This window comes from Rhinolophus hipposideros (assembly GCF_964194185.1).
Source record: "Rhinolophus hipposideros genome assembly, chromosome: 23".
Lineage (NCBI taxonomy): Eukaryota > Metazoa > Chordata > Mammalia > Chiroptera > Rhinolophidae > Rhinolophus > Rhinolophus hipposideros.
Genome location: NC_138069.1, coordinates 41,782,546 through 41,917,901, shown reverse-complemented (window position 1 = coordinate 41,917,901; position 135,356 = coordinate 41,782,546). Strand labels below are relative to the sequence as shown.

The window sequence follows — 135,356 nt, the reverse complement described above, 5'->3', positions numbered from 1 at the left end:
GAGTCCCAAAGTAGGTGTCCTTGTGAAAAAAAATGATTGCCAGCCAGGCTAAAAGGACACTGTCTTGATTGAGCAATTAAAACTTTGGTTAGTGGATATTCCATCTGGGGTCACTGATAGATTGTGAAATGAGATGAGCACACTTTTCAGTGTTTCAAAATGGGAGCTGTTTTCTGGTCAAGGCTTTCTCCCCCCACCTCCCTTTTTATTGTTTGAAACTAAGTCTGCTCCTTTGGGATCGAAATTTCCATGACCCATGAACTGTTTCATCTCCTTTGTTTTATAAGTTGCAAGTATATAAATTTTCAACCAATTGCAAAGAAAAAAGACGGAATTCCTATTTGGCATCAAATGCTAAATTAATAAATGTGAAATTTTTTCATGTGGTTATATTAGACTAAGGTGTATTTTTTCTAAAAGCAGCTTTAGGGAAAAGTTCACAATAACCTTTTTCTTCATAGTAATTTCCTAGTACCCATGCACTTTCTGAAATTTTTCCCTTTGGTGCTGAGTTGTGTCCAATTCCTATCTGTAGATGGCCTCTCCTGTGGAATGTTCTAGGGTGGAGAGGTGATGATAAATGTACTACATAAAGTTTCATGACTTTGCAAAATGAGACCCTCTATAAACATTTTTATTTTTGAGGTAATTAATACAGAAATAAGATATTTTGGATAAATTAACTTTCCATGGTTGAATTATAAAAGGAATCACTCATTTGAAATATTTTAGGTTGTATCATTTTAGCAGTGAAAACTAAGGGAAGCTTGTTTCAAAATTTTTTTAACTTTATATGCATTTCCTTCTTTTGCCTTTATGGATTCTGCTCTTAAAGATTGAACAGCATACTCATTTTATATTTAGAAACAAAATCTTGGGCTTGGTTCACATTTGGAAATCATAATTTCTTTTTTTTAGCATTGGAATGAGCGTTGAGGTCTTGAAGTGATTATGAAGTTGCAAGCCTCCAGAGAATAAAAAACTAAGAAACTTGCATTTAAGTAGGTCAATCTTATGTGACTACTGATTTTATAAATAAGAAGCAAGACGTATTTTGGAGCTTAGTGTAAATCCCCGTGTATTCTAAAATTCATATAGTCTATTTACTACAGTTAATCCTTAAACAACATGGGGGTAAGAGATGGCCACCCCTGTGCAGTTGAAAATCCACATATAACTTGACTCCCCCAAAACTTGACTATTGTTGTCGGTGTTATGGGGTATTTGTTATAGTCCCTCCTGCCCCGCAGATAGCAAAATCCACAGATACACAAGCCCCTTATATAAAATGACATGGAACAGCACATCAGTCAGCTCTCTGCATCCACGGATTCCCAAACTGGTATTGAAAATCCTGTTTCTCTCTGCGGTTGGTTGAATCTGTAGATGGGAAGCCCAGGGATACAGAGGGCCGACTGGATACTTTTTGAAAAGAATCCACGTGTGAGTGGACCCACACGGTTTAAATCCAGGTTGTTCAAGGTCAGCTGCCCCATAATTTCCCCAATAATAAGAGATGTGCTATAGAATTTATCACAATGATTAATCAGATCGATGGAAAAGTCATGTTCACTCTCATTCGCACTGAAAACTTTTCAATGAGTGGTATATTTACATCACTGGAATCTGACTAGAAAAGATTGTTTGGAAAGGAGCTTGCACTTTAGGAAAGGTGATCTTCACAGGATAAACTACTTTTGCCTGAAACAAATGATCTTGCTTTAGTGTGGCGTATCAAGACGTTTAACAAAAGCATCTGGCCTTTTGGCTCTCTGAGCAGCCCCAGGGCAGTTGGCAGGAACAAGCTCCTTACAAAAGGTGACAAGAAGGGAGCTAAGAAAAAAGTGGTGGACCCATTTTCTGAGAAAGATTGGTATGATGTGTAAGTCCAGCTCTGTTTAACATAAGAAATATTAGGAAAACACTAGGCACGAGAACTCAAGGAACCAAACTCGCAGCTGTTGGTCTCAAGTGTTTGTGAAGTGAGCCCAGCTGATCTGCTGAATGATGAAGTTACATGTAGAAAATTGAAGCTAATGACTGAAGATGTTCAGGGCAAAAACTGCCCAATTTCCATGGCATGGATCTGACCTGTGACAAAATGTGCTCCATGGACAACAAATGGCAGACCGTGAGTGAAGCTCATGTTGATGTCAAGACTACCGATGGCTGTGTGCTTCGTCTGTTCTGTGTTGGTTTTACTAAAAGCGCCACAATCAGATCCGAAAGACCAGCATCAGCAGGTCTGCCACGTCCGCAAGAAGATGACGGAGACCATGACCCGAGAGGTGCAGGCAAATGACTTGAAAGAAGTGGTCAATACACTGATTCCAGAGAGGACTGGCAAAGACGCAGAACAGGCTTGCCAGGCTGCTCCATGATGCCTTTGTTAGAAAAGTCAAAGTGCTGCAGAAGCCCGAGTTTGAACTGGGAAAGCTCCTGGAGCTTCATGGTGAAGGGAGCAGTTCTGGAAAAGCTTCTGGGGATGAGACGGGCTCAAGCTGAGTGAGGTATGAGCCCCAGTCCAAGGAGCTTTAAAATTCAGACTTTTCATGATGACAAGTAAAAAATTCTATTGAGGGGGAAATGTGTGGGTTGAGTTGGGAGGGCTGCATCTTTGGGCTGAATCTGCACAGCGTGCCTGGTGATCTGAGGAGCCCTGGAGAGCTGTGCTTTCTTCTAAAAAACAGGTAAGTTATTCAGGGGAGCAAGAGCAGGCATGGCTGCAGTTCTGCTTTGCTTCTATTTTGAGTAGCTCTCTACACTCAATTTTTAGCTTTTAGGTACATAAGTACATAAGGAATTTTTCTAGGGTAGCTGTGCCTCACCACTGTATTAACTGGAATTCTTCAATGAACTGCTTAATGATTTTAGCTTTTTTAGGGCAATGGATTTAACCTATTTTTCCATCCCCTGTTTGCCTACTAAGAGTTCTGTTTCCGTTATCAGAAAATGAATGAGTAATTGGAAGATTGGGAAATAGGCTCTATTTTCTAACTCTTCAAGCTTGTCTTCTATTATGCTTAAGTTTACAAGCACCCCACACTGCTGCTCACTTAAGACTTGGTGAAAGGAGCATGTCTCTAGGTTCCTTTGACTTAAGTTGCTGTGTTAGGATTCTCCAGACAGAACCGATCGCTGTATACGTATACACACAGATCTGAGGAGATGTGTTACAGAAATTGGCTCACATGTTACAGATGCTGAGAAATCCCATCGTCTGCTATCAGCAAACTGGACAACCAGGAAAGTTGGTGCAATTCAGCCCGAGAGCCAGGGATGCCAGTGTCCCAAGGGCGGGGATATGGACCTCCCAAGTCAAGCAAAGGGTGAGCAAATTCACCTATTCTTCACTTTTTTGTACCATCGGACTCGCAAAGGATTGGATGATGTCCACCAGCATTGGTGAGGGCAATCTTTATTCAAAGGACCGATTCAAATGCTTTCACACCCAGAAGTTGTGTTTTACCAGCTCTCAGGGCGTCCCTTAGGCCAGTCATGTTGACATAAAATTAACAATCCCCGTTGCATATACCTGCCTCTTTTCAGCTGAGTCCTCAGATGCCTTGGAAAGTCTAGTTCTTTGTAGGACATGCAGAGGGGTATCATACCTAGGATATAGCACTGTTTCTTGTCAATCCCCCTCCCCAACACTTGATAAGGACCCACACTTGTTCAGAAAATACTACTGTAGGACGGCAATCTGATAAAAGCTGGTTTATTTTCAACGCAGGTACTTTGTTCTGTATGTGTCAAATCCAAACATACACATCTGCATTCACTTAGAAATTGAGACTGCAGGAGTGAGGGAGACTCATTCATTTTCCAGCCTTGTGGTGCTTTCGGAAGAGTCGATTGAGTAGTCTGCTCCTTGCATGCCGGTGAGTGGCAGGCAGGGTTCATTGTCAAATTAACGTTCATGTTTCCTACTACACTGCGTAAAATCAAGGTTTGGCAACACGTGACTTTAACAACGTTTAAACCTTTGGAGTTTCTGTTAAAATCAGCATCTCCTTTTTTCCTGTATTAGGGACTCTCTAACAAGAATACTTTAACCAGATGCCTCCCTTTGGTTCGGTGTAAATTCTGTGGCCAGACGGTCCCTGACTGAGGATGGTTTGACTTACGATCTTTTAACTCTACGATGGTGAGAAAGCCATATGCATTCAATAGAAACCGTACTTCGAATTTTGGATTTTGAGCTTTTCCCATGTTAGCCACGTGTGCTATGACACTCTCGGGACCCTGGACAGTGGTGGCGAGGGCAGCTCCCGGCCAGCCCAGCGATCGAGAAGGTAAATAACTGGTACTCCACGGAGCAGTATTAAGTGCATTTTCAACTGACAACATTTTCAACTTAAGATGGGTTTATCAAAATGGCCAGGAGCATCTGTGTTTGGGTTGAGTGTATTCTCTGGTTTTCTCCATATTCCCTGCATTTGTCACACAGTCCCTAAAAAGATCAAAAGCAGTCTGATCTTTATTTAAAAAAGAAAATTTTATTTTTTAACATTTGCATCATTTAAAATGGTGAATGTTACACAAAAGATGACTTTCTGTCAGCTTCCTTTCAGGAACAATGAGTTTGTCTTTTGACCACACAACTGATATAATAGTAGTATTCAGCTTTCAGACCTAACCTTGATGATGTGTGAATTTTGCCCTTCACTATTCAGATGCATGACAGGTGTTGGGCTTTCATTTCAGTTTGTTGGGAGGAAGAAGGGGGATCTGGAAAAAGGGATGAAAATTCCAGTTCATTCTAGATAAGAATCATTTAGGCCAAGAGACCTGCCCAGGTAAGTGAGAGACTGTAGGGCTGAAATCCTGCGGAGACCTCTTGTTTCTCAGCGGAAATAAAGCACTGCTTTTTTTCATAGTTCAAATACTTTGATATGGCTATTAACAGGGCTGAAGAAACCTGGCTTTTCTTTTAAAATCGGCCCATCAGTACAGGGCCATTTTTGAAGGTAATGCTTAGTTTTGAAGCTATGGGGGCATATGCCTGTTGCCTTTTAAGTTGTTAGGAGAGGTGAAATGTAGTGTGAGAAGGTCAAGTAGTTTATGAAGTGGCCTCTATTAATTTTAAGTTAATCTGGGCAAATTTCAATGGGACATTCTCACCTACCTCTAAAGGTGAACAACTAAAGCAAAGCCCCAGTCGGTGGGATGCTGCCTTCCGGACGGTGTGTACTTTGTAACTTTAGTAATTCGGGAATAATTTTAATGTAACTGATTTGGGGGAGATGGGTGAGGTGTGAAGCAAGCCCTCAGTGGCCTGTGCATGTGAAGTTGGCTTTTGCCGCAAGAGGGCGCCTCGTTTTCACTTAGGGAGTGTCCTGCCTCAGGGAAGGCCTTGTTTTTTTCCAGTTACTTTGTTTATCCAAGTTCTTAATCTTAAAAATTAATGTAAAGATGCTGGAATTAGTGCAGTGTGGTTTGTTAAGTTCAATGAATGTGGTATATCAAATCTTACACGATTCTAACTCTAACTCAATACCCTCAGATGGTACGCTTTAAAATAAGGTGAATTAGAAAAAATAATTCGGTGGTTTTGTTTTTAATTTTTATTTTGGAGGTTGACTTTCAGTATGAAACCACATTTTCACACTGTATCAACAAGAACGGTGGTTTTGTTCTACGTGGGCTTATCAGAATGTTCACTTCTGCCCAGGGACGCACAGCCTCCCCAGCAGCTGAGCAGGGACAGGCGGGCCCCCCAGGAGGGTCTCGGGCTGTGCTCATTCAGCTTGAGTAGCAGTGGGCTCGTCCTGAGTCTGTCCCACGTGTGAGAGCCTCTTAGAAACCCGGAAAGGGAAATTTGCCACAAGAATGAATCGATTTTTCACTACAGAAATCATTCTAGATTTTTGGTGGCTCGTAGTGAAATGTATGTAAACCGTCAGAATCTTAAAATATTGGGAACTGCTGTTGTTCTGTAATGTTAATGAATTATTGTTCTTTCTGGAACATTTTTGCCAAAGATCTATCAGGAAATTTGTTTAAATGATAATACAATATATATAAATAGCTCACAAGCTATTTAACTTCTTGAAAATGTTCTGAGTACCTCTTAGGGCTTATTAAAATAAAGCAGTTTGTTAGAATAAACTCCAGGCTTCTTCTTTGTTAGATATTTCCATTTTGGTCTCTTAGAGAACGATTGCTAGGCTGTTGCTTCGTCTCCCACTGGATTCGGGCGTGTAAGGTCCAAAGCTCCTCATATACATTTTGCAAGATCACAACACCTGGCATGAGTTTCTTCTTAAAACTCTTATCTTTATGTTTTAAAGTGCCTATCTTCATGCACATGGTTCTCCCCATATTTACTGTTCTCTTCTGATGTTTTAGAATGAGGATGTTTTAGTAAAAGAGAAACTGACAATATCCTAACTCCTAAGAACGTTTCAACTGCCATCAGGCAATTGGCCATTTTGACAGCCAAGAGCTGCCATTCACTGAGCTCCTATCCCACCAGTGTGACAGGCAGTGATTCTGCCAGGTGCAACATTCTTCATCTTCAGAACACTCCTGGAAAACAGCCATTCCCATTGTGGTGCCGAGGACATGGAGGTGAGATCACCTTGCTAGTAACTGGTGGAGCCGCAATCCAAACAGTTTGTTCTTCCTGCCATGTTGTTTTTTTGCCCTTGTCGCCTCCTTTCAAGATAGTCATTCAACATCCAGCAAAAATTTATTGGGCACCTTCTGTGTACCAGGCATCCTAGAAAGTGCTGGAGACAGAGCAGTAAATAAAACCAAGCCCCCTGCCCTCACAGAGCCCAGCATTCAGATTGGTTCCTTGTTAAGTGATGAAGTGAAAGGATTGAGGTCCAAGGCACATGGATGGGGAAATGGAGAGGTCTTCCTGTTATAAACGTACCGATATTTGATACTTGACTTTCTGATTGCAAAAATGAGAACTGCTACATCCAAGAAGCAAAGTTTTGTCTAGAGAAGGTGACACTGTTAATGTTTTGGTACCGTTGAGGACATCAAGGATGAGAGTCATACCTTCCACTTCATACTTGAATCTTCACTCACCTCAGGTTGTATCGGCCATGTCAGCCTCAGACTTTTCCACCCGTGGTCCAAGATTTACAAAGAGAAAAAGATCTTCAATGAAGCTAAAGTTAGGGAAATTATCCCTGAACTAGTACAGTTGCTACCAACCTCACATAACTACTTACATTTTAATTGAAATAAGTACAATTGCTGCAGCTCCTCACTCAAACACTAGCCACCTCTCAATGCTCAGTAGCTCCTTGCAGCTCTTGGCTGCTGTGTGGGACAGCGCAGACAAAGGACATTTCCATCATCGCGGAAAGTTCTATTGGACACACCGTTATACTTGTGACACTGTTGCCTCTTCAGGATGTGAAGATCTTTATTACATTAGAGGATGTGATTTTTTTTTTTTTACTTTTAATCCCCCATCAGAATATAAGACAAAAACACCATTCTCTTGAGGTGGAGGAAGAAAAGATCATGAGTTTGCACATGATTTTCCATAAGCTTTTGCTCTACAGAAAGGAATTGTCTTCATCTCTCACTTTTTATCTCATTCACGAGTGTGTTAGTCAGGGTTCTCCAGAGAAACAGAACCAACAGGATATGCATAGAGACAGAGTGTGTTAGTCAGGGTTCTCCAGAGAAACAGAACCAACAGGATATGCATAGAGACATAAGACGAGGCTTGCTGTGGAAACTGGCTCCTGCAGTTATGGAGGCTGAGATGTGCCAGGATATGCTGTCCGCAAGCTGGAGGACCAGGAAAGCCGCTGGTGTAACACTCTGAGACCCGTAGCAGGCATTCTGATGTCCAAGATCAGGAGAAGATGGATGTCCCAGCTCAAGAAGAGAGAAAATTCGCCCTTCCTCCACCATTTTGTCCTAATCAGGCCCTCCGTGGATTGGATGATGCTCACCCACATTGGTTAGGGCCAGTCAGGCTACCGACTCAAATGCTCATCTCTTCCCAGACACCCTCACAGACACACCCAGAAATAGTGATTTACCAGCTATCAGGGCGTCCCTTAGCGCAGTCAAGTTGACATAAAATTAGCCAGCACAATGAGGCATTTCATAGTTCTCTGAACGACCGATGTGGAAGTTTAGCGCATGCCGGGTGCGTGGGAAGCCTTCTACGAGAGAAAATGGCATCCTCTATTTGTCTTCATTTTATATGACTTTGTATATTTAAAAATAATGTTTTAAAATGTAGAGCTCTTAGCCTCTCCTAGTTAAATTCTAGGCATTTTATTGTCCAATAGCAATTGGCTTGAAAGTCTCTTTCCATTCGCACTTTTTGAAAAATTTTATCTATTAGGCGGTCACCCATGCGTGTGATTTTAGGAGAGGCGAGTGTGCTACACACTCCAATGGAAACACATACTCAGGTTTAAAACTTGACCTTGGCTCTGGTAATGGGACAGCTCATTGGACTTGAAATGATTCATGAGAACATCCTGTACTGCCACTTTGGGACTCAAAACATGAGAGAGGACAGCCTGAGGAATCGAGGCAGGTCTTGGAAGCGGTTGTCCCCTCAGACCTGTGGGCTTACCAGAGAACCTTGAGCACCTTCCAGCTTGAGGCTGGACTTGGCCTTCCCCTTGTAGCTTCCAAAAATAGGAATTGGAACTTATTCCCTATGTGACATAATGCATCTCACAATCACCAGCAGGAAGTGAAAGCTTTCCTGCCAGGCTTGCAATGTCCCAGGAGGTAAGCTGGGAAGGACATTCCTTCACTGTCCTATTGCACAATAAGATGCCTGTGTAAGACCACTTTGTTCAGTCTGACAACACGGCACACTCCTCAAAACTATGCAGCAAGAGAGGTGAGACTGGCCAGATTTGGGTGTTCCTTCATAAACAAAGAACGGGCAAATGTGAGGAGCAAGGCCCTCCTCTCTGGCTCTCCTGGGCTCCATGGGCTCCTAAAAGCAGTGAGGTCATGTCATTAGGGAAACACTCAGATTTTTCAAACAATTAGGGCAGACAACGGATTTGGTTCACTGGCCCAACCTCTGATTGAAAATCGTACAACAGACGGTAGCAGGCAGACGGCAGCTCAAGCTGTGCGGCCGTACGTATACGTAGTAATTCTGGTTTTCCAGGATCTGCAGTAAGCGTTGCATATCTTCATTTCATTGTCACTGTACTAGGCTCCAAAGATTAACAGGTGTGTGAGATAGGAGCCAACCTCCAGCATCCACTGGGGGAGGCTGGGGAGGAAAGCAACACCAAACCAGTTGTTAGCATGAGGCTGCCTGTAAGTGGTGCGCCATCCCCTGGGGGCTGGGGAGACCTCCCGAGGTGTGGGAAGTGGCTCTCAGACACTTGATTATTGCACATCCGTCTCCAGGACAGAGGCTCTCAGGAGCCTCATCTGGTTCCTGAGGGTTTGCTCAGCATCTATGGCGCCGGCCAAGCCTGCGTCAGGAGCTGCCGTTTGCAAGGTACACGTATGAGATCCAGTTCCTGGACTGGAGGAGCGCCATGTCACCTGCCCACCCTGGCACAGACCTGAGGACGCCGTACCCTCTTGTCCTTCCAATTCAGAAGATCAAAACCCACCTCCAGCCTCAGATGAATCCAATCACTCAGTCTCTGCCTCACAACAGCAGACACACTAAAAGTCTGGTTCTGCCGTGTGCCCTGACCAGGGCCTCTCTCCTGTTTCTGCAGCTCAGGCAGACCTCACTGCAGTGTCCAAGACCACGCCCTCCGCTTTGTGGTGACGGTCAGGTCCTACCACAGCCCTTGGCAGACTTGTTGTTCCTCTGCTCTTTGCTCAAGAAATACCCTTACCACCATGGAGCTACTGTGATAACAAACAAAATGTGAAGACAGAGAACAAGAAATTAGAGTCAGATTTGGCTTTGCTGCTTGAAGTAATTGATTATAAGTTATAATGTAAGCAAAATCCCAGTTACTTAAGATGATAAATGGGGGAAAACCACATTAATGGGATTTGCTATTAAGTGGGTGTTTTGCTACCAAATTGGACAGCAAATGGTTAGGAACTCTTAGAGTGGAAATGAACATATCTTAGATGGTGGTGACGGGTACGGGTCAACACTCCTGCTAGGATGCTAGTGATCAGTGACGTGAGCAGCTTTTCATGTCCCTGTTGGCCATCTGTGTGTCTTCTTCAGAAAACTCTATTCAGTTCCTCTGCCCATTTTTAAATAAGGTTTGTTTGTTTGCTTTCTATTGAGTTGTGTGAGTTCTTTATACTTTTTGGAAATGAACCCCTTACCAGATTTGCAAATGTTTCCTCCCACTGGACACCGTGTTTCCCCAAAAATAAGACCTAGCCGGACAATCAGCTCTAATGTATCTTTTGGAGCAAAAATTAATATAAGACCCGGTCTTATTTTATTATAAGACCTTATTTTCTTATAATAAATATTATTATATTATACCCGCTTTTAAAATAAGACCGGGTATAATATAATATAATATGATATGGTTAATATAATATAACATAACATAACATAATATAATATTATATTATATTACTTATATTACTTTTTGCTCCAAAACATGCATTAGAGCTGATTGTCCGGCTAGGTCTTTTTTCGGGGAAACGGGGTAGGTGGCCTTTTCATTGTATCGATGGTTTCCTTTGCAGTGCAGAAGCCTTTCAGTTCGATGTAGTTCCACTTGATGATTTTTGCTTTTGTTTCCTGTGCTTTTGGTGTCCTGCATCAGCTTTTGACCCTTGTACCAGATCGAACTAAGCCAAGAGCTGGGCTGTCCTTTGGCCCAGAGGTTCATCGCTTCTGAAAGTATCATTCACTCTGGTTTCTTACTGGAGTCTAGCCCAAGTTTTGTTATTTGTTTAGAGGTTATTTTTAGCCAGCTGGAGCAGTTTTAAGGTAAATCTTTTGGGTACTTACGCAGCATTATTTTTTTTTAACTGATCACGACTATTTTCAACTGAGTTAGATTCCAAGGCAGAAACATTTCCTTTTTAAGGTGCCGTTTCTCTGGCAGTTTTAAAGACTAATCCAAAAGATTAGCAAAAATAGTGGCTTGTTAAATAGCTTGAATCTGGGAAAGGCAGGCGCTACTTCTGTTCAATGAACCTCTCTGGGGAGAGAGAAGGAAAGAGGAATAGCCAAGGATCGCTAATCCTTTCCTTTCCTTTCCTTTCCTTTCCTTTCCTTTCCTTTCCTTTCCTTTCCTTTCCTTTCCTTTCCTTTCCTTTCCTTTCCCTTCCCTTCCCTTCCCTTCCCTTCCCTTCCCTTCCCTCCCCTCCCCTCCCCTCCCCTCCCCTCCCCTCCCCTCCCCTCCCCTCCCCTCCCCTCCCCTTCCCTTCTTTTCCCTTCCCTTCCCTTCCCTTCCCTTCCCATCCCTTTCCTTTTCTTTTCTTACCAGAAAACTTACCTTTATCAGTGATAAACAGCATATACCTGACCCAAAAATGCACCAAAATTTATTTTTAAGAAATGGTTCACTAATTTCTTTTGGGTCCACCCTGTACATCCTCTGGTTTGATCTGTTTCTGTGTCTTTGGGAATCAGCCAGTCCCTAGGCTCCCCTCACAGTTTTAGGGGCAGGTCTCAGCTTTCCATAACCCTTGTGGCCACAGGCCCAGACTTAAGCTTTGATTTCACAGGTTGCAGATGAACATAGTATTTCCCTTTGGGAAGTTCTTGAAGTTGCTTTTTAACTTAATAAAACAAACACATCCTTGAAAAATATTATGTTAAATGAAATAAGCCAGACACAAAAGGACAAATACTGTCTAATTCAATTTATATGAGATATTTGGAGTCGTCAGATTCATAGGGACAGAAAGTAGAATGATGGGTGCCAGGGGCTGGGGGAGAGGGAAGGGGAGTTAGTGTTCAATGGGGACAGAGTTTCAGTTTGGGATGATGAGAAAGTTCTGGAGACGGACAGTGTTGAGGGTTGCACAACAGTGTGAATGTCCCTAATGCCACTGAACTGGACACTTAAAAATGGTTAAAATGGTACATTTTATGTATATTTTACCACAATATAAAAAGTGAACATGTATATACCCCACCCCTATCCCATTAGCCAGTATGAAGCACCAGGGGCTCTGCAGCAAAGGGACTGTGCAAAAGATATGGCAGCCGTCCAGACCAGGGTTTGACCACTTACTGCTGTGTGATCCTGGCAAGACACTAACCTCTGACCCTCAGCCACCTTCCTTGTAAGAGAGTGTTAATAATATCTGTGTCATTAGGGCCAATGGGGAGGGTCTAAAGGACTTTGTTCCCTGCCTGGCACATGGTAGCCACCCAGTAAACAGCGGATACAACTGGGAGTACAGTCAGTGCCTACCTGAGAGCTTAAATTCATTCAAATACTAGTTGATAATAGTTTCAAAAGAATAGCTAGCTCTAAAGATAGGACTTTTGAACTTTCTAGCTAGCAGTCTGGTGAAAATTAAGATGAAAAGCTGATTTTCATTCTCACAGTGGCTGATCCCCAATGCAGATGTGTCCTAAATACTCCATGTGTACATTGGGGCACCGAGAAGTCTTGTTTTACGGCTAAAATACAGATCTGGTTATAGTCATTGTCACTGGCATTGGTGGTTAAAGAGAAAATACTGTGAGTGGAACATTCATGATGAATAGTCAAGGATGAGAAGCACGAGTATGTGAAACAAGTATATTCTGTATAGAAAGATTACAAGGTGAAAATAAAAGGCTTATGGAGTCGGTCAACCAACGATATCTGAGTGCCCGCTGGTGTAAGCCTGTGGGTTCTCACGGGGGGGGCGGCGTGGCTGGTGGCCCAACCCCACCCCTTCCCAGCCCCGGTCAGCTATGGTGTTGAAGGTCATGGACAACACATAAATGGGCCTGAAGAAGATCTACTGAATTTAGCTGAACAGTAACTTTGAGACCTGATGGAAGACCCAAAAACTACTTTAAATAGCATTTGTCTTCTTGGTCAAGTGGTTAGTGTTCATGTTTTCTGGTTGCTAAAGGTTAAGTCCCTCAGATTTTCTGATTTGACCAGCTACCTTAGTGTGAAGAACTCAACTGTCCGTTGTGTCAGTCTGTCCGTATTTCCATTTCGCATTTCAAATAAAACCAGAAGGAGCTGTAAGAAATTTATTTAAAGTGAGCTTTAATGTCTGATAGAATTATTTAGGGGTAGAGGCAGGTGCGTAATATTAGTTTGGGAGGATTGAGGGGTAAACATACGCTTTTCTTAAACAAGTTTCTTTTTGCCCACAAAGCATCTTTTTAATTGACCGTGATACACAGATTCATTTGCTTACCAAGTTATATCCCCTTACATTGTAGTTTAACATTTTTTTATTGAGGTGAAATTTACATAACATAAATTAGCCATTTTAAAGTAAACAACTCAGTGGCATTTAGAAAATTCACAATGTGTGCAAACACCACCTCTATCTAGTTCCAAAACATTTTCATCATCCCAAAAGGAAATTTGTACCCATTATGCGGTTGCTCCCCACCCCGCTCTCCGCTGGCAGATGTCAATCTTCATCCTTTTCATTCTTTTACTTATTCTGGATATTTTGTTAAAATGAATGGAATCATATAATATGTGTACTTTCGTGATTGGCTTCTTTCACTTGGCATCATGTTTGTTTTTTTGTTTTTTTTAATTAATTTTATTGGGGTGACAATTGTTAGTAAATTTACATAGATTTCAGGTGTACAATTCTGTATTACATCGTCTATAAATCCCATTGTATGTTCACCACCCAGAGTCAGTTCTCCTTCCATCACCATATATTTGATCCCCTTTACCCTCATCACCCACCCCCCACCCCCTTACCCTCTGGTAACCACTAAATTATTGTCTGTGTCTATGAGTTTTTGTTTCTCATTTGTTTGTCTTGTTCTTTTTGACACTTGGCATCATGTTTTTGATGTTTATCCATACTGTAGCACGTATCAATGCTTCATTCTTTTTTATGGCTGAATAATATTCCATTGATGGGCATATTACAATTGGTTTATCCACTCATCTGTTGATGCACATTCTGGCTGTTTCCAGCCAGCCTGATTGGCCCAATAGGTCCTTGGGACCCTCCTATAAAGGCAGAGAGTCAGCATGCACCCCCATATCGCAACATTTTCTTCTTTATGTGCCAGCACGGTTGCCATATATGAAATTCAGTAAATGAAAATGATTTCACTGAAGTTCCTAGATTTGGAGTTTGTAAATCATTACCCTTTGGGGACTTTTATTCTCCTAGGATTCTTTCTTGCATTTGACATTTGGAAAACTTTGTGCTCTTTTTAACATCAGAAAATTACACAAGGTCATTGTCACTTCAATCAGCGCCCTAGTGTTTTATTCTAAAGCATGCAAAATATCTGTTTTCTTTGGAGCTTTCTCTAATTTCAGTTGTGTAAACTGTACCAGTGCCTCTCAAGCTGGACTGGTCATAAGAATCCCTGGAAATACTTCCTAGAAGTGCAGATGGTCAAGCCCTATCCCAGATAGCCCAATTCAGAAAGGCTGGGTGGGCCCCAGGAAATCTTTCTATGAACGTGATTTGTAGACTGTAATTTGTGAAACAGTGGTACGTACAGATGTGCTGAGTTTTCCAGTAAAAACCTATCAGATCAAATGATGGAAATTCTATAGACATAACAAATTGAAAGGTGTGTTTAAAATAATTCATTAAAGTTCCAAAGAATCCATCACCATAAAACATATGCTAAATGAAAATGGAAGAAATATCTTAACATTTTTGATGAAAGTAGGTTTTGTTAGTCCAGAGGACCTTTTTATCTGCCCCCATATTTTTTTTAACTTGAAAAAATGATTATAGACTCACAAGGAGTTACAAAAGTGTACAGGGCAGTTCCCTGGGTCCTTCATCCAGTTTTGCCCAATAGTAACATGTAGCATAACTGTATGTAGTACCATATCTACACATATAACACACACACCACACACATGTATATCATATAAAAGCCAAACACATATATCACATGTATCACACACCACACTTGTGTATATTATCTGTAACACACACATCACATATATGTATAACACATCACAGGCATGTGTATTGTATGCAATGCACACCACACACGTATATTATCTGTAACACACATCACACGTGTGTATAGTACATGTAACATATATATTATATATATTACAATGACCAGGAAATTGACATTCATAATCTACAGAGCTGATATAGATTCACTAGTTTTACTGTGTGTGTGTGTGTGTGTGTGTGTGTGTGTGTGTGTAGCTCTATGCAGTTTATCACATGCAGACTCCTGTAGACACCATCACAATGAAGACAGACCTGTTCCATCACCATAAGCCTCCCTCTGGTATTTCTTGGTACTTACCCTTCTTACCCTTCTCCACACTTACCCTTCTCCCAACCTCCCCCCCCCCACTAACCCTGGCAACCACTAGCCCTCATTTGTTTTCTGTCTCTATAATGGAATCATACAGTGTGTCGCTTTTAGAGATTGGCTTTCTTCATTTGGCATACTTTCTTGGAGGTTCATTTAAGTTGTTGCGTTGTACATATTAATAGTTTATTCCTTTTATCGATGCATAATATTCCATGGTACAGCTATCCCACAGTTTGTTTGTTTTTTGTTTAACCACTTGCTTGTTCAAGGACATTTTTGTTGATACCAGAGTGAGTTATTACAAATAAAACTGCTATGAACATTCATGTACAGGTTTTTGTATGAGCATAGATTTTCATTTCTCTGGATAAATGCCCAGGAGTGAAATTGCTAGGTCATACAGTATACTTAGTTTTGTAAGAAACTGCCAGACTTTTCCAGAGAGGCAATACTATTTCATGTTCCTGCCAGCCATCTATGTGTGATCCACTTCTCTGCATCCTCACTTTGGCATCATCACTATTTTTAATGTTAGCCATTCTGACAGATGTATAGTGCTATCTCATTATGGTTTTAATTTATATTTCCCTAATGACTAATGACGTTACACATTTTTCACGTGCTTATTTGCCATCCATACATCCTTTTTGGTGAAATATCTATGTATGTGTTTTGCCCATTTTTAAATTAGATTGTTTTGTTTGTTTTTATTATGTAGATTATTTACTGTTGAATTTTGAGAGATATTATGTATTTAGATATTCCATTAAAAAATCTTTATTGCCTTTTCTGATTACAGAGATCAGACATGTTAATTATTTTTAAATTCCAGCACTTCAGATATATATGATACAGAATGTTGAAGTTCTCTGCCATTCTAGCACAGATCTTACCATATTAACTGATCAAGTTTTCTTACTAGCCTGTAACCCTCCTGTCCCCCAGCTTTCTTCTGGGAGTCTCCAATCCTAGTGTGAATTAAGCTGTAGGGAAAAACAGCTCTGGGTGTCAAGCTACAGTCAATCCTGGGAACACAGCTTTGGGATCTTTTCTTTGCTACTTTGTGGAAAATGATCTGATATTTGGCACAAAAATTCTTGCTTCTCTTTGTGACTCATGTTCACAAAAGGCAAAGTCCCAACAGTGCCTTCCAGGCCTGTGCTGTCTGTGCCCTGTCTTTTCTGACCTCCTGTTCTGCTTCCTGTCTCAATGACTCCAGCCAACCGGCCTCATGACCTTCAGGAAGGTCAAGTGTATTGCAGGCTACGCTGGGAGCCTCTGTCCTGGGCTCTTTAGCTGCGCTCCCACACACACCCCAGATTGTTGCTCACTCCTTCACCCTCTTCAAGTCTCTGCTCCTTGTCACCTTCTTAAAAACAAGATGAGATACTTGAGTATAGTGTATTTGTTAAGGTAGGTTAATGGTATGATTTCCCAACTTGCACATACTTCCGCTAGAAAAATATGGGAAAATGTTTTGGCAATGTAAGACATAGCTCTTGAAAATCTAGAATCCGGATCTCTCTTTATTCTGGGTAAAAATTAAGGGTGTAAATTAAATGATCTTTGCACAAATACTCTTCCTCCTCCCTAATAATTTGTAACATGATTTCATCTCTAAAGAGCAGCTAAAAATCCTCTTGTCATTTGAGTATGAATGGACGTGTGACCAGGATTCTGACTGCCATCGGTAAAATGGTAATCTCATTGATGAGTTTCCTTCCTCCACAGGCATTGCTAATATTATTAGTAGTAGTATTAGTATTATTATTATTAAGGGGGCGCAGCTCACAGTGGCCCATGTGGAGATCAAACCAGCAAACTTGGTGTTATCAGCACCATGCTCTAACCACCTGAGCTAGCTGGCCACCCCTCAACAGGCCTTATTATTATATTATTGTTCTTTAAATTGTGGTGAAGTATAGCTAACATAAAATTTACCTTTTTTTTTCATTTTAACCATTTTTAAATGTACAGTTTGGTGGCACTAAGTACATTCACATTGTTGTTCAACCATCCCTACCGTCCGTCTCCAGAACTTTTTCATCTTCCCAAGCTGAAACTTTGTCCCCATTAAACACTCACTCCCCTTCCCCTGGCCCAGCCCCTGGCACCCACCGTTTTACTTTCTATCTCTGAATTTGACTACTCTAGGTTCCTCATAGAAGGGGAATCATACAGTGTTTGTCATTTTGTGACTGGCTTATTTCACTGAGCATAATGTCCTCCAGGTCCATCCACATTGTAGCCTGTGTCAGAATGTCCTTCCTTTTTGATACTGAATACTATTCCGTTGTGTGGATGGACCAATTTTATTTATTCATCCATGATGGCCACCTGGGTTGCTTCCATTTGGGGGTGCTTGTGAATAATGCATTATCATCTTATTTTTTTAATTGGGGAAGGGAAACAGGACTTTATTGGGGAACAGTGTGTACTTCCAGGCCTTTTTTCCAAGTCAAGTTGTCCTTTCAGTCTCAGCTGTGGAGGGTGCAGCTCAGCTCCAGGTCCAGTTGCCATTGCTAGTTGCAGGGGCCGCTGCCCACCATCCCTTGCGGGAGTCAAACGGGCATCCTTGTGGTTGAGAGGATGTGCTCCAACCAACTGAGCCATCTGGGAGCTCAGCAGCAGCTCAGCTCAAGGTGCCGTGTTCAATCTTAGCAGGGGACAGAGCCCACCATCCCTTGCGGGACTCGAGGAGTTGAACCGGCACCCTTGTGGTTGAGAGCCCACTGGCCCATGTGGGAATAGAAACGGCAGCCTTCAGAGTTAGGAGCACGGAGCTCTAACCGCCTGAGCCACCGGGCTGGCCCCTGCATTATCATCTTTTAACATAATACAAAACTGTGTCCCATGAGGGCAGGAATTGTTGCCTTTGGAGGTAATTAAAGTATTTCATATGCTTAAAACACAGCCTGGTGAACAGTAGGTACTCAACAAATCGCCGCTGAATGGATGGACTTGCTTCTCTTTGCCCGTTGCTGTTGTCTGAGGCAAAGCTATTGTGGGGCTGGGCCCAGAAGACCGTCCAGCTGTCATGTGTTAGAGGTTCTAGACTAAATCTGACCTGCACTAACCTAGTGCCTGCTCTCTGCTGGTGCTGGGCCAGGCCTCTTCACACTCAGTCATTTCAGTCCTTCATTCCTTGAGAATATTTATTCTGCTCCCACTATGTGCTACATAGGCCCTGGGCTGGACATGGGACACATGGTGAGCAAAACAGGGCCCAGTCTCTGCTTTTCTGCGTTCTACTTGGGATACACACAGACATCAGTCAGATAATAACACAGACTTCTTGTCAAAGACAGCCGGGTAAAGGCATTTCTTCTCCATTCTCTTCCCACTGGACAGAAGTGGCCCACTTGTTTTTTTTTTCACCGTTAAGTTTTGAAAGTTCTTTGTGTAGTCTTGATATGAGTCCTTTATGGGCTATATGGTTTGCAAATCATTTCTCCAGTCTGTGGTTCCTTTTTTCATCCTCTTATCAGATTCTTTTGCGGAGCAAATGTTTTTCATTTTAATGAGGTCCAATTTAAGAATTTTTCCTTTAGATATGGGATAAGGGTTTTTTGTTTGTTTGTTTGTTTTTGGATAGTAAAATACACGACATAAAATTTACCATTAGTGGCATTTAGTACATTCACGACGTTGTGTAACCATCCCTACTATCTTGTTCCAGAACATTTTCATCAGCCTGAAAGGAAAGCCCATACCATTCTCTCTTCCCCACAGCTCCTGCTGTCTCTCTATAGGTCTGCTGACTGGACATTCAGAGATAAATGGAATCATACACTATGTTGCCCTTTGTGTCTGGCTTCTTCCCTTAGCATGCAGTTGTTTGATAATAGATTTTGCAGTCAGATGCGTGGCCCTGCAGTGACAGCCTGCAGTCCTATTGGGACCTCTGTTAGCCTATCTTCCATCACCCCAGTGCTTTGTGGCCTCTGCTTCTCTTCCTAACCTATCGCCTATCACAGCCTGGTGCCCATTCTCCAGTTACTGCCCAGCAATCTGCAGCTCAGTGCTCAGCGGCTTCCTCTCCGTCCTCATCCACACCCTCTTCCCAGCCTACTGCTCCCATTCTGGCTCCCCGGGCACTTCTGGTCCAGACGTGTGGCTCTGTCCTGGGCATCTCCCCACTAGTGTCACTTCGTAGCCTCCCACCGTCACCAAATCCTGCTGTTTCTCCCGTTCCTCCCTTTATCATCCAGTGTGCTGTCCTCACTTCTTTTCCCATTGTCAACCCTCAGCCCTCACGTACAACTGGAGAATGGATCAGGAAATGGACCTCAGAGTCAGACCATCTGGGTTTGGGTCTTTTATTCATTGGCCTAATACACTTGGGCAAGTCACTCAATCTCCGAGAAATGAGAGGGTAACGCCTGTGTCATGATCATTGTGAGGATTAAATGAGGATGGCAGCCCAAGGACTGGTGCAGAGACGATGACTGAATGACTGATGCTTATGGCAGATTGTGTTTAATAAGAGGCCACAGCCTTATCTGCTGGCTCACATGCTCTTCTAGAACCCTGTCACCCCATCAGGAGGTGGTGTGTAAACCCACCCTCACCTCGAATCTGGGCATTCTTATGACTCACTTGTAACTAATAGAATGTGACATAAAGAACACTAAATGACCTCCGAGGCTGGGTCATATAAGGCTATGCGTCTCTTGCCTTGTTCACTGGAACACTTGTGCTTGGAGTCCCGAGTGGTCATGGTGTCACAAACCTCACATGGGGCCACCATACTCTGAGCGAGCCAGACCACACGAGGAGGCCACACGTTCTGGCTGACAGCCCCAGCGGAGGTCCATACATTGCCAGACCTGTGAGTAAAGATGCCTCCAAATGACTTTAGCCCCCAGCCATGAAGTGAACCCCACCCTCCCAGCCTCTCAGTCTGCCCAGCTGCAGTTTCAGACATCACGGACCACGGACGAGCCATCCTTGCTACGCTCAGGGTTAATTCCTCTCCCACAGAGCCCATCAACATCATAAATGGTTGATTTATGCCTCTAGGTTTTGAGCTGGTTTGTTACACAGTGGCAGTAACTAAACAGTAACGATGCTGTCACGCTCTGTCCCGTGTCTATCTATATCTGAACTGGCCATTTCTCCCTGTCCATTTTCACTTCTGCCATCTCAGCGTGGGCCCTTATCTTTTACCTGCATCAAATTCCAAACTTGTTTTTCTGCCTCCTGTCTTGACCGTCCAAACCTTCCTTCCCCCACACTGATCTTTCTAAAATGAAAACATGGTTCAACTATCTTCCCCGATCTTTATCCAAGTAATAGCACCTATAATTAAAGTCTGGAGAGATTAATCACAACATTAGAAATTCATAATTTAGGAAAATGTAACTCACTACATGGAGGTACTTTACCTTACTTTACCCCTGTCTGCTCCATCCTGCCTAGAAAAAAAAAAGATAAAGAATGTGATAATGCTCAGAGCATTTGATATTTTGGAAACAGAATGTAGGTTCTTTATTTAGGAAACATGTAAGTACTCTGAGTTCACTCATCTGTGAAAAATTTACATAAAAACCCTTTCAGGCCCTGAGAATTCCAAATGCAAAGTTAAAAAATGATACATTCTTGAAATAGTAATTTAATTGCATATAGAAAAATTAAATATAATTTAGTCCTACATGCTTTTCAATCACACAGCAGCTCTTAGGTGGGTTAACAACCCAGAATTAGTCCTGGGCTGGGGCTGCTGGGTGGGTGAAGCCCAAGTGAGCAGACCCAGGCATTCAGGGTCCTTCTGGATAAACGTCTGCCCATGGAACCCACCAACCCATCATTTCCCCCAAACTCACCTTTTAAGGGTGCGACAAACGGAACAGACAAAACTTGAACTTGAGATGGGATGCCTACTTTTTGGCAAATACATTTTAAAGGTTGTACTTCAGAAGTTGTTTTTAACTCATGAGTGTCCACCCTGTGCTACTACAAGTAGTAGCTGATTCAGAAATTCAAATTGGGAGGACTTCGTTCTTTGTTATATACACAGTATGTGGCCACGATCACTTTGGAAAATGTAGTGAGATTTCATACTAAACTAAGCAAATCAAAAGAGCCTTTTCGAAGTGGGAAAATGGAAATGAAAACTTTAAAGAAGTGCCTTTTGTCTTTTAACCGTGAAGTTTTGCCTTGAGTATGGCTCCCTGCCTCTCTCATTTTTTAGAGCTAAGCTCTCTTGGATAAAGCCTAAAATTCTTATGTTGAAAGGCACTTCCTTCTGTTATTTTATCACCTTCCTGGTTTTGTCTAATCTCACCCAGATTACAGTCGTATTTCTTGGTCTTTTTCATGTGCGTATTAAAGTTTCAAACACAGAGTCTTTGTTCTGCCGTCTTCACTTCTTGTGCACCCCTAGACGTATTTTGGGATTCTTAAAAAAAAAAGAATGTTTTTCTTTAAATAAGCTTATGCCTTTAAACCTACTTTGTCATGTTCATCTTCCAAAATTTTCATGCATTCTGATGAGGCATTCTATTTAGAGAGTATTTTGTTTTAATGAAGCACATCTTAAGAGACATGTGGTTTTTGCCAAGAATGTGCTTTCTCCCTTACAAATCAGTTATATTTATAACGTTCATAAACTAAGTCATTAGCAAAGGCAAAATTTTAGCTGCACTGTGTCTGTGTCTTCCAAGTTCATGGGGAATTAAAGGGAATAAAGGGCTAAGCCAAAACACGATGACAAATCAAGACACTATGAATGCACATGGGCTTTATTTTTCATAACCTTTTCTTCTGAAATGCTGGGTTTTAAAATTGTTTTATAGAACCATTTCTCATCTCTGAAAAGAATGTAGAGGGTCTGTTGCTCTATTTGTGAGCACGGTGTGTTTTACTCTTTAATGTGTGCCTGCTCTCACTGCTGAGAAAAGCTGCAGTTCATCCTCTGTCTGTTTCCTAAATATCTGGGGGATTTCTTGGTCTGCAGGTCTGAACCCCCTTCATTATTCTTTGTCTTGGGTTTTCTAGGAGACACGTTTTCAATCCTCCAGGACAGGCAAATGCAACATCTATAGTTATTAGGTTGGTGCAAGTCATTGCGGTTTGAAAGGTTAAAAAAAAAATTGCAAAAATCATACTTACTTTTGCACCAACCTAATACATGTGCCTGTTATTAAATTCCACCCCTTAATGAATTATTCTTTTTGAGGTGCATGGAGTACAATGTGAGTAAGATGTGCCTCAGAATTCACAGAAAGTCAGACTTGCCTGGTAGGACAGAAATGAAAAATTCCTCCACGGACTATAGATCATGTCCTTGTCACAGATACTTGGAGTTTAAACTGGGAAATGAGACAACTCTTAGTTGTCAGTGTCACCTGGGGATGAGGGTGAAGCCCAGACAGGTAATATGCAAATGGCGTTTTAGTTAATATCATAATTTCTTCCTCTATCAAATTTCCTGTAAGTAGCAAGACAGGACTATTTGCAAGCTGGGTCCTTTTTTCTTTCTATTTATTTTTTCTTCCATCCTGTGAATGATCTGAGGGCTGCGTATTTATTGCCCAAGTGAGAAGAAACTACGGAAATGTTAGAAGACACTCTTATAAGAGGAAAGCAACTAGAAGTTACGTAGAATGTGTCACATGTGCCGTCTTCAGAAAAACTAATGTTAAATTTGATTTCATGGCTGTGTCCCTTCTACTTTAAACCCCTGGCTCTGGGATTTCCCGGTGGAAGGCAGGCTTATGCTGTTTCACATTCAGAATCAACAGCCCATCTGTTCTGCGGCCAGTGGATGAAATTGGGGCATCTCCCCTTGGTTTCCGGGTGCAGCAGATTCAGGTAAGGGCTGGGTAGTGGGGGGCTTTTTGGGAAACCATCTTTCCTTTGTCTTTGTCTCCTTTCTCCTTCCATATTCTGGTTATTCATTATGAATTTTTTCTTTTAATTTCCAGTCCTCTGGCTGTGTTTTTGGACCAGGCCCAAGCACACTTTGCTTTTTTATATTTCCTTTCATTCTAATCACAGAATCCCTCCAGGCTGAAGCTCTTTCTGAGAAACCTGGCAATTAGAAGAGGAAGCCAGACTCTTACTAACACTTCATTTGGAGCCCCGTCATAAATAATTAACCTGACTGTTCTGCTCAGAAAACAAATGGGTGGGTGCGACTGGTGATGTTGTGTGGGGCTCTCTCTCCTGGGTTTTTACACCATTCGCGACATCCAGGAAGTGGATACAGGCCTCTCCATTAGTAGGAATGAGCTGTCCGTTTTTGAACACTTAGAGAGAAAACCACAGCCAAGCCGCTTTTCTCATGCACTTAAACTTGAGATTTGCTCATGAAGCTGTTGTCTGAGGCCCAGGACATGATTTTCTCCCACCAGCATCTCACAGGCCCCTTAAGGCTGCAACTGGCCTCCCACAGGGTTTATTTTGACCTCCTGCCAGGTGAGTCTCCTCCCTGGGGATGACAGTGGAGGGTGACAGGTAGATTCAGAAGGGGCTGTGGTCCCTTCAACTCAGATTCAGTCCTTGGCTAAAACAGTCAAGATGAAGAGGTGGCTGGGATGGCTCCCTCCCTCCCTCCCTCCTTCCCTCCCACCCTCCCTGTCTTCTTTCCTTTCTTCCTAATGAGGTGCAATTCACATAATATAAAATTAATGATGTTAGTCACAAAAAGGCAAGTACTGTATGACTCCACTTATATGAGGAGCCTAGAGTAATCAAATTTAGACAGAAAGTAGAAGGGTGGGTGCCAAGGGCTGAGGGAGGGGAAATAGGGAGTTAGTATTTAATGGGGACAAAGTTTCAGTTTGGGAAGATGGAAAGTTCTGGAGATGGATGGTGAGGATGGTTACATAACACTGTGAATGTACTTAATGCCTCTGAATTATACCCTAATCGTGTGTAAGATGGTAACATTTAAATTTTATGTATATTTTACTACAAAAATATTTATAAAATTCGGGCCGGCCCGGTGGCTCAGGGGGTTAGAGCTCCATAGAGCTCCATGCTCCTAACTCCGAAGGCTGCCGGTTCGATTCCCACATGGGCCAGTGGGCTCTCACAACAACAACAACAAAAAAAAAATTAAAAAAATATATATATAAAAAAAATAAACTGTCTATATTTAAAAAAAATATTTATAAAATTTAAAAAATTAACCATTTGAAAGTATACAGCTCAGTGGCATTTCATACATTTGCAATGATGTTTACCCACCACCTCTAACTAGTTCCAGAACATTTTCATCCCCCTCAGAGGAACTTCATACCCAGTCAGCAGTCACTCTGCATTCTACCCTGCCCCCAACCGCCGGGCATGTGCTATCCCTGGAAACCACTTCCTGTCTCTATGAATTTACTTATTCTAGATTCTTCACATAAATGAAGTCACATAATATGTGGTCTTTTATGTCTGGCTTCCTTCAGAGCATAATGTTTTGGGGGTTCATCCACATTGTAACACGTGTCAGTACTTCATTCCTTTTCATATCTGAGGAGTACTCTGTCAGATGCATCTGCCACCATTTCTTTATCCCCTCACCAAAGATTGTGCTGCCGTGAACATGCCTGTAGGAGGGCTCATTGGGGCACATTTGCTGGGAGTTGAGGGCTGCTTTTTGCTCTGTGTCCAGAAGGCTGAAAGCTGTCCTTCCGCACCTGTGGCCAGGTTGGTCCTGCTGTGACCTCATGTAACTTGTGGGAGGAGCACCTCTGGGACACCCTGCTGGGTGACATGTCTCAGAGCGTCGCCACATTCAGGGGCTACCCAGCAGTTAAGAAGCTTCCTTGTCATGCTCTCTGGGGAGGGTGCCTGGGAAATGGGAGGGCAGTTCTGTCTGTGTTAGGTTTTCTAGAAGTGCCACAGAAGGGGAAATCACAACCTCTAAGTGACAAGTGCACTGAGAATCCAATTCCCTGAGTCACCTTTAGGCAAGCCTTACTTCAAGTCTCTGGACGTCCTGTCTCACCTCAGCTTCCGTGTGAATAGGGTGTATGAGACATAGGGCCCCCCAAATGGGAGAGGATGGTGCAGCCAAAATTCTGCCCCAGTGCGGCCTGCCCACACTGGGGGGGGGGAGTCTTTCTTGGGAATCACTGCCTGCTGCCTGAACGTGGCTGATGGTAGCATGGGTCCAGCAAAGGAACAGGCATGGTGGGCTTTTCAGCTGTGACAACATTAAAAATAATCAGCCATGGAGTTTATTTGTTGTACAATTCCCAAACCTTTTTAATTTATGGAGGTGGAATTCACATCACATAAAATGAACCACCCTAAAGTGTACAGCTCAGTGGCATTTGGCACATTCGCAAATGTTGTGCCACCACCACCTCTCTCTGGTTCCAAAGCATCACCCCGAAAGGAGGCCCCACCCCGAATAGCAGTCACTTCCCAACCCAAATTTTCATTTGAAAATTCAGTCCTTAGAGTGCAGTTGGCCCCTGCATCAGTGCCCACGCCACGTGGTAGGGGTTCAGCAAAGACGGGCCAGAGAACAGGAAAAGCAGAGATGGGGACAGGTGAGGACATGTGGTTATATCCAGGCTCAGGCTGGGGACTCCCTGGGCATGTGCTATCCCAGGAGGAACTGGAATTTGACGTTTGGAGGAATTTACCTGCACTCAGGAGAAGCCCAGAGAACTTAAAAGCCTTGTAATAATTAAGGCTCTCTCGCCCTGACTCACCTGTTCCGCAGGGCGTCTCCCTGCGATGGTTTAGAAGGCCTCATTTCTTTTCTCCTTTGAACTTGGAAGCTGTGGAGGAGGGTTTGAAAGGCCATGACTAAAATCCCAGCCAGCTGACCCGCAGCCTTTTGCTGGGCAAGCAGGTGCCCCCCGGGGAGGAAAGAGAGCCCTGGGCAGCACGTTTATGTGTTGGTACAAGAACATGATTGTTGTTTGCTGGTTTTCCAACTCGTCTTTTATATACAGAAAAATGCTGCATGCTTGAGGGTGTGTCTCTATTTTTCTTGCGCAGAAGACAAGTCTTCAGTTCCCAGATAGAATCTGGAATTCATTCCGCTTGGGAGGAGCCACCCCGTCGGCCTGAGGGTGGGGGAGCTGCCCTTTCTCCAGGCATCCTGAACAAGACTCCAAGTACTCAGGACCAGCATTAGGTTTCTAGAGCTGCAGTAGCAATTACCACGAGCTGGATGTCTTCAAAACAACCGACATTTATCCTCTTCCAGTTCTGGAGGCCAGAAGTCTGAAATCAAGGTGTCAGCAGGGTTCTTGCCCCAGGTGGGGGTGGAAGTCCCAGTTTTCCACTTGGCCTCTGGACATCCTGGGTTGGGGAAGGGCACCTCATTGCTGCTGAGTGGAGATAAAAGTTCAGCCCCCCTCCGCCTCTGCTGATACCACTTTGGCTGGGAGGGGCTAGGGTGCTTCATTACTGCTCCCCACATGGCCTGCATTGATACCACTGGGGGAAGGTGGCCTTGTCACTGTTGGGGGTGGTAAGACCCTCACTTCACCTCCTCCATATAACCCCAATGGGGCGGGAGAAGTTCCTCATTACTGCCTGGGTGGATTGAAAGTCCGGCTTCCCTACTTGCCCATCTCTGATACCACTTGGACAGGGGGCATGGGTTTGGGACACCTCCTTTTAGCAGGAGGAAGATGAAGGTCTAGGCTCTCCACTTAGCCTTTTGCTGATATTGGTTGGGGCGAGCCTGGCAGGAGTGAAGCCTGGCGGTCTCAAAGTTTTCTGTCGTGCTAGGTTGTACCATTCCTGACCCTTTGGCTAGAGAGAGCAGGCTTTTGTTGGGGCTTTTCTGTTTTTGTTTGTATCAATCTGTGTTTCTGGGTTTCTGGCTTTTCCAGCATCAAATCTGGGATCTCTGAGGCAGGAGAAAACCCAGAGAATTCACCATCGTGTCAACTCTTGGGTACAGAGGTCTCTAGTCCATCTTTCCTCTTCTGCTTTCAGAGACTCCTTATGTTTGGCTCGTATATTATGTCCATGAATTTTAGTTGTACATAGTGGGAGGAACAGGGAAAAGTACCTCTACTCCACCTTTCTGGAATCGTCTTTAGTCTAAACTACATTATTTTTCACAGCAAAAGTGATCAGGCATTGTGATTGGAAGACATACAATCACGTTTTATTTCCAGTGAATTACGGTTCTCAATAGTGTGTTTTCATATTTGAAACCTTAGTGATAAACTGTAATAACATTTATTAAATGCTAAAAATGTATTGATCGAACAACAGATCTCTAAAAATCAAACTTATATGATTAATCTACTATTGAGGGATTATCTGAATGGAGTGTGTACACCAGACCCTTCCTCTCCTTCTTTTTCTCTAAGAAAAGGCCCCTTGCCAGCCGCAAGGGGATATGGGAAGGGTTCTGGGGCTATACTTGTCACTCTGGGTGCTGAGGTCTGGCATGTCCATTGTGAAAAGTTGCTGGCTGCTGGCTCCTGTTGAATGCCAAGGCCTGCATGGTGGGGGTGCTAAGAAACAGATTATTGAAGGAAAGAAGTATCAAAGGAGGAACAGCGTCCCCTGATTCACTGATGGAAATGCACATGTGTGACCGTGACTCTAAGAAGCCAGTTCTTTAGAAGCCTGATGAGGTATGAAGTCTGGGACAATTTGTAAGCAGATGGTACGAAGCATGGCAAGGTACATTCCAGAAGACAAACCTGGGAAAAAAGACAGCAGCTAGAAGGTGGCAGGGAAAGTGGGGAGCCCTTACTGAGATTCAGCTTTGCCTCATGGATTCCGTTTGGCTTGAGAATGAGGGATTGGAGAAACTGTGCATTTCTGTGCATAACAGTGATGAGCACTGACGGAGTGCTTACTGGGTGCCATGCACACAGTTGGCGTATGATAACGTCTAGTTCTAGTACTCAGAGCAACTGAATTGTTGTAGGTTCCATTTCAGGTACAGAAACGGGGGCACAGAGTGGTGAGGTAACTTTCCCAAGGTCACGCAGTCAAGACAAGGAAGGGCCTGGGCTGTCTGACTTGACAGCCTGCATTATTACCAGAGGTGACACGCGATGATGTAACCTAGTGACATTCCTGGGCGTTATGTGGCCTCTTTTCAAAGGCAACGAATGACCTGAACTCATGGCTGGCTTTCACCGTCCTACAAGGCAAATTGCAGCATCACATTTGCTCGGACACAGCGCTCTGCGATGGGTGTTGTGCGGTCGCTTGGTTGCTGGCTGGCAGCACACTTTCTATTTAGAGAATCATGATCACAGACAGATGTTCTGTGTCCTTATGTTTGTCATTTTCACCCTTTTTCTTTCTTTCACCCGAATTGCCTGTCCTATGGTACATTCTGCACCCCAAGATGGATTTTCCTGATGACTTTAAGCTGCACGCTGCAGACTCAGGCCAACCTCTGAAGGGGATGTTTTTAAATGAAAAAAAAACAGTTTTTTTTTTTTAGGTCAGGGACATGCTATAAAAATGAAGAACTTGATAAAAACAACACAGCTTTTTATTACAATAGAAGACGCCGTGTGTATAATAATGCTTAATGTTGATGCTGCCTTGAGTGGGTATGTTTTTCTCCCGAAGGCAAATAGCTCGAAACGGTGGCTAACTTATTTTTTCCAAGTTTACCACGAATAAAAAATTTGACCACCTTTGTTCTTGCAAAAATGCAAGTTACTAATCAATCTAAAAGGCAGTAAGCTGCCCCTTGGTAATGTGAGGCCAGAGAACTGCTGTCGATTGTGTGGCTTCCAGGCTGGAGAACAAGTCCAAGGCTCACTGCATGGACGTATTGGAAAGGGAGAGGCAACGCTGGGAAGGACGTGATGCCTGGGCTTTTGAAAATTTAATGAGAATGTGACTTGACACTCGGACCCCTGTTGTTTGCTTGGGCAGAGTGGAGAATGCTGATCTGTACAAGATCACCTCTATGCCAATGAGATGTTTTCTGTTCTAGATGAAATGAGATTTCAGAAAACATTGCTTTCCTTTTAGGACTGTGAGCTGGCTGCTGTGCGTGCCTTCCCTGGACTAGACCAGACCCCCGAGCAGATGTAACGGATTAGTGGAGGTTCCCATCTGTTAACAGTCACTACTATCTCTTCCTTTCTTGACCGCTCGCTGTCAGAGGCGATGGGAACTGCCCTGCGCAGGGTCTGGAAGCAGCCGGAGCTCAGGCAGCCTGGGCAGCCTCTTCCTGGCTGAGCTTGAAAAAAACAGTTTTGGCAGGTTTTGGCTGTTGTGTCCTCAGTGCTGGGAGAGGACAGTCTGTCTGATTTCACACTTTCACTTGGAGGATGGAGATGAGGGTAAAAAGAAGAAGTCCTCTGACCTTTCCAGTATGTGCACATTCTTGATTTTTTAAAACTATTTCTGCAATGGTCAAAGGGCTGATAAATGGGTTTTAACATGTTTTTAAGATGTCTCCTGCCCTATTCATCCAGCAGTAATAACAAATAAATACGGTTGCTTTCTCCCCTTTTATGACACCGCCAGGCCCTGCAGTGGATCCTGGAGACAGGAAAAATACAGACTACAGTCTGGGTCTGAAGGAGTTTCAGGAGGCAGAGCCACTACAGGGAAGCAGCAAACACTGTAAGAAAGGCTGTAAAGAGGGTTGGGCTCAAAACTTCCATTAAATAATTGTTTGTGTAATTATCTACTTAATGGCTGTATTCCTTCTAGGGCATATGTCCCATAAGGAGAGGGACTGACTCTATCTTTTTCATCATCATATTCCCAGCTCCTGGGATAGTGCTTGGTCTACATGTTTATTGTCTGACTGAATGATGGTAACAAGGTTTTGGATTTACCACTTGTTGTCTCAGGGCTATGTCTGCTGCATGAATCGTTTTCCCTACATCCAGTGATAAAGCTTTCAACATCTGAGTCGCCCACACATAAGCTGGACGTAAAGTGAGTGCCTATCTTAGTGGACAACTAGGATTCTTAATGTTCCTATATGTAGGGGCAACCTGCCTGTGGGCAGATTAGATGATTATGTTGGTGGGATTTAAGAGATACTGCAAAACCGCTCTTTTTTTAAAAAAAAAATCTAATTTTTCCATTAGATATGAATTCCTTTGAGTAGTGAAAGTTTTGAAATCTTCCAATTTCCCCAGTCAAGTGCAGAAATGACACCCTAAGTCCTTATTCTCCCAACAGTTTTGCAGGCTTTGTCGAAATGGAGGCCCAGGATAAGCTGTGAGGATAATATAATATTCTGCTTACAAATAACTGGGCAACTGGGCTGTGCTTTATTCTGATGGAAATTAGCTTAGATAGGGATCAGAGAAGCAATTTTCAGATTTGAACTTTGAGAGAAACTCCTATGGATCACACTCTACAAAAAGTAAAGAATTAGGAATTGACATCTAAAAGCATTTATAACTGATAATATCTTTGAGTTCAAAGCTCCACATACCACATTATCAAGTTCCAAGTATGTTGTCATTTTTCCTGGTAACTGATGTTATCTCCAAGATAACCAAGCTGACGGGAAGAGGATCAGGAAGCCAAGTCTTAAATCTACATCTCATGATGCCCAGACCCCTTTTCAGTTGCATATTTGTCACATAAGCTGCCAAACATTTTATTTGCACCCAGAAGTGTGCTCGGTGGTTTAAGAAGTACCTGAATTCTGGGTGTTTAATTCTTGAGATTACTAGGAGGTTGAATTGTTTGGAATCATCTCACAACCTTGAACAAAGAGGTGAAAACTGTCCATTTTGATAAATGACAGAACAGGTTCCTTCCCCTCAATGGGCCATTTGTAAATATAAAACAGTTGCTGGAAAATTATGTTAGAGATGAATTATCTCCTCCATTACAATGTTTCCTTTTCTTTAATGCAATTTAGTTCAAGCAAAATGAACAGAAAGGCTCGGGAGGGGCCACATTCAATGCTTTGGGAGGAGTTACTGGAAGCAAGATGGGGAGCGAGAAAGGTGATTCATAGAAGATCTGGAGCAGGAGCAAGTGGAGGCCTTCTGCCCAAGAGGCGTGCGCTGAGGACCCTGGCTGTGCCCACAGGAAATTGAATTCAGAGCTCCTTCTGCATCATAATCCAGGGCAGCTGGCGGCTTCCCAAGGGAGACTGGAGCGAAACTGCAAGGGCATCTGAGGCCACACTGGCCAATCTCTGCAGAGCCCGCTGAGGGTGGGGCCCCAAGTGTGCCGGATTGGGACCTCATGATGACGTCCATTTATAAGCCTTACACTTTGTTAATTTTAAAGTGCACTCATCGCTAGGAAAGGAGCGCCTCCATTATACATCAGAAAGCTGAAGGGTTGGAATTACTCTGTAATCTCTCAGGGCCGAAGAGGGAAGGCCTGACTTTGGAAGACGTGCGCGTCTCGATCTTTTTTTCTGAGTGCACGTGCGAGGAGGATCCCTCGCCGCCGAGTTTTGTGGGGTGGACATTCCCGTGTTCCGACCCCACGGCCGTCCCCAAGCTGCTCAGAGGCGGGGACCGCGCAGGTGTCCACGCTCGGCCGGGCCGGGGAGGGTCGGCGGTCTCAGCCTCGCCGGGTAGGGTCCGCCGGGTCAGGGCGGGGCCTGAGCGCGCAGCCCCGCCCACCGCGGTTCGGGGCGGGGCTTGAGCGTCACGTGACGGCGGCGCCGAGCGCGAGCGCCCCGCCCGGCCTGAGGAGGCCCGGGCGGCGACCCGGCCCGCGCGCTGCCGGAGCCGTCCGACCGCCCGCGCGCTCGGCACTCGCGGCGCCCTCCGCCCGTGGCCCCTCGCCCGCGGGTCTCGGGCTCGCCGGCAGCGGGAGCGGCCTCAAGATGGACGAAGACGGCGGCGGCGGCGGCGAGGGCGGCGGCGGTGAGTGTCGGAGGTGTGGCCGGCCGGGCTGGCGGCCTGGGGCGGAGGAGGGCGGTCCGGGGTCTGGGGTCGGGGTCCGCCGCAGGAGACCGGGTCCGGGCAGCGCCGGTGCCCGCTGACGACCGCGAGGCCCGCGGCGTGCAGGGCCCGGAGACCGAGGCGGGGGTCCGGGCGCCGTGGGGAGGGGCGGCGCTACCGCCGAGCCCGAGCGGGGGTCCGGGGCCAGGCCGGCGGCCCGTCGGCTGCGGCCGCTCGGGGCCTGGAGCCGGGGCTCGGGGTCCCTGTCCTGGGGCGGGGCCCTCGGGGGCCACCTCCCGCGCCGCCTGTCGCCGAGGGCGGCTGTGCCCTCGGGAGCCCGGCCGCAGGGGCGACCCTCGCAGCGTCTTCCCTCAGGAGCTGGGAAGTGAGGGAGCCCCCGGGAAACAGGGAGGGAAAGTTTTGAACCGGGGACCCTCGGGGTCCGAGGGGCGCGGGTGGGGGACGCGGGCGGAGGACCGTGGCCGCGTCCTGGCGTTAGGTCCGGAGTGGCCGTGGGGTCCTTAGGCGAGGAGGGGTCGGCTCGGGCGCCGCGTTTTGGGGACCGGGAAACGTGCCCGACGCCGCCGAGAAGAAGCGTCGCTCGGCGGCGAGACCCGAGTCCCGAGACCCGGCTGTCGGCCCGACGCCCCGGTCCCTCTCGCGCGGGGGGTCAGTTATTTAGTGGAATCCACGTTCCCGGTGTGTCACGCTGCGAATTGCGACTTCCAAACACAGTAACGTGTCTGTGCGTCTGGAGTGGGTCGAGTGCGGGGAGCAAAGGGTTAACACCCCTAGTTTCGCTGCGACGCCCGGAGAGGATGGAGGTTCTCTCTACTTTGACGACCTCCTTTCTGCCGACGGACCGAGTGGCCCCAAGCCCTCGTAGTAGGGAGCGTCCTGGAAAACTCTTAATTACAGGCTGCGGAGCAGCTGCCGCCCGCCGCCCGCTCCGAGGCAGGCTGCCTCGTGGCATTGGAGTGCTGCTCGGGGGTGTGTTTGGGCCCCCCGAAGCGACGCGGCTGGGATGGGGGGAAGCTGGCAGCAGGGGTGGCATTTGGCGACTTCAGTTCTCATAGTGAAAGGGAGGGGTCGCCCTGGGGCTCGGGTGGGTGTGGTGTTTGTGAAAGAAAGTGCCGTGGAAAGCAGGAGCCCGGTGGCAACCCCTCCTACGAGCCAGGCTGGCTGTCTGGAGACCCAGTCCTGGGCTCTGAAATGCCGTGCTTCCTGCCGCTCACAATTTGGGTACCAACAGGCAGAGCAGTTTTTCCTTTTTAGAAACTAAAGACAAAGAACTGTAATAGTTAAGCGTTTGCCGTGTACAGTCAATGTCGCCAGCTGGTTTGGCGATTTTTGTCCGGAAGGTGTTTCTGAGTTTAGGACTATGGAAAGCTTGAAGGTAAAACTATGTTTAAAGATTTAAAAAAGGAAGCCAGTGTGCCTCAGCGGTTTATAGGTCTCAGGGACTATAACAAAGGGTGGTAGGTATTAAGTATCCAAGTCTTTAGACTTTCTTTGGGCTCTTAATATCTCCTCTGGGAATACAGTCTTCAAATTCAAAAAAAAATATCTCATGCGTGAAGATGTGCATTACCCTGTAATAGTAGAAAATGGGAAACAGCAGTGCTTAGTAGGAGATCGGTGAGATACATGATGGGAAGCTTATTGGATAAATTGTTTTATGACCATTAAAAATAAGCAGTTTTATACATCATGGTCTAAACAATGTAAAAACTGGTGATACCGTGTTTGCCCGAAAATAAGACCTAACCGGAAAATAAGCCCTAGCATGACTTTTCAGGACGACATCCCCTGAACATAAGCAAGAATATAAGACCCGGTCTTATTTTCGGGGAAACATGGTACTGTGGATGTTTTATTTTCTTAGTTTTTATATTTTCCAAGTTTCTGGAATGAGGTGTATTACTTCCACATTTGAACCAAAAAAGTGTTAAAATTTTACTCTGCAGTAGAAAAACAGAATGATTGTTTTAATGTATGATTGAATTCACCTCACTGGAACAGTCAATGATGACGGATGTTGATTGATTGTCTACTACGATCCCAGGCAGCATGGTAGGTGGTGGAAAACAGTGTTAAACCTTTGCTGATATGGTTTATTAAGATCTTTCTTCCTTGCATTATGGAAGACACTTGAAAATATGTTTGGCAATCTTAGAATGAGTATATTTTTAAATAAGTGAAAATCTTAGAACTTTGAAATAAGAGTCATTATTTATTGATTATTGTATAAATTTGGTGTGCTTATATTTGGAGATTTTGAAGTTAACTTACCTCTTTACAGTTCTTTAGTTATTACTACTATTTATATTTCTAAACAATGCTTTGCTTTAAAATTCAAATTCAAAATTAAAATTCAAATTTAAAATTTAAAATTTGTTTTTAAAAATAAAGTTCAGCCCTTGGTAAGAGAATAATTTCAGTTGCCAGTCATTTGTCAGCCAATTGTAAAACATAAGTTTTTGAGGGTATATTTTCAGTACAGTACAAAACTGAACTGTATATGGGGAAGTCAGTTTCAGCTTGTTTACAAGAGAGGGTAGGTAATCTGCTCAAACAGTTACGGCAGGGGTGAAAGATAATTTCAAACCTTTTTTTGCTAATGTGCTGATTGGGTTAAAAGACGTTAAAAAGTTCCTGCTTGCTGTTTTTATAATTTTAATTTTTTTCCAGGGCATTATTATTTGTTCTTTCAATGCAAGATAAGGAGAGAGGATGGTGATATGAATGGTTGGAAGGCAGTTCTAAGGAGGAACAAGTGGGGGGTACAAGATTACAAGAACACATTGTTACTTATAATGTGTGCAGAGTGTAGTTAAGGTATTTTTAATTCCTTTGGGGCTTTGTTGCCATTCAGTTTTTCTAAAACAGTCCTTGAGAGACGTCTCTACTTGGCAGGTGACTGGCTACTTTGGCCCCGTGCCACTGTCTTAATGCTCAGTTTGGGAATCTGTCTGATGTCCCCGACTGGACCATCTGTGGCAGATGAGGTGAATAACTTTACTGGCTTTGCCTTCCCTACTCCATCACCATCTGCCCGCACCAGTCTGTGTAGAAAAGGGTTAAGTCTTTACTTCACATGAAAATTGCTCAGCCTCACTCAGTAAAATATAAATCATGACCCAATTGAGATCCCTGGTTTCAACCTGTTAGGTGAGTGATACCCCCTTCTTCTGAAACCACCTATTGGCGATGGGAGTGTAAATCAGTTACAGCTCTCCAGGCAGCATGAGCCTGTGTCTTGTTGGCTCAGATCCATTGTTGCTTGCCCTTCTTCTGCAGAGAGACTCACCCTGCAGGAACGTTTCCCAGACCCTTGGGTCAGCTCGCTTGGGGTAGATTTGGCCAATGGTTGGCCACTAGTTGGAAATTGGATGGCAGGAGGAAGAGAGAAACCAGATTCTCTCTCCTCTCATTGTGCCTCAGTGTCTCGGGCAGTTGCCTGGTCTTTTCGCTCCAGCTCCTGCCCGCTGACCAAGCCCCCTGAGCTTTGGAAATACCTTTTCCCTGTGGCCCTGCAATTTAGAGGTGGTAGCAGTGTCTTTTGCTCTGGGTTGTCTTGTCATTTCCTGTTTGACTTCTCAGCTCTTCCATTGTATGTATAACCAATTCCTTATATGACATTCCCTCTATTTCAACTTCTGGAGCCTTCTGTTTCTCTGGATGGACCCTGATAGATTTAAAAGCTGCTGGCGCTGGGCAGCAGCTTTTTAAATTACAAGTGTATTGTAATTACAAGTGTATTGAATCCTTTGACCCAATACCATTTCTAGGAATTTAACCTGCAGATATATTTGTGTCATTTGTGAAATACCAGAGATATGAGATTTTTCACTGCTTTGTTTATATTAGTGAGAGATGGACAATAACCCAAGTGTCCATCCACGGGAGACTCGTAGGATAAATCTTACTGTACCCAAATGGTGAGTGAAGTTGTAGAAAGGAACCAGGAAGCTTTCTGTGAATTGATACGGAAAGACCTCCAAAATATTGTACTAAGTTACAAAAGTAAAATGTAGGAAAATATGCATTGTATGGTACCATTTCTGCTTTTTAAAAAAGAAAGGAAGTACGTGCACGTGCAAGAAAGTTCTGGGGAAGGCTCACCAAGGAGACAATGGTTACCTGTGGGGGGAGGGTGATAAGGAACTGAGCCCATGGGGAAGGTAGGTGCAAAGGGAACTTTTCCTTAGTTATGTGCCTTTTTATTTTCTGAAATTAAGAAAAGTTGAAGTCTGTCTTCATATTTTCCAAGATGGGAATACAGTTTTATGGAACAGGAATATACTGGTAAGAAAACACCCCTTTTGACGGAATTTTTATATGTTAAATAACACAATTAATATCAAATGTAGAAAGTTATAAAATACATTGCCTGTTTTTTCAGTCTGTGCATAGAAATTAACAACTACCATTCTTTTGATTGTTTAAAAAAGTGACACGGAGGTGCTTTTAGAGTGTGCTTAAAGTGTCGTTTTTTCCAGAACATGTGTTTATTCAACAAGTATTGATAGCATCCCTGCCAAATGCCGGGTCCTGTGCTTGGCACCAGGATGAATTGTGAATAAAGCAGGTGAATTTCCTGTGTTTGTGGAGCTTATGTTTAGATGGGAGACAGACAAAAAAGGGAAACAGATATGTAAAATAATTGCAAATTATGCTAAGTATTAAAGGAAACCAAGGAGGGGGTGGAGGGGTAAGGGTGGGTGGAGCCTGGGGCGGGAGAGCTGTCAGTACTGCCTGGTGGCCAGGGAAGCCCGCGGAGGAAATGCTCTTTCAGCTGCCACCTGAAGTGGACAGGGCAGAGGGACGGGCCCTGAGCTGCGTGGAGCAGAGTGCGGCCAGAGGGCTGAAAGAAGCTTTGTGTGGCCCAGACGGAGAAGGAACAGGGGGAGGGCCCTGGGCCATACCAGGCAGTTTCAGTGAGTGAGGGGTGCACATTTTCTTCTGAGTGAGGAAGGACTTTAAACAGGGGAATGACATTTGATTTACGTTTCAATAATTTTAGCTAGTATTTATGTAATGCTCTCCGTGTTGGGTTCTGTCCTGTGCAATTTACATATCTTAACCTATTTACTCTTCAAAATAACTCTTAGGTATGTAATATTATTACCATTTACAGGTGAAAATGGAAAACAGGCACAGAGAAGCTAAGTGACTTGTGGCAAATTTCACAGCTAGTCGGTGGTAGAGCTGAGATTTGAACCCAGGCGTTCTGGCTTCAGAGGCCATATTCGTTAACCACTGTGCCCCATGCCTTTCTAAGAAGAGTGCTCTTGGCTGCTGAGTGGAGAATGGATTGCAGAAGAGGGAGAGAGGACATGGGGACACCAATGAGGAGGCTGCTGCAGGGGTTCAGCTGAGAGTTCTAGTGGCGTGGCGTTGGTGGATTGGTGGCAGTGGCAAAGTGAGGGAAAGATTATACCTATGACAAATCTATATAAGAACAGAAAAGTACAGAAAACAACGAAACACTCATGTCCCCATTAGTCAGAATTAATACAATAGTTGTTAATATTCTGTCACCTTTTTCAGGTCTTTAAGAAAATGTATCCAAAGCGTTGTAGGTAAGTCCCCATGTCAGCCTGTGGCAGCACCGTTCTCGCGGTGCTCAGGCCAGAATGTGGGTGCCATCGTTCACTTCTTCTGCCTTCGCCTTCTGCCGTTCTCCCTGCTGTCGTCCTTGTCACCTCAGCAGCCAGAGTGGTCCCTTTACAACATAGATCATGTCCCTCCTCTCTCAGGGTCTGGACTGTCCTCAGAATCCTTACTTCGTCCTGATCCTTCCCACTGACCTCACCGTGGTCCAGAGGCCCCCAGTGCAGGGCCCACATGCTCCAGCTCAGGGGCTGCAGCGTTTTCTATGAAAGGGCTGGATAGCAAGTATTTTCGACTTTGTTGTTCACATGCAGTCTGGCACAAATTCTTTTTTTATAACCTTTTAAAAACATAAATACCATTCTTACCTTGGGGCCTGTCCTTGGCCTCTGCTCTCGTCCCCTGCTATCTCGCTGACATTTCCGTCGTTCTCGTCACCAATTCCGCGAACTCACCAAGCACACCCTTGCCTTGGTGCCTTTGCACTTGCTGTTCCCACAGTTGCTTCCCCTTCGATGTCTGCGCCGTCGTGCTTACTTACCTCAGTCCGGCTTCTGTTCCAGTGTCTCCTTACCACGGAGGTCTTCCTTGCCAACCTGTCTAAAATAGCCTCCATTGTCACTCTTTCCCTTTTCCCAGCTTTATTTTTCTCTCAGTACTTATCACCCCTTATTACGTATTTGTTCATTGTTTTTTTCTTCTCTCGTAGAATGTAAGTTCTTTGAAAGCAGGAGTATTGTCTGCTTTTATCCGCTGCTATACTTCCAAGGTCTGGAACATAGAGCGTAGTAGGCTTTCAGTAAATATTTGTGAATACGTACTGAATGACATCGACGTCACCTTTGTCTAGCAATTTCTGCTCCAAATCCCTTCCTTCCTTTTGTATTTCCTAAAGGCAACCATTATGAATTTAATGTGGTCCTCCAGTATTTTTTATACTTTAACATATATGTGTGTGTCCATAAACAATGTACAGGTCTCTTTTGGGTTTTCTTTTAAAAATGATAAAAATGGTATCACACTGTATGTAATGTTCTGCTGCTCACATTTGAGATTATTGAGATCATAATAATATTATATTGTTATAAGTAGGCCCTGTTTATTTCTTGTAACTGCTGTAACATTTTATTTACCTTGTCCTGTTGGACTTTTGTGTTGATTATACATTGTTGTTACAAACAATCCTGAGATGTACTCCTTAGGCTTGTTTCCTTTTACAAATGTATGGGAGTTTTTCTGAGTATATCTCTAGGATGGCATTGTGGGTTACAGGTTTGCTTTTGGTTTCCCTAAATACTGCCAGATTGCTTTCTTACCAGGAGCAGTCTCAGCATTCTAGGCAAATTTGGGCATTTGTCTTCATGAGGAAGAAATGATGTATTGTGTTAATTTGCATTGCTTTACGAGTGATGGGGTGTGTTTTTGGAGAATCAAATGAGCCTGACATCTTGGTGGTTAGAGGTGAAGGGACTGTAGGAATCAAAGATGACTTCTAGGTTTCTGGCTTGTGTGACTATGAAGGAGGGGCTACGAGAACACCAGCAGGAGGGTCCATTTATTTATTTTTTTATCAAGTGTCTTTATGTTACCCTTACTTTTGAGGATATTTTCTCTGGGTGTACAATTTTAGGTTATCAAGTTAATTTCTTATGGTGCTTTGACATGTCATTTGACATGTCTTCTGTCCTTTATTGCTTCTGTTGAGAAATCAGCTCTATGTCTTGTTCTTTTGAAGGTATTGTCTTTGACTACTACTATTTAAGAGTGTTGTCTTTGCCTTTGGTTTTTGGCTGTGCTAATGTGATGTGTCCAGATATGATTTTCTTTGGTTCTACCTTGCTTGGGATTGGTGGTGTGTCTCTTTTTGGTAGTACCATGGCAAGACTTGAGCTTACATTAGATTTGGAGAATTCTTGGTCATTATCTCTTCATTTATCCCTTTTGTTGCATTTCCTATCTCTTCTCGAACTCTACCTTTTCATCATGTCCTATATGTCTCTCAGACTTTTCTGTGTTCTTCATTCTTTTCAGCTTTTCTTGCTTCTCTCTGTATTTTCTTCTGACCTATATTCCAGTATATTAATCCTTTCTTCAGCTGTGTCTAATCTGCTATTATATTAAATCCATCTATTGAGTTCTTAGTTATTGCCTTTTTCAGTTTTCATGATTCTTATTTTTTAGATTCCAACTTGCTGCTGAAAATTTTTATCTTGTTAACTAATTTATTAATCACAGATATTGTAACTTTAATATTTGGATATCTCATGAGTTTTACCATAGGTTTTTAATCATGTGGTCTTGACTTTAGATTGCTTGTTAAGCTTTAATTAAATTGTAGACAATATGTATGAAAAAATTGTAGTGATAATTTGAGACTCTGGCTATCTTCCTCAAGAGAGGCTTCTGGCAGGCAGTTTAAAGTAGGGAAGTGTCATTTTAAAATTGTGAGGATTGTTTTATTTCTGGTTTACCCTTCTCCTAGGATGTAGCCCACTGGTGGTCCCAGCTGAAAGCCTGGCATGTTACCAGAGCCGCTTCTACTTGGCAGCCCCTCAACCCCAAGTTTTGTCCTCCCAGTCTCCTAAGATAACTGGAGATTCTGCTGGCCTTCTCAGATTCTCAGCCACTTGTTTCCGTTAGCTTTTTGGCCTTTCAGCTTCTGCTGTGAATTGGCAAATGTCTCAAGGAGAAAAGGGGTTCAGAATTTGGGGCTTACCTCTCTGCACTTGTCTCACTGGGATCTTGGCCTCCTGAGTCCTTGTGGCATTGGTAGCTGAGAATGTCAAACAGTTGTTTTTTTATAATTTGTTCAGCTTTTGAAGTGGTTCTTGACAGAAGGGTTGGTGTGCAACAAACTAGTCAGCTTTTCCTGGAAGGGGAATCTCAGCAGTTCAGTTTTGAGGTTTAAAATTGGACTTATTTGTGAGAGATCCCGGTGGAGATGGTAGGAAGGTAATAGCTGTATTGGGTCTGCTACTTAGAAGACTGGTCTGGGTAGAAGATAAACATTAGGAAGACTTTAATTCATTTTAATTCATGGGAATGGATGAATGATTTCATGTAGGGAACAGAGCTGAGAGAAAGGAGAAAAGTCCCAGGATTGACGACAACCCAGTAAAGAAGATGAGAAACAGTAACCACTGAGTAGAGGAGACATTGAAGTTTGTGTGTATTGCAGATGTTAAGGGAGGAGGAGAGGTGGATTAAAATGAGGATCGAGAAGTGTCTACTGGGGTTGGAGACTTAAAAAACCAAAAAACAAAAACAACCTGGCAAGCTAGACTGGAGTGGGCTAAAGAGAAAATGGGGAGGGGGTGTTCCTTGCTGAAGGAAAAGCAGGGGCCATGGCCCTTGAATGGAAGGTTGCCGTGTTATGAGACTAGAGGCAAAGCCAGACTGGTGAGGACTTAGTAAGGGAAGGTAACTAAACATTTCTCAGGAAATTATTTTGATGGAGAACCAACAATAATTCTTATCAGGTGAGTGAGGGTTAGTAATGCTGTTTGCATGCTCACATAGTGTAAATAACTTTGGGAGAGAGAGATTAGTTTTCAAGTGATTGGCAGATCCTTTGGAAAGCAAGTTTATCAATTTGTAATATAGGAGGATAGAAACTTTCAAAGTGAAATGAAATGAAAAAATAGGTTTTATCAAAAGATCCTAAAAGCTACGTAAAATATAATAGTATTTTGAAGTTGGGGGGAAAAGAGTAAATCATTTAAATGAGAGTAGGAAATACATGACTCTCCATTCTGATTTTTGGAGTTAAATTTATAAACATTTTATAGTTTATAGTTAGTGTCAGTTCCCCAGTTGACGTGACAGACTAGATATAAGATTCTGTAGTGTCTTATTTGGTTGGAGACAGTTCAGCAGGCGCTTACTTTGCATTAATACTTTTCAGCATTATGTAAATATTGGAAAAGACTCACCTGAGTCAATTTAGTGGGCTAAGAAGAGTTTGTAATTTACTTTCACAGAGCAAATTTACTTTTAGCTGACGTAGTTTTCAATAAGTCACCAGAAGCACTGTTCAAATAGGAGAAAATGAATTCCTATCTGAAACTCTCAGCAGGATTCTTCTTTCTTTCTTTCTTTCTTTCTTTCTTTCTTTCTTTCTTTCTTTCTTTCTTTCTTTTTCTATTTTCACTTACTGTACTCTTCTTTTTGAAAAAGCTTATTCCTGTAATTCATAAATAAAAACATTAGTTTGCTATAAAACCGGGCATTTTAATGATGACTGAAAAGTACTTCCCAATATCTAGGTAATTAGTGATTTTTTTTGTTTTTCAGTTTTCATCCAGATGTTTGGCAACTTGTAGATACAGCCTTACTGCAATTTTCAAATCCACTTTCATGGGAACATATAATATTCTCCGTTTATTTTGGACGGCAGAGCTTCCTTTTTCTGTGGACAGATACACATGAAACACATGCTCTTCGAGCAGAGTTTGTGGTCCTCTGAGAATTCCCTGGAGGAGGAAATGGGTTGACCTATTTGGTTGCTATGAAGTAAAAACAATCTTGTTTTCATTTTTTAGTGAACATCTGGGTTGCATTTATTATTTTACATTCTGGAGGTTCTTTGAAACCACAATTTGATAATGTGAGGATTCATTAAAGCAGTAACTATTTAGTTCTTTCTATAGTCAATGTAAGTGCTAGGGTGACTGATAGATTTTTAAAAATATCAAAATTTTCTTTCCTTTCTATAAAATGTGACATTTATTTATTTTTGATTTATTTTTATTTTTTAAAAGATTTTATTGGGAAAGGGGAACAGGACTTTATTGGGGAACAGTGTGTGCTTCCAGGACTTTTGCAAGTCAAGTTATTGTCCTTTCAGTCTTAGTTGTGGAGGGCTCAGCTCAGCTCCAGGTCCAGTTGCCGTTGTTAGTTGCTGGGGGCGCAGCCCACCATGCCTTGCGGGAGTCGAACCAGCAACCTTGTGGTTGAGAGGACGCACTCCACCCAACTGAGCCATCCGGGAGGCAGCTCAGCTCAAGGTGCCGTGTTCAATCTTAGTTGCAGGGGGCGCTGCCCACCATCCCTTGTGGGACTCAAGGAATCGAACTGGCAACCTTGTGGTTGAGAGGATGCTCTCCAACCAACTGAGCCATCCGGAGCTCGGCGGCAGCTCATTGACTTTATTCTAGTTGCAGAAGGCACAGCTTCTGTGTTGCTAGCCCATGTGGGAATCGAACCAACAGCCCCGTTGCCCAGAGCTGGGGCTCTAATCAACTGAGCCACCCATCCACTCCTAAAATGTGACATTTAAATAATAGCTGTTGTTTTAAACCATAAAACAGGATCTAGGTGTTTTGGGGGAAGGATCAGTCAACCAGCATATTCTCTGCTGCCGGTTGCTGTGCAGTCCATGGCGATTGTCATTGGCAGTGTGGCAGGCAGTGTGGCAGACACTGTTGGTCCCCGACTACAAATCCATCCCCCTTTCTTCCTTGTAAAGAACCCTGATATGTTCAGATGTCTACTGATAGGGAAGGAGACCTTATCACCACAAGGGAGTGAATCCTCAGTGTTAAACCAGGCAAGGTCATCTCTTTTTCCTTATCACTGATCAGAGGAGGCGCATGTAACCTAGGTCTGGCCAGTGAGCTGTGAAGGGCAGCTGGCTGGGGCACTTCTTAGAAAGGTATCTTCCTTCTTAGAACAATAAACAAGGAAGAAACAGTTCGTTTTCTTATGTTGGACTTCTCAGACCTGGTTGGGCAGCAGCTCGCAATCCTGATGTCCCTTAAGTCCGTCTAGTTCCAAGCCCGTACACTGAGGGTGACCAGCTGGCCCCTGGATAATGTGGTTGAGTTGCTGGATATCACTCGCCCAGGAACCTCCCTGTCTCCCACTTCCTGTTGTGCTGGACAATAAATACCTCCTTGTTTACATGGCTGGGGAGACATTTGCTGTAACTGGGAGCCAAGGCATCTTGCCTGAGTGGCTGCAGCAGCAGGCAGGTTCTGTCCTCATTCTTTCTTCTCTCTTCCATGAGTATTCATTAAGCATGTATAGCTACTTATCACTTTAAGAACTGAGCTAGGTTATATTTTATTTTTGAAATTAACACTTTCCTCTACTTTTAATGAAACAAAATATATTTTCACATGCTTACAAATCTGTGAATAGTTACATTTGGCAATTTCTTAGGATTACATTTACCACGAATATTTTCAGAAATGCGGTAATTGAAAGTGGCAGACATTGGCCTTTTTCATGTTCTGTTAGAAGACAGGACTTCCTTTTAGTTTTTAGCAGAGAGGAAATAAAATGATCAAGGACATTCCCCCCCCCCCCCAAGTTTCAATAATTAGATTAAAATTTTTTTGAATTGAGACAGAAATGAATTCGTTTTTGTTTGTGTGAGAGTATGGGAAAGCTGGACGACGTTGGTGATTTTCAAATGTGTGGCCGGTTCACACAGTGAGGCTGAGTTTCCCGAGTGTGGGAGGACAGTGATGGTGGATTTGGACTCAGTACATGACCACACTCCTGAGAGCATGAAACATCCTGAGAATAAAATGATGTCTTTCATTGGCTTGTGTAAAAAGAATCTCATTAATATTGGATAAGTGTTCTAAAATGTTACATTTTCTGGGAATCACAGAATATCTGCTGTGGATTCCCCAGAGTAACGTGTTTCTAAAACTTAACTTTTTCATTGAAAGTAGTGGTTATTTTAAAGCTGTATAGTAGTCAAATGGTTACCATGATGAGTTTATTTTTACGAAAGAAAGTCCTATGCCTCCTTTCTTCCTGTGGTCAGACTGGTCTTTAAGTGCTCACAGTGTTGGTAGACCGTCTCCTGTTGGGTCCCCCCTGGGAGCAGAGCCCAGTGCGTGTGTGTCCCACGCTCGTTTGGCAGCCCTGGGGGTAGTGCTTCTGTCTCACAGATGCCCAGTAATTTGGCTGGACATGCAGAACATGACTAATGTTATTTTTTAAGTCTGGAAAGAACATAAACTGAGATATTTCCCCTGGGTTCTGCTGCTATTAGTGCTTAGACATTTGGTTGTAGGATTTAAGTCTCTGGTACCTTCCACACCGCCTCCACCCTCTTTCCCTCCGGCACAGAGGAGTCTGGGACCCTCCCTTTTTGCCTGTTTTCCCATCAAGTATTACAAGCCTGGCAGAGAGAAGACTATCCTACATGTAAAGATAATAAAGACTACTTCGGCAGTGTTCTGTCTCTCTCTGCATTAGACTTTTTAGTTCCCTTTTTCATTTTACCTGAAGATTTGAGAGAAAAGTCTGCATCCTAGGCCTTGAGGCTGCCTGCGATTAGTGGGGTACAGGCCTGCCCAGGAGTGCCGAGGTGGGGAGCGCCCCTCGCCCCTGCACTGAGCCGCTGGCCACTGGCTGCCTCCCTTTGCAGGGGACCTCCAGAACTGTTCTAGTCCCGACAGCAATCACGGAACATGTGAGATTGGTGACTGGGAATTTCAGGAACATATTTGAGAGGAGAGCCATTTCCTTAATTAAAGTTGTAAAATTACTGACAATCAGGGCCAGTCCAACTTTCATTGGTTAAAAAGATTAAAGGCCAAGCATGAGGTGGTGATGCTAATCTAGCCTCTTCCCCAGGTGCTGGAGAGGGAGCCTGTCTTTTAGTGTGGCCGTTAATTTTATGAGACTGTTTCTGCATGTTTTATTGAAGCTCTTTTCCCCCTAATTTCCCTAGACATGCCCCTCCCTCCCTCCTGAGACTGTTCCTTTCATCCATTCACTGCAATCTGAAAGTATGGATTCCTCGAAGCACAGGCATGATGGTGGGCTGCCTGCCTTGTCCGCAGCCAGTGCTTCTCATGGCTGACTTGGTTGGGATGAGTCATGCCAGAGATAACCACATGGCCATTCCTTCCCAAGTAATCTTAGTCCTGTGGGATTGGAGGGGCCCCCTCCCCCCTTGTGGTCTGTTTATGGGAATAAAGACTTCAGAATTTCAGCCATTGAAGGATATTTCAGATAATTCCCCCAGTTCAAGGCAGAAAGCAGTCCACTGTAATGCTAATGGTTTGTTCTGAGAATTTGTGTCTCTGTCTCTACGTAAATTGTTTAAACATCTGACCTGACAGTTATTTGCTATTGACATATTTTTCAGTAAATATATGCAGCTCTGGCACTTCCAGCCTTGAGTCATTGTGTACGTTACTGAATCTCCTTAAGTGTCAATCTTGTTGTACGTAAAACGGACATTAAAAACCCAAGTGAAATTGTTTGATGAAGAACTTATCAAAAATCCCAAACAACTAGTAGGCATTTAAAACTGTCTGTCATTAACATACTAAGGCCCTGTCCCACGTTTGTGTACTAAGCAGAGTGACTTGTTTTGGGTTTAGGAAGAACTGAAGATCAGCAATATGATTATTGAACCTTTTCTGCCCCAACTTTGTATTTTGAACATTTTCAAATCTGCAGAAAAATGGAAAGACTACTGCAATGAAAACCCATAGATGTTTCACCTAAATTCACCAACTGTTAGTCTTTTGCCACATTTGTTTTATCTGTCTCCAATATATACTACACCTTTTCCTTCGGCTGAACCATTTGAAAGTAAGTTACATACATCGTGACACTTTATCCCTCAGTACATCCTGTCCACCTCCTGAGGGTGTTCTCCTGCGTAAGTACAGCCGTTACCATACTTAGGAAGACTGACTAACCCATAAGACCGGTGCACATTCTGTCCAGATTCTGCTTTCCCCACTTCTCAAAGTGTCTCCCGTAACAACTTTTATTGCCTAGCCAGACACCAGTCAGGGTTTACACCTGTATTTAGTTATGTCCCCTTAGTCTTTTAAAACATTTTTGTGTGTGGCGACAGTGACTTTTTCGGAGTCCAGGCCGGTTACCTAATATCATTACGTACTATTTGCATCCTGTAGTCTAGATTACGTGTATAAACAGAAGAGAGAAGTACTTTGGTTTCTTGACTGTCATTTTTTATTTTTATAAATACGTTAAAATCATCTATTTGATTCAAGGTCAAAGTCACATTCATTTTTCTTGTTCTTGGGTAAATGTGAATTAGATTGGTAACCAAAAGGAGTTACTAAATGGCTCAGATGTCAGTGGAATATGTGCGTGGGTGAACTTGGAGCAGATACACACAGTGGTTTGTTAGTCCTCCCCCACATGGAGGTGATTAGTTATCTGGCTTAACATAGTAAGGATTTTATTTTCATACTTGGCCATGGCTTTATAAAGAAATGAACTTTGGAATTGGAACATTCAGTTAGACAAACTATATTTACATAATACAAAAGAGACGCTTTTGCTGCCAGATCCTTGGATGAAGAACAAACCTTAAATCTCTCAGGAACGCGTCTTTCTTCTTCCCTCACTCAGTGCTTTCCTATTGGCTTTAAACATTTTTCAACTTTAGCTGCAGCTGAGACGAATACAGAATCCAGCTGTAACTTTTTTGTTTTTGTTAGTATTTCCGGTGATGGTCATAGCAAACTCATTGTATGAAAATTCAATAAAGGAAAGGGCAGGGTGGGAAAAAAATGACACTGTATAAAAGTATTCAAGAAACAGCCACCGGATCTAGGAGCCTCCCTCTCAGATGATTGATTTAGATTCCCCCCTGAAGGACTCATTTTGTTTGTGACTAGTTTTGTGGGCGTTTTGGTTTTTCCCTTTTAATCATATTGTGTATGTAACCATGTAACCAGAGAATATACCTGAGGCTGATGTATGGCTTTCAGTGGGAAGCAGAAAATAGTGACAGAACCCAGAGGACCTAACCCTCCTAATACAGGACTCCTTCAAATATCCTTCACATTTGCATAGAGGTGGCAGAGACCTGTGAAGGGAGCTGAGCTCTCTTTTCTTAGATCTGTTCAGTAGTGCTCAGATTTATGCATTTACCAGCGAACAAATAAGTACAGAGTCAGCAGTTCAATCAAATTAAATTTCACATTTGCAGTCAGTCTGCTTCATGTCATTGCTATAAAAGTGTGGCATCTTTGATCAACTCTGTCTTATGAGGACCAAGTTCATATCATCACCCTCAAGCAGAAGATGGATTATGTGCTTCAAAATAGTTTTTGCAATAAATGCAATTATCATAAAACCAGTGATTTTTCACATACTTGTGTGTCTCGAACATTTTGTTTTTCTTTTTTTATGTTGAGGTCAGATGTCTCAGATTGCTTCTAATTGTAGCCAGACATCCTGTTTGGGGGCTATTTGAGACCAGCGCTGCCTGTGAGAAATCGTGCACTTCTGTAGTAATCTTCTGAGTTGTTCTTCTTAGGTTGGATTTTATGGACAGGTTCCCCTGAAATCCCATGCTCTAGTTTTAGATGATCTCTTCACCTTTCTATGGTTCAGGGTGTCAGTAATAAAGGAATTTATTATTCACAAAAATATTGTTCATTGTCCTAAAGCTATTTAAACTTTATAGGAAAAGTAAACCAGTGACACTTGAGTGGATATAATACATGAGTACCACTGACCAAATTTAAGAGAACTTTGTTCTCTTTTACGGATCATTGCTATATCTGTACCAGCGTGAATGATATTTTGAAGAATCCTTGCGGGTTTTATACTAGGACGGTTCAGTCTCCTGGGTTCTCATAAGTTACTATTTTCTGCCTCCCGTTGAAAGAAACATTTTTGTGACCCTTCGAGAGACTCCTTAAATGTCTCCTCTACCTCTCTCCTGCTCCATTTTCACTCACAGGTATTTTCTTTCTTTCTTTTTTTTTAGCTTAAGAACAGTCTGGTAGCTTCTTAGATTTATAGATGATTGGTTTGCTGCTCCATATGGTATCAGACCCTTGTACTCTTCAAAAATTGTTTCATCTGCTGTTATTACAGGAATGAGAGATTGTGAACCTTGAGTCTGATGTGGTAATGAAATACCTATTTTTAAAAAAATTAAACTATAATTCACATAGCATAATAGTCACCCCTTGAAAGTACACAATTCAGTGGCTTTTAGTATGTTCATAAACTTGTGTAACCATCACCACAACCTAACGTTTGAACATTTTCATTACTTCCAAAAGAAACCCTGTCCCAATTACTAGCAGTCATTCTCCCCAGCCCCTGGCAACCACTAATCTTCTTTCTATCTCGATGCATTTGCCTATTCTGAATATTTCATGTAAATGGCATCATAGAATGTGTGGCCTTTGTGTTTGGTTTCTTTTCCTTGGCAGGTTCGTCCACGTAGTAGCATGATTCGGTTTTCCAGGTTCATCCACATTGTAACATGAGTCAGTAGAAAGTACCTCTGCTTTTCCTGTGGGCGGACTTGAGACTTGGGTTGGTTTTAGTGATAGACAGGTTTGCTCACCTCTGTCAGTACATGGCTGCATCTGTGGCTTGTGTGCTGTCTTGAAGGTGTTTAGGTTTGCCTGTGTGTTCTTCCCACTGAGAAAATTGAAGTTTATTTCCAGCCTCCGTATTTGGAGAAGGACTGGCTTGAATTCTTGTTGTCATAATCCCTTAATTTATAATGTCAGGCACAGTGGCACCCAGAGCAGAACCATCTCTGAAGACCGATGTGTGGGTTTGAGAAACTGAGTTTCCCTGGGAGCTGCACTGAAATCTGTTAACAGAAGCATGAAGGATTGACTCACGAGGCTTTGCCAGTGGGGGCCCAGTGCTGGGCGGCTGAGACCAGGCTTCCTTCCATCCTGCGTTCAGCCCGAAATCCCCCAACTGATAGGGAGCTCCTGGCGGCGGGGACGGGAAGGGGCTTGGAGTAGACGAGAGTTTTACAGACTTTTGGAAGAAGCAAGAAATTGGATAGCTGTAAACAGATAAAGCAGAATGAAGCTTTGGAGTGAGCAGGAGCTACTGGCAGCCCACCAGAGGCCCTGCTCAGAGCAGCGGGCTGCAAACGAGGAGATTCCAAGTCAGCTGCGAGGACACCGCCTGTTCTCCTCTCCCTCGGTTTTGAAGCAGACAGTTGATAGCATTTTACCTGTAGGCAGGTATTTCTTTACAGAGAGGGAATTCTCTGCCTGGATAGCATTGGGGCTCCATGGGTGTGTACCAGAACCCTAAGTAAAGCTTTTTCTCTTCTGTCTTATGGGGCTTTTCAGCTCAAAGGCTTTTCATCCTTAGTGAAGCCTGGTAGTGAAGAGCCTTTGCTCAAGGAATAGAACATAATGAAGCTTCTCATTCAGGAGGGAAATCTACGGAGAAAAAGTACCCACAGACAACACCAGAACAAGCCGCATAGCTGGCTGAATCTCACCTTGAAATATGTACAGACAATGAACCTCCAGAGAGATGAAAAAACTCATCAGCATGAAAGAAAATTTAATACAAAACTTGTGTAGAAATATTGCTGACCTCAAAAGGAAGATAAAACTTTGTAAAATCATCATTGGATAAGGGGGATCAAATATATGGTGAAGGAAGGAGAACTGACTCTGGGTGGTGAACACACAATGGGATTTATAGATGATGTAATACAGAATTGTACACCTGAAATCTATGTAATTTCACTAACAATTGTCACCTCAATAAATTTTAAAAATAAACAAACAAACAAATAAATAAATAAATGTTTCTTCCCCTGGGGGGGAAAATGATCATTGGAAACTTATAAGGAAGGTATGGCTTGAGCACTAGCGTTTTTCTGATTTCCTGCCATGCCTCCTTCCTTGAATCATCAGAACCTAATGGAAGTGACAGAAAAAAAAAGGTGAAAAACTGAATCATGAGAGATGGGATGGGAGTGAAGCAATACTGGGGGCTGACTCATCACTGTATTGCCTGAGAACTCAGTTCTTGGTTGCGAGAAATGTAAGAGGACATGCTATTGGCTCTACTAATTTGGGGGATAAAAGGGTAAAATGAGGCCTGGAGATACTGAATGGCCACAGGGAATGCGAGGTGCGTCTGCTCTGTGCAGCAACGATGTCCAGGAGCAGCTGACCTGGGAGGGACACGTGTGCTTCCATATGCTCCCTGGCTCTGCGGCCGTACACCCTGGTGCAGTGCACAGCACCCCATCTATCTGGAGTGGAAGCCACCCCAGACAGAATTTCTTACACAAGCTAGATCACAGAATCAATACGATACCGTGTTTCCCTAAAAATAAGACCTAGCCGGGCAATCAGCTCTAATGCGTCTTTTGGAGCAAACATTAATATAAATAAGACCCGATCTTATATAATATAGTATAATATAAGACTGGGTCTTATATTAATGTTTGCTCCAAAAGACGCATTAGAGCTGATTGCCCAGCGAGGTCTTATTTTCGGGGAAACACGGTAGATTCACAGAGAAGCAGGCTTGCAGAGATAATCCCCTGATGCTGGGCCATCTATGAGCGGGTGGTGCAGTACATATGTGCAGCAGCCCTCCAGTTCACAAGCTGGAGCTGGAAAGAATCCACCAAACCAGCAGCATCCTAAGGAGAATCAGCCACTCTGTTTGGGGGAAAATTGGGCCAGGAGATCATTGTTCAATAAGAAAGGCAAGAGAAACACGTGCCAAACTAAAATAAAGGAGGGGAGATACAGTTTTTGAGGCAGAAGGTATAATTTTGAAAAAGATTAATTATAGAAAGTAGATTTCATGTTGAATCTGCTTTGTTCTGTTTTTAATAAAATTCAAGGAAGACTCTGAATAAGTGATTGAAAGATGAGATAAGGCAGCAGGCCAAACTGAAAACCAGTTGATTGAGAGGCAGATAAAGTGAAATGAATGGGCTGAGAGAAAGAAACTGTAACAATACTAATTGCATTTGCAGAATTTTGAACTCCATTAGGATCTATGAAGAGCGAAAATTACAATGTAGAAAGTTAAATTGGTGCTGTGATCAAAATAATGTTCCAGAAGAAGCTACCAAAACAAACAGAATAGAAACAGTAATCAGAGATACAATGGGGAAAGAAAGTATCTTTGAGCTGGAGAAAAACAAACAAACAAACAAACAAACAAAATCCCAACCCACCAAGTGCCTCTGTATATTGAAGGGCTTGTTCTGCATTAGATGAAGTTACAGGAAAGAGCAACTATATGCTGGTGAAATTTTTAAATTTGAAGAATAAAGAAAGTACAAGCTGCCAGTCAGCAGAGAAAAAAAGGTTGCTTACAAAAAAGGAAACATCGGGATGGTTTTAGACTTTTCTACAACATTGCCAGAAGATAGTGAAGCCGAGGCCGAGAGTTTTGAGGGTAAAAGGTTGTAACCACTAATTAAATAATCGCACTGGTGATTGTTGTTAATTTGTGATGGCAACAGAAAGAGTTTCTCTAAAGGTACAGCAGCCTGATCTAGCACGCTCGCTGCCACAGGTGTGCGTTCAGCCTACCTCTGCACTTCAGAATTATGCGAGCCAATAGGATTTCTTAGTCTTCACGGCCATTAGAGCCATTTTCCTGCTATTTGTACCTGAATCTTCCTGATACACCATCTGTGAGTTTTTCTTGAAAAACACTTTTAAAAATATATTCCAATCCAAAAAACGATGAATTAAAATAACTCAGGAAGGGGAACGTTGGAAAGTGATGTTGAATTGAAATCATTTAAACATAAATTTAAGTCTAAATAACTATAAACTTGGTTACAAATTAAAATCCAAATGTAAATAATTCTTGAAAAAGAAGATATGTAATGAAAAGAACAAACCTCAGTTATTCAATTAAAAAACCGGCAATAATAAATGTGGGTCCAAGTTATGTTAACAGAAGGTGAGAAGTAGGTGGTGGGGGAGGAGAGGAAGGTTGAGATAAAGTAAAGCCTTGCCTTTCTTCTTACAAAGGGGGTATGGACTGCTTTATTTTTGACACTGATAATGAGAAAAACAGGTAGCAATTTGGTTTAAAAAAATGATTTAAAGGTAACTACTTGAAAATTGAAAGTGGGGCCCAGAGACAGAAAGCAGGGGAACCTGCACGGACTTGGGTCTCTCTCAGCAGGTTCTTTTGGTTCTCTCTCTACAGGAGCCCCAGTCCTCTGCAGCAGCCGGGGGATTGGTGGCCTTTGGCCCCCTTGGGAATCTCAACCCAGGCTGCCTTGGCACTGTAGGGTAGGATCGGAGGGGTGTGGGAAGCCGTGGGCAGGATGGTGTCAGCTCAGTGTGACCGAGAATGTCTGTTACGAAGAGCTGCTTGCTCTTCTGGAGCTGGGTGGTTTTGTTGATGTGTAGGGAAGTAGCCCCTCTCCACTCCCACCCCTCCTTTGAAGGAGAGTGAGTTTACCGCCGTAACGTGCACAAACGTGAGCCTCTCCTTTGCCCCGTCCTGCTTCTTAGAAAGTCATTTTCATTGCCTTCTTTTTCAGCCTTACAGTGTTTATATATGCAATTATAATAAACATATAAATCCTTAACACTGCTCCCTCTTATACTTTGCCTCTTTCGTTTAATTTGGTACATAACATGCTTTCTCTCCGTTTTAACAGCTGCATAGCAGTCCACCGTGAGGGTGTACTGGTTTGTTTAACCAGCACCTTATTGATGGATCCTTGGGTTGTTTCTGATCTTTGATATTATGTTGCAATGAATAGCTTTATGAATATGCTATTTTTTGCAAATTTATCTGAGAGAAATTTTCAGAAGTGGGATTCCTGAACCAAAATGGAAATGGATTTGAAATGTTCCCTAGACTTTACCAGACTTCCGTCCACACCCATTCACTACTTTTTTATTCCCACCAGCAACGTGGGAGACTGCCTGGTCCCCCCTCAGCCTCTTCAGCAGCCAGTCCTGTCTACACAAACATTTCAAAGTTTCTTTAAACAGTGGTAGATTTGTATCTTCCACTGTTTACTTATCTACCATTTGTGTACTGATTTTCATTGCTAGTTTTTTTATAATGAGAGACTATTCTTTTGGTAGTGTAGAGATGTGGAGAGGAGAATAGGAACTCCATACTTGCAATTTCTCTCCCTGGTGGCTTTATAATATGCGTCATTTCCAGAGATGAAGAAACAATATAAATTAGCAGCAAAATACTACCAGCTGTTGTATTGCGTGACCGACATGTGGCATTTTCTTTTTCATTTCAGGGTAATATTTGTTAAGTGACAACCGTGTATTAGAAAGAACCTGAGATAGGTTTCTGAGAAGCACAGAGTAACACAGGACGGAACGGCTGCCCTCTGGGGCTTAGTGGGGAGACGTGGACAGGAGCACAGGACAAGTGCTCAGTAGAGGTGACGGCCACAACGGGAAGTCCTTAGGAAGAAACAGGGCAGACATCGTGGAAAAAGTGATGATTGAGCCTTAAAGAACTAGTAGGTTGTCAGCAGGTGGGGAAGGACAGTTAAGCTTTCTGTGAGGAGGAGAAATACAGGCGCCTGGAGAAGCTGCTCTACTGGGGATGAGCATTCAGTGAGATCAGGGCTGCGGTGGGCAGTAAGGTTGGAAACATCACTGATGACCAGGTAAGAGGCTCTTGAGTGAGATCAGGGCTGCGGTGGGCAGTAAGGTTGGAAACATCACTGATGACCAGGTAAGAGGCTCTTGAGTGAGGCATCGCGGCTCTCCTTTTGCTGACTGGGTGGGGAAGAACCACTGATAACAGAATGATCTTCACCAGCTTGGGCCCCATCCCTTTTTTAACAAATCCCTCAAGCCGTCTCATTGCTGTTATTAGGAATTCCACTGTCTCTTTCAGGATGACTGTTCTTGACCTAGGAATTGTCCTATGGAACTTCAAAGATTCATTAAATCCAAAGGGGTTAGTCCAGCCATGTGCTAAGAGAGCTGGAGGGTCCTAGAGTTACAACTCTGTTAGTTTGCACTCACATACTCAGCTATTCTTCCCCAAGCACAGCTGCTTGGCTGGGTCACTGGGTCCCCAGGGGCTTCCAGTTCTAAATACAAGTTGTGCTGAAACTAGCCCTTTTCGTGAGTGTCCAGTCCTTGATTTTGAATTATTGGGAAGGCAAACCTTAGAATCCAGAAGATTATTTTTCAAGGGCAGTGGGTTCTTGGTTGCCTGATACTTGCCCACCTAAGAGGGCTGACTCCCAGAACTCTTATGTTGACAGAGACCTCCAGAGGCCTTTGAGAGACTGAAGATCTGTCTCCCAGGTTCCTGCTACGCATCATGGAGGTTACTGAATAGGGCTCTGTGGGTGAGGCGGTAACTTGATCAGCTTTGTGACTTAGAAAGATAACTACTGTGTTTCCCTGAAAACAAGACCTAGCCGGACAATCAGCTCTAATGCGCCTTTTGGAGCAAAAATTAATATAAGACCCGGTCTTATATTATAGTAAAATTGTAGTAAAATAGTACAATAAGTAAAATATTATAGTAAATTAAGACCGGGTCTTATATTAATCTTTGCTCCAAAAGGCGCATTAGAGCTGATTGTCCGTCTAGTACAACATGTTAAGAGGGTGACTTAGCCTTAACATGTTGTACTAGCTAGTACAACATGTACCACAGTACATGGTATAAAGTTTGAATCAGTGATAAGGCCTTGAAAGGAGTAGAAACTGGGACTGTAGAAGAAGAGTCAGCTTTACTGTCTTCAACAACAACAAAAAAAACTTGTTACTAAGGTACAATTGACAGGATTTGGTGACCTCTTGGATATAAGTCAAAGATAACTTAAAGCTTGTCTTACTTGGTGCATACATTGTAAGGACTGGAATCAGGGCGTGGAATAGGACGAACAAAATGTGTGGAAGTCCAGGTGATGAAGTAATTTTTGGACACGTTGATATATCTGTAGGATAGCCTAGTGAAGATGTCTGGTGGGCAATTGAATATACTGGAGTAACCAGCACCTAGGTGATATCTGAAGTTGTGAATGCACTGAGATAACCAAGAGAAGTGCAGAATGAGGAAAGTGGGTGACTGCAGGATGCCTTGGGAAGAAAGAGGAATCCTGGAACACCAGGAGACCGAGATAGATTGGATTAGCGAAGCAGAGCAGACATGGTGGAGAGTGGTTTGAGTGTCTAGAGGAGTAGAGAGCTGCATGGAAGTAGGAGGGTCAAGAGGGCCAGATGTGCCAGAACTAACGGCGGGTGCCTGACGGACCAGTTAGGGTTTGGTTGCAAATTACCAAAGTGACTCTGACTAATTTAAGTATAGGGGAAATCATTAGAAAGGCGTGGGGGAAGTTGCAAAACCTATGGGAAGTCTAGAGAGCCACGCCCAGAAAACTGACCACTGCCAAAGGAAGCTGGGCAGTCAGAACCACAGCCACAGTCAGGCCACATGAATCTTCTGGTTTTGGTTGCCCTATGGCTGCAGCTACAGCTGTCACCACTGGGCTCTGGTGTTGCTGTCACTGGTAAAGTGATTTCTTTGTTGAGTCTTCCCCTCACCCAGCGTGCAGACACAGGCAGCCGCCATATCTGAGTCTCCATCAACCTGGCTAACACTGTTCACCCTGCCCTGGTGCTTCCCTGAGACCCTGCCTCACCCAACTTGCAGGCCTACCCACACTGCTTCCAGTGGCTTTCCATACAAACAGTCTGCCTTGGCTCATGCTGCAGACTTACTTAAAATCTCTCAAAGGCTCACAAACCCCCAAACAAGCAGCATCTGGCCTTGGCATGCCCTGTACCTCCTGCTAAGCAGCCCCAAGTCTGGTACTAGCAACAGCCAGACTCTTAGTTCACAGCTTAGCCTCTCCCAGGCACCTCCCAGCCCAGCACAAGTGGCAACAATCTGCAGATCACTTTGTAGCTTATACCAAGTGGCCCTGGGCCCTGGGCATAGGCAGCAGCTGACCTTGGCCTGCGACAGAGCCCTTCCCAAGAGGCCCCAGAACCAACACACCTAGTGGCTAGCTTTAGACCACACCAGAGCACCACCCAACCTAGAAGACACACCCAAAGGGCAGATTGGACAGGCACCAGACCCTCCACTACAGTGAATCCTACTCCATAGGATCAGCCCCTACACAACAACTCCTCCACTGTAATCACTGCCAGTTCTCACAACCAGTCAGTCTGAAGATCAATCCCTCCCACTGACATTGCCAACAACAATCAAGGATCAACTACAACAGGAGGGCACACACAACCCACACCAGGGACACACTTGGAGCACCCAGTTCAGGTGACTACGGAGACTGCGCCACTGGGCCCCACAGGACATCTACATAAGGCCATGCTACTAAGACCGGGAGACATAGCAGCTCTACCTAATACACAGAAACAAACACAGGGAGGCAGCCAAAATGAGGAGACAAACATGCCCCAAATAAAAGAACAGAACAAAGCTCCAGAAAAAGAACTAAACAAAATGGAGAAAAGCAATCTACCAGATGCAGAGTTAAAACATTGGTTATAAGAGTGCTCAGTGATCTCAGGGAGAACTTCAACAAAGAGATAGGAGACAAAAATATAGAAAACATAAAAAAGAACCAGTCAGAAATGAATATAGGAATTGAGATGAAGAATACATTAGATGGAATCAACAATAGATTAGATGAAGCAGAAGACTGAATCAATAATTTGGAAGAGAAGGTAGCAGAAAACACCCAATTGGAAAAGCAAAAAGAAAAAAGAATCCAAAAAATGAGGGCAGTTTAAGGGGCTTGTGGGACAACATCAAGTCTATCAACATTCGCATCATAGGGAGAGGGAGCAGGGGATTGAGAACCTATTTGAAGAAATAATGACTGAGAACTTCCCTAACCTGGTAAAGGAAATAGATATACAAGCCCAGGAAGTGCAGAGAGGCCCAAACAAGATGAGCCCAAAGAGGCCCACATCAAGATACATCATAATTAAAATGCCAAGGGTTAAAGGCAACGAGAATCTTAAAAGCAGCAAGAGAAAAACAGTTAGTTACCTACGAGGGAGCGCCCACAAGACTGTCAGCTGATTTCTCAACAGAAACTTGACAGGCCAGAAGGAATTGGCACGAGATATTCACAGTGCTGAAAAGCAAGTACTAAAACTAAGATTAATCTACCAGCTAAGCTATTATTTAGAATCGGAGGCATTATTTACAATGGCCAATATAGAGAACCTGGGTGTCCATCAATGGAAGAATGGATAAAGAAGAGGTGGTCCATGTGTACAATGGAATGTTAGCATAAAACAGTGAAATCTGCCATCTGCAACAACCTGGATGATCCTAGAGGGTATTGTGTCAAGTAGAGTAAGTCAGAGAAAGACAAATGCCATGTGATTTCACTTATATGTGGAATATAGAGAACATGATAAACGAACACAACAGAAACAAACTCATAGATACAGAGAGCATTTTGATGGTCGCTGGATTGGGGAGATTGGGGTGAAGTGGGGAGGGGATTAAGAGGTACAAATTGGTAGTTATAGAATAGTCATAGGGATGTTGAGTATAGCATGGAGAATATAGTCAGTATTGTAATCACTGTGGTGTCAGATGGGTACTAGATTTATCAGGGTGATCACTTCATAAGTTATAAGTGTTTAATTACTGCATTGTATACCTGAAACTAATATAATGTATATCAACTGTAATTGAAAAAAATATATATTAAAAAAAAATAAGTAGGCGGCAGGAAGCAGGAGTACCGGGTATTGGGTAGAGATCCTTGGTCACCCTCTTGTTGGGAAGCCTAACCCGTGTGTCCCCAAGCCCAGCACTCAGAGGCGGTGTGTACTTAATGCCTGGGTGCTTCTGGCTTCTGCAGCCACAAGTTCCAGGGCCTTTCTGAGCCTGGCTGTTTGTTGTATTCTCAAGGTCGGAGAACTGCCTTGCCTCCTGGTTGGTTTTAATAATCAGAATTGTGCTTATGTCTGGCTTGGATTAAAGGGTGGTTTAGTTTATCCAGGATTGGGTTTGGCAGTGGATCTGCTGGAAGGGCTAGATAGAAGGTAAGGATACCTTTGGAAAGGTGCATCTTGGGCTGTTGAGGGGGTGTGAAGCCTAGAGGGTGTGGAGAGACGAGGAGATGAGGCAAGTTTAAAGACTGGGGTGCAGATTGGGGCAAGAAAGCAGCAGGCAGATTAGATTGTTCCAGTTTATGGTTGGAGAAGGATTTTAGGATCAGAAAGTTTGGGAGAGGGCCTTGTTTTGAGGCTGTTGGGGACTGTAATGAGGTACCCTCAGAGTTTTTGGATGGGGGAAGCTGATTCCCATCTTAGGGTTCTAGACTGTAAAAACCACTACGGTCTCCTTGGAAGGAGATGGATGGCTGCCTATCCAGTCAAACAAAGACAAGGATGGAATGTGTCCATGTAGAATGGGCATCAGTTGAAGGGACTGGAAGAGGTAGAGACAGAGCTGTACCACTGGCCTGGGTGGTCAGGCTCGGTGGAGAGCCCGTCCCAGAAGTGAAGATGCCTGCAGCGAGCATGAGCAGTGAGCTCAGGTGCCATGTGACATCCCTGTGGAGGGATGCTGATGCCCTAAAACACTGTCTGAACTCCTCCCTCCTGGTTTGAGTGTGTGCCCACTCGGCAGTTTTCCATTATATGTGGGCTCCTGCTAATTCCTAGTGTCCTGTTACGTGGATGGGTTTGTATTTCTTTCTATGCACTGAGCAGTTAGCACTGAGAGAATGCAGCACGCTATGCCCGAGGCATCTGGTTTCTTTGGCAGTTGTTTCTTATTGTAAATTGATAAATGGGCTGATTTGAAACCCACGTTTCTCGAGTGTGATGAAATTCTATTTGGGCCTGGAAGATGTGGCTTTTGGGCCTGCAGAGGCCCCAGGTGGTCAGCGCCACCAGGTCAGGCTCCCTGAGAGACGGCGCTGGCCTCATCTCCCTGAGAAACGCTGTTGTGATGTCGCAGGGGCTGTGAGCAAGTGTCTCACTTCCAGCAGAATCTTTCAGGTGACTCTTCTCCCTGACCCTGCTCTCCGTCTGGCTGACTCCAGGTCACTAGTCAGTCTTCTCTAATCCTCAGCCTGCGTTTTCGTTATCCTCTTTTCCCTCATAGAACTTACTGGCATTCTGTAGTAATAAGAGTGTGTGTGGGGATGCGTCTTTCCCCATGGGACAGAGGCGTGGGCTGGGCGGAGGCCTTGTGCTTCTGGTCAGAATGTCTCACCCCTGCTGCCGGCAAGTGCCTGGCACCGAGCAGGGGTTCAGTAATGCTTGAGGAATGAATGCAAGTCCAGGCCTGGTTGGTACTGCTGAGAGGGGCAAGGCCTACAAGACCCCAGGAGCTGTGAGGTGCGGCACTGCTGGGTACATGGAGATCCTGCCCAGGAGGCTGAGAGAAGCTGGCCGTGGAACTGCAGGTACCGCTTGTTACCTGCTGGGCCACAGAGCCATTTCTCACCTCTAGATGCAGACAGCATTTGCGATTGTTTTTTTCTGATTGTAGAAGTATAAGCTCCGAAACATTTTCAGAAAATGACAAAGAGGAGAAATAAGAATCACCTATAATTCTACCATCATCACCATTTTGGTTTGTGTAACTTGACTTTTATGTGAATAAATATATGTGTTTTCCAGAACATGAATGGAACTCTAGGTGCTTACCGTTTCTTACCCCGCTTTTTCATGTAATTACATTGTAGGCATGTTCAGTGTCAGGGCTACATTGTCATCTAATGGCGGCGTGGTACTCTGTCGTTCACTGCATGCCTGTGTCCTATTGTGAACACATGGGTTCATTGGGCTTTTTGCCATGTAAATTCACAGTGATGATGAACATTCTTCAAATTGTAATTTCAGGCCTCCGAGACAGAACTTCCCTTGAGTCTAGCAGTAGAATGCAAATTGAGATTCTAAGTTTTTAGTTTTGACAAGTTCTGTCTGTTTGGGGTGTGCTTTAATCATTTGATGTTCTCTATAGAACCAAAAAAAGTTCCCTTTTCCCCCTAGTAAAATGGGAATAGATATTTTTAGCTTTAGGTGCCTGAGGCTTTCCCTTAAGGAGACAGTCCTGTAAGTTCTAGGTGAAGGATGTTAGTAGTAATTGATACAATAATAGCAACAGTACCGAGGGTTACCATTTGTCAGTCCTCTGCTGTGTGTCAGAGCTTGTGCTGAGCGCTTTGCATGGACCGTTAGCTCTCTGGTAATGCTCACAGCGCTCCTGAAGCCTATTTTACAGATGAGGAAACAGGCATAACTCGATTAAATAACTTGCGCAAGGCTTATGAGGATGCAGCGGACCTCTAGATCCAGGAACAGACAACCATGGGTCCTTCACAATACTCGAGAGGCAGAAAGAGTGTTCTATCAGTTTTTAAACAGATTTATATTTCAAATGTAACCGCTTTCACATCTGAGTCATCAGTCAGGATAGTCTGGCGCCTCGGCCAACTTTCCTTTAATAACTGCATATTTCTTCCTTGGATTTCCTGCTACCCTTTCTTTGGCTAATTCACGTTTTACCTTCTGTTCCTCTGTTCTGTAGCTGGACAGCTGTTACACATCTGCGAGTGCGTGCAGCGGCTCTCTGTGTCCTGTCTGTGTGCTCAGAGCCTTCGGAACGAAGCGTCTTGGACGGCACTGCGCGGCCTTGTGTTTGCATGTCAGCGTCCTCAGTAACTCACGTTACCAATCGAAATGTTTAATGAAATTAGGTGCTTTTTCCCATCACAGGAGTAAAGAAGATAAGACAGTGGAAGGGGGGAATCCCCTATTACAAGGGGCGGGCTTTACATTCTGAAAAACACAGTGTTTTCCCGTGTGAGGGGATCGGTTTGTGGCTGTGGACGCTGGCGGGGTGGATACGGAGAGTGGGAGGACATTGCTCAGAGGGGGAAATCCTGGATTTCCAGAAGCTAAATGTTAAAGTTGAACATGGTTTGGATACAGATAAAAAGTTCTTTTGCCTCCTCTACTCTCTTTAAAACTATTCTTTTTTATTTTTAAGGTCATTTGGAGGGAGTCTCTTAGCTACCAGCCTGGCTCTTTCAGTGTGGCCTGACCCCTGAATCCCCCCCTCCCACACAAGTGGAGAACTTGATTCTTTTTCTCACAAAGACTTCTTTCCAACTGCTCTGCTTCCCCTAAAATGCTCCCTTATCGGAGCTAAGTATTTTGAACAGAGCCTGGCCGGAGGGCATGTTAAGTATGGTCTTCTGTCCTGTAGACGTGGAAAAGGATGAGCTTTAAAGCAAATGTATATACAAATGGAAAGGTCCTGCGAAGGCAGGGACACACTGCTTCCTTTAATGAATGTGCTGTGAGGTCTGTTCTCTTCAACCTGCTGCTTTGCAGCTGGAAAGAAGGCCACGAGCTTCTGTGTTTGACATAACGAAAGAGAATGGGGGGAATCAGGAAAATCGCTTCTAACACCATTCTTCTGGGCAGAGTTAAACATGTAAGTAAGGAGAAGTTTTCACATTCTCATTTCCGTTATTGACGTATAGTTTTCAAATAGGAGAATCTGAGTCTGGACAAACCTGAGTGGTGATCTGGTTGTTGAAATCTATTCCACCTACCACATTTTCATGATTAAAGCCTCAGCCCTTTGGAAAGGGCTGCAAGGTCTCTGACCTATGCAGAGATCTGAGGCTCCTGTTCTCCAAAACAGGAGCCTCAGATGTGGGGACTTGCATGTCCTGGTTCCTTCTGCTCAGGGCCTGGAAGGTTACGTGTTCCCAGTCACGGTGGAGTTTTCTGCTTGAGAGATCATAACATTTCAGTCAAGTTTATGAGATCTTGTTGGCTTGGAAGGCACACAAAGAATGCGACAGCCCATTTGGGTGGAGAAATACAAATTTGCTAATTATTGAAAACTTAGTTGATGTAAATGCTTCCCCCTTTAGTTTCCTAACCAGGGCCCCACGTTTTTCCAGCCTTGGGAAGCCTGCCAAGCCTTTTGTATTGAATAGCAGTCGTGATGGTGGCACCTTCGTTTTGGTCCCATCTCTAGTGGGGATGCTTCCAAGTCTGATGTTTGTTGTAGGTTTCTGCCACTGATCCTTCAGTTAGGTTAAGAAATCGTCTATTCTTAGTATGCTGCATTTTTTTCTTAATCAGGAAAGGCTGTTGAGTTTCATCAAATGCTGTTTTTCCATCTATTGAGATGGTCATATGTTTTTCATTATAAGCCTTTCTGTACCACTTGACTTTTTCTTTTTTTAAAATCATTTGCACATAGCATGCCCACCGATTTGAGGCTTAGAGCTCTTTAAAACTCTAGCTTTGCAACAGTGTTACCGACTGTTTTTCCTTGAGTTTGATTTCTGCTTCCATCTGTTCCTATCGGCTTTCTTTTTTGTAGCCATTTCAGCATTTCTAGGCTGTTAGTGATTTATTCTTTTCCAAAAAGTGTCTCCTGTCATTTCCTGGGTTTTGAGGAGACAGGAGCATGCCCATGTGCCAGCTCTGCCTTCTTGACCCAGCCTTGGGGACTTTAAAACGCCAGCCTTCCTTGCCCAAGTTCTGTATGTATATGAACTGTCAAGTTCTTGTGACTTTTGAGATGTTGTGTTGCTGCTTTACTTTGAGATCTGGCTACGTATCAGAGCTTTAAATTGCATTATAAAACCTGACGACTGCCGCTGAAATTTCAGGAGATAACTGAAAGGTTCATAAGACCTCAGCCATGGAGTAGCTAGAAGACTCTCCAGCTGGGATTTGCAGCCCAGACTGCCGACCTCACCTTCCTTCCTGGACTGTGAGATAAAAACCACATGGATTCCACTGCGTTTGCCTGCTTTGCCCTAAAATAGCACTCCCCCACCACCCCACCCCCACTTAACATTGAATTCCTCAAGCTTTGTGCCTTTTAGATGTTTGTGAATGGAAAGTGAAATGCCAGATGTTGTACAGCTGTATCCAGTCTGCTAAAGACCAGGCTGTGGTTCAGGAATGAGGAACTGTGCACTCTGCCTTCTGGGCCAGCGAGGGTGCTGGGGAATGTTGTTTGTAGGTGTGGCTGTGTGGTGGTGGTTGGGGCGGGGGGCTTTAGATGGAGACGGGCCAGGCTGCCAGCTTAAAGCAGAAGCCAAGCACAGAGGCATCATGGCCTTTTGTCAGGGCACCCGGTTTGCCTGAGGTGGGCTCTGCCAGGCTAGTGCCACGTGCTGCTGTCCTGGGCCCCCTGGCGATGAGCACCTCAAATCAGTTGTTTACAGACAAAATTGCCTTCTGTTTTCTTTGAAAAATATGTTCGGCCTTGAGCTGAGCTGCTGCTGAGCTCCCGGATGGCTCAGTTGGTTGGAGCGCGTCCTGTCAACCACAAGGTTGCCGGTTTGACTCCCGCAAGGGATGGTGGGCTGCGCCCCCTGCAACTAGCAACGGCAACTGGACCAGGAGCTGAGCTGCGCCCTCCACAACTAAGACTGAAAGGACAACGGCTTGAAGCTGAACTAAGATTGAAAGGACAACAACTTGACTTGGAAAAAAGTCCTGGAAGTACACACTGTTCCCCAATAAAGTCCTGTTCCCCTTCCCCAATAAAATCTTTAAAAAAAACTATGTTCGGCTCAGGCTTTAATGTTTTGTGAGTGTCACAGTAATACTATAAGCCCTATTTGGACAATATTCATCTCAGAGCTTGGTCTTTGCAGCCAGAGCAGCTTGTGTGAGCAGTTCACTGGGTACGTGAAAGCGGAAATGTACACGTCCTGTTTGGCAGCACGGCACAAATAATATAGTGCTGTCTCGATTTATCTTATTATTCAGACTTTATTACTATTAGGCATGGTATTCAATATATGACAGGCTGGCCACTGGTTTAGGATTGTTTGGGAGCCTGTCAGTGTATGCTGCATGCTCTAGTTTTTCTACTTCTATTGGAATACACAGGAAGTGGAAATGGAAAACAGGCACATGCTGCCGAGTAGGGATCCTGGATGTTACGGTTCCAAAACAGAAGGACTAACCAAACCCCTTATTTTTCCGAACAGCTTTACTGAGGTACAATTTATCTATGATAAAACACACCCATGTAAAGCATATAATTCAGTGACTTGTAGTGAATTCACAGAGTCGTGCAAACATCACCCAGTCAGTTTAGAACGTTTTCATCACCCGACAGGATCCCGCATTCCCGTTTGCAGCCAATCCGTGCTCCAAGCCAGCCTCTGCTAACCTTTCTGTCTCCATAGGTTTGCCGTTTCTGGATATTTAACATCAGTGGGGTCCTACAGTATGTGGTCTTTTGTATCTGGCTTCTGTCTCTTAGCATGATGTTGTCAGGAGTCATTTGTGTTGTAGGAGGTACCAGCAGTTTTGTTTTGTTTGTTTGTTTTTGCATAATAATACTCCGTTGTTTGGCTATACTACCGCTTGTTCATCCATTCCTCTGTTGATGGACATTTGGGTTGTTTCCACCTTTTTGGCTGTTCTAAATAGTGCTCCTTTGAACATTAGTGTACAAGGATTTGTTTAAATACCTGTTTTAGGTTCTTTTGGGTATATACTTCATGGAATTGCTGGGTCATATAATAATTCTATGTTTAACTTTTTGAGAAACTGCTAAAATATTTTCCAGAGAGACTGAACTGTTTTACATTCCGACCAGCAATGTATGAAGGTTCCAGTTTCTTCACATCCTTGTCAACAGCTGTTAACACACTTTTAAAAACATGTTACAGCCACCTGGTGGGTAGGAAGTACAGTCTCATTGTGGTTTGGATTTGCATTTCCTAGTGACTCGTGATGGTGACCATCTTGTCACGTGCTTGTTGGGTATTCGTGTATCTTTAGAGAAATAAAATCAATGTCCGTTGGATTTCTTAATTGGGTTGTTTGTGGTTGAATGTAAGAGTTATTAGTGTATTCTGGATTCTAAACTCTTATCAGATATATGATTTACAAATATTTTCTCCCCTCTGTAGGTTATCTTTTCACTTTCTTGATAATGTCCCTTGATGCCCAAAAGTTTTTAATTTTGATGAAGTCCAGTTTACGTTTTCTTTTTTTTTGCTTGTGCTTTTGGTGTCATAGCTAAGAATATATCGCCAAACTCAGGGTCATGAGGATTTACCTCTACGTTTTCTCCTAAGAGTTTATGGTTTTAGCTCTTATGTTTAGCTCATTGGTCCATTTTGAATTAATTTTTGTATATGGTCTGAGGTAGGGAGGGGTTCAACTTCATTCTTTTACATGTGGATACCCAATTGTCTCAGCACCATTGTTGAAGAGACGGTTCTCTTAAACATTTTCTATACACGATTCTGTTTTTAGGCTTTATATTCAGTTTCATTGATCTTTTCTACCTATTTTTGTGCCCGTACCACACTGTTATTACTAGAGCTTAAGTACATTTTGGTATATACTTACCGACTCGAGCTTATTCATAGTATTTAGATAATCTCTGTCTCTGTTTAAGAAGCAGCATACAAATGCAGACTAGTCTTCCTAATAGTTTATGTGAGGAGAAAGGAGATTGTGTGATAGCTCTAAGGAATGTGGGTTCAACGGGGATGGGAGGGGAGAAATTTGAATATGTTTATATTTGTCGATTGATGGAAAGAAGCTGGCAGGAAGAGAAAAAGATAAAGCGAGGGTGTGTCTGAAGGAGCGAGGTTTGGGAGGAGGAAAGGAATTGAAACCATGGGCATAAGCGTCTGTATACTGAAAGATGCCTGCCTTTACCTGACTCACTCCTGACGGCTTTGCTGGGAAAGCCAGAGTCGCGATATTGTGCAACAGCAGCAACACACGGGGTTGTAAACTAAGTGCGGAGGGCTTGCAAAGCGGTTCAAATGTAGGCGTTTGAAGTGGTGTGCATGTCTGAGAGCTAGTCAGTCTCTGTTAGAGCTTGCTATTTAGATTAATTTTTGCTTGCACGAGTGTAGTCTTTTCCTTTTGGGAGTGAGTTTTGATTTAAAATAAACTAAGAAGGATTGAGGTTAAATAGTGAACTAAGAAATTTAGTTCTTATATGACTTGTCTTGGTCCTATAATATTTGAGATTTTTATTTTGTTTTTATTGATTATCATCTCTTTACAGAGTTAACAAAGGGTAGAATGGTGTTTTATAAAGTGCTGGTTTGTGTGGTCAGGAGAATGATGTAGTGAGGTGCTAATTATAGAGAAGTAAGGGGAACTAGAAAGGGACCAAGCCACACGAGTGCAACTGGATCCCCAGCTGCTGGGACCCGCAGGTCTGTGTTGTCACATCCTCTCATTCAAAAGGGTTTTTAAGCTCTGCTTCTCTTTCTGTGTCTTTTTCCGTGTGTATATGTGTGTATTCTGGAGGGATTGAATCTGAAATGTTAACTGTGGTTATCTCTGTGGGGAGGTTATAGTTTTTTCTTTTCTCAATTGTTTTATCTACATGAGCATGTGTTTTTGCTTTTTGTGCAATAGGAAAATTCAAAGAATGAGCAAATAGGGTAGAATTGTGAATCAGGGAGAATTACATGTGTGGAAATTGAAAAGGCAGGGTTAGTGTCATTTCATGGGTTTTGATGATTTACCTGCTGTAGTTATGATGCGCATTACCAGTTCTCCCAATTCTGGAGAATCAATTTGTGTGTTAAGTACCTAATCTCCATTCAAGTGGAGAAGAAGTGAAGCATTCTGTTCACTTTTGCTAGCTTCGAATAATGGAGAAAATGACTTACCTATCAGTGAAGGCTGCCAACAAGTGTTTAGTTTATGTTAAATTTATTAATTGATTCATTGGCTCTTGTTATGAGCAGGCCGACCAAAGTGTTGTGTGGAACTACTTTTTAAAATGTTCTTTTGTCAAATTATTTATGCTGTCAAGTAAAAATTAACCATCACCTGAAAATATGGACCATTTCTTCATTATGATGAATTGTAATCGCATATCATCAATTGGTTCAGCTCTAGTCAGCACTTCCTGGTAACGTTTGCCTGGGCCGCTGTTTCCCTGGGTATTAAAATGTTAGTGAGTCCCCTAGGCCGGTGGGCATTACTGCTGTGATAAGGATGTGGATGAGGAAAGCCAGGTAAGTCAGGTACGTCCTTCGTAGGGCACAGACACGATGGGTAGGTGTATAGTCACTGGTGTCACCTTTTTAGAATGAGGAAGTCGTGATGTTGACTCAGTGAAGATGGACCTTGGCAGCCTGTCTTTGAAAGTCTGGCTGGTGTTTCACTGGTGCTCGGACTGGCCCATCCGGTCAGAGGCTGTGCTGAGCACCCTGGCAAGGAGGGCCTGCGTTCGGCTTGCAGGAGCCCTGTCACTGGAGATCGGGGTTTCACTGGAGATTGGGGTGTACTTCTGTCTGGTCCTTCTGTCTGGTCACTGAGGTATAGAAAACACCTGATTTTTTTCCTTAGGTGATGTATAAAGATTTTATTTATTGGGGAAATGGAACAGGACTTTATTGGGGAACAGTGTGTTTTTCCCAGGACCCATCAGCTCCAAGTCAATTTATTGTCCTTTCAATCTTAGTTGTGGAGGGTGCGGCTCAGGTCCAAGTCCAGTCGCCGTTGTTCAAACTTAGTTGCACGGGATGCAGCCCACCATCCCTTGTGGGAGTCGAACCTGCAACCTTGTGGTTGAGAGACCACGCTCCAACACCTGAGCCATCCAGCCGCCCTGGAGCTCAGTGGCAGCTCAGCAGCAGCTCGTTGTCTTCATTCTAGTTGCGAGGGCTCAGCTCGCTGGCCCATGTGGGAATCGAACCAGCAGCTCTGTTGCCCAGAGCTCGCGCTCTAACCAACTGAGCCACCCGTCCGCCTTCTGATGTATATTTTTTAAACTTCAAATTTTGAACTAATTATGGATTCACAGAAAGTCGTAAAGATAGTAGTACAAAGAGGACTCACCTGTTCGTCATCCATTTCCTCTCATTGGTTGCATCTCCTGTAACTGTAATACAATATCAGAAGCAGGAAATTGACACGGTACAGTGGAGACGTGTAGGTCCCATGTCATCTTATCAACGACTCCTGCAATCAAGATACAGAACTATTCTGTCCCTGCGAGGACCTCCATCTCCCTCCTGCTAAGTCTTTCTAGTCATACCTGCTCACTCCCCAACCATCCTTAACCCCAGGAAACAACTAATCTGTTTTCCATCTCGGTATTTTTGTCATTTTGAGAATGTTATATAAATAGAATCATACAGTATGTGACCTTTTGCAATTGGCTTTTTTTTCACTCAGCATAATGCCCTTACAATCCATCTAAGTTGTTGTGTATATCAATAGTTTACTGATCTTTACGGCTAATATTCCATATTATGGATGTACCTTCACCTATTGTGGGACACTTTAGTTTCCAGTTTTAGGATATTATAAGTAAAACTGCTGTGAACATCTGTGTAGAGGTTTTTGTGTGGACATAAACTTTCATTTCTCTGGGATAAATGTCCAGGAGTGACGTGGCTTGGTCATGCAATAAGTGTATGTTTAGTTTTGTAAGAAGCTGCCAGACTATTTTCCATTAGACAAGAGGGCGTTCCGTACGTCTATCCTGTGTCATCCCATCTCTATTCCTGGCTGTGCTGAGATGGTTGAAGGGATCCATGAGTGACCGGCTTACTGTCTGCCAAGAGCCTTCTGTGAGGATGAACATTCTTATTTCTTCCAAAACGTTAGCAAGACACCGGCCGGCCACACTCTTGGCTTTCTCTATAGAACACACTTCTCTGACAACACAACTCCTAATTTTATCCTCTGCAATCTGGATACGCTGAGAATGTCCTAAATCATCAAGGCCTGGTTCCTTTTTGCATAACAGTTATTCTCTCAATTTATCTCATTCCTCTTAGATTTTACCACAAGTAGCAAGAAGACATCAGGCTGTACCTGCTTAAGGTGACTTAATCACCTCAGTTAAATAGGTCTTTTCTATCATTCAATTCAAAAGTCACTTTCGCTGCAAAATACACGTTTTTCTCAAGCGCACATGGAACATTTTCCAAAATAGACCATATGGTAGGCCACAAAACAAGTCTTGATAAATTTAAGAAAATTGAAATCATACCAGTTGTCTTCTCTGATTACAGTGCTATGAAATTAGAGATGAACTACAGGAAAAAAACTGGAAGACACACCAATTCATGGAGGCTGAATAACTTATTACTAAATAATGAATGGGTCAAGCAGGAGATCAAGGAAGAAATCAAAAGATATCTCAAGACAAATGAAAATGAAAGCACGACGACCCAAAATCTATGGGATGCCGCGAAAGCAGTCCTAAGAGGGAAATTCATAGCATTGCAGGCCTATCTAAAGAAACAAGAAACATCACTAATCAACAGTTTATCTTCACACTTAACGGATCTCGAAAAAGAACAGCAAAATAAGCCCAAAGGGAGCACAAGGAAGGAGATAATAAAGATCAGAGCAGAAATAAATGAAATAGAAACCAGAAAAACAATACAAAAGTCACTTTCACATTTTCATATTTGTTATAGGAACACCCTAGTTTCAGGTACCAACATTTGTATTTATTTCCTGTAACTGCTGTAACAAATTACCACATTCTTGGTGACTTGTACAAGACATTTGTTCTTGTACAGTTCTGGGGGTCAGAAGCCCAAAATCAGCTCCACAGATAGGGCTGTGCTCAGTGAAGAGGCAGGATGAGGACCTCCGCCTCACTCCCTCTGGGAATCCTGTGTCCTGTCCCGCCTTGGTGGCTATGAAAGCTTTCACACCTCTGCTTTCCGGGGTGGCACCTGCAGAGGCTGAGCAAAGCCCTCTCCTTGTACCCGCTGCCACTCCTGTGTGAGTAGGACTTCCCAGTGGCCCACTAGGCGGCGATGTGCAGAAGTGTCCCACCTGGCCTGGGAGAGTGTGCTGCTCAGCTGTTGGTGCCGTGGTCGGTCTGGTGGAACCTGTCTCCGTCAGTGAACAAGATGCATCAGGATGTTATGTTCCACCAAGCAAGAAGAGCTCCAGTGAAACCAGACGTAACTTCTCACTTACAATCTTTTATTTATACTGATTGAAAGCACTTATTTAAACATTGATTTCTTATAACCTTTACTCTTAGGCATACGTAAAAAAAGTAAAATATGAGCAAAATAACTTGCCTGAGGTATTCCTGAAACTTCTTCACAGAATCCCACTCTTGAGCGTTACTCTTCTTTCTACACAGTTGGTATTTGTGTTTTTCTGCAGTGTTGTCCTGTGCCTTCAAAGGCGTGGATGATGCAGCGTTTCTTAAAAGAAAGCTCCTTTATTGTTTATGGGGTTTTTCAAATTCTGTAGGTTCTTCGGCCGAGACTGCCTTGGTTTTACCAGAAGGTGTCATGAAAGGTTTGAAGCAGTAACCGCTCATACCAGCTGGCTTTCCTCAACTGGTCCTTAAATTGTGCTTTGGATAGAGCCATCGAGGAACAGCAGTTCAGTCAGCCAGGTAGTAAGCATGTCCACAGGTATGGAGGCAGGGACCGGGATATGTCCCACTCGGTTTCAGAGACATTTTAAACGTGTATCTTAAAATCCGTGGAGCATAGTATGTCCATTAGTTCAAGGTTTTTACTTGCATTCGTCAAATCTGTATCTCCCCACCTTTTTTGCCTTTGATGGAAGAATTCATTTTTACGTGTACATCTGCTGATTTTTGCTTTATATATTTTGAGGCCATTTTGCTGGATGCATATAAATTCAGACTTGTGTGATTAATGGAATAATATGTCATTGTCTAGTGACTTTATCTTAATTTGTTTTGCCTATATGAACATAACGGGACCAACCTTCTTTCAGGAAGGTTTGTCTGGTATATCACTCTCTACTCTTTCACCTTCGATTGGTAGCTATTCTTATATTTTAAGTGTGCCTTTTGTAAAGAGCATTCAGTTGGATTTTTTATGTTGTTGTTTATTTCATGTCCAAGTTTTAAACCTTGGTGCTTTTTGCATTTATGTTCATTGTAAATGTGTCAGTTATTTATGACTGCGTAACAAAGTATTCCAAAGTGGCTGGGCTTAAAACAACACTGGATTATTGTATCTCTCCAATCTGAGCTGGCTGCAGTTCTGGGACTGCTCTTGTTGTGGCCTCTAACATCGAAGCATTCAGCCTGCGGGGCTCCTCCCCGGTGACCCCACTCACATTTCCGGGGTCTCAGTGGAGGTGCCTGGGACAGCTAGGCTGTCTGGGGCTCTCTCCGAATGCGGTTTCCTTTCCATAGTACATTTCATTCCAGGCTTCTCCAGACCATGGTGGCCCCAGGGTTCCAAGAAGCAGAGATTTCGGACCCTGCACAGTGTCACTTCTGCCACATTCTCTTGTTCAGAGGAAGTCCCAAGCCAGTCAAGATTTAGCGGTGTAAAAAGATTCTCCTCCGTGATCAGAAGGGCTGCAGAGTATTGTGGACTTGTTTCTCAGTTTCCCACAGTAAAAAATCAGTATATTTGGGTTTTTTTCCTACTCCTGTATTTTGCATTCTATATTTCTAACCGTTTTTCTATTTTAAATTTCAGCTTTATTGAGATATAATGAACATAGCTAATGGTTTTTCTGTTTCTCTTTTCTTGCCATTTTTTGGATTGGTTATTTTTTCTCATTCCAGTTTTTCTTTCCCACTTTGGGCATTTTGAACTCTGTTCCAATTCCTTTCCTGCTTAGCCTAGAATTTCATTTTTTTTTTAAAGTGGAGAGAAACTCCAATCTCATTTTTTTTTTATTGGGGAAGCGAAGCAGGACTTTATTGGGGAACAGTGTGTACTTCTAGGACTTTTTTCCAAGTCAAGCCGTTGTCCTTTCAGTCTTAGTTGTGGAGGGCGCAGCTCAGCTCCAGGTCCAGTTGCCGTTGCTAGTTGCAGGGGGAGCAGCCCACCATCCCTTGCGGGAGTCAAACCGGCAACCTTTGTGGTTAAAAGGACGCCCTCCAACCAACTGAGCCATCCGGGAGCTCAGCGGCAGCTCAGCTCAAGGTGCCGTGTTCAATCTTAGTTGCAGGGGGCAGAGCCCACCATCCCTTGCGGGACTCAAGGAATTGAACTGGCAACCTTGTGGTTGAGAGCCCACTGGCCCATGTGGGAATTGAACTGGCAGCCTTCGGAGTTAGGAGCACGGAGCTCTAACCGCCTGAGCCACTGGTCCAGCCCTAGAAATTTTAATATGCATTTCTAACTTGCCAAATCTAAAGTTAACTATGTATATACCCTCTTCTTTCGAACTCTCAGAACTTCAGAGCAAATTGTTTCTCTTCCATTTACATGTTACTGTTGTTGGGTACTTTATCTTTTTTTATTCTATGAAGCATTATTCTATGTAGTCACTTTTTCTTTGTTTCCTTCTGTAACTGCTTATCATTCACTAGTCATCTCTCCTCTCTCATCTTGGGTCTTTTCTCTTGATTGAAGTTCATTCTTTTAGCATTTCCCTTATTGATGGCGAGCTGGTGGTAAACTCCTGAGTTTTTGTTTGTTTTCTAAAGATGGCATTTCATCTGCTCCAAAGAAGGCTGGTCAGAGAATGGGTGTCCTGGAACAGGTAAAGGTTGGTGTGATGGAGGTTGAGGGGGGATGACCGAGAGACTGGGTTCTCAGGAGGTGACCGAGTGGTAGATGGGGGCACGCCCTGTTCCGCGGGGAACTCGAGGCCTCAGAGCTGCTTGCTGGCTTTTGCCCACCTCGCGGAGGGCAGAGACGCCTTGAGTGTGATGAGACCCAGAAGCACAGCTGTGATGCCCGGGGCCTCCTTTCATTCCTCGTATGATATTACTTTGCTCTTCGCTGGGAACTCATGCTCATTTAAGAGTTTAAATCGCCGGTTTTTGCAGTGTCACAGGAAGGTGGTATTTCTGACAGGGTTAAACCACAACTCCTTGCACAGAGCTCCCACTTAGAATTAACAGGACCGGAGGCGAAGCCCACATTTTGCCAGCGTTCTTAATGTCCTGTGGTGGAATTGGCCTGTTCCTGAGCTCTAGAAAATACCAGGTAAAATTGAGAGTGAGTGACATCGGTTGCTGTTAGGACTAGGTAGCCACAAATATTCAGTTGTGAGTCATCTCTCTACATGAGATTGTTTGCGCTCTTTTTTATCAACTGTTATCAAATTGCTGTGCAGTGGGTAATTTGATAAATTATCACATTTTACATATAGGGAGGGTTTCTTGCCACAATTCATACTTGTGGAATATTCTCTTCCGCTAGGAGAGGGTGTAGAACTGCGGGTTAACTTAGAGAGAGGAGGTGGGCGGAGCCATTAGCTATTTCTAGCAATAAACCAAGTTGCATTGCAGCTTCTAGGTAGATTGGAATCTGTTAGACAATTAGATTATTAATATTATTTGAAAATCAGAAAATACATAACTTTGAGATACTGTTTGCTTATATTTTAATGTCAATATGTATGATAATTTCCCATTTTTCATTGATTCTGATTTGCAAATTTTTCCACATTTTAACATCTCTGAAATGGGGGATACATCTTACACTTCATGGGATCTTAGATTGGTTGTTGGTAGAACTCCCTACCCACCTTGGTGGAACCCCCCTCTGATATCAGTATTTTTAGATCTAAAGTTGCTGGTTCTGCAGAGAAGACCCTCCCAGCCTCTTGTCCAGGGTGGTGCAGGTGGGGCAGAGGGCTAGTTGCCAGCAGTCTGGGAGCCCCGTGGGGAAGAAGACTTGGGGGGGTCAGTATTGATTACATCCCTTGACTTTGGTGTGGTGCCCTCACGCTCACGTATTCTGGGTGTCCCCTGGTCCCTCTCTGCTACCCTCTAGAGAGAACTAGTCTTCTGTGGAATGGGAGAGGAGGAGAAGGGAGCAGACAGCTTTCACATTCCTCCCTCCTGGCTTCCTTATTAGTCTTCCCCCCCCACACACACCCTGCTCCTCCCTCCCCCCCCCACACCTTCCTCCAGACTTACCTGGAGCAGCAGTTCCTCAGCCTCTGGAGGATTGTGGGTGTCAGGTTACCCCTGAGTCTATCGCACTGCAGTGTTCTCCCCCCCATAAGTCAGTGAGTGCTGGTCCAGTCTTCCGGCTTCTAAAATGTGTTGTTATTCTCTCTCTTCCCATCATTTTTGTCCTCGTGGGTTTTTGAGTTTTAAGAAATTGCCTTACTATAGTTTTAGTAGAACTCGCTTATTGAGACTTTAATTTGCATTTCCCTGATTATTTAAAGAGTTGACATCTTTTCATGTGCTCATTCATATTACATAGTTTTTCGATCTTGTGCATATTTAAGTCTTTTCCCCGTTTTCTAAGCATTGTTTTCTACTTTTTTCCTTATTTGTAGGAGTTGTATATTCTGGATACCAATCCTTTGACAGTTTCTGGCTTGTTCTTCACTTTGTGGTGTGGAACTTTTGGTGAACAAAGGTTCTTAATTTTAATATTGAGTTTATTAATATTTTCCTTTGTGATTTATATTTTTTCTTATTTAAGAAATACTTTCCTACTCTGAAATTATAAATACATTCTCCTCTGTTTTCTTCAAAAAATTGTGTAGTGTTGCCTTTCACATTGGAGCCTTTTTCTACTTGGAATTAATTGAAAATATGTATGATGATAAGAGTGATTCAATTTCATTTTTTTACATATAGATAGCTGATATAGCCCATATGTATTGAAGAGTCCAGCCTGTCTTTTTGAGCTCAGTGTCAGCTCCGTTGTAAATCAAGTATCTGTCAGTTTGGGGGTGTTTTTATGGCTACTGTTTTCTGGTTCATCAGTTAGTTTACCTACCCGTGTCGTCTTGATTTGTTTGTAGAACCTCTGGATGTCCTCTTGCTGTTTACTCAGATTCTTCATCTTTTGTTTCTTTAAACAAATTAATGAAATAGAAATTAAACATACACTAGAAGACTATTAAAGTCAAAAGCTATTTTGCTGAAAAGCTTAATGAAATGAAACAGTTCTAGCACAGTCACGTGCTGCATAACGACGTTTTGGGCAGCGACGGACCACTACACAGTGGTGGTCCCATGGGATAATAGTGGAGCTGAAAGATTCCTGTCACCCAGTGACGTCGTAGCCATCATAACATCATAGCACAGCACATTACTCGCGTGTTTGTGGTGACGCTGGTGTAAACAAACCTGCTATGCTGCCAGTTGTATAAAAGGAGCACAAGCAATCCTGTGTAGGGTGTGCTTGACAGTGATAACAAACACCCGGGTTTGTGGTTTGTGTATTTACTGCGCCGTACTTCTTATCATGAATGTAGAGTTCTCTTTCTACTTATATAAAAAAAGTTTGCTGTAAAACAGTACGCCTTGGTATGCTGGCAACCAGGTGACATGTCACTACACATTCTCCTACGTCTCGTGTTTACCGCCTCTCTCGATCGCATCATTTTCTCTTGATTTAATCTCATGTGTTGTACGGGAACGGGCTGTACAGGTGAGTAGCCCAGCAGCACTACACAGCCCGGTGTGCAGTAGGCTGGACCATCTGGGTGTGTAAGTGCACACTCTGATATTCGCACAGGATGACACTGCCTGAGGACGCATTTCTCAGAACGTGACCCCACCCCGAAGCAGCACGTGACTGTAATCAAAGAGAGAGAATAGAGGCGCTGGATGGCTCAGTTGGTTAGAGTGCGAGCTCCTAACAACAAGGTTGCTGGTTCAATTCCCGCATGGGATGGTGGGCTGTGCCCCCTGCAACTAAGATTGAAAATGGCAACTGGACTTGGAGCTGAGCTGCGCCCTCCACAACTAGATTGAAGGACAATGACTTGGAGCTGAGGGGCCCTGGAACAAACAGTTACCCAATTAAAAAAAAAAAAGAAGAGAGAGAGAATATAGACATAGTAGGAATGGAAAATACTGCAGAGATTAATCATTAATAAGAGCATATAATGAACAACTCTTTGTCAATTAAAAAAAAGAAAATCCAGCAAACATCCATGTACTGGCTACTCTATGCCCAGTGCCCTGAAACTCCCTGATGTCCTTCTGTAGTGTATTTCCTCCCACCCCAGCCTTCTCAGAAGGAACCCCCATCAAGAATGTCGTGTTAATCCTTTTTGTGCTTTCATTTATGCTCTGCTGTACACACATGCACATCCGCCAAACACGTGCAGATTGATGGGCTCCATCCCTGCCCTCTGTGACGTGTCACATACCGTTAGCCTTCAGCCTGCTCCTGTCGACTCCGTTCTGTGAGGCTCGTCTGTGCTGATGGACTGAGTTCAGCCTTTTTGTTTTTTATTGTGTGGGATTCTGTTTTATAAATATACCACAGTTTATTCATTTTCTTGCTAGTGGAACTTAGCTTGTTTTTCTATTACAAACAATACTGCTATGAGTAGCTTACTTATGGTCCATACGAGGGTTCCTTTGGGATAATAAATGCTCATGTACAGAGTTGCTGGCCTGTTCACGTGCCCATCTTTAACTTTACTAGATATTGCCAAGTTGTTCTCCAGAGTAATGGTTGTTTGCTTAGTACTTTTCTTTTTTTCTTTCAGTGCCTGAAGACCTCTCCTTAGAAGAGAGAGAAGAACTCCTAGACATTCGTCGAAGAAAAAAGGAACTTATTGATGACATCGAGGTAAAACAAATTTTTAGTTTTCACTTTTAGGTAAAACAGTGTCAGTAGCTTCATGACAATGTAAAAAATGGGTGTCTAGTATGTGGATATCTGAACCACACAAAGAGACAGTGAGAGAATTATCCAGATTGGTAAAGCAGAGACCGTGCTCACCAGGCTGTGCAAACTCAGGGGTGGAAATCAAGACACCACAGGCCTGGAGTCAGCAGTAAGTGACTTGTGACGCCAGAGTCACAAAGGGCATTTTTAAATAGCAGCAGCAATCTGTAGACATATTGCTCTCTAAAATTGTATAATAAGACCTGCTTTTGTGTACCAATATTCTGAGCACAAGGAACATTGCCTGTCACATTTTGGGCACTCTGGTATCTTTTAAGTAAGTGAATAACATAGATGGAGCTCTAGATGCTCCTCACGCGCCTGCCGACCAGCGGGTTAAAGTAGCATGACAGTAAAACAGGCAGCTAAACACTGTACTTAACACATCCGTGTGCTCAGAGGACAGAGTGGTGGGGGTCCCACAGGAGAAGCAAAGGCGTAACACCAGTTTCGAGGAGTAGAGTGTCTATAACTGTTGCAGAAATTATTCAGAAGACCAGCACTCGCGGCTTCCCGGTGGGGCTTTCTTGGGAAATCAGTCAGACGTGGCTCTTCTTTCAGAAACGTCCTAATCATTGTCATGCCAAAGTAAATTTGGCCTCACAGGCTGCTGGCTGCAAGGCCAAGCCTTGTCCAGACAATAACTCCTTTCTAAGAGCTCGCATTTTAAGTGTGAGGTTTCTTGGCACACAAAATAAAAGTGTTCCTAATAAAAATTTCTTTGTATTTGAAAAATAATTCGTAGAACTTTTTCTTCTAAGATTACCCTTCGTGCTTGGAAAAATCAGGTAACCCTGAGTAGGTGCTTTGGTTGAAGAATCAGAGTATGTTTGAAGGTTAATGGACTTGTGTGGACATTAGTAATAGTAGTACCTGTGGAGTCGCATAGAGCTTTCACAACCTCAATTTTGGGTCGAGAATGCTGATGCCCAGAGAGGTTAAGAGGGTTGCGAAAGGTCTCTCAGCCAGTAAGTGGTGGAGTCACATTGAGGGACCAGGGACTCTGTCCCTTCTGGCGTTCTTGGCATGTCTAAGGGCCACTGTTTTCACCGCCTGGGCTCTGTCCATGGTACTTGGTCTCATGCAAAGTGCTGGAAATCATCCTGAGTCTGGTGGTTAGGGGACCTGATCTAAATTCGTGTAAGCCTCACCTTCTGTCCTCGTTGTCCTGAGGACGTTGCCCGCCATGAAGGAGAAGGCAGGTGGGCATGTGGGGGGGATGTCTCACAGCTGCAGGAAGTGAACTAAGGACTCGTTGCTCTCGTCTTGCTGCTTCAGTCTTTTTACACCTGTGAGTTCTTCCCAGTGTCCCTTCCTGATTTTACACACAAATCCTCTAGAACCTACCTGGTAGAAAACTCTGATCTCCTTCTGATGAGACGTGGACAAATAATTTTTCTTTCTCCTGTATTTGGGTGGCTCTGATTAGGAGACTCTCTCTGCAGCAAGAACAGGTATTGGTTTTTCCATACCTGTAGTGGGATCCAGATGAGACCTCAGCGAAGTGGTCCCTGGAAAGCTAACATTTCTCTGAGTCTAGGAGGAGAACTGTAAAGACCCCCCCCTCCTAACCCCCACATTCTCTTCTTTTTTTTGACAGAGACTGAAATATGAAATTGCTGAGGTGATGACAGAGATCGACAATCTGACTTCTGTGGAGGAGAGGTAAGTAAGCGGCCCACAGCAGCGCCTCAGGGAGTCGTTTCCTCTAATCTCCCCCTGCTCCTGCCCTTCGCCGAGGAGTCTGGGTGCTTCTCTCCCACTTTCGCTACTTTCGCCTGTAGTTCAGGAAGCAGCACAGGCACCTCCAAATTAACCTACACAGAAGTAACCTTTCTGTACAACAGGCCACTATGCTTTTCTTTCATTGCTGCTTCTCGTCATTAGCTTTTTCTGAAGAAGTTGTCAGCTGTAAAGGAGCCACAAGCAAGGGTGGGGAGGGCTCTGGGAGCCTTTCCCTCAGGAGTTGTCCTGAGGGGCAGTGGCCAAAGGGCCATGGTCGGCTGCTCACTGCACTTTGTGCGAATGTCCAGTAACAATTTCTTACTTATTTCTAATGCATAGCAAAACTACTCAGAGGAACAAGCAAATAGCTATGGGAAGGAAGAAATTCAACATGGATCCCAAAAAGGTAAGAGAACATTTTCAGTTGTCTGACCTGCGAGAGAGAGATTGATGGGTTTCCATGGCTCTCTGCCTTTTGAACAAAGGTGGTCATACACCTCATAAAAATACGGAGAGTTGATGTTAAATTTTTATCAATAAAAGGGCTGCTAGTGAGTGGGGTGAAGCAAAAGTATCTGTTGAACTGAACCCTGGACCCAAAAGTCTTTCTTTATGTCTGAAGTTCTGAGTGAGGACGGGTTTCTCGGGAGCCGGCCCCTCTGCAAAGCCAGGCCACGCCCCGTTTCCCGCTTGAGGCAGAACCCAGGGCAGGGAGTCTCGTGGTTTGTCGGGTCCAGCTGGGCAGAGTTTGCACTTTGTGGTCTGATGGGTCAAATGGCTCAAGTAAGAGGATGTTCGTTATTCATTCACTTTAGAAAGGTATCTGTGTGAAAGACCAAGGAACTGTCCAGATTTAAGCCTTGGTCTTAAGTGGGATCTTCTAGTAAAACATCCCACAGTAATGAAACCTGCAATGTGTAGGTGCTTGTTCTTGAGCTAAAGGACTTAGCAGAAGCTATTAAGCCAGTTGTGAGATTTCTTTTGGTTTTGGAGAAGGAGAGCGGGCCCCCTCCCTGCTGATTTCTGATCACGAGCTGGTTCACTCCAGTGCTCTCTGGTCTTTAACTGGTTTTCACTTTTTAAAACATCTTTCTTATTCTTTTGTTTTTGGCATTGAGCCTCTGTGATAATTATTTGTTCATTCAATAAATTTTGACTATGGGAATTACTCTGTGCGAGGTCTATACACTTACGTTACTAGGTGCAAACACAGTTGCAAATGTTATTTAAAGAAATACGTGCCATTTTTCCCTGTTCACGGTTTGCAGATTTGGATTTTCTTAAGGTCCAGCACGGCTACAGCTGCAGGAGGGTCTCTGTGTAACTGGTGTGCTCTGGCCCCACCGAACGTGCTTCCAGTTCTCTGCTTATGGGGCATAAGTCAGCTCCAGTCGTTAGTGGGAGTAATTGTGGACACTTGGTAATGATGTGACATTTGGGGTCAGTAACAAGTTTTTATTTTCTTTAGAAGTTGAGTTTGTAGAGCTGAACTAGCAGCAGAGATAGTAAGCAGTGGGAGCAGCTCCCAGGGGGAGAGAGATCATTTAACAAGCGGATGTTTTTCAAACGGAACTTTATGTTAAAGTGGATCCCAGGATGGCACACCGGGAAGTTCCTGGGTAAAGTCACATCTTGCCCATGAAACACACAAAGGTCTGTACCTGTTTCCATGGCGCCGCCAGTCTGCACCCCGTCCTCTCTGTCAGGGTCTTGCCTGTCTTCTTCGTTTGCAGGTACTGTGTGTCAGGTTTATAGTAATAGGGGCTGGCATTTATGGAGCACTTGCTCTGTGCCAGGAGTTGTGCTCAGGAGGCACTGTAATTAGTACGCTTTAGTCCCTACAACAACTGTGTGAGGTAGTTTCCACTTCGTTTCCTGTTTCACAGTGGGGGAAAGGGAGGCACGGAGCAGCCACGGAGCTCCCCCAGGGTGGTAACAAGGAACCCGACTCAGGCTGCACTTCCCGAATCCTGTGGACTCAGTTGGTGTGTAGGTGGCTCGGTCTAGCCTGGACGTCCAGGACCACTAGTCAGCTCTGGGGCCTGCCAAGCACGTGGTGGGAAGTGGGCGTTCCGTGTTGTGCCTGGGCTGCGGCAAACTGCTATACAGCCTTTGCTTTACACTCTTCACCAAGAAGATTTTTAAAAATATTAGTTATTAGTTCATTTGACAACTTACTTGTAATTATGTTTCTCAATAGAAGCAGACGGTACATGTTTGCTTTAAGTGGGGAAAATTTATCAAAATTCTCTGCTTTTGTGGACTGGGTGATAGCACTTGTTTTGGTCAGCTTGGGCCGCCATAACAAAACACCACAGACTGAGGGGCTTAACCAATAGAAATTCATTTTCCACAGTTCTGGAGGCTGGAAGTCTAAGGTGAGGGTGCCAGCAGGGTCGGGCTCTGGAGAGGGCCTTCTTTGTGGCTGGCAGATGGCCGTGTTCTTGCTGTGTCCTCACGGCAGGAGAGCAAGCGCTCTGGTGTCTCTTCCTATATGGACACTAATCCCATCAGACCAGAGCCCTGCCCTCGTGACCTCGTCTAACCCAGATCAGCCCCCGAAAGGCTCGTCTCCTCATACATCGCTTCAACTCACACATTTTCAGGGGATGCAGGTTCAGTCCATAATAGTACCAATGATCTCACATGCTTCAGACATAATTCAAAATTGCATCTACCCCCCCAACCCTTTGTGCCTGTTAAACCATGTGACATTGTGAAACACAATGTTATTTACTGTCAGCCTAAATACATTGTTTCAGGCTAGAAGGATGTTAAATCACAGAGCGGTAACATTTGGAGTAAGGACCTTTGCTTTGTTCAGGTGCATTAGATACCCAGAAGTAGCACTTAGGTTTATAAATGAAAGAGGAAAGTATTAGACTAGGGAAGCTGAAAACACTCTACAGCCTCTCCCTTGTATTCCCTGTTTCCTAGAAGTGCCTTTAAAAATATAATAGATAAATTCATAAAAAGCAGGAGTCCCTTCAGTGGAGTAGAAATTGAGGAATCTCCGAAAGACACCATAAATGAGAGCCTGAAGCACATGCCGCAAGGGACAGCAGTGCCCCGGCTGACATGCTCAGGGGCTGCAGGTGTGGGGCATAGGCCCGTAGGGACATCCAGACTGTCCACCCTTTGCTGCACCCTTTGCTGAGCTTGCACTGAGCAGTAGTGTGTGCCCCCAAGTGGGAGAAGAAAGGGGGGGCACTTAGCTCATGAAAACAGGCTGCGCTGTGGGCAGCTGGCATCATAGGGAGGAGGAGGAGGAGGAGAAACCCGCTCCCAGAGACTAGCTACTGAGCACCCACCTGGCTGTGTGACCTCCTCTGCCAGGTCCCTGAGGGCAGCTACTGTAAACTCCAGAAACAGACGGCATGCAGTTAGGTTACCGGAGAATCTTAGGACAAAGACGCACACCTAATCAGGAATCACCAAACCTACCAGGAAACTGACACGTGGAAGAGACATGAAACTCAACAAACAGAACTAACACTGGAGGAAACAGACCTAATAGAAGCAGTAGAAGGAAACATTAAGAGTAGGATATTTTTAGATATTATAAATATCACCAAAGAGATATGGTAGGATGTTCCTTATCTATGATACAAATACAGGGAGTTGTAAAAACAATTCAAGGAAATGAAAAACTGTGTCACATAAACACCTGAGAGCCGGCCTGTAAGCTGGAGAGGACTCAGCTGAAGGCTGCATTCGTGAGCTGGAATTTAGAGCTGGATAATTCTCCCCGTAGTTTTGCACAGAACACCACCAAGACGTGGAAGATGGGTCTAGCAGCTCAAATTTTGCCTAATAAAAGTCTTAGAAGGAGAGAGAAGAAAATGGAGTGGAGGAAATATTTCATAGAAATATTGGGATATTTCAAAACTAGATTAAGATCAAACTCTCAGATTCAAAAGGCTCCAATGCCAAGCTCCACAATTTTTTTTAAAAGACCTATATGTACATATATCGAGTGAAATACTAGGAAACTTGTGGATAAAGAGAAATCCACTAAATTTCCAGGAAGGAAAGACCAGATTCTCTAAGAACAAGAATCATAGGAAGCTTGTTCTCAGCGACGCCGAGTCAGACAGTGGGGAGACTGCTTCCCAAGGTCTGCGGAGAATTGACAGAAATTAGCCACTGAGACCTTCTGTGATCTGCAGAAGCTGAGTGATGAGAACAGTCCACCTCTAAACCAGAAATGAATCCAAGAGTGAGGTGCCGGATAAAAAAAGAAGCCAGCAGAACTGATGGTTACATCTGAAAGACTGATTGTTGAAGGAATATTTTTCCTAGTAGATTCAGTTCCTGCAGCTTCTGTAACAAATGACCACAAACTTCATGGCCTAACACAACAGAAGTTGAATCTCTCCCAGTCCGGAGGCCAGAGGCCAAGATCAAGGTGTGGGCAGGGCGGCTCCTGCTGGAGGCTCAGGGACAGGGAGCTCTAGGCCTGTCCCACTTTTGGTGGCCGCCAGCAGCCCTGGCGTTCCTTGGCTTGTGGCCGCACCAGTGCAGTCGCTGGCCTCCCTGTCACGTGGAGTGTGACATCTCCTCTTCTGTCTCGTACAAGGACACGTGCCACTGGATTTAGAGCAGGTCTGCTTCTGGGTCCATCGTCCTCTGCTTCTGCCTGTTTCACGCCGCAGACACAGTCTGGTCTCCTTCTAAGCTGTTCTCTTTGCCGCTGGCTTTCGGCTCCGTCTTCTCTTCTGGTCCCTGGCCTGGGCTCACCCCAGTGGCTCCATGTTTTCCATGACAGGGCCTCACACAGTCTCCCAAAGGGAGCTGCAGCATCACCTGGTGCCTCTGCGACCTTCCGTGTGTACCCTTGAAGCGCAGAAGAGATGACCTTGCTCGGAGCCTGTTTTCTCATATCCTTGGATGTTTCATAGACTCTCCAAGATGCTCCCTGGTGTTTGGGGGCATTGAATTTTAGAGCAGGTCACGAGCATGCAGAGGAACTCATGACAGCCCGCGCCCATCCCGTTCAGTTCTGGGGGTACCGGCCTGGCCGGGGCCTTGTCACCACAGCGTTCTGTAGACAGCTGGAGGGCTGGACAGGTGCAGGGCCCTCTCAGAGCCGTGGCCCAGCCGAGGACGCGCATCCACCGCCCAGAGCAAGACGTGCGTGGGGGGCACGTGGGGGGTGCCCTGGGGCGGCTCCTCCTCGGGTAGATTCTACTCCATCTCCATGGACTGTAGTGTTGCTTTTTCTGAAAGTTCATATTAATGGAATGAAAATATACTCGAAGTCCTTTTACTCCGTGTCACGGCTGTCAGACGTATCCATGCGGTTGAGTGTTTATTGCGTCTCTTTGCTGCATAGTCTTCCATCATAGGAATACACCAGGATGCATTTATCTGCTCTCGTACTGACTGCTGGGTTGTTCCCAGTTTCTAGAAATTCTAAAGGAGGATCCTGTGGACACTCATGCCTTTTAAGAACTTCAGCTGTACCATGGCTGGGAGGGAGCGCTGGTGACACTGAGAGCTTCAGCTGGAAGGTCATCTCTGAACTTGTAGAAATAGCCTCGGGCAAATTGAGGACAGAATTCCCGATTCCCTGCCAAGCTTTTGTCAACATGTATTTTGAAACCAGCTCAGTAGCTGTGTTGGATAAAGTTCTGCTGTTCTGAGGAGTTCTCATGAGACAGCACAGCTCGTCCTGGCCAGGACAGCCCCTGCAGCGTTTCATTCAGAGATGGTGGCTGCGCCCTGTTGGTCCTTCATGCGGCCTGGATTCTGACTGCCTTAAGCTCAATGGCATTGCAGTCAGGTGACGAGTTTAGTCATAGGTACCAGTAAACCCCAGGAGCATCGCTCACACGAGGGGACTGGCGTCTCACCAGTGTTGGGGGTCTTTCCTTCGCACCATAGCTGGTGGGGCTCTGATCGTCACTTCTGCATTCAGGGTAGGAAGGAGGAGGGGGGAGCACTGTGTGCCCACAGGTCCCCTTTATCAGGACACCAGCAGCTTTCTTCAGTCCTCCCCACGGACCTCGGTCTGACCAGAACTGTGTCACAAGGTCATTTCTAGTTGCATGGGAGGCTGGGAAGGTGATTATGTAGTGAAGGAAGGGAAAGGGAGAGGGGGCTTGGGAACCGGTACTGGCTGGCCACCCTCGGACGACGTGTTTCCCTCAGACACCACAGCTCCGGCTCCTGAGCTTGGGAAATTTGGTGTTATTGTCACCGCTGCCTTCATGGTCGCTAATGACCACGGAAAACGGTTTGTTCAATAACCTGTTTGTCTTTCGGCCTGTTCAATGGCCAAGAGGAATGAAGAGGCATGAGTGTGCTTTTCTTTGATGGATCAGTGTGGTGTGGCCGTGAGACGCAGACGGTGCTGCTGTATTGTTCGCGTGCAAACCACCGCGTCATTGCCCGCGGTGTATTTCTGTCCCTAAAGGAGACTGGGTGGCCCCTACACTTCCTTCCTTTCTCCTGTTCATCTTCAGGGAATTCAGTTTCTCATAGAAAACGACCTGCTGCAGAGCTCCCCAGAAGACGTGGCCCAATTCCTGTACAAAGGAGAAGGCCTGAACAAGACTGTCATCGGGGACTACCTGGGAGAGAGGTAGGTTAAGGCGAGTGAGCAGCCTGCCCTCCATTGCAGGGTCTGTCACCCACGGGGAAGTGCCCCGTCAGGTGGCAGCCGTGTGAGCGGCAGCCTCACAGGTGGATTGAAGATGGAGAGAATCTGCAGGCACCTCTCTCTGGGGCAGTGCCTCACAGCCCAGCACGCGGGTGCTCGGGTGTCGGCCGTGCAGGCTGGTGTTTGGGGTCTTAGGACAGTCTGCCAGCCTGCCTTACCAGTGTGGGGTTGTCAGTACTGTTTCGTCTCCTTCGCACTAACCTGCCAACAGATGTACTGGGAGAGTATCTTAGCTTTCAGTCACGCGAAACTAAAAACCACAAAAATTGGCTCTAGAAAGTGTCTGTCTTAAAATGACTGCAGTCGTCTCCGTGGGCTGTGAAACACCCTCCCTTTCTTTCTAGGGATGAATTTAACATTAAAGTTCTTCAAGCTTTTGTTGAACTCCATGAGTTTGCTGATCTCAACCTTGTACAAGCGTTAAGGTGAGTGTTTGGTCACGTGCTGTTAGAGAGGAAGGGGGAGGAAGGAGGAAACTCAGGGAGTGCTGCCCACACCTGCAGACGCTGGCATCCCTTATTTCAGGGGGTCTCTCCAGTGCCATGGGCACCGGGCACCGAGAGCCGGGCACAGCTCATGCTGGAGGCTCATGCTGGCTTTGCTGGGTGGCTGGTTCTGTGTTCCATTCCCGGTTCCTGGCTGTCTTTCATTTTAAATGAGATGGGGCAATTGCGTGCGGGCTTCCTTCCCTCTGTCGTGGCCTGGTCTCAGTGCTGTCCAGGCACAGGTTCACTTCCTGCCTCGTTTGGCCTTAACGCTAACCGTGTGGACACCCACTGTGTGGACTTCCTGCCCTCGGGGGCCACCCAGTCCCAGTCTTGTCTGGGTAAAGCCAGGTATCACTGATGTCATCAGGGTGACAGCCCTCCAACCCCCCGATGATGCTGGGGGTTGAGGTACAGGGGCCGTTCAAGCTCCCTCCTGGACCATGGAGAGGCTCTGCTTTTCATCCCGGCCAAGGCACCAATGGCTGCACTCCCAGCCTGGGCTGCGCTGCCTCTACGTCTGGTCTGGGTCACCAGGAGTCTGCAGGGTCCCTGCTGTGAGCGAGTCCCCACCTGCTTTGCCCCAACATAAGCCCCTCGTCCATCCCTCGTGGCCGTCCGTCAGCTGCAGACTGGGGTGTGGCTGCATTGCTCTCTCAGTATCATTGCCTGATGCTCAGCAGCTAGCCTGGGCTGAAGAACGCACTGCCCTCTGAGAGTCCTGCAGCTGGGAGTCGGGAGTTTCAGATTCAGTTTTTGAAAACTCTGGAGGTCTGGGCGTGAATCCACGTGTGGTCATGGCGGCCAGGATTCCATTCCTTTTGGCCAGTCAGTCTCTCTGGCCTGGAGCCACAGGGGTTCCTGACTGGGTCCTGCAGGTGACAGCGTCTGGCAGGGGGCTCCCTGCTGCCGCGCTGCTCAGTGGGTCCTTGGCTCTGCCCGACCCCAGCTCCTGTCATCCCTGTGCCTCGTCCCCCATCTCAGCGGGGGGGCTGTGGCACTCAGCCCGGAGCAGGGGCCTCTGGATGGCTGAGGCGCCGTGGAGGCGGCTTCACTCACCTACACGGCCGCTCCCCGCGTCCCTCCTGGGTAGGCACATGAGGCCAGGACCACGGAAGCTCGCTGCCTTTTGTTCCCCTCCAGACAGTTCCTGTGGAGCTTCAGGCTTCCGGGGGAGGCTCAGAAAATCGACCGCATGATGGAGGCGTTCGCCTCCCGCTACTGCCTGTGCAACCCTGGCGTCTTCCAGTCCACAGGTCAGTGGCAGCTGTGGCCCAGCACTTGTCCCTGCTCGGAGCCCAAATGGCCAGGCCCGCTGTCCCCCGCCAGGTGTCCCCAGGGCCATCCACCCCGTGCACACAGGTCCCCTCTGATGTGGTGACCCCAGGCCGGTTTCTCAGCATGGCAGCTGAGCGCCCACCGCCCTCTGCCCCTTTCAGACACGTGCTACGTGCTGTCCTTCGCTATCATCATGCTCAACACCAGCCTGCACAACCACAACGTGCGGGACAAGCCCACGGCTGAGCGTTTCGTCACCATGAATCGTGGCATCAACGAGGGTGGGGACCTGCCCGAGGAGCTGCTGCGGGTGAGCTGCTGCTGATGCCGTGCCCCTTGCGCTCCCTCTTCCTCGGTCCCTCGCTTGTCCTCCGTCCTCAGGGGCTCGGGTTCTGCCTGTGAGTGCCGGCAGCACTAGTTCATTGATCTGACAGCATCTTGAGCGGACCTGGGACCCAGGACCCGCCGAGCTGGGCGCTGACGCCACCCTCACCCTCAGGGGAGCTGGGAGGACACTCGCTCCCCCTCGGTGTCCCTGAGCTGCTGCCATTGTCCTTGCAGAATTTGTACGAAAGCATCAAGAATGAGCCGTTCAAGATCCCGGAGGACGATGGCAACGACTTGACACACACGTTCTTCAACCCTGACCGCGAGGGCTGGCTCCTGAAGCTGGGTGAGAGGCGCTGGCAGGCGGGACTGCACTGCAGGCCCCCAGCCCCACAGAGGCTCCCGCCGAGTGCCCTCACTTCCTGTAGCCAAGGCCCCTGACCAGAGGCAGAAATGGTAGGAAGGAGGCCGTTAGGAAATGCCACTCTCGGTAGCGGGCCGCACGTCCCAGATTCGACGGCCACTTCTTTGAATCACACCCTGTCTGAAGGAGGCCATCCTGGCAGTGTCCACAGCAGAGAGTATTGCCCAGGCTGCACGAACATCCCAGAAAAGCGTCACTTAGTGTCCAGATAGACCCCAGGCAGCTTTGTGTACGAGAAGCAGGTGCCTTTGCCTCGACAACCTGCGTGCCTCTCGTGCTTTGGTGTGGCTGATTTTTGATGAGTGGTTTAAATGTGCCTTCTTGTTGTTTTCCTTCTGCCTGTGGCTCCCACCTTTCTGTTCTGTGACGGGCTGCCCCTGCTTGTTCTGCGTTAGGAGGTACGTACCCGGTGCCCCAGCTGCTCATTCCTCTCTCGGTCTCTGTCCCTGTTCATGTATGTCAGGCTCTGATGTGTGGCCGCCATTCATCTGACCCGTGTGGCTTTGGACCGGCTGGGTTAGCTTCCTGTGGGGGGCAGCAAATGTGACAGCCACACTCAGGCTGGGCAGGAGCGTCCAAGTGCCAGCCTTTCTGCGCCCAGACCAGAAGCGCATGGGCATGCCGTGTGGGAACGAGCCTGCCCCCGTCTGGGCTGGAGCAGCAGGAAAGGGCTGACGGCAGCTCCATTCCCGCTCGTCAGCAGCCGCCCCTCAGACTAACCAAGCAGCGCACGTCTCACCACCTGGAGAATCCAGAACACTTTCAAGTCTTCCTAACCACTGGCAAAGAAAGAGAAGAGCTTTATCTTTCCTGGGCAATTTTAGAAGTTGCTAGGGCTTTTCTGACTGAGGGTGAAAGGTTGGGGTTTCTTCATTACTGTGACATTAGCGCCTGTGAGCTGTGACAGCCGTGTGTCATCCACGCACTCTGAGAATGGATTGTAAGAGCCAAGGGTAATGAGAATTCTGATGGTTGTGTTTTCACTCCAGGGAGAATAAGACGGGTGTAGTGACAGTGTGGTAGGTGGGTGCGTGACACAGGCCCACTCTTCTGGTTTGGGGTCTTGCTCTGGCTTTTCTCTGGCTATGTTGAGGTTTGGGAGAGTTCTGGATCTTTGCCTAAAGACCTAGCACCATAGCCTTGCACTTGAATGCCTGTGTGACCTTTGAGATGCGCCAGACGTTTAGATGCCATCAAACCTGCGGTCCTGGGCGAGGGCAGGAGGAGGAATGCTTCCAGAACAGCAGCACTTGGGCCCTTCCATACCTGCATTCCCAGCGCAGGCCTGCCTGCCAGCTAGTGTGACCTAGTGCCAGCAGGGATGTGGCTGCTTCTAAAGATGACAAAATGAGAACGAAAGGCTCAATTGGGCTTTTCTCCAACCCGATTTTTGGGTTGAGCAGATAAGTGGCCATGCACTCTTAGGAACTGCAGAGCCGGGCGCTGAGCGGGGGCCGAGGGGTAGCAGAGCCTGGCGCTGAGCGGGGGCCGAGGGGTAGCAGAGCCTGGCGCTGAGCGGGGGCCGAGGGGTAGCAGAGCCTGGCGCTGAGCGGGGGCCCGGGACGTAGCAGAGCCAGGCGCTGAGCGGGGGCCCGGGACGTAGCAGAGCCAGGCGCTGAGCGGAGGCCCGGGGGGTAGCCAGGGGGCCTGGGATCTGCTCCTTCTGTGCTCCCTTAGCCACACACACATGTCCATGTGAAGGGAAGTCGTATCCCTGGTGTTCTTGTTAGGGATCCCCACTGTTCAAACCCCAAGCCCACTGGGCACGTGACAGCCGGGAGCTGCCACCCCTTAGAGCCCCAGCAGCCTGTATCCACTCTCTTCTCAGAGCTATTATTGTCCAGAGAGCAGATTTCCCAGTGGCTGGCAGGCTGGTCTCTCCAGAGCTCCTGCCCTGCCTGGCAGCATCAGCCAAAGCCCGGAGACACGTCTGCCCACAGGCCTGCTCCCGACCGTTTTGACGTTGGCCTGGCCACTAGCGACAGCTGGTGGGTGTGGGTCTCTGAGGGCCGAGACAGCGGTTCATGTGCTGGGAGCCCCTGCTGCAGACGCGTCAGCCTGGCCTGGGTGCGTTCCTGCACGTCTCGGGGCCCCCACCCAGCTTGCGTGGCCTGGACACAGGCTTCGCCAGAGACACACGAGACAGGTGTAGGGACAGTGTGTGCTTCATACACACACTCATGTAGGAACGGAGGTCGCAGTGTGACTTTGTCTCTCGTCCTAATTTAGTCTTTAGAGCAGGTGGATGCTTTGCCAGCGCATAGGTACGTCGGAGTTGGTATAACGATTGGCAGGTAAACAAACACCTGTAGTTACTGAGTTTTGAGAACGAATCATTTGTGTTAAAGGACAGAAATGTGTGTCAGAGTTGACCTGTCATTCAGAAAAAAGTACATGTAGCAAGTGTGTGTATGCATGTGCTGTGCGTGTGTGGGGGTGTGTGCGTGCGCATGTGCCTGGTAACAGCCTGAAGAGTGAGACGTTTATAGATAAAGTGGAGAAGCTGAGCTCCTTGCTGCAGGCATGAGGGGTGGTGCATGTGCATGTGTCCGTGTCCTGAAACTCAGCAAGAAATGTGCCTGAGCAGAGCCTCTGGTCTCCCTGCAGCAAGACCTGCTGTGGCTCCGAGACCAACGATGTGACCCGGCCCCTGCGGTACCTGCCTGTGTAGCTGAAAGTGTGCCTGGGGCTGGGTTGGGCTTAGGTGCAGCTCAGATGACGCATGTCAGTCTAGCTGCCCGCAGCTGCCGGCTCCCTTTGACCAGGGGTGGGGCTCCCTGCAGTCCCTGAACTTGGGAGCAGGGGGGCAGCAGCCCAGGCACAGCGCCGAGAGGCCTTTCTGGCAAACCCACTTCCGTGGCAGCTGGTGACACAGGGTTGGTGATAGGCATGGGGCGTGGGTGTGAGCAGAACACACGGCTGCCTAACAATCCAGGAACGAGCACAGAGAAGGGCAGGCACTGGACAGATGGGCAGCGCAGGGGCTCCCGGGAATCGGCTCTGAGAATGTGTTGTGGGCTCAGCTGAAGGAAGGTGCCGGGAGGGACACTGAGGCTCAAGCCAGCTTGGCGGCTGGAAGCAAAGGCCAGGGCCCGGTGAGGGGAGCCAGGAGACCTTGGGCCAGGCCGCCTGCGGGGTTTGGGTCCTAGGCTGAGAGCTGAGAGAGTGGGCTTCAGGCGGTGAGATCGCTCAGTGTATTTTTAAAAGGTGCCTCTGGCTGCTGTTTGGAGGACAGTGGTGGGACGGGCACAGCGGCAGGAGGTGGCAGCCTGGCCCTGGGCCAGTGCAGCTGGAGAAAGGCCTTCTGTGCCTGGAGAGAGTCAGCACTGTCCCCTGTCACTGGAGGAGTTTGGGTCCCTGCCTCTGCCAGCTCAAAGCTGCCTCGAGGGCCTCCTGGGACCCCTGTGTGAACTTGGACAGTAGAGGTGGAGGAATGAAGTGAGAGCTGAGACCCGGGTTGCTAGTGTGGGGGTGGCTTCTTCTTGAGCTGGGGCTTAAAGGGGATGAATAAGAGGCTGTGGCCAGTGGGGAGCAGAGGATCCCAGGGGGGCGCTGAGAGGACCTTGGTGAGGCTCCACGCAGAGGTTTGAGGAGCAAGAACCCAGCCCAGGGTCAGCGAGACATTGTGGGGAAGGGATTGGGCTCTAGGCTAAGGAAGGCGTAAGCAAAGGCCCTGGGGCACAAAGGTATGAGCTGGGGGTTGGGCTTGGGGTCTGAGGGCCGTGGAGCGTACAGCAGAAATCTCGGAGAGGCAGGTGGCCAGATCCATTGGAAAGGGACTAGAAGCGGGGAGGAGTCTGTCAGCGGGGGGTGGGAATCTGTCAGGAAGAAGGGGAGACACAGCCAGACCTTCCTTCGTGGCATGGCTGAGTCTCCCTCGCCAGTGCCTTGCATGCCTGGACTCTCAGAAGGACAGGTGTCTGATCTGTGATGCAGGGGTGAGAGGTCCCAGGGCGGTCTCCAAAGGGCCTGTCCACTGGCACCAAATTCCGGCAGTCAGGGTTCCCTCCCACTCGGAGGCCGGGCATTTCCCCTGCCCGGACCTCTGCAAATACCAGAGGCTGGGGAGCCCTCGTGCCTCAGCCCTGGGACGACCTGGGAGTTGGCAAGTGTCCCCGTTTCCCATGACCCGCACGGCCTTTCCTTCCCTCATCCTGTCTCCACACCTCCATACAGGGTTGGCGTATGGGGTCCGCAGCCCCAGTGGCTCACCTGCTTACATGTATGTTGTAGAGAAAGGTGGGCCAGCTCACCCCTCAGTGTCACCATTGTCACCTAGGAAGCAATGGGGCAGGAAGAGCCACTTGCTGCTACCTTGTACCCATGTATCACTTCAGTCGATTATGATGTGCATTTTTCCCTTTTAATTTTGTTTTTTAAGCTTTGTCAGAAGCAGGGGCTATAATTTATAGCCAGTTTGTCTCTGCTGAATATTTAAGGGTAGAAAAGATTTCCTCTTCTGTAGTAGAAGTAGACGCAGGTGAGGTGTGTGCGTGTGTGTGTGTGTGTGTGCACGCGCGCACGCTTACATGTGTGTCCCAGATCTTGTTAAGAGATTAGTTCAATCTAATAATTCCCTGGGCCAGAGTAAGTGATTCTGATGGGTCCCAGGCCCCCCCAAGTCCTCGGTAATGTGATAAGGGCCCTGACGTAACAGGATTAGTCCTGGACAGACGGGAAGCAGCACTGACTTCATCCTGTTGTCATTTCCATGTGGGGAAATTAAGCCCATTCATCACGCCTGACTTCCGGGAGGCAGATTTGGAGAGCGGTTGAGTTGTTGAGGTGCCCCAGGTGGCCATGGAGAGGTTGGGGTGCATGCGGGGCCCTCGCAGAGCACTGCGCCGTGTGCCCTCTTGTCACCAGGTGGGCAAGGCCTGAATGGCCCAGGTCACATGGCTTGGTCCAGACTCAGCTAAGTGTTGGGCGGACTGTCGAGAATTTTCACAAGGAAGGAACCTTAAAACCAAGCTTGGCTCCTGGTGGCATTTCTGAAAAGATAACCCAGTAATGTGTGTAGGTCTGGGGACCCTGCCCTTTTGGGCCCCGGGCTCTCCGCCAGCCCCGGCTGTGACTCACGGGGTCCCTCTGCTTTCAGGGGGGCGAGTGAAGACGTGGAAGCGGCGCTGGTTCATCCTGACCGACAACTGCCTCTATTATTTCGAATACACGACCGTAAGTGAGGCGCGGGTCACCTGGTCCCTGTCCGCGTCAGAGGGCCCGCCGATCGGTGACCCACGTGAGGCTGGCTGTGTGCTCTCTCTCGCAGGATAAGGAGCCCAGGGGGATTATCCCACTGGAGAACCTGAGCATCAGGGAGGTGGAGGACCCACGGAAACCCGTAAGCTCCCTCCGGCCCTCCCCGCTGGTGGCCCCGGCACGAGAACCTCCCCTGGCCCTCCGTGATCGCCTCTCTCTGTCCCCCCCAGAACTGTTTCGAGCTTTATAACCCGAGCCACAAAGGGCAGGTCATCAAAGCCTGTAAGACGGAGGCGGACGGCCGGGTGGTGGAGGGGAACCACGTGGTGTATCGGATCTCGGCGCCCAGCCCCGAGGAGAAGGATGAGTGGATGAAGTCCATCAGGTGCGCCGGGCCGGGGCCAGGGGCGGCTGTAATGCCCTTGTGCTTCTCCTTACTCCTGCACGACCCCTGCAGCAGTAACTGGCAGGAGAAATTGAAAAGATGCAGGTTTATTACTTAAAAGACCTGCAAATACACCGTGAGCTCGGGGGCGGTGGGGAGAGCGAGAGCACACCTGGGTCTGGGGGCTGCATTTACTGGGGTGGAGGGTGGAGGCCTCGGGTTTTGGGGCTCACTCTTTATTGGTAGATGTGAAACTCTTACAAGAGCGGTAGTTTCAAGTGCAGGAAGAGGAAACAAGTTGCCCAAATGGTCAGCTATCAAAACCGACTGAACTCTCAAAGCCAGAGCCACAGTGGGATACGGCCACGCTGTGTGTCTGGTCGTGTGGCTGGTGGGCATTTATTTCAGACAGCCGTCCCCGGAGCAGAGGCCTCGCCAGCTAAAGCGGAAGTCACGCTTTACAAAAAGGAGGCACAAATGTCAGGGGCCACAGTACCCCCGGCTCAGAGCCTCAGGCTCTAGGTCCGTTTCCTCCGGATGGGGCAGCTGCAGCGCGCGTGCGCGCCTGCCCTGTGTGCAGGCCATGGCTCCATCTCCACTCGGGAGGGCGCCTGCCTCTGCCGGCCCAGAGGCCCAGGCCGTTCTTTGGTTGTAGCACCGTCCCACCTAACCGAGGTGTTTCCTCTTCTTCCCCAGAGCGAGCATCAGTAGGGATCCTTTCTATGACATGCTGGCCACAAGGAAAAGGAGGATTGCCAATAAAAAATAGACGTTTCCTGGCCTGGACAGTAAAAGTGAAAACCAAAACCCCACAGCAGAAAGTGACCAAGAGGCCTCCCTGTGACACCCTGGACCCCGACGGCCTTTCCCGGAAGGCATCAGGAGACAGTGCTTGTGCAGAGCTTGTGACCGCTCTAGGGAGGCCTCGAGGGCCCTGCTGGCTTCTGCCCAGCCTTTGTGCGTTGTGTCCCCCTCCTGCCGACCTTCCTGGCCCGCAGCACAGACGTCCACACGGCCTCCCTGCAGTTCTGTGCAGCAGGTGCGCCTGGGAGTTCAGCTGCGACAGCCTGTGCCGCAGGCTCGGCACTCGAGGTCTGTCCCCGGGAACCTCGTGCGTTCCCGTCATGCCACACGTGCTCACTCATGGGGTGTTCATTGTTCTAGAAGCCGCTGTTTTATATCAAAACAGGAAAGGAAAAGCTACCACTTTTTTATTCAGATTTTTTTTCCTCAGATATGTAGGATTATAGCTTTTATATGCCTTTTTATATTCTGAAATTATAATGGAAGATACTTTCTAACAGTAGTATTTTTAGAATGGCAGCTACAAATTAAACTCCTGGACACACGTCTATACTGTGCACTGGAATCACACACACGTCTGCAGCGGCCACGGGCGGCCGTGGAGCAGGGATCCGCCTGCGAGCTCTGTTCCTAGTGTTGCTGCTCCGTGATGCCCTCATCCGTCGTACAGGGAGGTGGCCGGGTGTCCGGGTCCCCTAGGACGTCTGAACTCAGACGGCTGCTCCCACAGATACTTTCTAAAAAGGCAAATCCTTAAAATTTAAATTATGGGTTTGGGGCGTTTATCCAGTACGTGCTGAACCCCGGCAGATAGTCCATATGCCGAACCACATGGACCCGCTAATATTCGACCGTCGTGACCCCACAAGAAGCAATTCCATCCGGTTCAACTGAGCACATGGTTCGGACCCGCTTTTCACCACCGTCTTCACTATTTAAACCTTTCGGCAGAATGCGTGCCAGTATCCCTGACCCACTGAGAATGGCACCAGATTTCTTCATATCATGAGTTGGCATGTAAGTCACTAGAAATCATCTTATCCCATGTTTTCAGAGGTTTACTCTCCCGTTACGAAGAGGGAAAGAGCAAGCTGTGGGGAGGCGGTGGCACTGAGACATTCTGTGACTAGCTCACAGCCCGAACCTGCACTGCTGGGTGACGGGAGCTACCGGCCATCTGGCTGCCGGTGACCCAACAGCAGCCGCAGGTCCTCGCTGCTGGAGGGCGCACGAGTGGGCAGGGTGGAGGCTGTGGGCTGTGACAGGACGCCCCTGGTTCCTCAGGACAGGGCTGGGGACAGACGCCGCTCTTTGTTGGGAGCTTCATGTCCATCGCCAGGACCAGCGTGCCCACGTGGCTCCCGCCCCCATCCGCGTAGCACATCCTGAATTTGCCCCCGTTAGAAGTCACTCCTCCTGTGTAAAACCAAGTTCCAGAAAGAAAACCTCAGGCTGTGTGCACTTAACGGGAGCCTCAAGCAGCAGAATTAACTGTTCCTGTGAGTTGCCTTGATGCTGAGACCTGATGGCTGTGGGACCTTAGCCTCAGTGCAGCTGACCTTGACGTAGCTTTAAGTCACCAGACTGCAAAGGGGTCTGAACCCGTGACTCTCCGACACACATCAAACTGACTGTTTTGGTTTATTCCCCAAGCTCTTAGGCTCTGTTACGGTCCTGATACCTCAAATCCGACACTTCAGTGTTTGAGGAAGGCAAGTCAGCATTGTTGAAATGCCTGACTGATACATATGCAACTCTGGCCTCCATCTTCCGGAAAACAGCCCTGCCAGGCCCACCTGACCAAACACTGCTGAAGACGCCCCGGGAGCGCGGCCCCTCGGGCTGGCCCCACACCCAGGACTGCCCGCGGTGCCGGCTCCATCAGTGTTTCACGTGTGGATGTTCTGTCCTTTGACCCAGGTAGGACCCTGCGGATACAGGGCTTTGTCTCTTGGGTTTGGGAGAAGTGAGCGTAAGGAAACACCTGCTGAGAAATGGTTCTTTGTCCGTCTGTGAAGGAGCTTCCCTCGGTGGCCATTTCCCCAGGAGCAATGCAGGAGGCCGTGGTGCTTAGAAACTCCTACCTTGCCATCAGTGTTACGTGTCCTGTGGCAGTATTCACGTCCTGGCATTTCGCCGGCACCCCACTACGCCCTCAGGCCGGGCTGGGCGGGGCTTTGCCTGAACCTCAGGGTGACCGCCTTCATCTTCCTCCCTGCCCCCATGTCTGTGCTCAGGGCTGAATGACCATCCCAACTCTGGCCAAAGACATGCTTTCCTCCCAAGACCAAGGGCAGGAGGCGGTGAGGGGCCCTGGATGGGACAAGGTGGCCTCCACAGCCCCACTGGCTTTGCTTAGCAGGTGAGGCTAGTTGGACGACCCTGAACCCAGACAAGAGAGCATCTTCAGGAAACTTTTGAGCAGTTTCATGTGGTACCAAACTGGGTCCAAATAGCTTCTATTTATAGGCAAAGCAGCATTTAATGCTTCACATAAAGCAATGCATATTTTTAAAGTTAAAATGCATATATCTACATAGATATGCTTTGCTGACAAGTCAGGTCTGGTGTAGACCAGAAAACACGTTGTGGTTTCTCTTATTTTTTCTTAGAAAACATTTCTATTTACAGTAAATATAGTTAATATGTAAATAATGTACATACATATTGATTTCTGGAGTGTTTATTCAATGTATATACTCCCACAACTTGCATGAAGAAATACCTGTTTCGATATTTTGTTGTAAAGTGAATAGTTAGTACAATTGGAAGGTGTATGGCTGTCAAATTGCAAATATTGTGTTCACTAAATAAAAAGTAAATGCACTGTTCAAACCACCTCGTGAGACTTAGTTCTTTCACCACCCACTCCCCCCCCATCTCCCTCACCTGTCCTAGGTCTGCATCTCCAGGCCCCGCCCAGCAGCGGAGCTTTTTGAAGGGTTTAAGGAAGAAGGCAAAGTGAAGCCAACAAAAAGTCAATGAGAAATGTCTGTAAGCAAATGGGGCAAACAGCAGTAAAAAATAAGACGCAAAGTGTTTAATTTGCTGCCATTTATATACTATATAAATTTTACATGCTGTATATTTACAGTGGGGCAAGTGCTTTTTTTAATCTTTAAAAAAACAAAGATCAAACTTTAGACATCTCTGAACAACACAAACTGTATAAAGCATACAGATTATTCAGATACAAACTGTATTAAATACAGTTTTCCCCACTCCATCTCCTGATGCAGGACCAGTGAAGAATTATAAGTGTATCACAGTTTGATAGCATATCCATATTAAAAATAAAATCACAGTATGATTTTGTCTGTAACTAGAAACTTTAAGGGACCAAGCTGACAACTCAGACTCCAATATCATAGTCAAGACAAGAGACACTGTATAAAAAAAGTGTTAATGTAATAAAAAAACATACTGTAGGCTTTACAAATAATGTTTGGATTATACATTCATAATGTAAATACTCATCATAACTGGTAAATTGATTGGAATAGTTCCACAAAGTTCAAAAACAGAACTTGTCTATAAAATACACCTTCAAATCTTGAATACAACTAAAATATGAAGCAAATTAGTTTCTAGTATCAGACATTACAGAAAACAGATTGCTCTCAAAAGTCTAGTTGAGAGCTTGTGAATCTTTAAATAAGTCTTTAAATTAAATATACATACTGTCAGTTGTTTGTACTTTTAAAATTCCATGGTTTCCCGGTCGGTCTTGCCCCGGATGTCTACCTTGGAGGAGCGTTACATGGAATACTAGTGATCAACCTGAGTCTGATTAAGCAGCATTTGAGATGTTCTAGTCCAGGGCGTTATTTTCAAGGTGATTTATATACACGGTATTTTACAATGGTCAGCAGTTGTAGAAAGTGTTCATCCATTTGGAATAAGAGTAATTAAGAAAAGGTAAAAACTAAAAAAAAGTTCTCCATGGTAAAATCTGTACAGTATTTACTAAGGAAGCACCACGCAGATTTGAACAAAGTTATTTCCTATATTTATAATTTAAGCTGGGTTGGGGATGGCTTCTGTTGGACATGTTGAATCTGAAAGACAAGAGGCAGGAAGTTGGAACAAAGGGCCTCCCCTTTTCCTAGCACCAATAACTTACTCAAGGGCTCCCTTGTAGCAGAATCCCCAGGTCTGCGGGGAAGCTCTTCAAACACTGCCCGCCTTTCTGAATGCAGTGAAGGAACCCAGGTTCCAGACAGAGGTGCTGAGGGAGCCCGAGGTGGCGGGCAGCTCAGCAAAGAGGCGCCATCTGCTGGGCGTGGACCGCACCCACCGAACCCCAACTGCCACTAATCCATCTCAGTCTTTAAATTCCCTTTCACCAGGGAAGAATTTAATTCCTTAATTAGGCTTAGGTCTTTCCCTTGCGAACAAACTGATAAAGCATGTTAATTAACTGCAAATTAATCTTCTGTAGACAATTTACTTTGAAATTCATTTTAAATCCCCCTTGCTGACTAGAAGTTACACATTTAGACAAAATTCCTTGACCTCAGTTAAGGCAGGGCCTACAACATGGCCACACTAGGGCCACCAGAAACAGTTCAGTAGTTATTTGGCACCCTCAAGGGTCTGGTCTGCCGCCACACACCCAAACCTTCTCGTCTGAGATGGGGTGGCCGGTTGCACACCTCTGATTCCTGGGTGCCCCAGCCCCAGTGTTCCCGAAGCACAGCGAGGGCCTGGGGGGTGCGGGTGTATGAAGAAATGGAGACACTGGGGCTCCTCTCAGGCTGGTAGTAGGTCGGGCTGAGGGAACTGGAGCCTCAATCTCTTCAAATCTTTACCAAGCAACTGGATGCTGATGCTTTAAACGCCCTCGTTCTCTTACCACGAGGGGAAGACAGGGAACGGAGTCCCTGAGTTTGGAGACACCGGTGTCCCCTAGCCAGGACTGAGGAGGGAGTCCATGCACCAGTGCGTGGCCTGGAGGTCAGAAGGGTCTGCAGCCCTTGCTGGGGAGCCTCCCGCAGCTGCCCCCAGTCCCCAGGGCCCCAAACTCGTCATGCATGTCCCCAGCGTGCCTCTACAAACCATTAGGAGATAACGGATATGCGAGCAGCTTACCGTAACTAGTGAATTCTTTGTTCTGAGGCCAAGTTTTCAATCACCTGGAAAGCAAAGGTTGAGACAGTTTAATGATGGTGGCACTAACTGTTCAGGGCCTGCGCTGTATGTGCCCTGATTACTCTCAGAACCAGCTCTCAGTAGTTGTACGTTTTCGCCCGAAATCAATCCTCTGTGGGCGTTTTACTGAAATCATGTGACGACCACGGCTCGCTGATGCCAGTGGAAAGATGCAGTGACAGCCACGCCTGTGGGAACAGTGCACTCCACCCACCAAACTGACCAGCCTTTATCAGCAGGAGAGAACAGATCGTAGGCCGAAGGAAGGGAGGGTTTGACAGAGCCAGAGAACATGAGTCCCAAAGAGCGCAAGTAATGGTTGAGGTACTAGGACAGAGGACACATGGCACACAAAGGGGTCCGTCCTCGGCCAGCTGACAGGGATGCGTGGCATGGAAGGTCAGTGACTGGCCCTTCTTGGGGAAGACAGGAGGGGACAGGAGCCCAGGCTCCTCAGTCTGCTCCGTGGCAGCACCGGCCACACACCAGTCTTTGGGTTCACCTGGAGCGTGGCTAGGAACACGGGGCCACCACGCAACACAAGCCTGACTGCAGCCTCGGAGACACATATCAGAGCTACCAAATGCCAGCTCCTGAGGTTTGGACTCAACCTGCTTTCCCTCTACAGCCATGGCTGTGCGCAGGCCGCCACCCCCGTCATGGGCAGCCTGTGGCTGCGCTCCTTACGGGAGACCTGGAGCCAGAAGGGAACATGCTGGCAACAGTGGAGAAGCCCCTGGGCCTCCACGCAGTACGCACAGCCCTGCTCGCTACTTCATCCCAAGCACAAGCAGCGGGGAGGAGGGACTCGGTTGTCACCAGGCCCGTCCCCCAGTCACAGACATGTTCCCGAGAAACCAATCTGAAACCATATACTAATTTCTTTAAAAAATACAGAGCAAATACCACTTGAGCTCAATCTCTTGCTGCCACATGCCGCCAGAGTTCCCACAGCACGTCACGCACACTGTTCAATAATCCCACGCTGACTGGGCCACGGGAGGGCCTGGGCCTGGCCCCAACCCACAGCAGCTCCACCGAGTCCAGGACACAGTTGAGAATCAAAGGCCACTGGCCAACCAAATGACGTTTTCCATAAAGGACCATGAAAGCTGGGCTGTGCTCCACTACAAATCTAGACCCTGAAATTTCAATTGCATATAATTTTCATGTGAAATGAGATTTTCCCCTCTGGACTTTTCCAACCACTTGAAAATGTTCTAGCCATTCTTAACGGGCAGGCCGCAGGGAGACAGGCGGGTGGCTCGGTTCACAGCCGGTGTGCCAAGCCCTGCTCCTGTGCAGCTGCTCCTACTACACCCAGTTCAGCACTGTCCTCGAGGGTGGGAGACCCTGAAGCGAATCAGACCACGGCAGGGAACTGCTTTACGTGCAATCAGAGCAGAAAGGGCTACGCCACTGCCGAGGAAGACAGCTGAGCACAGCAGCCCCGAGTGAGCCAGCTCGTCAGGAGCCAAAGCCTCACAACAGCCTGTCCAAGGCATCGCTCCGTCAGAGCCCAGCAACTGCCGTCCCTAATGACCCAAGCTGCCAAACTCTGACTCTTCAGTGATACTCAGACTGCCAGAGCTTGAAGGATGCCAGAGAGAAAGAATATACAGCAAAAACGTTTCTATCAAAAACGATTTAAAAGCAGAAGTTCTGGTCCTTCACAAGGCACATACTCAGTACCAAGAGCCCTAAGTCCCAGAGGCCTCATCAGGCCCAGTGTCCTGTCACTTAGGCTGCTCGTAATGGCTAAGGGGTCACACAGCGCACGCGTACCACACATGAGGCCGCTGGGGCCAGAGGGCCTCCTGCCCCAACACATCCTTTTGTGACCTTTGAGGTTTTCTTCCTGTGTGTTCACCTTTCCCAAAAAGACCAGTTTCTAGAATATATTCTGAATTCCAAGTAGCTCCTCTTACCCTGGCCACACTCAGACAGATGACACCTGTCGTCCCTGCTTTCCATCCTTAAATGTTTTGTTTTTTCACGGAAAGGTCCAAAACCTTCCAGAGGCAGGCCATCAGTGAGGGGAAAACCGCCATCGTTTGTCCGGAAATGGTCAACAGTCTCGGAGCTGGTGACCTTCGCTAAGTGTGGTTCTGAGTCTTTCCCAAAGTCCTCGGATTTCCTTGAGTGCCTCTTCTTTTTCTTTTTCTTTTTTTTGTGTCTGTGGAGGTCGGCATCCGAGTACGCGACAGAAAGATCTGAGTCCTGCTGGTGCCTGCGGAAGAACAAGCCAGAACTCAAACCACCAGAACCAAAGCCACCTCCTCACACAGACCGTGCTTGGCCGCTCATGGTGCAAACACGTGACTTCTTAGCTAATTCAAAAGGCAGTTTATTTTCACTGTAATAATTTTTAAAGTCCAGGGTCATAAATTCAGTTTGAACCCCATCCCACCACTGCCTTTAGCTTTGCTAAGGTGTTTGGCCAAAATACCAGAGAAAGGATTTTGTGAATTTTTCCTAAAACTAGTGGCTGAGGAAAAAACTTTTGCCACAAGGTGACTCGGGCAATGGGAGGTGTTTTCCTTTCCCTTGAGAAACCACTATTTACCAATGACTTTTGGTAATCTTTCCCCAAGGTTGTGATTCTCAGAGATGACAAATGTATAGAGTATATATAAAATGTACAGGAATTCTACTGGTGCTATCCATCTTAAATTGCGGTTAGGTCATTTTCAAGACAATCGCTGACTAATTTAGTTTTTTAAAACTACAAAAATGAATTTCCTAACTAGATTTCAAATTGAGAAATGGAGACAGAAAAACAGAGAAAGATGAAGGCAACAAATGACACGTCTCAGGTCCCCACTCAGGGCAGGCAGTCAGGCCTCCCATTTTCTGCTCACCTGTAGTCATCGAGTTTGAAGGAAACACTGACAGACAGGACAACATGAGTGTATCTGACCATTAACATCAACGCCCCCACGTTTACTTTCACAGGGCACCGCACACTCTGGGGCTGTGAGGCAGGAATCATAATGGCAAACGGCAGCATCATTTTGAAAAATGAGGTCTGCAGGCTTTTTATTAGGATGCTGTTGAAATGAACTACAGCTTAAGAGCAGAGCTAGATTTTAGAATTCTGGAAAATAGTGAAATCTCCAACTTCCCCGAGATGAGAAATACAAATTAAACCAATAAACATGACCCAGCCCTCCACTTGGTACCGAGCTGGGTTCCGAGAAAAGGAAGCTGAGGAGCTGGTGAGCGCCTCCCACCCCAGCCCACAGCCTCACCTGGAGTCTCGCTCTCGGTGTTTGTCTTTGGATTTCTTTTTCTTCTTTGATTTTTTGTGCTTCTTCACCTTAGGCTCTTCAATAGGGTCCCTTTGTAAGCTTCTCCAGGCTTTCTTTTCTATGAAACTGTCATGTTCTGCACTATCGTACCTCCGCTTTCGTGACGTGACATTTTCGTGATCATGAAACCGATCAGCGAGATGGCAAGTGTCTTCAGCTACTAGTGCAATCTTCTCGTGGGAGTACTTGTCAGAGTAGGGAGGCAGAGCATGCGGGGGGCCTGCTCGGGGGCTGCCGAAATGGTGCCGCTCTTTCTCCTTAGCAAGCAGCTCAGCGCCCCGTCTGCTTTTATAGCAGTCCTTGAACGGCCAGCCGCCGTACTGGGCTGCCTTGTCATAGCCCCGGTCCCCGTGGAAAGGCTTCCAGTCCCGCACCTCCCTGGCCGTGTATGGCGCGTACCTGTCGTGGAAGTGCCTGGACTGGTCCCACCTCAGTTTTCCTGGGTAGCACTTCTCCCGGCCCCAGGAGCGCTCGCTGTCTGAGTGGTGGTAGCGGCTCCAGTCCTGGTGGGACCCGCCGCGGTGTCGGGCGTGGTGGTGGCTGTACCTGGCAGGGGCGCGGTGCTGGCTGGGGCTAAGCCTCTCGCTGTGGCAGGGCTGGTACTGGGCCCCGTTGCAATGCTCCGGCCGGTAGCGGTCGTGCGGGACCCGCTCGCGCTCACGCGTGTAGGAGTGCCGCCGCCGGTGACAGTGGTCCTCTGTCCTGCTCCTGCTGTCCCTCACGCGTTCCCCGCTGGACGAGCGCTCTCTCCGGTTGCGGTAATGGCCTCGGTCGACTTTCCTGAGGCTACTGATCTTTTCCGTGACCGGAGAGCGATCCTGGGCTTGCAGGCCAGCCTTACTGTCTTCACATCGCGCACCAGGACTCTGTTCGGGCCCCCCCACTGAATGACTTTCTGCGGCCGTGGCCGACTGAGGACAACGTGGCTCATCCGCAGAGGTCCCCGTGCTGATAGGCGGGTCCTCCGAGGCCGTGCACTTGTCTCGGCTGCTGTGACCGGAGGGACCCTGCTCACCGTCACCCGCAGAACATGACGAGGGACTCAGACTCAACCTCCCCGTGGCCTCCACTGCTGCCAAGTCCTGGGGACTCTCTATTAACGTCCCTTTCATTTCTTGGGGTGCTCTGCTCTGATCACTTGTAAAATTCCCAGGGTCACATGGTGTAGACAGTTGATCGTCCCCGATGGTAATCTGGTTGGCGTCACCAAGATGGTTGATAGCCAGCAAAGCCTCGTCAGGTTCTGCCGAAACGTTTTCAGAGACTTCTTCTTTGGTAGATTTCATGCAGTGGTCCGAAGGCGGCAAAGCCTTCTTCAATTTGCTGCTAAGACTCGGGACTGTCTCTGTTTTCTCTGGGGAACCAGGAGTGGGGCTGCCAGGCTCCAGTCTTGCCTTCTCGTCCTCTGCAGGGCTTTCCTCTGTTCCACGTGCACTGTGGCCCAACCAACCAAACAAACAAACAAACAAACAAACAAGTTAATCGTCCACTTGACTGCTTTACGGGTTTTTGTCTTGTGTTCACAGAGACAAATACTTCAAAACATTCATTCATTGTTTTATGCCTTTGATGTATCTGGTTGAAACCCAATAGTGGGCCTGTCATTTTTGGAAACTTCCAATTTTCTCTTTCTCCCGTTAAATAAAAGTACAAAATTCTATGTCAAGCTCATCTCCTACCCCATTTTTCAGCAATAACAATTCTGCGGTTCTAGGCTCCATTTTCAGATATACTTCTAATTCTTCTTAATAAGTAAGTCTAAACCCTCAAACAAGTCAAATGATGAGTGGAGGGCCCTACTTTTCTACCTCCAAACAGCCAATGGCTCCTGGAATTACTTATAACGCGTGAGGAATCACTGAAGTTTAGAAAAGCGTTCCGTAGTAAATGAAGTCTGCCCTTGACTGCTATAGAGCTTTCAATGTTTTCTTGACGTGAATGAAAGCTGCCAGGAAACAGTGGCCCCTACTTTTTAGTGGGGAAATATCTGGGGGAGAGAACACCCATGAACTAACATGCACGTTATCTGGAATGTGGCATGAGACTCTGAAGGCAGCATACAACACACAGGGTTATCACACAGGCGTGGTTTTGTTTATATACCTACTTGTACTAATTCTCACACACATTGTTTGAGGACAAATGAACCTACACTAGGACAGAAACGAAAAGTCATCATGCGAGTGACAGCATGTTCAAACCCTTCCATCTCTCAGGTAACTGAGTGGGAAGGCATCGTCTGGGCCTACACAATGGACTCCATTCCCTTTTAATAGTTAAGCCTTCCTAACAGTGCTTCCAGGTAAGGGCACACCACCTGCCGGGGCCATTCTGAAACGTGGGGTGCATTTCTGGGTTGTCACAATGATGGGGGTGCACCACTAGCACTCGTGGGCAGTCCCATATAATGAGTAAGTGTCCTATACCCCAAGTGCCGACGTTCAGGTGGGTGAAACCCCGGTGATGATGTCGTTTTCATGGCCACCAGCATTTCTAGGAACACAACTACTGTGCACTTGTAGAGATGATCAGAACTTCACCCAAAGTTGTCCACCATGAGGCCAGAACATGCCTGCTGGTGGATGTGTGCGTGGTCCCAAGTTCCCGACAGAGGCCACATTCTCAGCACACCTGTGCGCACCTGGTGGCCTCGTGGCCTCTCACAATGGTACAATCTCACCTGTTAGCACACTGAAATACCACTGCGCGGTGAACTCCTTTCCTTGTATTCCCGTTACATTACATTTAGGTCAATAGACTGATTTTTTAAAAATGAAATATGGAGGTAGACTGTCTTATCTATATATTTAATTTCAGAATTCTAGAGGGGCCATAACAAAACATTTGCTACTTGATAGTCCAGGACTCCTACCCTATAACCTTGATACGGCTTCATATATTTGTCACTAAAAGGATTAAGTGAGACAGCACGAGGTGTCAGATTCAGAAGTATGCTGATGACACCCTAACCTGAGAGATGAGATTATACAGGAGAAGGAAACGTTAGCTTGAGGACATTCAGTTTTCATGGACTGTCAGCCCCTCGTAGATTTTTCCTTTCCTTTTCTCAAAGGCAAATTAACAAATTCTATAGCTGATTCACATCATTCCAGGACTCAAAAGGTTCATTCTAAGACTTCCACAGACTTAAAATAGTGACACACCCTCAGGCACGACTGTGATTTCCTATCAAGGAGTTTCATTTCCTAAGTTGTTATTTTACCTTGTTTCATCTGTGGAGCCTTTCACTTTGTTACCAAGTTTGAAGGTCTCTAACATTTTGTCTTCTGGGAGAGGTGGCAAAGGAGCGGGCATCAACTACAAGGAAAAAAATGAAGATATTTCAACCCTAGTGGCCACTCCGTGCCTCCCGAAACCCAGATGAGAGGCGACAAAGCCGGCCTCACCCCACCCTGACACTTGCTCACCTTTCCAGGTAGACCATTTGCCTTAGAAAAGGGGTTTTCTGAGTGTGCAGCAGACTGGATTTGGCAACTGGCACCAGCAAACGACAGACCATTTTCTTTCGGGTCGCTATCTGTACTATTAGCACCATTTAGAGTAACAGGTTCTCGAAGCTCGTGCCGAGAGACCTCGTCGTCTTCAGCGTCCTGAGCAGAAGAGTGCGAGCTCTCGACCGTCCCTAGCCCGTTCTCCCTGCCTAGGCCCTTTGCCTCCTCGTCAGACTCTTCAGATGACTCGGCACCATAGGGGACCAGGACACTTGGGTTCAGCTTGGACTTGCCGTTCATCACTGGCTTGGAACAGGACTCAGGTGGGGCCATGTGCTTTGCGACTTTACTGGAAACTGATGCCGTAGGTGCACTCGAGGTAGACTGTATTGCAGAAGAATTGGTGATGGTAGAAGAGGGGACAGGCTTGTTAGGATTCTCCAAAGAATTGCTGTGAAGATTAGGCTGAGACTGACCTTGACGAACAGGTAACTTGTTGTGAATACTGATCGTGATTTTTTGTTTCTTGGGATGTTCTGGAATAACCGAGGACCTGTTCACTGACCAGTTTTGAACAGAAGTTGAAGCATTAACAGGACCAGCCCTGTTGACATTGGAGTTCCCATTAGGACTCGACATAGAACTGCTCGGCGTTTCTTTCAATGGCCCAGTCCCGTTTAAGTGAGGTGGATTCTGGAAGTAAGAAGACCACAGCTGGTGAGAGCTCCAGAAAGAGACACAGAATCCATTCTGGTTGTGGACCTTCCCGTCTCGTTGTCTTTTTATAAATAACAAGTTTCACACACTTAGAAACACCTCCTGTCTCAACCACTCCTGCCCACCAGAAACCTTCCACAGGTCATAGTTTTCTGGTAATTAATCAACAAACAAAGACAACTACTTCAGCCAGAGAATAACCCCCAGACCAATTCTTCCTGCCCCAATGAGAGAAAGGAACAGGCCCCTGTGGGCATGGAGTCACGTCTATTCTCCTTGACTGGGTTTCCTGGGGGCCCAGCGCTGTCCAGGTGGAAGCAAGTGCCGGCCAGCAGAGAATGAGTGCTGGCCAAGGGAGCTGCGGAGGGAACTGCTGTTTCGGGCACCACTCACTAGGCCATCCCCTCCCACCACGATGCCTGGGATCCTCCTTATGCAGTTATTTTGCTCCAGATTCCAACTACTGCTGCTACACCCTAGAGCCTGCCAACTGGAGGTCATGGGTGAAATATGGTTCCTAGATGACTTTTGTGTGGCCTTCACAATGTCTTCTTAAATATTTGAATTAGTTTCTATCTTAATATGGGGCGGAGGGGGGTCCTGAAAATTCAGTAGCAGCTGCCGCTCCACACAGGGCCCATCTCTTCAGTCGGCCAGTGTCCTGATGTCACTCTTACCAAGAGTCCAGTTCAGCAGCCTGCTGCCTACCCAGCTCCCAGAGGCATCTGATGTGACTCTTGCTATAATCCAGACACTGTCCAATGTCCACAAAAAACAGCACACAGCTAGAGAAGCTGCTGGTTCAAAACAAATTCAACTCGAACTGAAAGGCTGTTCAAACACTACAGCACAGAGGACAGGGGTGACTCTGACATGCAGACGGGCTATCCGCCGTCTCAGCAGGGAAATCTAGCAAAAGTTAGGCCTGTACTCTATGAAGACTCGGAGCTTCACGTGACCCAGGAGTGTCAGCCATGCTCCCTGAGAGGCCATCTGGGAGGGTGGTCAAACGCAGCAGCACAGCGGAAAGAAAACGCCAAACTCCTGAGAGGGCTAAACAGACATGATGAAAGTGTTCTGTTGTAACTGGGTCCCTTTCCTGGAGCCCAGCATTCCTCATGGATCCCCGGATATTTAATCCATTAAGTGAATGGGAGTCCAGAGTGGGAGCTAAACTCTCTAGCATTTAAATATACGTATGACCAGCCTTTCTCCTTGATCATTATATTCACACTCTGACATTTTTGTACGTATATTTGAAAGATTTTACAATAAATGACTTGATATACTTTTCTGACAATAAATTCACTTGTATATGAAGACATGGCAACTGCCACAATGTCAGCCTGAGGGTTTGAATGGTCCAGTTAAAACACACCGGGGTTCGTTCTAGCGATGGCATGGTACCTTGATCACGTGAGAAGGAAGCTGTGGTCCGATAAAGCCCGATGTGGCCGGCTTGCTGTTGACAACCCGCTGACCGATCACAGGTCGGGGAGAAGACTGGCCGGGGCTGTGGGCGGAATGGGTAAGTTCACCTCCGTTTTTCACATCGTGGGACCTGGGGACAGAGTGATGTTGCCTAGAGTTACACAGGACATCTCCTTAGAAGAGATTCGCTTCTAACCGCTCTGGACAGCCGGATATGCTGCAGTGGACGGAGCAACACAGGCTCGCCTTTAGGTGGAGGTGAATGGCAGGTGTGCAGGTGGGAGACAACCAGGATAACTGGGCAAATGGCAGTTTCAAACCGCTTTTCCTCCATATCCTGGGGGGGCCTAAAAAATGCATACACGTGACTTGTACTCATCTTTTGTTATCGGTATATATTGAGTACTACAATTTTAATAGTTTTTTTTTCCTTTCTTAAAATGTGTATGCATTTTTTTGGCACCCCCTGTATATTGAGCATTTTCTCAGAGCATTACAAAAAGAAAACTTCATGAAAATCACTTTTAACAGCTACATATTTCAACACATGGGTATGGTACAATTCATATGCTCATTCTGCTACTGCTGAAAATTCTAGAATGTTAATTTTTAGCTATTACAAATGAATACTTTGAAGCACATATGAGACTTTGTCCAAGGCCACACATTTCCAGAAATGGAATTAGCCAGTCTGAGTATGCAGCAGCAACAGGAGAGAAACGAGAAAGGCAACTGGTCGCCTGTGCTCTGGCTGAGAGGTGACCATGCCTTGAGGCCTCCGTAGCCACCAGTCCCGCCTGCCCTTGGCTATCACCTTCCCCGTCTTCCGCATGCGTTTCACTGGTAACCTGCCAAAGAGCTGGGAGCTGAATCAAACTCAGAATCCGTACTCAGAAGCTACCTCCCTTACTCTCCCAAGCATCAAACTGCTGTTTTAAAAATAACCCAACACTGAATTTAAATCTGTTGATGAGATGAACAGAAATGACATAACAGAAAATTTGTTTTCCTGACAATACCTGATATAAAAGAGAACGTATGCTTGTTGACTGAGTACCGATCTAATATCACTGGTAGATACGATGGAATCATTCATCTGATACCAGAGTCCATTGCTAGCCTGCAAAAGAGCCAACAAAAAAGATATTGGATACAATTAGGGAAACAGAGAACACCAATCAGGTGAAACACAAAAATGGAAATTCTCATTTTAACTGTAAAAGTCCCATCTCTCCCCCCTCTACCTGTAAGAATGTCAGGTATCTTACAGTGTATTATAAACAGTTATTAGCAGAATCCACACAGCTTACTTTTATGTAGCAGAAGTAATGGCCAGCATGGCAATTAAAACCAGTGTGTACCAGCACTGCGTACAAAACATAAATAATCGGTTCGCCATTTGGTTGAGACATGTATGGTCGAATATCAAGATACTCAGGATATTTCACATCCTAAACAGAAACAGAAACAGGAAGAAGGAGCTTCAGTTGTGAAGACACAGAGCATCGCATGTGTTCAGGTGTGCGGTGTGTGTGGGGGAGACAGGAGAGCCCTAGGAGGGGGTGCAGAATGCCATAGCCCAGGACGCTCCAGGACCTGACTTGTTGGACCACATGTCGGAGACACCACGTGGGACACACCTGAACCTGTGTATTCAGTGCAAGCTGACTGTATTCTTTACTTTCTTTAAACAAATAAGGATCCACAGTAAGTGAATTCTTCAAATCCGTCAAAGGAGACAGTAACTCTGGACTTCAGTCATCACTTATTTTTATTAATAATTCAGGAATGGATTGTTTATTTTTCTTATAGGCTGACTTCTAACCACTTTCACTCTTCAGAAAGTGGAAAGAAAATGGGGAAATTCAGTGTACTACCAATCAGAAAACAAAAGAACAAACAAGAAAACAAACTTGGATGAAAGAGTGACAAGATGTAGCAGAGACGATTTCTTTGGACTTCAAGTGACACAAGTTCTCCCTGTAGACACATTATCTGCACTAACTATGAAGCTCAGATGCGAGTAACAGTTACCAATTTCAGCATCAGAAAGTCTAACTAGCTAAAAGACAGGAAAAAACACACACAACATACTACTAGCTCGATGCTTTGACAGTTTTTTTCAATACCAAGTGCTGGAAGAACTTAAAAAATCAAGTGACAAAACTGTTCAATTAGGTCATTTATAACCCTTAATAGCTATTGACACTTGGCTCTGAAAGGCTCAACATCAAAGGTTATTAATAATATCCACATACCTTAGCAATTTTTCCTCCAGTAAAATTTGCAAAGCGTTTCAGGGAAAGTGTAAGAACATTGGAGGATCGGTGTATAGTGAACCTCTTTGAAGCTGGAACCATCTTTTTACACCTTGAAATAAACAGGAACAAAGGAGAAGATTAATAAGAATTTCAGTCTTTCCCTTATTATTTCTCTGAAACATTCTAAATGAAGTTTCCAAAAGAACGATACTAGATGGGAAACACAACCCCTTTCAGCCAACAGTGAAAATACTAAAATTTAAAATACAAGAGGAAACTGCTAATTAGCACAAAAGAGAAAAGGAAGCCAGGACCATTCTGAGATGCCCAGCCACACAGGTCACTGATATTTTTAAATTAGGTTAATACAAGTTTCTGTCAATTCAAATCCTACTGAAAAACCTATTAATAGATTATCAGGCTGGTATAATCCTGTGAAAACAAAGCTCTGTCTAGATATAAAAGGAAGAAAAGCAATGATCAGAAATGTCCCTGGAGTTTAAAACAAAGAGAAATCCCTATGGCTTGGACAGAAGAGAACCTTCTTCCCCACAAGATGAGTATTTGATAATGATTACCTATCACCTCGCTATAAAATGAAAATCTACTTAAAACACTTGAAACAGGGATTTCTTCACTCAGGCTCTCTTGACTTCATGGGGAAACATATTAATGAATAATCAAAATTAGACATTCTAGCAGATAGTATCTCAGATCCTGGGTAAGACCCATGGAGAGAAAGCGCCTTAACTCCTCTGGGAGATAGGGACTCCCCTCCACCCCACCTTTCACAGGAGGGTCCAGGAAAATGCACAGACTTGTCACCTCCAGCTGCACCTTCTGTGCAGGCGGCAGCACTAAGGGCTGCTCTCCCTCCATCCCTCCCAGAGGTGAGGCCCCACGTCTCCCCAGGGCGCAGAGGTGTACATCTCTACAGAGTGTAAACAGGCAGACACTGTGAGCTCTGGCTCTCGGAGGACAGAGACCCAGTGTCTCCCCAGGTGGTGTTGGCAGCTAAGCGGAATCTTGAGGGTTATTCAGACACATGGAGTTGTCCCTCCCACCCCCCAGCACCGGCACTACCCGCCGGCACCATCGGGCACCATCGGCGTACTTGCTGCACTTGTATGAGTTTTCTCCGTCCAGCTGCTCCGGCTTCACAAACTGCTCCAGCGCCTTGTTCACACTCTGAGCAGCCTGGGAAGAGAACAGCGGCAACCACATTACCGCTCACGACCACTTGTCAGAAAACAGCAGAAACAAGACTCAAAGGTAAATTTTTACGTAAAAAGAAAATCTTTTATTATGACTTCATTTTTAGACATGTACGCACCAAATTACCTCCTCTCCCATTAAAAAATGAGATTACAGTGAACAAAAATATGTAAAGAGGTTGCTCACTGAGGTATTATTTAAAATTGCATAAAACTGGAAACAAACCAACTACCAGCAAGGAACCAGGCATGTAAACTGGGGTATATCTACTCACTGGACCGCCACATAGCTGCCAAAGCACACACATAGGGAGGTCCCCAAACAGACGTAAGGTGAAATCCCATTCTTATAAATAGCAAATAATAAATTCTGGGATAGTTCATAGCAAACTGTTAAAAAGAATTCATTCAGAGGGATGGGATCATATATATACATATACACACATACACACACACATATATACACACACACATATATATATATATGAGGGTGCCAAAAAATGTATATATTTTAAGAAAGGAAAACAGTATTAAAATTGTAACACATGTATGACGTTGGCATTCATTTGATTAACACCATCTTTTGAGCGAACGTCATACTACACGTTGCTACGTAATTCAATTCAACTTCGAAAGTAATACATAGATAACATCTCTTAAAATGTGTACATTTTTTTGGCATCCTTGGTATATATACATCTGCAGTGTTTCTCATTTTTATCTTAAGCGTGCATTACATTTGAAACCAGAAAAACAAAGCTTAAGAACAACAAAAAACAAGAGTTTAGAAAATGCAAGAAGCAAAACAATTTCTAAATAATAACCACCATCAACTTGGCTGACACAGGCATCAGAATCTGATTTTATTAAGATTTCTTAAGTGAAAAATCAAAGGGTAATAAAATAATTAAGTGTTTTAAGTTTTTTTACAATGCCTACTACAAAGATGAAACAACCACCTCTAAATAAGGTCTTAGCATATTAAATTTTTAAATTCACATTCTCTAATGAGTGTAGTCTAAATTATAAATGAACTATAAATACATGAGGTATGACTGAGTTTTTTAACTTAACTGTCACAACAATGATCCAACTTACCTTTATCTCCAATGTTATATCAAGATATGGATCAAAAGTATCAGAAACACCTTTGCAATTTAAACATTTGACTGAAATAAAAACAAAATGCAAAGTATAAGTAAAGTGTAATCATTATGGCAATCCCAACTATTAAAATGACAGAACACAAAAATAGTGTTTCAGAATAAAACATTTAAAGAAAGTACAGCTTTCCCCGATCAACTTGGGTAAAAACTTCATACTACAGTGTGAGTCAAGTGTCCTGAATTTGGCCCACACACATTGTTGGCTGGAATATAAACAGGTAGAACCTCTTGGAAGGACGATATGGCAATGTCAAATTAACATATACACCCCCTTTGATGCAGAAGTTCTAATATAATAATTTATCCCTCATACACACTTACATGGACATGAAGACACGGTACAAAGATGTTCAATGAAGTGCCGATGGTAATTTAAAAAAGATTAGAAACAGCCTAAGTATCACTGGAGAAGGGACTAAAATAAATGGAATACTATCGCAATGTGAAAGACTGTTAGACCTATATGTGCTGCAATGTAAAAAGACTTCTAATGTTAAAAGAAAAAGGAGAGAGCGAGAGATCTAATATGCTGCCAGTCTGTTCATGCATAGGAAACTACTGGAAAGATGTCCTAGAAACGGGCAGGGGCTGTCCTTGAGAAGGGGGGATGGGAGTCTGGGCTGGACAGAAGAAAGTTGCCATTCTTCACGCTTCCCACTGTTTGCATTTTTTAACCCCACACATGCATCACTTTATCAAGTTTGAAGCAAAAGTTTACCTCTGGATCTTAGGTAGCCTCCGAATATCTGACACACAAGTGTGGTAGCCTGGGTGTGTCTGTCTAATCTGAAAAACAAACAATGGCATGAGAGATGAGTTCTACAGAAATTACAGATGCCATGACCATCTGTTTAAAATCAATTCGAGTTTAAAAGCAAGTACATCTGTGAAAGGACAAGAATTCAGGTAGGAGAGCCACAAAATAATAGGACATCAGTATGTGTGGCAGCCAGAGGACAGTCTTCCTGACCAGGACACAGGGAGGGTGGGAGAGGCAGGAACAGAGGCAGGATGGGGTGAAGGAGGGGCTTTGAAATCAAGGCAGGAATTTGGCCCTGAAACAAAGAGGAGAAGGAAGCTACCCCTAAATAAGACTGTGACCCTGAGTGTGAAGATGGGCTGATGAGGGTAGGGGACATGGAGCGTTGTTCTGTTCCCTAGTCGATCCTCACCCAGACAGTGGAAGCCTGGCTGAGGCAGCGCAGGCAGCAGTGGGAATGGAATGGAGATTTATCCGCATGTTTAGGACATAGCAAGTGGATTAGGACTTATTGTCTAATTGTTTCTCCAATCTTCCTCATGAGTTTACATTTAGACTTTAAGGAAGAAATCGCAGGAATTGGTATCTGACCAGAATAAGAAAAATGCAGAGAACAAAAAGAGGTTCAGAGGCTGGAGGTCAACAGAGAAAATGTTGGGCACAATTAGAAAGGAGAAGTAGTTTGGATCTGCAAGAGATGCTGATATTCTCATATTAAATAATAACAGGACCAATATTCATTTCCTGACATCTATAATTAAACAAATCCAAATTATTAGAGTCAGCATATCTTTTTACATTTTCACCATTTTAAGATAATTGCACATGAGGAAGAGGCAGGGCAAAGTCAAAAGGTGGTGCAAACACTGAGCTCTGCACCTTCATCGGAAAAGGCCAAACTGAATTCTGGAAGCCGGGGACAGTCAGGGAGAAATGACCAGCTGCCGCTGTACTTACTTATTGCTTCCATTCAAGCATGCTTTCTGCATAGCATCAACAGTGTATTGAAGGAACTCATGGGCATCTTCTTGGTTTCCAAAACGGAAGTGCCTAGCTATACCTGTAAAGTTTAAGACAAAGCTTTATCATCACATAATATGCTCGGCTTATAACCTCCAGTTACATCTTACAACAGAGTTGGTTAGAAAACACCTGATAATCATTTAACAAGGGAATAGCACTAACATGAGCTACCCTGAGAAGAGCCTGGACCATCCCCAGAGAGTAGCCACAGTGATGCTATGGCTTTAGCAAGATAATAAAATTGTACTTCAATAAATTCAACTTGGGCTGTATTTTCTCAAGAATTTCCAAATGTTATGTTAGTGCACACATCTTAAATTTGGTGCTAAGGGATCTCCCTAAGGGATTCCATGGAAAATATCAACGTCCAAACCTATCTAAATTCTATCCTGATTACCTACAGATTATATTCTCAGTTGCACAGTAATATTTCAGTCCTATATCTAATTGACCAAACAACTGCAAGACAAAATTACACAAAAAATATCAAATGTATAAACAATATAACAATAAAACATTATACTATATAGAATTTTGAGTATGAATATATATAATATATATATTAGCTTAAATCATGAATTGCCAATATTCTACCAGTTATGACCTACAAAAATGGCAATTTCATGATTCAACCGTGTGTGTTTATATGTTCATGTGTGTATATACACATACACACAGCACTGATATTTTCTTAAAGACTAGGTTTAAAAATGTTAATTATACCTACATATAAATAATTAAACAACAAAAAAATCACTCTCAGCTAAAATTCTGCCAGGATCCAACGATGTTTAAAAAATGTTTGCATTGTCTGCTATGGCCTGTTAATAACACCAGGGCCGATATAGCACCTCTTTAATCTTTAGCAGCTTTTTAGGAAAAAGGATTATAGTTTGTAAATGTATAATTATCCACCCCTATAATTACCTAGGTAGATACCAGATTAGGTGTGTTTTTTTGTTGTTGTTTTTTGGCATGCATTTTTTATTCCATCTCAGTTAATTAAAGTGGTGTAAAAGTTTATTGCAAAAAACACATAGGAAGTGCATAAGAAAATTTCATGCAACCTGTCAAGATCATTACAATGCAAGAGAAAAATTTTAAAGTAATTTAAAAATTAAACAGAAAAAGTGAAATTTATCCACAAATTTGCCAAGTTACGAGCATAAATTTTTCTTTGAGCGAATAATTAACTTTATTTTGGCAATTACTGTCACTATATATTGTAATATTCATTACCTGAATTAAGATGAATTCAAAACTATTTAAAGAAATCTGTGGGACAGTATTCAAGTTAGTTTTACTCAGCACAGAAATCCAAATATCTTGGGGAGGGGAGGGAATCTTTGTAAAATCATCAATGATTTTATTAAGAAATTGAGTTTAAAAAATTTTTAATTTGCTTATATTAAACTGAATACTGCCTTCTTTATTATAGTGTCATCTTTTGCTTTAAGGTTTCAAAATATATTCATATAGTAAATGTTTTACTGACACTGTCTTATTAAAGACATCTCCATGTATAATACAATATATTTGTTTTTTATAATACACAAGGGGCTCATCTCTTACCAGTTAGGCCTTTAAGACCAATTAGCTAATAACTAATATAAACTACTATAGATGATACTTACGCCGCATCTCATTAATGACAAACATGGGTTTAATAACGTCCCCAGGATTGCTGAGCGCCTGGGTGATGTGTGCTTGCATTGTGCACATCATACAAAACCCTTCAGCATGACCTGAAAGACAACAGATAACCCTCCAAATTAGTAAGATATGGCTGTATGTACACATCAAGGGACATTATAAACAAGGGACACACTCCTGAAATGAAATAACAATAACAGCTACCATGTGTCATGCATTGAAGTATATACTCTTATTCATTTTCATTTAATTTTCCAAAAATCTAAGTGATAAGCATATACTGGCTATATGTTACAAGAGAGGAAACTGAAGGTCAGAGTTTAAAATTTGCTCAATGTCAATTAGTTATTAAGTGGTAGACACACAATAATACAGTCATACTCTAATTTCAAAGCCTGTCTTAACTACTCCCTAGACTGGAAAAATAAGAATTTTTTTCTTATACTACCATGTATCTCAAAGGATAAGAGAATGTTTCAATACTAGGGACTGCAAATCTCTCTGTAAATATTCTGGTTTTTTGGGCCACATACAGTGGTCTCTGTTGCTGCTTTTTTCTTTTTTTACACAAGTTTCTAAGCGTGAAAACCAGTTGGCAGAGGCCACGAATGCTGCTAAACAGCTTCCACCCTACGAAGCGCAGAACAGCCCCCAAAACAGAGAATTACCCAATCCAAAACATCAATAGTTCTTAGGTTGAGAAACACTGTCTTAAACTACAGGCTCTCAGAACCTGCCTAACAAAGCTTTAAAAGTCTCGAAAGGACAAAACTATTTCCAATTAACATAAATGTATCTCAGAACAAAGCTAAAAAATATTTATAGGAATAATCATTTTTTAAAAAATCCATCACCCAACAAAAAATTCTAAAGAATACAAGGCATGCAAAGATGCAGGAATGACCAATAGCAAGGAGAAATAAACAGAAACAGATCCAGAAATGACACAGATAATACAATCATAAAACAAGGACATTGAAAAAGACACACATATATTTATATGTTCAAGGAGGTAGAAAAAAGCAAGCACATGTTAAGAAAAGACGTGGAAATGGGTCCAAATCTTTACAAATAAGAAGTAGAACTTCCGAGATGAAAAACACACCACGTGGGATTAATAACAGATTAGACACAACAGAAGAAAAGATAAGTGAATTTGAAAACTTAGCACTACAAGTTATCCATAATGAAATACAAAGAGAAAACAAAAACCTCAAAATAACAACAAAAAAGACAAGCGTATCAGTGAGCTGTGAGACTACCTCAAGTTGTCCCTAATAATATGGATTATAATAATTGGACTCTGAAGGTGAAGGGACAGAATGAATAATGATTGTTTACAAAAGTACAGCAGAGAGAGTTTTCTTAGGGTGATAGGATGGTTTTGTGTCCTGACTTGAGGTGGTGGTTACAGGAATCTATACCTGTGTTAAAACACATAGAAGTGTACACCAAAAAAAGTTCACTTTATGTTCATTATAACACTAAGTTTTTTAACTGACTGAAAGTTATACAAATTTGAAACAGTCATAGACATAAGAACCTCAATAAGCCCCAAACAGAAGAAACATGAAAAAAAAAACTACACAAATTGCTTAAGACAATGATACAAATTTTAAAGAATAAAAACATGTATATAGGAACAAATGTAAAACTGACAACAGACTTTTCATTAGAAACAATGCAAGCCAGAAGACAGTGGAGTAACATCTTTCACGTATTAAAAAAAAAAAATGTCAACACGGAAATCTATACACCATGAAAACATCTTTCAAAAACAAAAACAAGACTCACTTCTGGGAAGATGAAATAGAGGTACTTTTCCCTATTCCTCCCACTAAGTAAAACAAACAACCCTAGACACTGTATATAAAATAAACATAGGAAGATTGTGAAAGGCAGAGAGAAAAAGACAAGCTAGGAACCTCAGGACCCACAGAATAAATGGTGCTGAGTTCCCTGAATTTTCTTTGTGCTTCATATATTCCAGACTTGATGCTGAAGACACCAGCAACCTGGAAATATCAAACAAATGGAGAAAACAAAGCCCCAACGAAAGCTTGCTTTCTCTAGCCAAAAGACCAGGAAAGGGGCAGCCTAGAAAGACAAAACTTTCAGACAGTAATCACTCTAGTCTAGCCAAATACCACAGAAAAACTGTAGCCCCGTCCCTACCCATGCTAGCAAAGGGCAAATGAGGAGCCTAGACTTCCAGCTGCCAGGCTGTACTGAGGCCTCCCAACCCACCCACTGAGGTAGTGTTAGGGAAGGTGGATTAGAAACTTTCATCTACGCTGGGTGGTAACAAACCACAACCCCATCTCAGTGTCAGTGAAGATCAAGTAGGGAGCCTGGGCTTCTCCCCCCCAACCCCCAGTAGTAGAGGCAGTTCATCAAGAGGTCATAATAATCTTAAAGGACAGAGCTTCGAAACATATGCAGCAAACTGATAGAACAGAAAGAAGAAACAGATTCACATACATATTTTATTTCAACATCCCTCTCTCACAACTTGATAGAACGAGCAGACAGAAAAGCACTAAGGACATAGAAGACCACCAGCAACTTTTTCAGTTAACTGAACATAATCAGTGTTTATACAAACTCCAACAAACATAGCAAAATACACGTTGTCCTTAAGTACACATGGAACATTTAGCAAGCTAGACCATGCTCTGGTGTGTAAAACAAGTCTCAAGTTTAAAAGGATTCAAACAATAAAAAATATATTCTCTCACAGCAATGGAATCAAACTAGAAATCAGTAACAGGACAATTTCTGGAAAATCCCCAAACATTTGGCAACTAAACATACCTCTAAATAATAATAAGGACCAATTAGAAAGTATTTTAAAGTAAACAAAAATATATGACATATCAAAATGTTTGGGAAGCAACTAAAGCAGCCCTTAAAGGGAAATGTATAGCATTAAACCCTTATATTGGAAAAAATGAAAGATCTCAAGTCAGATGACTTCAGCTTCGACCTTAAGAAACTAAAATAGAGCACATTAAATCCAAAGGCAAGTAGGATAAAGGGAATAATAAAAACAGTAACAAACATTAATGAAACAGAAAACAAAATAAAAATGACACCGGGAGTTATTTGAGAGCAATTAAGATGAATAAAGCTCTAGTCAGGCTAATCAGGGGGAAAAAAAAGACACAAATTAACATCAGGAAAGAGAGATAGAAAATCACTACAAATCCTAAAAAGATTGAAAGGAATAGTAAGAAAACATTATGAACACTTTTATGTCAACACATTCAACAACTAAGACAAATTCCTTTAAAGACACAAACTACCAAAGGTCCCTGATGAGAAAATAGATAACCTGAATAGGCCTGTATCTATTAAAGATATGACCAAGTGGGCTCATCTCAGGAATACAAGATTGGCTTAACATGCAAGCAAACACTCAACATGGTAAAGAGCATCTACAAAAAATCGACAGCTAACATCATGATTAAAGGTGAAAGACTACATGCTTTTTCCTGAAGGTTAAGAAAGAGACACGAATGTCTACTCCACCACGTCTATTCAACACTGTAATGAAGGTCTTGGCCAGTGCATTACAGCAAGAAAAAGAAATAAAAAGCATTCAGACTGGAAATGAAGAAGCAAAATTTTATTTATCCATGAATCACATGATTGTTTCTATATAAAATCTTAAGAAATCCTTTTCTAAAAGACACTACTGGAATTAATAAGTGAGCTTAGCAAGGCTGCAAGATATAAGATCAATATCCAAAAATAAATTGCATATCTATATTCTAGCAATAAACAATCAGATATTGAAATTCAAAAAATATCACCATTTGTAATAGCTTCCAAAAAATAAAATACTTAGGGATAAATCTGATTTAAAAAATGTGCACATTAGGGGCCGGCCCGGTGGCGCAGGCGGTTAGAGCTCCATGCTCCTAACTCCAAAGGCTGCCGGTTCTATTCCCACATGGGCCAGTGGGCTCTCAGCAACAAAAATAAATAAATAAATAAATAAATAAATATACTCTTCTCTACATGTTTAAAAAAAAAAAATTGTTAAAAAAATGTGCACATTATAATTGTACACTGAAAACTACGTAACACTGCTAAGAAAAATTAAAGATCACCTAACTAAATGGAAAGGTATCCCTTGTTTGTGGACCAGAACACAATATTGTTTAGATGTCAATTGATCCCAAATTGATTTATAGATTCAAAACAACCCCAATCAAAATCCCAGGAAGCTTTCCTGTAGAAATTAACTAATTGATTCCAAAATTCATTTGGAAATGCAAAGGACCAAGAATGGCCAAAACAACTTTGAAAAAGAAGGAGTTATTGAAAAATAAAAATAAATATATAAAATACATAAAGTTCTGAGGGAAAAATAAGAAAAAGAAGAACAAAGTTGGAGGACTTACCTGATTTAAAACTTTTAAATATACAGTAATCAAAACACTGAGTTATGGTGTAAAGATAAACAGTGGAACAGTGGAACAGAATGGAGTCCAGAAATAGGTCCATATGTATATGGTCAGCTGACTTTTAACAAAGGTGCAAAGACAATTCAGTGGAGAAAAGACTATCTTTTCAGCAAACAGTGCTGGAACAACTGGACACATCCATCTTGAAAAACATGAACTTCGATCCATTCTTCACACCATAAACAAAAACTAACTCCAAATGGATAATTGACCTAAATAGAAAAGCTAAAACTATAAAAGTTCTAGAAGACAACATAAAGAAAATCTTTTGTCACCTCTGGTTAGACAGACTTCTTAATACATTAATACACCTAAAGCACAATTGATAAAGAGAAAAAATAATGAAGAGGCATTCTTCAAAACTGAAAATATGCTCTTCTAAAGGCAGTGTGAAGAGACTATTTTCTCCAGACTGGGAAATAATACTTGCAAATCACATATCTGATAAAGGACTTCTATCCAGATAATATAAAGAACTCTCAAAACTCAACAATAAGAAAATGACCCAACTGGGCAAAAGATACAAACAGGCGCTTCAGCAAAGTAAACATATGAATAGCAAATGACCATATGGAAAGATTATTCATTGGTGAAGTGCAAATTAACAGCGCAGTAAGACTCTACTATACTACATACCTATTAGAATGGCAAACATTGGAAAGACTGATCATTCCAAGTATTAGATGAGATACGGAGCAAAGGGAACTTTCAGTCACTGACGGTGGGAGTGTAAAATACCACAGTCCCTTTGGGAGACAGCTTGAAAGTAGCTTCAAGTTAAGCACACACATACCATAGGACCACACCATTCCACTCCTATTCACCCAAGAGAAATGAAGACGTCCTTATGAAGACTTATTTACAAATATTTTCTGGAGCTTAATTTGTGATGGCCCAAAATGGGAAACAACCCAAATGTCCATCAATAGGTGAATGGAGAAAAAAATTGTGGTCCATCTGTATAATGGACTTCTACTCATCAATAAAAATTAACTACTGATACATTCAACAGCATGGAATAATGCTGAAATAACTGTGGTGAGTGAATGAAGCCAGGCAATATGAGAATATATACTGTACATAATTCCACTTACACAACATTCTAGAAAGCACAACCTAATCTATAGTTGTCTGGGGGGAAGGCGTAAGGGGGAGGGAGGGTGGAAGGGAGTGATTTCAAAGGAACACTGGCAAACTTCAGGGATGGTGAATAGGTTCATCATCTTAATTGTGGTGACAGTTTCATGGGTGTATACAAATGTCAAAATGCATCAAATTGTGCAATTTACTGTATATCAATTATACCTCAATACAGCTGGGGAAATAGAGAGAGAGAAAGGGGGGGGGAACGAACTACCAATAGCATAAAAGATAGGCACCTAATTCTGGACACGGGAGCTGCTGAATTTTGGTAGGTCCTCTCTCGCTGCCCAGGTGCCAGTGCTGGGTTTTCATCCACACCCTACTTTCATTAAGCGCAAAAGTAATAGGAAAGCTGTCTGTGGGGAATGAATTATGGACTTAGAAAGGGAGAAAATGAGGGCAAACAGAACGTTCATTCTGTAATTTAAAACTCACTTGGCACAAACACTTCTAGGCAGTGAGATTCTAGGTGATTTTCTTTTGGTTTCTTTAAATTTTTCTGTACTTTCCAAATTCTTTACAAGCATTATTTTGCTCTTTTGGGGTGGGGGGGCAAACATTTTAAAAGAACCAGTTTAAATTCTCCATTAAGTAAAGAACTATTCAAAAAGAAACCAAGGGGTTTTTACCCTGATAATTAATGAATAGCACTTGGACATACGCAAATCTGAGCATTAATGTAGATCAAAGAACAGGGAAATTTCATTTATAAAGAATGAAGGATATTTGCAATATATGTCGAAGGTCAAAACCTCAAAAAACAGATATGTTCTAAATTCTGAATTTTTCTAGTCAACCACTAAGTTGGCTTTCACCTAATTAAAGACCATAATATGTTTTAAGTGATTTCCTGCCTTTTAGGTTGAAAACTGAGCTCTCACCCGCTACAAGGAAAGTCCTGTATGAATTTCCAGAGGTTCCTCTGCACTAAGGCTTCAAGCCTGTAAAGGAATCAGGCCTTATGACACAGGATGGATGCCAGGACAGCCGGGGTTTCTTAACCCTGCTGTTCCCACTGTTGGTGGCAGACATGCGATTCACATTTTTTAGCAAGTGTAGAAAGCCAGCAGGAGGTTCAGAAATGCCAACTGCTGATAAATTATGTTTCTTTTTAAATAGCTTCACAGTTCAAATTAGGTGCAAAATGCTTTTTATGCAACCTGAGTACAAATCCTAAGAGTCTTCCTCCACAGTTTCTACAAGAATAAACCAACTCCTTAGTGATCACAGGATTCTTGGCTTAATTCCTCACTTCCGTATCAGAGGAAAAAAATGAAAGGTTAGTTATCACGACACTACACACATAACATAACGTAACACAGAACACTTACATGTCTTGGAGTGTTCATGTGATAGCATATAATTGGCGAGAGGTGGTGTGTAAGTTAAACACTGCAATGCTGCATTGGCAAAACAAGTATTGCCCAAGTTTTGGAGCCCAGCTCCAACTCTATGAGTCTGTTGCCACTTAAGACAAATCTTCTCAGATGGGAAAAGAACTTTTTGTGGAGGAGCAATGCCATCACCGAGGGCTAGAAAAATAAACAACAAATATTTTAAAACAAAACTTTGCATGCTTTTTGAAGATAAATAAACAGCAACCCATCAAACCTGAATCTGATCAAGATTCTAAACCTTATCACCAGCTAATGGGAAATACAAGGGAGAAAGGGACAGTTTTAAAGACAGCAGTCAAAATGTGGGAAACTCTAAATAATTTGGTTTCTTCAATAACTAAATTATAAGGACAATGGTGGGGGATGAGGGGAGGTTAGACAAACGTAAAAGACGTCCACCATATGCAAAGTATAGACCTTGTCTGGATGTTCAACAACCAACTCTTAAAAATAATCATATGACAACCAGGGAAACTTGAATATTGACTGGATTTTTAATATAAAGATGTTTTAATTTTTAAAAGAACTATTTAGATATACACATTAAAATATTTACAGATGAAATATGAAGTCTTGGATGTGCTTTAAAAGGATGTGGAGTTGAGGAGAGGCGTGAGTAGCGGCATAATTAGCCATGAGTTGATAAATGTCAAAATTGACTGAGTACATGAGTGTTCATTATAATTACTTTTATATCTATTAAAATGGTTTCACAATGAAAAAATTTGAAAATAAATAACAATCAATAGACAGTACAGGACAAGTCGATTCTCGGTACCATTTGCTATGGATGCCTTTACTCAGCGGCCCTCCATCACTGTCATCCTCGCCATCATCTCACCTATTGAGGCCTCACTGTGCATCAGACTCGGTAGTGATGTCATCCCCATTTTACCCGATGTAAACACACTGGCTGTTCGGCACCACTATACACATTTGTAAGTATACTACATATATGTGGTCTACGAAAGATTTTCATCTATTTTTAAGACTAATAAACAGATTGCTAATAACAATTATTCTAATAAAACTCAGGGGAAGCTCAAAAAACAACTTACTGAGGAAAGCTCAAAACCATCCATAGCAAGCCTACTTTTTCAAAAGTTTGCCAGTCCTTGGTGCTACTGAAGACTGAGATGCCCAACAGATGATTCTGTATTCTAACAGAGATACTAATGAGTATTTCAGTATGCAAAGGTAGGCTTCAGCTTGGTGGGAAATGAAGGGCAAAACCAGGAAAAGAGAGATGAGTGTGTAGAGAGTGGGACGAGGGCCCCCAGAAGGGCAAGGTGGGATGATGTGAGCTAAGTCCTGAGAGAGAAGCGCTCTAGCAGGCTGGAGTCTGAGCAGACATCCTGCGGGAAAGTCCGTAACCTCTCTGTGTAACTTTCAATTAAACTGTTTTGTGATTATAAAATTTCCCCCCACCCAAAACACCTTCATCAAATCACACCACTCACCCCACATCACAGCATCACTTTTACTAAGAGGACCCAAAACAATAGAAAGGCCAAATTATTCTAAGCCAAACATCGTTCTATGTAGGAACTAACCTATTTTCTTTGCATTTCAAAGCTTCCAAATCCAAAAGCCTCAGAAGCACCAACTAAAGTGTCAATGCCTTATTTCTCCGGATGAGTTTTAACAAATGTAACCACATTTCTATAGTTTTAACACATGAAACACTTACAATTTCTGCTCTCTTTCAACTAGCTTTAGTACTATAGATGATATTGACTGGTCAAAAAAACCCCACCAAAAACCCAGTATTTTTAAAAACATCTTTAAAATTTTAAAAGATAGACATCTATTTAGGGAACTACAGTTAACTGACAAGTTAACAAAATGCTTGCCCATCTCACTTCTCACCAAGATAAAGTTTATCCTTCAAAAAATTAGAAACAAAAAAACTACTAATATCATAGTACCTAAAAATAACCTACCCTGTTATGATAGTATGTTAATCATGAACAAGCAACAGAGGAAAAGGAAGCCTGTCACAATGTAACTACTGCCGGCTCAGGTGGCAACATATCTTGCAAAATAAGCCTCGCCTGAAACTACCAGGCCATTGACAGCATTTATCAGGAGTTTCTTGGAGTGATCCTGTCTCTTAAAAAGTACCTTGATCCTTTTGTGGTGAGGGCTTTGATTTATCAGCTACAGATGAACTTGAATAAACTACAGCACCAGGTACTGGTCCTAAAGAAAGCGTGTGACTTGAAACATCATTTAACGAAGACACAGCACCCCAGCTGGCAGAACCTGTATCCATGTCTCCAGGTGAGACCGCCTCAGAACTGCCAGGCTGATTCTGATAGGCTGACGGGGCTGAAGATTCAGAAGCTTTGTCAACTATGGTCATTGTTCAACTCTGCAAAAGACGAACAGCATACATTTGTTTCATAAAGTTAGAAAAGTAATCTACTTATTTTACCATTAGATGTCAGAAAGTTATTTAAGCCATTTTGAATTATTTTCAAACAAATCACCCAAATATAAAAGCAACAGTATTTTTAAACTTTGCAATCATTTCCCTGGGACATTTAGCATTGTGCTAATATGAACATATCAACAATTTTAAATTGTAAAACCTTCAATGAAATATTTGACTATATGTTGTCATTCTAATTCCTTGCCTCCTGAAAGTCTGATATTTCAGTTTATAATCAGGTATCTCAATTTCCAAATCCATACATTTACCAAATGCCTACACTCTTCTCCCTATTGCTTAAAACTAGAATGGAAATGCACTAGTACATTTGACTCAATTTTCAATTCATATATAACGCCTCAGGGAAAAGTCTCAACTATACAAAGAGAAAATCTAGCTTTAATTTTGAGCATAAAGTTCAAAAGACATTGTTTGAAATACACTTTTTTTAAATACAGGAAGTCTCACTTTTAAAGTACATTTTTCTGAAGAGGCTCAATTATTTGGTAATGTACGACTTTTTAAACAAAGCCCGTAACACATTAGTGACATCAAACTTGAACACAAATACATGTTTTAAAAATACTTAATTATAATTTTCTCTCCAAGTCCTATTTTAAAATCTTAGGGCTACCCCTAATTGAGCATCTTCTATGTATACTGGGCATTGTATTAATCGCTGAACATACATTAACTTAATTTTCATAATGAACCTATGAGAGATTGGACAGAATCTACAGGGTCTATAAAAGGGAGCAACTATAACCCCAACTAGTCAGCACCTGGGACTAGGCACCAGATCCAACATTCCCAGCTAGGCTCCTGCTGACTGTACCAACCCAGTCAATTGATTGCTTTTAGTTATGTTTCCCAAATTGCCCAGTGGCCACCAAATCTGGTATGCCACTCCTCTGCAGATAACCTTCCAAGTGGACCCCGACTGCCCCAGCACTACACCCTAACCCTAGACCTGGCGCTGCCTGAGCCAGGAACCTCTGCAAACACTCCCCATGGTCCAGTCCCGCCTGCTCTCTCCGGGCTCTGCGCACGCTGCTCTGTTTTACCTAACTCTCCCCCATCCTTCCACCTCCGGCCAGTTAACACTTCCACTTCTCAGTTTAGAATTCACTTCCTCTGGGACACTTTCCTGGACAAACCCCTCCCCCAAGACTGGTTAGAGCCCCTTCTATCGGCTTCCAGCCTGTTGGTACTGATTTATACTTGTTCTTTTTCCATCATGTTCTCATTTATACCCCCTGACCTGGCATCCAGAAGGCTTTCCATACATGTGTTGAACAAATGAATGAATTCTGGAGATAGAAAGTAACTAGTGTTTGCTTTTAGCACCAGTTTGTGCTGAGTGATTTATACACAGTATCTCATGTAATCCTTAAAAACTCTGAAGCAGGAATGGCTTTAAAACTTGTATTAAAATACATCCCGTACAGTAAAAGGACAGTAAATACCCATGTACATGCAATCTCAACAAGTGTTACAATGCACTGCCTGCTCACAAAGTTTTTTTTAAAAGCCTTAAAATTTTGTTGTAATTTTTAACTCAGGCATGATTTTCACCCCCAAAAAATACAACCTAAAGAAACCTTTTGGAATCTTATGTAGAAACAGAAGAGTAGAGGTTAATTAGATCTTAATAAAATAAAAACTGAACTGAAATTTTAAATCAATCTAAGATACTGGACTTTCATTCAAGAAGAACACTTAAGCCATATTGTCCAAATAAAGTTTACACTTTCCTCATCAAAGAGTCAAAAGGTGAAACAGTGTGGAGACAAGAGTAAGAAAACAAAAGAAGAGGAGGAAGAGAAGTAGGAAAAGGAAGAAAGTCGAAACAGTAATAAGGAAAGGGTAATCTAACCTTATTTACAGTGACATTAAATAGCAAGACTTTGATTTTCCCAGGATAAACATCCCTTCAGGGCAATCATTAACAAATGACCAAATAAAACCATTTTACTGGTTCCAATTGCTGTTTTTTGGGGAGAGGCGGGGCGGGGGAGCTCTTAAGTGAAAAACATTAAGGAATGCATACGTCTCAATCATCAATAACTGTACAGAGTTATAATTTTGGGAAAATAAACCAAAACCATCCATATGTGTTCATTTCTCTATTCAGCCAATGAATTCTTACCCTACAGCCTTATGAGGCATCAAACTAAACGCCATTGGCTACAGAGATGAAACCTTTCTAGAAGCGGAGCAATATTGTGCAGGACCTATGATGCACAGTCACATGCTCTTCAGTCTCAATACGGCTTCTCAACATCACTGTTACAAGTCTCAAGGCTTGTAAGCAACCACTTCAGTGAAAATTAAACATTTCTCTCAACATCTGCTGGGGATAGATATACAAAGTTACAAAAGCATGTTCGGAAAAAAAATGAGTACTCCACAGAGCAAGGCTGGATGAGTGTGGAGAAATGAGACAAAATGACTTCACGAGTATTTCCTTTGCTGTAAATACAATTTTTATTCAAAAGTGTTAAAATTCTCAGTCCCTTATGTGGTATTTCATGGTGTTTCTACCCAAAGCCAAAAGGAATCACGCTTTTTTTTTAAAAAAAGAATAAGTATATGCTATTTAAACATAGTAGCACTCCACATACATTGAGGTAATATCAACATCAGTAAAAAGAAACTGTTACATTCTGCTTTTTCATGAACAATGCAGTCCACTCGTTCTTGCACTTGCTTTAAGACACAATCTTGACTTCAATTACTTTTAAGTCAACAAAACAACTAAGCCTTAAACCTTTAGAAATGAAACACTGTAGACTGTATTCAATGTCATAGAAAAGAAAGTGAAACTGACCTTAAATAAAAACAAATAAGTGAAACTGATTATTCATGTCCCCTATGCACTTTGAATGAAAAATACAGTCAAAAGAGTAGAATTATGTTTAAAATCTACAACCCTCAAAAAATTTTCTGAGTCTCCACAAAAATGGATGAGAACCTACAACACTGTTGTTATCTTGAGAAATAGGCGTCAACTAGTTTTTCAACCAGTTTTAGTTATTTTACTGTATTTACTTTAAACAACCAACATGTTTTCCTGTAAACAAATCAACCTTAAGGCCTTCCTGAATATAAAAGAGCTATTCAACAAAAGTAATCTCTCAACTGCATTCATTATAATGAGGTTAAAGTCCTAGATTGTAAAACTTCTGTCCCGTCAGATTTTCACTTCAAACGTCTGAAACTTATGTCCTTTTCCGCCCCCGACCCCTCCAGGTAAGTTGGTTTTTCCCGTCCCGAAGATAAAGACCACCGCCGAGACACACAGGCTTTGGGGACGCGCCGCCGGGGCCGCACGGCCCCTCCCCTCCCCCGGAGGGTGCCCGCTCAGCCCGGCGGCCCGCGTGGGTAACTCCGGCACTCGGCGGAGGAGCCAGGAGGACCGCCCCGCGAGGGCGGACCGGCGCGGAGGGAGGGCGGCGAAGGGGCGCCCGGGTGGGAAAGTTTGTCTCTTTCGGGGGTGGAGTGGGGGTGAGATGCGAGCCCCGGGGTCCGAGGGACGCTCGGGCGCCGGAGGTGGCAGCCACGCGGGGGTCAGCGGGCGGCCGGGGACGCCGGGCTCCGCGGTCCGCGGCCAGCAAGCACACGCCCACCCCGGGCAGACCGGTGCCGGCCAGGCCGCCCGGGAGCCGCCCGCTGGGCCAGGTCCTCGGGCCGAGGGGGCGATCTGGGGCCGGGTGGGGGTGGGAGGGCAGTGTCCATGGCAACCAGGGGGTCCGGCCTCCCCCCGCAGCCCGGCTCTCCCGCCGCCCCGCCGCCGCGGCCTCCGCCCCCTCCCCAGCGGCCTGGCCGCGCCGACGGTGTCGGCACTGCCACCGGCGCGGCGGGGTCCCGGGCGGCCCGCGGCTGCGGAGGGGGCGGCGGGCAAGGGGCCGCGCCAGCCCCCGGCGGGCCGCGCCGGCAGAGGGGTGGCCCGGCCAGCTGCGGCCGAGGCGAGCGGAGCGCTCTGCGGGCCCCACGCCGGCCAGCGGCGGGCGGGAAGGAGGCGGGAGCTTACCTGACCCGGCTCGGCGCTCGCTCCATCCCCCTCGGCCGCCGCCGCCGCCGCCGCCGCACACAGCCCAGCCGCCCGGCGGGGGACAATGACGTGCCTCCATCCGGGCACCGCCGCCGCCGCCTCCGGGTCAGCGCCGCGCCCGCCGCGCCCCTCCGGGCCGCCAGGGGGCGCGCCAAGGCCGCGCCGGCACGCGCCGCCGCCCAGGGGCCGTCGCACAGGAGGCGCGGCGCGGCGCGCAGTTAACGGGCCGTTCGAGCGCGGGAGGGGCGTCGCCCGAGCGCCGCGGGCGCAGGCCGGAGCGCGCGTCACTGGAGCGCCGGGCGCCGCGGAGCGAGCGCGCTGATTGGCGGGGCCGAGACCGCGCGGCGCCGCGGGGTGAGGTCCTTTCCCCGAACCAGGCCCGAGGTAACCCCTCGCTGTCCGCGCCCGGGCCCGGGCCGCGCCGGTGCACGCCGGACGTGCGCTCCGGAAAAACCTGCCTCGTGCGCTGCGCCGCTGTGACTGCGGCGCGGGTCCCTCGCCGTCAGGTTTCACAAGTGTAGGTTACAGTGGGCGGAGGACGTTAAACCTGAATCCAGAAAAGGGCATCGCCCTCGCCATCACGATTTCATCTCGAGTCCGCGCTTTCCACAGCCCTTGGGGAGCAGCCAGACCAACTCCTGCTCCCGGTGCCAGGTCGCTGACGCCAACCAAGTCCCGGGTGTTTGCACCGCCGGGTCCAGCAGAGAACCGGTTCCCGGTGGCACCTCCGCTCCGTCACGACCCTGCTCCTCTCCCTGCTGTGATGACGGGCGCGGCGCTCTCCCGCACTCACCTGTCGGTCTCTCTCGCCCCCGCCCGCACAGGCCTTGCCCCCTTGGACCCAGTCACAGCCCCCCACCGCCCCCGGGGCTGTGCTCCCCCCCCCCCCCCCCGGCCACCTGTGCTCTGGCCACGCCCATCCCGCAGCCCCCCTCTGGCGCTCCCTCTCCAGTCCCTGCATTCCCTTTTCCACCTTCTTACTGGGGCCAGGTGGTCTTTGCTTTTTCCTTCTTCCTTTCTTTTTCTTCAAAACTAATGTATTTTAAAGATGACCTTTCGGAGACACACAGGTCAGCTGTTGCTCCCCTCCTCAGCGCCTTCCGCCACTTCTTGGCCCACAGAAAAGTCTAGACGCCTTCCCCAGGCATTGAAGCCTCCAGTTCCCTTTCCGCTTTTCTGTGTCCCCGCCACTTTTGTATGTGTCCCAACAGGCTTTTACAGGTAAACACCCGCTCCTCCATGGGCTTATGGAAATCCTACGCTGTGCCACTCCCTGAAGCCCTGCTTAGTGCCCCTCAGAATCTCATCACTCCCCCTACAGATTGCATACACCTTATGGTAGCGCTTACTCCACTATTACTAAGGAAGAAATCACTGGAGTGGTAAAAATATCAGTGACGCGTAGGGAGCAGAAGTCCTTTGAGGAAGTACTCAGAGGAAACAAAAAGGGCAAAGGTGAATGTCAAACCTCCAAATTTCAGTGCCCACTTTTGGGATACACAGCACAACTTACTTCCTGAAGAAGAACGGTTATGGAATTTCACTGATAGCCCTTTCACTATTAAGAGATTTGTAAGAACAGGCCAGCCATAGGGATGGACTCAGTAATTTGCTTGCCTTTTCCAAATGACTTTTAGATCATTAAATACAGAATGAGAAGGAATTAAAGAGTCAAATCCTTAATGTCCACCTGAGCTTTGCGGTATTTCACAATGCTTCCTTTGGAAGTCACATTAGAAATTTGGCTTCTAATTTCATTTTCCATTTCATATTCTATTAAAAAAAAACTGCCCGTGCAGCCAGCCTTTTAATACAGTACCTGAGCAACTTGGGTAGGAAAAGGGATTAAACACACACACGAAGTACAACAACAACAACAACAAAACAAAACAAAACCATCCCTGAGCAATCTTTACCCAGAACAGGCTCTTGGAGGATTGCACGGCCCCCTCCACTGTGCCTTGAAAGCAAGCATAGTGGCCCTTTCCTCTAAAGAGTTTCAGTGCCACTTATTATAGCAAACTGACAACATAAATGGAGAAGTTACAAAAGGTATTAGGAAGTCCCTGCCTTCAAACAGTTGGGTCTTTGGCCAAGATGGTAAGCAAGCTTGCCCCAGAAACTCCTTTTCCTCCAGACAAGAGCTTAATCCCAAGTGAATGCTCTCTGGAGAAGATTTCACTTGGCCTCTAACAAATCTCTACAGAGATTACTTAACCAGTTATCTTTACCAAAATTGTCTTCATGCTGAAGGCAAACTGACCCCAAGTGATCCACCCCCCAGTCCGGGTAATTACTTGATCAAAGAGTAAAAGGTGTCAGAGAGGAATAAATTAGATTTCTGAGGACCTCCACATGCTTAGGAAGCCTGGAGTGGAACCGTTAATGCCCTACCCAGATCCCCTTTCTGGCTGACACCCATTCCACCCATTCTGCTCCCAGCTGCTATGAGTGTTAGCCACCAAAAAGTCCCAGCTGCCCCCTTCCTTCTCCTGACAACTGCTCTGGGCCGGAGGGGAGCTGCCTGGTGGGGAGGTTAACCACGCCCACCTCCCCCTCACAGCCTACCCCGATGGCTCACTGACACAGGTGCAGAAGGGCCTGCTGTAGGAGGGCATCACCAGTTTTGTGATGCAGTTCACGCTCCAGAATTCCAGTGGGATCAGAAGGAAGCTCCTGTCCCACTGAGGCTACATCCTTGCTTACCTCCTTTCCCTCCTTCCCTTTCTCCTCTGAGCGCTCCCTCGATGTATCACGTGCACCCCAATTCTGTCTCAAGCCCTGCATGTAGGCAGCCTGGCTTAAGACAGTCAATACCATGACTGGTCCTAAGAAGCAGAGTCTAAGGATAGGATTTGGGTGATAAGCAGGACACTGATAGGCTGTGTCATGGGGTTAGGCTCCCACCTGGGGGGCCCCGAGATGGGAGATGGGTAGAAGGGAGTGTGTTGGCTTATTCAATCTCTCTGGTATTGGAGGACATGGGGGAAATAGCAATTAAAAGAACTGTGAAACTGGGTGGTTACTGATGCTGTAACAAGGGAAAAATGACAGGCTCCAGGCAATGTCAGTCATCAATATGAAGCAAAGCATATAGGCTCCTCGGCAGCCTGTAACCACCACCTGCAGTGTGAGGCCAGGCAGTCCTGAAGACCAGGCTCAGGCTCATTTAAAAGGAGCAGACCTTTAGAAATGGTTGACTCCTCAGCTGGGTCTGCCTGCAACACCAAAGTGAGGCTCTGATGAAGAAGAGCTGGGCCCCTGAGCCCACACATGAGGATCTAACCACAGCACAACTCAGATGCCTCTGGACTATTTGGGCTCCACGAAGTAGCCCACTCCCACCCCAACCTGAAGTCTAGCAAAAGCCTCAAGACAATGCATTCTTCAGAATCTGCCCCCGTAATGCCCCGGACCACTAGACTAATCACTGAGGTTAGGTCTCAGAATGGTTGGACTGGAGAAGTGTTAGGCCTGCTTGGGGAGGAGTGGAATTTACATTGAAGGAGCTGCAGGACCTGGCTAATATGTACCAGTAGGACTGTAAATAAGCCTGAAAATGGATCCCAAGGGAGCTAAATCAAAGGGGAGGGATAAAAGAGAGTTTGTACCTATGCGGACAGTCTCCTGTAATATAGATCTAACACTCTCTCAAGGGCCCTGAGTGGGCTGGTTCTGATACACTGTGTGGATGGTACTTGGCAAAAGAAATGACCACATTAAATGAAGTCGAGATGCCATGACTTCCATGGTAGACAGTGAAGGAAGGGAAGGGATCAATAGCCTCAGGGAAGTGAACATGCTAGAATGGGTCCCTCCCGCAGACTATATTCTATGAGAAGGCCTGGAAGATGCTATTTACCAAGGCCATGGGGGGCGGGGGGGTTCACCACCAGCTATGTGGAGGAACTCAGTGGTGAATGTCATCTGTAGGCTGGGGCAGACAATAGGGGATGCTGTTCCAGAAGTGGGCGCTCTAGAAGCAGGGCAGTGGGGGGATAGGCTCCTGGAGTGACAGAGGCTGGGTGGTAGCACTTACTCATCAGAAGCAAGGTGAGCCTGATTGCTGTAGTCAGAACAGCAGTTAGGGGCACCTGACTTGCAGGGATATATTATACGTGGAGATAGCTAACAGAACATGGGGCAAGACAGATGGGCAATCAACAAAGACATAATATATATCATCCAATGTTATGTATATATGGATATATATATTACATATATATATATATATACACATATATATATATATATATATATATATATATATATATGGATGTATAGAAGCCTATCAGGTATCCTAGTGGAAAGCCACAATCACCTGCCCAGTTTCCCCACCTGAGCCAGGTCTCTGATCCAAAACACCCTTTCAGTAAAAGAGAAGCCAGATTCATGGCAAGTGTACGCAGTAATGATTCTCCAAATCCTTTCCCTGGCTTTTTAAATTACTTGGGTAACCATACACTGGGAAAGAGGAACATTCAGATATTTCCAGGCTATTGGTTATAGAGTCCAAGTTAATGCAGTTGGATGGGACCTAAAGCACCCACAGGGCTCTCTTTTTGCTAAAGGAGCAAGAAGATATGAGATCAAGTAATACGCTGAGTCCTGACCTAGGTCCCTCAGTGGGTCCATTGGGCCCATAATGCTCATTTCCCAGATTCCCAAATGGTCATACTTAGCAGTTGGCAGAACCCTCACATTGGTTCCTTGACTTGTAGAGAATGAGCTCTTGCAGTAGAGAAAGCCATGTGGAAACTCCAAAACTGCCTTCTCTGGCCCAGAGGGTAACACTTGGGGGAAATGACTGAGAATAGGGCCACACTGTAGAGGATGTAGAGGAGGCTAGTGGTCTCCATCGTGTGCTCATGTAATTCCCTAGCCTGACCCCTGAAAAATGGGTTGGATCATGGAAGATGACAGTGAACTATTACAAACCTAACCATCAAGGACTCATCCAGCATCAGCTTAATCCCACCACTCCATTCCTTGGCGTTCTTCTGTACCTACCACAGCATGAAGTAGTACCTAGAATCTCTTAGCGAATCCTTGCTCTGAGCCCCTCTGGGCAAACATAAACCAAGCCCTTTACCTCTATAGATTTTACTCAGAATCTAATTTTACTCATTCTATATAAGTATAGAATGAAGAAGAAATCATATAAACACCAAAAACTAGATTAGTCACAAAGCATACCGTTTTCCCCCGAAAATAAGATCTAGCTGGACCATCAGCTCTAATGAAGACCCAGTCTTATATTATATTAAAATAAGACCTGGTCTTATATTAATGTTTGCTCCAAAAGATGCATTAGAGCTGATGGTCTGGCTAGGTCTTATTTTCAGGGAAACACAGTATTTAAAAGAAGTACCTACC

General features: G+C 45.0%; 2 protein-coding genes and 1 pseudogene across 9 annotated transcripts; 2 read left to right on the top strand and 1 right to left on the bottom strand.

Moving 5' to 3' along the window:
- The first annotated feature begins 1,215 nt into the window (after nt 1-1,215).
- LOC308491602 (small ribosomal subunit protein eS1-like) lies at nt 1,216-2,505 on the top strand (annotated as a pseudogene). Its single transcript has 2 exons — nt 1,216-1,220; nt 1,781-2,505. The product of its transcript is annotated as a small ribosomal subunit protein eS1-like (transcript).
- A 29,417-nt stretch (nt 2,506-31,922) lies between these two features.
- CYTH3 (cytohesin 3) lies at nt 31,923-97,178 on the top strand. Of its 7 annotated transcripts, none has more exons than XR_013992366.1 (15): nt 31,923-32,115; nt 76,869-76,951; nt 78,651-78,715; nt 79,115-79,181; nt 85,243-85,361; nt 85,784-85,864; nt 87,068-87,180; nt 87,364-87,512; nt 87,764-87,875; nt 93,052-93,128; nt 93,223-93,294; nt 93,383-93,537; nt 94,234-95,358; nt 95,995-96,261; nt 96,360-97,178. XR_013992366.1 is itself a non-coding variant. In XM_081035282.1 (13 exons), the coding sequence occupies exons 1-13, from the start codon at nt 32,076-32,078 to the stop codon at nt 94,304-94,306; spliced, it is 1,206 nt and encodes a 401-aa protein (XP_080891408.1). In that variant the 5' UTR covers nt 31,923-32,075; the 3' UTR covers nt 94,307-97,178. The 7 variants fall into 7 exon arrangements, 2 of the variants coding, with proteins under 2 accessions (XP_080891408.1, XP_080891409.1); XR_013992368.1 differs by having other exon boundaries at nt 95,626-96,261; XR_013992367.1 differs by having other exon boundaries at nt 95,995-97,178.
- Nucleotides 97,179-97,360: 182 nt separating this feature from the next.
- Nucleotides 97,361-130,108, bottom strand: USP42 (ubiquitin specific peptidase 42). Its single transcript, XM_081035270.1, has 18 exons — nt 129,960-130,108; nt 125,617-125,866; nt 123,427-123,627; nt 116,462-116,572; nt 114,762-114,864; nt 113,763-113,830; nt 112,977-113,047; nt 111,779-111,861; nt 110,662-110,773; nt 109,714-109,854; nt 109,423-109,523; nt 108,380-108,533; nt 106,232-106,948; nt 106,027-106,121; nt 102,744-104,237; nt 101,421-101,722; nt 99,433-99,476; nt 97,361-98,399 (listed from the first exon to the last, which is right to left on the bottom strand). Exons 2-17 carry the CDS (start codon nt 125,855-125,857, stop codon nt 99,469-99,471), a joined length of 4,002 nt encoding a protein of 1,333 aa, XP_080891396.1. The 5' UTR covers nt 125,858-125,866; nt 129,960-130,108; the 3' UTR covers nt 97,361-98,399; nt 99,433-99,468.
- Between the last annotated feature and the right edge of the window lie 5,248 nt (nt 130,109-135,356).

Bases quoted from the DNA above. Each gene is read 5' to 3' on its own strand.
- CYTH3 (XM_081035283.1), top strand. From the start codon at position 32,076: ATGGACGAAGACGGCGGCGGCGGCGGCGAGGGCGGCGGCG. The intron at 32,116-76,868 runs GTGAGTGTCGGA...TTTTTCTTTCAG, and splicing joins CGGCGGCGAGGGCGGCGGCG to TGCCTGAAGACCTCTCCTTA. The intron at 78,716-79,114 runs GTAAGTAAGCGG...TCTAATGCATAG, and splicing joins CTGACTTCTGTGGAGGAGAG to CAAAACTACTCAGAGGAACA.
- USP42 (XM_081035270.1), bottom strand. From the start codon at position 125,857: ATGACCATAGTTGACAAAGCTTCTGAATCTTCAGCCCCGTCAGCCTAT. The intron at 106,949-108,379 runs GTACCATGCCAT...TCTTACTTCCAG, and splicing joins TTCCTTCTCACGTGATCAAG to AATCCACCTCACTTAAACGG. The intron at 101,723-102,743 runs GTGAGGCTGTGG...GTTCTTCCGCAG, and splicing joins CACCGAGAGCGAGACTCCAG to GCACCAGCAGGACTCAGATC.